We start from the raw sequence: 124500 nt of genomic DNA on the forward strand, positions 1-124500 counted from the left end.
TTTTGTATGTTGATCTCAAAGGGCCATGTCAACCCATTCCATAACCACTCATTTCATGTATAGCGCCACCTAGTTAAACACAAAAAAGTAAAAATGAGGTGTTGTAATCGCAGGTATCTGTGACCTAACATAGTCAAAACTGCACGAAATTGGAAGTGTAGGATCATGACACCCTCTGAATGCACGCCAAGTTTCGTGGAATTCTGTTCATGGGGGGCCACACAATAAATTAATTTATGTTACTATACACCAACTGGCCTGTAGGTGGCCGGAGACAGTTTTCTGTGAATATCTTGAGAACCGTAGGGCCTAGGATGACCAATTTTTTGCATATGTTTGCCTCCAGGGGTCATGTAAACCCATTCCATATGCACACATGTGCATAAACAGATACACACGCACACACATACATTCACAGTAATCCTACGTATGACACATACTCACACAGTAGACATATATACGCATCAGAGGAGGCTCCTTCATTGAGGAAAGGGAGGAACACCCTCCCTACAATTTCAGAGAAAAATAAAAAATATATAAAGTGAATTACTAATCTGATAAATTACTGTTAATATTACTATTTTTAACACTTTGAATGAACAAAATCGTTCCCCTAGGTCAAAATGCCAACAGCACCCCCTATCGCAATTGAAAATTACTGTATGGAGGAGCTTCCTCCTCAAGCCCCTCATTGAAGTCCATTATAAACGCCTTGGACCCCAGCGGCTCGTGAATCACGTCGTTTTCAATGGCCAAGGGAGGAAGCTCCTCCGTACAGTAATTTTCAATTGCGATAGGGGGTGCTGTTTTTAGCGGCAACGGTTCAAGAATGTTATCTGCAGTCAAACTACGAATCTTATGTTGAACGGAAAGCTTGTTTTTTGCTCGTGAAATAAACAGTACAATGGAATCAGAGGACAATCTCAAATCTTTTATACATTCAAATACACTGATAATGTTTATCAAAGCAGGAAGACCAGCTCCAAAAATTCATATTCCAAAACAAGATGGTAAGTGTAGGCTACTGAATGCTACATAGTCAGACAAATAGGCTACTCATGGCTAACTGGTAACGTTAGCACAGAAAACAATCAGCCATAGCCTACTGCTGGCCTGTCACATACGTGGACAGTTCACTTGGTGATAAAACATTTTTGGATAGTTATGCGTTGTTATAATCATCCAAGTTATGCCTTAACTAAACAATTGTTAAATAAGGTTCTTGTTGTTATGTTCTTGTTTTCACCGTTCTAAATGTATCTTTGGATGGTAACATTGTTAATAAATGTTTCAGACCATGATGCATTCCTTTAATGACGTCTTCAATAACATTTGCCTTTCGAGTATGCTTTCATAAATTCCCACCTAGCTATTACAACCTGTCTTTAAATTATAGCGATTTGGCTTTAAAATCAATAGCATGTTACAAATAACCACATTTAAGGTCTATTTTTAATGGTAAATAGTTACATGGTTTTATAAAACAAGTGTCTATTTTTATTATTATAGACTTTTCTGCCAATGTATTACACTGAGCAAAACCTCCAGACTTTCCGTAATTTTGCACATCTGGAAAACAGTATTTCATAACTAGACCTACATATCTTCCCTGACTTCCCAGACCTAAATTTACATTTATTTACATTTACATTTATTAATTTAGCACTATTATCCAAAGTGACTTATATATTTAAATTATATTACAAAGTCCATTGTCCCTGGACGAATCCCCCCCCTCCCCTCCCCCCGAGAATGTCAGAACAGCATTTATTGCACAACATTGCCAGTTAAAATGCTACATAGTACATACTGCTGCTATAAATGTGTCTGGGTAGGCGGCCTACATACTCTATTGTTCACATATGCCACCAACACCATCACAACCTCACATTTGCCACTAACGCCAATCAGGCAGACATTCCTTCCTCCGTTATTTTTTTAACCACCAGCCGCCACTGATACGCATGCATGCACATGCACACACACAGGCACATAAACAGGCAAACACACAAGCACATGCACGCACACACACCCACCCACACACACATAAACATAAACGTGTACACGCACACATGCACACAATTCAAGAATTTCTCAGAATTATGAACAGGCAAGATGGGGGTGGGGTTGTATAAAATGTATATTACATGTGAAATCTATGAACTAATCATGTTTTGATTTGTTCATAGAATCATGTTAATCATGTTTTTTTTTCACTTGTTGTCTAGCAGATACCAGTGAGAATTGAGTGTGCATAATGCAATTCAGTGAGACAGTTAGAATCATATATATCTCTTTCAGCGTGACTTATTTTTGTGGAAAACATGTGCTGGACTGGGCGGCGGTCATATTTTGTACCGCTCTGCGGTACATCTAGTTTTCATAATGTTCGTTCAGTGAACAGAAATTTTGTGAATATGACGCTCAGGCCAACTATAGGTTTACCTGTAAACACCACTGTAGTTGTGGAAGTAGAGTGCAGTGGTCACAGACATGATTTAGTACGTGGGAGACCGGGGTTTGATTCCCGCATGATGTGTTTTGGCAGAGTGAGTGTGCACGTGTACCAACGTCTGTGGAGAGAAGGCGCGCAATTTGAACAAGAAATTGGTTCTCAGACAGAAGTTTTAAATTGCAACAATTAACTAGTTCACGCACCAGGGTGTAAATAGCATACATTATTACTATATACATCTGGAATAGCATCCACTTTTGACTTTACATTGATGCAAACAGCATACCTTATTTAGAGTGTCTATTACACAGCTGAGATATTCTCACCCTGTGACGTAACAACAAAAACATGTTGCTCGTTTTTTTTTATTATTATTATTGCATTGTGTGATCAATATGGCAGAGTAAATGCACAGGGGTGCAAATAGCATACACTGATATTTGTACCAGACAGAGTATCAATAGAACACATTGCTGTGTGTGCACTGGGGTACGAATAGAATTCACTTCTAAGTGCACCAGGGTACGAATAGCATACACTGCTGATTGTACCAGGGGTACAAATAGCCTTACCCATAACAATATCAACTGCAATGAAAATAATGACATATTAACAAGAATTATAAAGATACAAACCATAACACTGGTATACAGTATGTATAAGTGTATCTAATGGATCTAAACCTAGTTTTGTTTAAGTTTGATAATCTCAAAAGATTTATTGTTCTATATAATTGTATTGTTTTTTTACCTGTATGGCCTTTATTTGATTGCTTTACATATCTGTAGCGAAAGAATAGAGTAGTTATCCGGCTCTCCAACCTGTGGTTTACCCTCCTTGTATAGGGTGTCAATGAGTGTCTTCTGGAAAACTAAGTCAGCAGTCTTTGTGGTTGTGTTTACTGATCCAGAGTGTGATATTAAAGGCTCAGGAAACTAACATTTCTGTATTATATGTCTAGCCTCCTCTATATGTAATGTTTTGAGATGTTTTGAGGGAGGAGAGGGGAAACAGGCATCAGAATAAGTTATATTTTTTTGATATTTTTTAATAATGCTGTAACCAGCCTAATGTTTGTTTGTTTGTTTTCTCTCTTGTGAAGGAGTTTCCCCTCCAATGTGTGAACAATGATTGTTAAAGAAAATAAATAAATAATTGATAAAAATGTTTTTTTAATGTTTTGAGATCAAGAAGCCGTCAAGATCAAAACAAAAAATGGCTTGAAAAGTTCCACATTATATATGTAGCCTAAGGAATGTAGAATATATGAAAGATTCCCCTTTTGAAATAAATTACAGGAAAAAAATAACTCCACAATATTTTAATTTCTAGAGATGCACCTGTATTTAATTTTGCACCTGAACTTTATATTTTGTACATTTTTTTATGTTTACAGAAACCACATTCACATGATATACATTTAAGAAACAACTGAGATTTTATAGCCCAACATAGCAATTCATTAAAGCCTATTCAGAATTTGAGTATAGAACCGAAGCATTGGGACGGGATTATGGGGCGTTTCAACCGGTACAGGAGATGCCTCTGCACACAATTGGATAGACCAAACCAATCATAGCAGCGAAATAGCCTACCGTGAAATCCTGTGCAAAGCAAACACAGAAATACCTAACTGCTCCCTACACGCCTACATGTGGTGCAGAGCTTGGTAGTAGGTCCTATCCATTTGTGAATGCTTGTGTGTGTGTCAGCTTGGCAGGAGCCTCAGAGAGCGGTCAACATACCTGGGGCGTGCTGGCACTCCCTACCCGGTACTCCTCTGTGCAGCTGGACCAGCCCAAGATGCTTTGGCTTTTAAGTTCAAGTTTTTATTTTCCTTTAAAGTGGTGTAAAATCCAAAAGCGATCCAATGCAAAAGGTTGTCCTAATGGGAGAACTTTGGCCATGCTCCTCCAGCAGGCCTCAAAACCCAATTGTCTCCGTGTCTCCTGATTGAGAGGACAAGTGTAAGTAGTGACATCCCTGAAGCCCCGCCTGTAAGTCAGTGCTATCCCTACCATGTGACCCTATCATATCCTAACATCCTGCAAAGCATCCTTCTTCTGACAAATCTTAAGAAACCAAACAAACCTTAATCACTGTTTTCTGTAGTTATTTGCACCGTCAATATCTTGTAGCCTACAAGAGACACAATTCGCCTTATTCACCCGGTGGCCAGAACAAGGCTAAAGGGTACACTTGCCATTACACATAAGTCCAGCAGATGGTGGTCAGGGGCGCAACTACCCATTTTTGAGGGGTATGCAACAACAAAAAAAAACCAAACAAAAAAACACAAACAACTAAAGCAAAACAAAAGGCCAATTAATCTACGCTATTACTGTGCATTAGTGTCTATTGAATATGTTTTTAAAGAAATGCTGCCAATTTGATGTTTAACTTGATGTTACACTTGATAAGTATTGATAAATGGTGCATTGCCACTCTAAGAGAGTCTAAACGGTTCTCATAACGTCCTTTTGCCAGCTATTGCTCACAATGGATAAGGCTGATAGGCACTCTAGCCTTGTTTGTTTGCACCACATTGACAACACAATATTAAGTTATTACAAGGAGCCTTCATTGTTAGGATATAGAAACATGTAATGAGTTGCTGCTAGCATGACATTTCTGTTTGCAGTTGGCCATTAAACGTGCAGTATGAGCATGGTAGCCACCTAGCTATCTGAATGGAATAGGCTATGTTTCAATCGGCATTATGCTTAACAAACGCTAGTTAGTCTGTTAACATTCATATTTGCACTCCCTCTTCTATGTCAAAATTCTATGATGGAATCTTATGAGACGCTTATATACGCTTACTCTAGCCTGTTAGTCCTCTAAAATGTTATAGAACATTGAGAAAATGTTGAAATGATTCAGAAACGGACAGCAGTAGCTACATATAGAAAATACCAAATATATTATTTTATTTTTTTTACCATCGCTTTGGCGCCCCCATGGAGCTGCGCCCCTATGCGTCGCATATAGCGCATACCCACTTTTTGCGCCACTGATGGTGGTGGTAATACACTCTGTTTGCAAACTGCCAAGAAAAACTCACTGAAGAAGAGAACAGGCCAGTGAACCTTTTTCAGTGAGCTTTTTTTTTGGCAGTTTGCATCGTAGGTCTGAAAGGCTTTGTGAATAACTTTTAAGAGAAAACTCCTAGCTAAAATCTTTTAGTGCGATTTAGGAGTACTCCTAGTGGTAAGATAAAAGGCAAGGGCGTCAGTTTGTTTTTAGAAGTGGTGGGGACAATAACCAAAGTGTGGTTTGAAAAGTGCGGGGTACTCTTATGTTAGCTATTCATCCATTCAACGCTGCATTACAATATGCTCAACAGTAGTGCTGCGCCGGTTAAGGTTTTTTAACATCCGCACCCACCCGACCCGTCAGGAGAGTCAATCTGCACCCACTCGACCCTCAAAAATATGCACTGATTAACTACCCGAACCTGACCCGACCCGACAAAAAAAAAACAATGTGCCTATAGCCTAGGCTATACTTTACAGTTCATATTGAGGTAGAGACAATGCTTTGTTATTAACTAAACTCTAAAACAAGAAGAATTTGCACTGTAGGATATGCTTCAACAAAAGGCCTTTTCACACAGAGATCACGCTAAATTTGCGGGAAGAGGAGACTTCTTTTTGCCGCAACGTGTGTCTGAAAACGAGGTGAAAATGTGCAGGCCTGCTGATCTGTTCACATGATGCGGCATTTTGGGGAGCCAGGAGGCAGGATCAGCTATTAATGTGACGTGCAACAGGGGCGTGTAGAGTGATAGTCGTAGGCCTTATTATGAGTGGGCCTTCAGATGCAGCAGGTGTGTGATTTCCAAAACCATGGCAGGAGAACCGACTGCACTTTGGTTAGCTTGCATTTGCTTTGCTGTTGCTTAGAATGTTAGATTCTTGCGATAGATGTCTTCAGACAATAAAAAGTAATTTGGAAGGGAAATTGAAGAGAAGAGTTGCCCCCTGCGTTGGCCGTGATTCCTTTTTGAAAATCACAGGTTCACAGTGTTATGTTATGCTGCCCCCTACTGGAGGCAGGCTCCTGAGTGGTATTTGGTCTTGACGACACGTTTCAGTAATGTAACTGTTGCCATTATGTTGAGTTTATAAGATAATTTGTTTAGGTTTTATTTTGTAATTTTACATTGATTTATCTGGTAAGACAGAAGAGACTTTTATTTTGAAACCTCTACTGAGCTGCTATAACGTGAGTGAATGAGAGAGAAGTATGCAGGCACCGTATGCGTCAGGGGCGATTCTAGACCTAGAGCTTTGCTGGGGCACAGGCCCCCAACTCCCAATACATAAAAAAAATAATAATAATAACTGTGCAAAACAATATGAAATAAATGGCTAGCCTGATTTGGACCATCACATATCTCCCCTAGGCTCCCCCGACATCCTCCTCCATACTCTGAATAGTTTTACGTCTAGCCCCCATCATGTTCTCATCCGTTTCTTGCCTGTCTCTCTCCTCCTCCTCCCCCTGCCTGGTACTGGACTGCCCAGCCTGTGCTCTTTCTCCCCTCTTCGACCTTCTTCTCCTCCTCCAGCACTCTCTCCCTCAATTGTTGTAGCAGCCACTATCCAGCAACATCCAAACACATAGGCATAAGTAGGCCTATACTCACTGCATTAATTTAATAGGCTTTCCTACTAACACAAGGGAAGCTTATTTTTAGTCAAAATTGAGATATACTTCCCTCCCAGGCAAGGGTCCTATAGACATCCTGGCAATACTGCAGTTCTTTGTAGCTTAAATAGCCTACTAAAGCCTTCATACTGACTTTTGGTGATAATTTGCAAATGTAGCCTATAATAATCTACACAGATGGCTATCTGATGTCCGCATGTGTGCATGCAGCCTACGCATGGTGTGTGTGTGTGTGAGTGAGAGAGCACAACCTGGGGCCTGTACTACGAAGGGAGCTTAACCTACCCAGATGTAACCCAGGGTTACTTTGTTAAACCAGGGTTGACAAAACCTGGTTATCTTAAGTGGTGTTAATCGGTACTACGACGCTGATTATGAAGTTGATTTGTTGAGCCGGGGTTAACCTGTGCGCGTTCACATAAAAGGGGCGGGTTGCAGCGCAAGTCACCACTTTCAATGATGACGCGTCACCTTATTTTACGGATGAGTACGTCGGCAGTGAGCAAAGCAAGGCTGTTGGCAACGTATTACAGATCGGGTAGCCTAAATGCCTAAAAGTAAAGTTTTATTCCCACATGTTCTTCAAATATGTGTTACGGAGGATTAGTAGCTTACGGAATGTCTGAAATGAGTTGAAATAATTAAATAGCCTAATTTGAGTTCATAGAAAGGCCTACAGATGCAACCCAATTCAGAAGTGGGCATATAGATAGTAATAAGGATAACTGAATGTGTAGCCCCCATTGACTGATTTAGTGTATGCCTAATCCTGTGAACATTTCAGATGCAACACCATTGCGAAACGCACATGGCAGCAGGTGAAAATGAAACACAAAAACATTATTCAGAATAGTAGGTTTATATAGTTATAGCTTGCATTAATATTTCTTAATTATGAAAACATGTAGGCCTAGCTTATAGCCTTCACTTGGCCTCTGTTTTACAGCTAACAAGAAACAGGTGTCTTCGAACACTACTGTAGGAGGAAAGGCACCAGAGTGTTTTACAGTAGCAGAGGAGTTGGCCATCGCAAATAATAGTGGAAGGCCGATTATGGAGGGGGTTGTGGGAGGCATTCGGTCGGATTCTGGTGCTGTGGAAATGTGTAGCCTTTATGTGCAGGGTACAGTAATATGACATTCAATTCAACAAGTTTGTTAAAATGGTGATTTTTATTTATAGGGCCTACTGTAGGCTATGTCCGATTTATTTTAGGCTATTCTTGCTCAGATGTTCAGCATACTGTAGGCCTATGTCCGATTTATTTTAGGACATACAGTATTCTTGCATCACCGATTGAATACATGAATGTCCACGTACGGGCATTGCTATGAGACGTCTTCCTAGATCATCTGACAAAGATAACGAATTCCCTCGGCTGACAATCTATATCTTCATAGAGAATATCGTCCGGGTAGGCTATATATATTTTCTGGCGGTCTCTAAAACCCCTCGCCCTGCGAAGAGAGTCCCTCACGATTTGCGCTCCAATGTCGTATGGATCATCCAGGTACGCCGACATGTCTCGGGAGAAATTGTTAGTGGAGGGGTGGTACTTATAAAGGGTGTGGTTAACGGAAACCTCGGGTTAACCAAGAACATAACCTGCTCGGAGCAGGTTTGAGATGCAGCGTAAATTGCCATGGCAGCATACCTCGGTTAAAACCTATCCACCTTTCGTAGTACGGGTTAATCGGGAAGTTACGCCACACGTGATCAAGTTACTCTCGAAGTTACCCAGATAAGCCAGAAACCCCGCTTCGTAGTACAGGCCCCAGGGGCCTGTACTACGAAGGGAGCTTAACCTACCCAGATGTAACCCAGGGTTACTTTGTTAAACCAGGGTTGACAAAACCTGGTTATCTTAAGTTGTGTTAATCGGTACTACGACGCTGATTATGAAGTTGATTTGTTGAGCCGGGGTTAACCTGTGCGCGTTCACATAAAAGGGGCGGGTTGCAGCGCAAGTCACCACTTTCAATGATGACGCGATCACCTTATTTTACGGTTGAGTACGTCGGCAGTGAGCAAAGCAAGGCTGTTGGCAACGTATTACAGATCGGGTAGCCTAAATGCCTAAAAGTAAAGTTTTATTCACACATGTTCTTCAAATATGTGTTACGGAGGATTAGTACGGAATGTCTGAAATGAGTTGAAATAATTAAATAGCCTAATTTGAGTTCATAGAAAGGCCTACAGATGCAACCCAATTCAGAAGTGGGCATATAGATTACAGTAATAAGGATAATTGAATGTTTAAGTTACTTTAAGAATGTTTAAGTAAGAATGTTTGACTGATTTAGTGTATGCCTAATCCTGTGAACATTTCAAATGCAACACCATTGCGAAACGCACATGGCAGCAGGTGAAAATGAAACACAAAAACATTATTCAGAATAGTAGGTTTATATAGTTATAGCTTGCATTAATATTTCTTAATTATGAAAACATGTAGGCCTAGCTTATAACCTTCACTTTGCCTCTGTTTTACAGCTAACAAGAAACAGGTGTCTTTGAACACTACTGTAGGAGGAAAGGCACCAGAGTGTTTTACAGTAGCAGAGGAGTTGGCCATCGCAAATAATAGTGGAAGGCCGATTATGGAGGGGGTTGAGGGAGGCATTCGGTCGGATTCTGGTGCTGTGGAAATGTGTAGCCTTTATGTGCAGGGTACAGTAATATGACATTCAATTCAACAAGTTTGTTAAAATGGTGATTTTTATTTATTAGGCCTACTGTAGGCTATGTCCGATTTATTTTAGGCTATTCTTGCTCAGATGTTCAGCATACTGTAGGCCTATGTCCGATTTATTTTAGGACATACAGTATTCTTGCATCACCGATTGAATACATGAATGTCCACATACGGGCATTGCTATGAGACGTCTTCCTAGATCATCTGACAAAGATAACGAATTCCCTCGGCTGACAATCTATATCTTCATAGAGAATATCGTCCGGGTAGGCTATATATATTTTCTGGCGGTCTCTAAAACCCCTCGCCCTGCGAAGAGAGTCCCTCACGATTTGCGCTCCAATGTCGTATGGATCATCCAGGTACGCCGACATGTCTCGGGAGAAATTGTTAGTGGAGGGGTGGTACTTATAAAGGGTGTGGTTAACGGAAACCTCTGGTTAACCAAGAACATAACCTGGTCGGAGCAGGTTTGAGATGCAGCGTAAATTGCCATGGCAGCATACCTCGGTTAAAACCTATCCACCTTTCGTAGTACGGGTTAATCGGGAAGTTACGCCACACGTGATCAAGTTACTCTCGAAGTTACCCAGATAAGCCAGAAACCCCGCTTCGTAGTACAGGCCCCTGGTAAACTGTTGCTAAGGCTACAATGACGCTAAGCATTGAAAAACAGATGCTAGTTATGTGGGCAACACTCTAACAGCGATCAACTTGTCTTTTTTTTTTTTTCAACTTGTCATTTTTTCTGTCAAACAAGTTGTGAATTTGTTGTAACATTAGGGGACGACTTACTCTGTGCTCAAAGTGATGTAATGAGCTCCAGCGGATTCCACAGTGTATGTGTGTGCAGTAGGCCTACAACGAAACACTCGGAAGAATCATGTGAACGATTTTCATTGGTTGTTGCTTTAAATCTTACCCAGCTACAGAGATGCTATTTCCTGATTGGCTATTATGGCCCCTTTCTTTATTCCTTGTTTTTTTTTTATTGGCTGGTAAGTGACAGGCTCGAGCCATGAGTAAAACAGGCACGGAGATGCGTTAATGAATGCCGTTTCCAGCGAGAGCAGCGCTAGAATTTTACTGGGGCACTGGAGACTTTTACTAAGGCACGTGCCCCAGTGAATAAGGTCTAGTGACGCCCCTGGTATGCGTTGCTGTTGAGTTTAAGGTCACGCAGTTGAAAGTATTACAGTACATGCTTTAAATTAACTGAAATTAAGAAGAACAGTTTAATGTTGAAGATAGGAAGGCTTCAAGATGATTTCCTTTCGGAGCATGCAGCCAACGAGGTAATTTGTCTGTCTGTATTTTATTTTCTATACGTGTTATTTTACTGCTGTGTGTGCTAATAAGCTAACATGAGTTTATGTGTTTAATACTGTGTATTATTAGTTTTCACGGTTTGACTATGGAGAAGACTTCATTAAAACCAGTAAAAGGAAACCACTTGTGTCTGCCCGTGTTTGAGAGGGAGTTACAGTGAAAACTCGGACTGTTCATCGACGCGAGTGAGTGATGCAGCAAGCTGAAGGACTAGCGAGCTAATCTCAACGTGGTGGCTACGGTGCATCGAACGGTCGTCGAAGGACTGGCAGAAAAACACGTCCTTGTAACACGTAGTTAAAACACACACGGGCTGGAAGAGCAACGTTTCAAGGCAAAGCCATAACGAACTTGGACACTAACAAGAGTGGGCTAAGAGGGCTTTATAAGAGGTTGCTGTTAAAGTTCATGTGAATGATAGCTGATTTAATTATTGTGCTGTATGTGGTTACAACTTTTCTGCTTAGCTAAAGGTTTAACTGAAGCTTGCCATTTAGTTTATGGTCAAATTCAATGCTATATGCAAATTTAAAGTGTGAGTTTTTGGTATGTTAAGTGAAGGCTATTTGCTATTTCATATTTGAGTTCTCCAGAAGTGGTCTAAGTGAATTGATATTTTGTTTATACATTTTCAAGTTTCTAAGTGCCTTTTGAAGTAGGGCCTACTTCAGTGAAATATTGCTATTGACAATAATAGCTTATGATAATAATTTTATGTTTAAACGTACACACTTACATTTAAGAGACATTTATATTTAGCAATTGGTAGCAGGTAATGCTGAGATTAGCCTAGCTACATTTTCTGTTTAAGTTACATTTACAGTACATTTATATTGACATTTATGTAGTCAGTTTAAGAAAGTTATTCAACTATGGCAGAGTCTAGTGAGTCTACAGCTCAGGTAAGGGACAGTGTTAGGGATGATGTAAATCAAGACCCTTCAGAAGCTCAAGCTGAAGTCCAGCAAGAGGACGTGGAGCAGCCAAGACGTGGTGAACGAATCCGTACTTTAACAGACAAGGGTAAAGAAATGCAAGACAACAAAATTAAAGCACTTCAACTAAAGTTCAACTATATTTACAGCAAATGGAGAACACAAGTTAAATTCTCTAAACAGCCATTATCACAATCATCAGAGCCTTTATCAGATACTCTCCTTAATGACATTATTGGTGATGTCAGAGGCCTTTCTGCAGATATCCAGCGAGTGTATGATGAACTACGCAGTGTTTCAACTCCAGACCAAGACACTCGCCGGAGAGTGGATCTGTGTGTAGAGATTTCGAACTTCATTGTTTCCAGAGCCTCAAGTCATCTGAGTGGAAAGGTTCTAGAAGAAGAACAGCATGATTGGCCAGAAGCAGGTTCTCTTTGGAACTCAAAGAAAAATGAAGTTGGTTCTGTCACCTCGATCTTGAAAGCTGCATCGGAGCAATCAAGCAAGTCTTCTGTGAAACGGCAAGAAGCTGCTGCTGACGCTGCAGCAAGCCAAGCTGTTCTAAAGGTGTTGCAAGAACAAGAAAGAGAGCAATTGGAAATACAGTGCCTAGAAGCAGAAGCTTAAAGGAAGATAGCTGCTCAAGAGGCAGCAGTTTTAAAGCGCCGTCTAGAACTAGAAGCAGAAGAGGTAAGGAGAAGAATAAAGAAAGAGGAAGAGGAAGCTGAAATGAAAGCTCAACTAGAAGAAGAACATGCAGCTCTTCAAAGGACTCTGGAGGAAAAACGGAGAAAGATAAAACATTTGGAGGCGGTAAAAGAGCTCAGTGCAGCGCAGGCAAGAATGCAGGTGTATGATCAGGGGTTTGCCATAAAGGAAGAGCCGAAAGACATACTGAGCCATGAGATGGTAGCAGATAACCAGCTGCTAGGTCCCACAAGCCGTCTGCCCCAGTTTGTATCCCCTGTCCCACAAGCTGTGACAATCTCCTCAAATGAAAGTACAGCTGAGCTTGTCAAGCTACTGGCAGATGCTTTAAGCGCCAACAGAATCCCAGTTCCTGAGCCTTCAATATTCAGTGGGGATCCATTGAAGTACAGCGACTGGAAACTCTCATTTGAAACACTCATTGACCAGAAGAATATCCAAGACAATTGATGGCTATTTCCTACTTGGAACCGAATCTGCCTATGTTGCTGCATGGAAGATTTTGGAAGAGAGATATGGAAACCCGTTTACAATCGCAAAGGCATACAGAGACAAACTCCAAGCATGGCCCAAGATGGGATCTAAAGACAGCTTTGAGCTCAGAGAGTTTGTTGATTTTCTCCGTAGTTGTGAGGCCGCCATGGTCCACATCCAGGCATTGCAAATCTTGAACTACTATAATGAAAACAGAAAGATTCTTTCAAAGTTACCTGATTGGCTAACTGCGAGATGGAACAGGAAAGTCATTGAAGTAGAAGAACAGAGCAGCCAGTTCCCCTCCTTTAGCCAGTTTGTGAAATTGTGAAAAAAGAGAAGCGAAAATTGCCTGTAATCCGGTTACATCATTGCAATCACTAAAGCAAAGTGAAACTGACAAGCCAAAATACCAAAGACATCAAAATGTTAAAGCAAAGACACTGACTACAAGTTCTAATGAAGAGACTATCAAGACATGCATTTTCTGTAAGAAGACTGGGCATGCTTTACACAAATGCAGGAAGTTTGTGGAGAATTCAGTCACTGATAGAGTGAAATTTGTTCAAGCTGAAAGGCTATGCTTTGGTTGCCTCAAGTCTGGTCAACTCTCAAAGAGCTGCAACAATAGGAGTGTTTGCGATGTATGCCACAAGCGGCATCCTACTTGTCTGCATGAGGAGAGACACAAAGAAGAACAAAGACTACCACGAACCAAGCAAAATCCAAGTCAAGAGAAATCAAGTACAACTCAAGAAAAGAACAAAGAAAGGCCTCAAGTAACACAACATAAAGAAATAGTCACAGTTGCTACTTCAAACCGAGTTATCCTGGATGAAGCTAATACACAGACCTCTGCAATAATTCCTGTCTGGCTTTCATCTGCAACTCAACCAGCACAAGAAGACCTTGTATATGCTCTCTTGGATTCTCAAAGCGACACAACTTTTGTTCTAAGTGAAGTAGCCGAAGCTTTGGAGGCCAACAAAGAGCAAGTCAAGTTAAAACTCTCTACTATGACATCAAGAACTACCGTAGTAAGTTCTCAAAGAGTGAACAACTTACAAGTCCGTGGCTTTTACTCCGGTAAGAAGATCTCTTTACCACCAACCTACACACGTGAATTTATTCCCGCTTACAGAACTCACATACCAACTGATGAAACTGCAAAGGCTTGGTCCCATCTAGAGCACCTCCAAGAAGATGTAGCACCTTTGCAAGACTGTGAAGTAGGTCTGCTCATTGGTTACAACTGCTCACAAGCCCTTCTGCCACGAGAAGTTGTGTCCGGCAAAGAAAATCAGCCTTACGCACAGCGCACGGATCTTGGATGGAGTATTGTCGGCCATGGGAATCCCTGTGTAGATTATGGAGATGCCTTCGGAATCAGCCATCCCATAGTAGTGAGACAGGTGACACCAGGTGTTGAGCCCTCTGTCAATCTCAAAACAGAAGTGCACTATGTGAACAGATCCAAAGTTAAAGAAATTACCCCTTTAGACATCATAAAGGTCCTCGAATCAGACTTCTCAGAAAGAGCTGGAGAAGAGGATCCTGTGTCTCAGGATGACCTCAAGTTCCTGTCAAAGATGAGAGAAGGCATAACACAAAAGGACAATGGTCATTATGAAATGCCATTACCGTTCAAAGAGGAAAGACCAAAACTACCAAACAATAAGATATGTGCAATACATCGCCTAAATTGTCTTGAAAGGAGGCTAAAAAAGAATTAAACATACTACAAAGACTATGTAAACTTTATGGATGACATCATTTCACGTGGTGATGCAGAGAAGGTCCCTGAGGAAGAAATTGACAACAGTCCGGCTTGGTATATTCCACACCATGGAGTTTATCATCCACAAAAACCCGGGAAAATACGTGTAGTGTTTGACTGTTCTGCCAAGTTCCAAGAAACATCTCTCAATGACCATCTGCTCACTGGACCTGACCTGACAAATACACTGGTGGGTGTCCTGTGCAGATTCAGAAAAGGCTCCATAGCAGTGATGTGTGACATCGAAAGGATGTTTCATCAGTTTCATGTGAAAAGAGAAGACCAAGATTACTTAAGATTCCTTTGGTGGGAGAATGGCAATTTGGAAACCACACCATCAACCTACAGGATGAAAGTCCACCTGTTTGGAGCGTCTTCGTCTCCAGGCTGTGCCAACTTTGGCCTGAAACATCTGGCAGCACAAGGGCAAGATCAATACAGTGAAGATACGATACGCTTCATACAAAGACATTTTTATGTAGACGATGGTCTGGCAAGTGTCCAAACTGAGGAGGAAGCCATCCAGCTTGTCAAAGAATCAAGAGAACTTTGTTGCACTGGCAAGTTAAAACTCCATAAGTTCATTTCCAATAACAACAATGTGATGGTATCCATCCCAGAGGAGGGACGTGCCACAATCAAAGATCAAGATATGGCCTTAAGCCTACCACATATGGAGAGAGCGCTTGGAGTAGAGTGGTGCATCACATGTGACTCATTCAAGTTCAGAGTTCAAGTAAAGTCCAATCCACTAACAAGAAGAGGTGTGCTCTCTACTGTAGCCTCAATGTACGATCCATTAGGATTCATGGCACCTTTCGTCCTTCTAGGGAAACAAATACTCCAACAAATGTGCAGAGAGAAGATCCGCTGGGATGAGGAACTTCCAGAAAATGTAAGACCTCAGTGGGAGTCCTGGATCAGAGACCTACCTAATCTAGCTGAAATGGAAATTAAAAGATGCTACTTACCTTCAAGTTTCGGCAACGTCAAAGGGTATGAGCTTCATCATTTCTCCGATGCTAGTGTGTCTGGATATGGTGAATGCACTTACCTGCGAGCTGTTAGTGAATCTAATGATGTTCATTGCTGTCTAGTAATGGGAAAGGCAAGAGTCTCGCCGACGAAAGTTACAACGATACCAAGACTGGAACTCTCTGCGGCAGTAGTTGCAGTCAGAACCAGTGACATGCTCCATAACGAACTGGAAATCCAAGATCTCCCAGAATATTTTTGGACGGATTCCACAGTCGTTCTTGGCTACATAAATAACGACGCCAAAAGATTTCAAGTGTTCGTAGCTAACCGGATACAAAGGATCAAGTCAAGCACAAAGCCTGAACAATGGGCCTATGTTGCATCTGAGGACAACCCGGCAGACCATGCCTCTCGAGGGTTAATTGCGAAGCAACTCAAGACTTCCAATTGGTTCTCCGGACCGAAGTTTCTGTGGGAAAAGGAACTACCTGACAGAAAGTGTAAGGTGGGAGAAGTTAAGGAAGATGATCCGGAACTCCGCAAGGTTGTTGTGTTAAACACTAAGGCAAAGGAGGAAAGATCATTAGTGGACCGCCTTGAGAAGTTTTCAGATTGGTCAAGGGTAGTACAAGCAGTCGCCAGGTTGAAACGACGAGTCAAGGAACACAAAGGTGTGAAGCAAAGAACCAACGAAAGCACAAGCTTAGAAGAAAGGAAAGAAGCAGAGATTGCGATCATCAAGTTAGTTCAAGAAGAAGCGTTCCCAGATGAGATAAAGAGCTTGAAAGTAAGGAATGTTGTCGCCAAGACCAAACATAGTACGCTGTACAAGTTAAGTCCAATTTTGGATGAAGAAGGTACCTTAAGAGTGGGAGGACGCCTAAGTCAAGCCTCGTTACACCCACATGTCAAGCATCCAGCGATACTTCCCAAGAATAGTCACATATCAGCCTTACTTATCAAGCACTTTCATGAAAGGGTTCATCATCAGGGACGTGGAATGACCGCGAACGAACTGCGAGCTAATGGATGGTGGATCCTAGGATGCAGCAGCGCAGTATCGTCACACATTTTCAAATGTGTCAAGTGTCGGAAGTACAGAAGACGTACTGAAGAACAAAAAATGGGTAACTTACCTCAAGATAGAATGGAAACGACTCCACCATTCACTTACGCCGGCATAGACTGTTTTGGTCCTATCTATGTTAAAGAAGGAAGAAAAGATGTTAAAAGATATGGTCTCTTACTTACCTGTCTATGTTCGAGAGCCATACACATAGAAATGCTTGATGACATGACAACTGACGCATTTATCAATTCCTTGAGAGCGTTCATTGCCATGAGAGGAAATGTTCGTCAGCTACGAAGCGACCAAGGAACCAATTTTATTGGTGCAAGGAGAGAGTTTGCAGAACTCATGAAAGGAATGGAGGAAGAGAGAGTGAAGGCTCTAGGATGTGAATTTCTAATGAATCCTCCAGCGGCAAGTCATATGGGTGGCGTCTGGGAGAGACAAATTAGAACTATTAAGGAGTGTTCTTACTGCAATTCTCGACCAGTCAGCGCAAAGACTTGACAGCTCCTCTTTAAGGACATTCTTATATGAGGTAATGGCAATTGTTAATAGCAGACCACTTAACGCTGAACATTTGAATGACCCATCCGCACCTGAACCTTTGACTCCAAACCACATTCTTACAATGAAGTCCACCATAATACTTCCTCCACCTGGACAGTTTGTGAGAGAAGATCTGTATCTTCAAAAAAGGTGGCGTCGAGTTCAATATTTGGCCAATGAATTTTGGATTCGATGGAAAAGGGAATATCTATTGAGTTTACAACCAAGACAGAAGTGGCAGAAGAATAGAAGAAACCTGAAGGTGAATGACATTGTACTTTTACAAGAAGATCACGCACCACGCAATGAATGGAAGCTGGCCAGAATAACAGAAGTTTATCCAGGGTCAGATGATAGGGTGAGAAAGGTCAGATTGTTGGTTAGTGACACCTCATTTGACGATAAAAGTAATTCCACAACAAAGACAGTGTTTCTTGAAAGACCTGTACACAAGCTTGTTACTTTGCTTGAAGCAGAATAATATGTTTAATGTTTAGCCTGACATTCCATACTGGTTGATAACAGGAAATGTTTTATTGAATGTTTGAAGTGTTCAATTGCAACTGTTGTGTTTAGAGAAATCCCACATAAAGACTGGTGTGATTTGGTGGGAGTGTAACTATTGCCATTATGTTGAGTTTATAAGATAATTTGTTTAGGTTTTATTTTGTAATTTTACATTGATTTATCTGGTAAGACAGAAGAGACTTTTATTTTGAAACCTCTACTGAGCTGCTATAACGTGAGTGAATGAGAGAGAAGTATGCAGGCACCGTATGCGTTGCTGTTGAGTTTAAGGTCACGCAGTTGAAAGTATTACAGTACATGCTTTAAATTAACTGAAATTAAGAAGAACAGTTTAATGTTGAAGATAGGAAGGCTTCAAGATGATTTCCTTTCGGAGCATGCAGCCAACGAGGTAATTTGTCTGTCTGTATTTTATTTTCTATACGTGTTATTTTACTGCTGTGTGTGCTAATAAGCTTACATGAGTTTATGTGTTTAATACTGTGTATTATTAGTTTTCACGGTTTGACTATGGAGAAGACTTCATTAAAACCAGTAAAAGGAAACCACTTGTGTCTGCCCGTGCTTGAGAGGGAGTTACAAGTAAAGCTCCAACCATCTAAAGCAAACCTTTTACTTCAGTATAAGTCTAACACAACATGGTGTCAGAAGTGTGTTAGCTCGACCTTGGACCTATTTTGAAGAAATTGGGAAGACGATTTTTGCTATCCTTTTTGCTATATTTTTACAAGTGTTTAGTGCTAACGGCTGGAGTTAGCGTGCTAGCGCAAGTGGAATTGCTAGCATGGAGTGATACCAGATTCCCCCACCATCGAAGCTCGACGTCTCATTAGTGAGGTTAAGGGCTCTATCTTCCGTGCCGGCGCAATTGACTTTGTATACTCGCGCGTTTGTCTTTCCTATTTTGCAGTCAGCGCATATTGGAATTTTCCCTCCACAGGTACATGCCTGTAAATTAGGGAATTCGATTGCGCCCACGGGGGCGGTTCAGCGAAAAGACGGGGCGTGTTCCGGCGCAAACGTTCACTGTTGATATTTTGCAGTTTCAGAAAACAATTCCGCCACAGACCAGGAACTCCCTGGTCTAAAGTCTGTGGCGAAAATGCAGATGCTATTTTAAGGGCGCATGCATGACCACAGGCCTGCATGAATGAATGCGTTGCACACCAATCTACAGACACCCCCGTGCACAGACGGAAACATTCAAAGCCTTGATAATATTTGTCCATTTCCCGGTTTTGTTCGTGCATTGGTGACCTAAATATTTAGTAGCCTATATAGTACAACATCTACATGCAATATCTTTACAACAACGCCTAATTACGACCTATTAATCTGGACAACTTTATAGGCTTCAGCCCTATAAAGGCTAAAGTTACTTTTAGTTTTGTTCCAATTTACCGTTGTGTAAGGTTTTAAGCACCATAATTTTGCCTACCTTGTTGTAGCCCATCTGAAATAACTCCAAGCTTTGCTATGTTCCCTCCATCCTTTCGTTATTTTCAAAAAACGTTTTATATCCATGATGGCCTTGAAGTCTTGAGTTAGTGAATTAGCTTAAATCAGCTTTTCATGTGCTGTTAACCAGCAACAGATAGTACAAGAAAGCAGCAAGTATGGTTACAATTTCTGTACAATTTCTGTAGTTGCTGCATCCATTCATTGTTATTCTCTCTCCTGCTCAAATAAATGTTGTGGGTGAATTAAGTTGATGACAACGTGTTTACAAACTCTGCTTTACAGAAAATATTGTAAATAGTCTACTGTCACGCAGTTAATGGGATACTGTGCAGAGTTGAAAGTTAGGTCAACTTAAACGAAGCCCTTGCTTGGCCGCCTGTGCTGCGCAACGCACACTTAGCTCCTCTCATCTATACAATGTAGTTCCCATTTCTGTAAACCATACATAATTTCAAAGAAAAATATTACCACGAGGGAAATCAGTGTGGTGTCCATGTGAAAAAATAGGCAAAAACCTAGCGTACACATTTTCACGAATCACTGATGTGTTGATGACATAAATTAGGAAATGTTAGAGGACTTAAGGAGGCGTGATGTTGAACTACATGCCGATGCCATTTAACCCAAATGCCCCAGCGGCAGCACGGGAGAGAAGAGATTAACTGACAGAAGATATGCATTGTCTATAGAGAGGTAATGTTTACATTGTACATATGCATTCATAACCTCGTGATTCAGTGAGAATGATCCCAAAACATCGGAAAGTATGTCTTTGTGACAATTCTGTATTACATTTTGTCAAGATGAAAAATCAATAGCTAACTGTTCCCAACTGAACAGTGATTATAGCGCTGTGAACGCTCCTGGCTGCGCCTGGCAAATACGCCACCATAATAGCAATCAACTATGGAACAAGCGTGCCTGTTGTTAAAGGGAATGTGAGATGACGCTCTGATTGGTTTATTGCACGTTACGCCCAAACCACACCCATGATTAATGTAGCTACTTCAGACAAGCCCATTTTAGATTTGCGTCGGGCGCAACAGTCAAATATCCCGCCGGTAAAATAGCATCAGCGCCCGAGAACCGCCCACAAAGTGAATTGCGTTTTGCGCAAAGACACTTCCGTTTCAGACCATTAAAATAGGGCCCTAAGTAGGCTAGTGGTCTACTGTCAAGTGTTTTTAACAGATGACTTGAATTGTCCTGCTGCTGCTACTGCACTAGGCCTACTCACGATTTGATCAGAACCGTAGGCTACACTTCCTGATTGGGCCAATGGTCGTAGATAGAGTGCAGTAATTGGTTCAGTCCCTGCTTTGCAAAGTGTTGGCAAAGTGCCGTCAAAAACGGCGGCAATCTTTTTTTTTTATATTACTTTTCACTGAACGGAGTTGGGTGTGCCAGAAGGGTGGCCAAGCTTTGACCAGTGGTGGCCGTGCCCCCCCCCCCCTGGCCACCACGTAGCTCCGCCCCTGGTCTAACATGAGAGGTCAGCATATCTAATCTGTTGACTGATTATGGAAGGAGTCTCTTGCTTTCAGATGTTTTTCCAAGTAGTGTACAAGAGAAGGGATAGACGAAAAAGGCTTTTAGAAAGAAATATTTTGTAGTATTCTGAAAATACAAAGATACAGTAATTTATTTTGATACATTTTTTGGCTGCTGTATTTTGTAGCTTATTTTGATACATTTTTAAGGTGGGTATTGGTCACGTGGTACCGCCAGGCGCGATAGTCAGAGAATTCTGAGCTCTTCACAAATCCCCAAATTTAGTGAAATTTACGGGCTCCTTTGTTTTTCAATTTGACAGTAATCGACGGCGGAGGAGTAACAGTCTAAAATGTGTCGAAAAACAAGATTAAGTTTCCATCTCCAAATGTTTCTCCTAGTGGGAAACATCTGAAGCCAGCCACGGATGCTAGTGGCAATGACACGATCCTGCTAGCACTTGAGCAACAACAAGCCAGAATGGAAGCTATGGTGGAGAGGGTTCTTCATACCGAACTTGGCAGTGTGAAAGACTCAGTCAATGCATTACAAAAGGACTTGGTGGAACATATGACAGCGATGAAAGGCCTTGGTGAGAAGGTGGACCGCATTCAATCAGAAACTAGGGGGCTGAAACGAGATTTTGTTACCGTCAAAACGGATGTGGAACAGCTTCAAGAAAAGCTAGCAGAATTGGATGATCGTGGTAGACGGAACAATGTGAGGCTAGTGAATTTAACAGAGAAGGAGGAGATGCCATCAGATTCCTGCAGGAAATGCTGCCTAAATGGATCCCCTCTCTTGGAACAAAAGTCGTACAGATTGAAAGAGCACATCGAATCTACTCCACCACGGCCAAAAAGCCCAATCGTCCTCAAACCCTCATATTCAAAGTCCTAAACTACCAGGATCGTCAAGCCATTCTACAGGGTGCCAGGCAAGCTAGGAGAGGCAACGCTCCTATCATGGATGAGGGCAGGGAGCTACTGTTCTTCACCGACTACAGCAAGTACACCAGAGATAAGAGGGCAGCAATCAAAAATGTGCGGAAAGACCTGTGGGCGAAAGGGCTATCTACTTTCCTGATTTACCCTGCTACCCTACGAGTTTCCTATCGAGGCCAGGAGCTGTCGTTCGCGACAGCACAAGAAGCGGAGAAGTTCAGCAGTGAGCTACCCAACCGAGCGAACACCAACTCCCCGAGAAGGATGCTAACATTCCCTGCACTGAGCGGGGACGGCAGGGATATGAACGCTAACATGGAGGAAGATGCACCGACTGCCACTGACTGATTTGAGAACTTGGACTGTGTTACTTACTAAACGAGGATGGCTTAAGTTGGACATTGCTACAAGGATTCGTAAGAATATCATAATACATGCATGACATTTCACCCTTTTATGTGGGAGCTTTCAGTTCAGTTTACTAGTTAAAAGGGGCTATTCAAGTTCACGTTACATTGAGGTTTTCTCTTCTTTCTTTATTTTGTTTTGTTTCTTACTCCTTCGCATTTGTATGCACTTTGATAAGCTTGGGGTTTTTTTTGACGATGAATACTATTAGTAAGGGGGCCTATCTTAATGTTACTTTCATTTATGGGGAAAGTGAGCTGAGGATTTTGACTGCGTTATGTGGTTTAGACGGGTCTTTGTGTTGTGGGAGGGATGGGGGGGTGGCGGGGTACGGGGGGGAGATAACCTTAGATACAGGATCAATGACTCAAACTACGTTCTTGTACCGGACACAAAATTAATATCGGATGACAATGGTTAAGTTATCATTATTATGTTGGGAAGTTAATGGTCTTAATACCAAAACAAAGCGTGTGAAATGTTTAGGCTTTAGGCTAATGAATGCAGTGCTTTAGGCTAATGAATGCAGTGCTCAATGTCAAATTAGATTTGCCATAGGTCCTCTAATGTAGTATCTGCTGCACAACATCAGGCATCTAGTGATCTAAATGTATTTTTAACCAATCTCAATCTTTTAGACACATGGCGTTCACGCCACCCAGATGTCAGAGATTACACATTTTTCTCCTCTAGTCACAAAACTTTTTCCAGAATTGACCATGTTTTCCTGTCACATTCTCTTAACCCAGCTGTACATTCATGCTCTATTTTACCAATGACTGATCATAATCCTGTTCAAGTCGAAATTGATGTGGGGATCAAAATTACAAAATCACCAAGGTGGAGATTTACAGTAATACTAGTCTTTTGCAAAACTAAAAGTTTCTCACTAAATTTAAAGCAGGACTACTTGACTTTTTATCCATAAACAGGGACTCTGTTTCTGATCCTATATTTGTTTGGATGGCTACAAAAGGATTTATAAGGAGTTTTTGTATCTCCTTTTCACCTCATTTAAATAAAGTCAGAACCCAGAGAGTAAAAATATTGGAGCAACGATGCAATATACTGGAAGGTCAACTTAAAAAATGCTATAGTCGGTCAGTAGAAAATAGTTTAACAGCAACTAAACATGAATTGAATGATATATTACGAGGAAAAGCAGAATTCCTCATACACAGAGTTAGACAGAAATACTACTTCCATGGCAGTAGGCCTAGCAAACTTCTTGCATTGAAATGAAAACAGTGTGAGAAATATGCATCTATAAATTCTATTAGGTCGCCTGGAAGGGAACTAGTTTTTGATCCGAAAGAAATAAACTAGGGCTGTCAAAATAACTGATTAATTTCGATTAATTAATTTGAGAAAGAATAACTGATTAAAAAAATTAGTGCAGATTAATCGATTCCGTATGACCTTTGACCCCGAGCCATTCTAGTCAGTGAAAAATTAGACTGTAAAATGAAGGAGAGAGAAGAAAACGTGCTGCCTGGATCATTGATTGGAACATTTACTTTTAAAAAACGGCCTGATGGTGTTGATAAAAAATAAAGTGTTGAAAAAAAAGTCCTCTGCAATGAAATGCCTTGTATGTGAAAAAAAAAACTTCTTCCCGAAGCACTTTTGAATTTATTTCCTCAGCATATTAGGTCATATCATAGATTATTATGGCAATTATTTGAACAGTGAAAATAATAATAAAAGAGTTTTTGAACTTTAATGTCACTAATGCGGATTATTCAACGATTCATTTGAATTTAAATTTTTGAATTTGAATTTAAGTCTTTTTACCAGGACTTGTATTCTCCTACTGGAATATTTGAATTGGACAGATGCCATACATTTTTGGATGCCTTAAATATGCCCCGGTTGGAACAAACAGAATCTGAGGAATTGAGTAAACCTATCTCTCTGGAAGAACTCCTTAAAGTTGTGGGAAGTCTGACCAGGGGGAAAACACCTGGACCCGACGGTATCCCTCCAGAGTTGTTACTACAGTTTTGGGACAGCCTAGGCCCAGTATTGTTGGAAGCCATACATGCGGTGGTGGACCAGGGTTATTTTCATGACCATATGAATACCGCACTCATATCTTTGCTACCAAAGAAAGGCAAAGACCAGACTGAATGTGGCAACTATAGGCCTATTTATTTAATAAACTCTGATCTAAAGTTGTACTCAAAAGTACTGGCCTCAAGATTGGATAACTATATGGGGAAGCTTGTGCATTTTGATCAGACAGGGTTTATGAAGGGACGCCTAGCTGCAGATAATGTACGCCGTTTGCTCCATATTATTCATCATTCTCATGAGGCGGATTCCCCATCTGCAGCTCTATCACTAGACGCGGCCAAGGCGTTTGACACAATCGGCTGGGATTATTTATGGTTGGCTATGGATCAATTTGGTTTGGGACCCAAGTTTATTGATATGGTTAAAGTTCTATACAGAAACCCCTCAGCGATAGTATGCACAAATGGCTTACACTCTGATCCATTTTCAATTTATAGAGGAACACGTCAGGGTTCACCTCTTTCTCCTGCCTTATTCCTTCTGTCCATTGAACCGCTAGCACAGTATTTCAGACAATATCAGGTTATTACGCCTATCCAAATCAAAGGGTCGAGGCATGTGATATCTTTATTTGCGGATGATATTATCTTGTACAGTATATGTCAGACTTACAGAAATCCCTCAACGGTTTACTACCTGTATTTGATGAATTTGAGGCTATATCCGGTTATAAAATTAACTGGGACAAGTCTGCAGGGGCGTAGCACCAAATTCTGGGCCCTATGCACAAGTGGTGGCCATGGGCCCCCCCCCAACCAACCAACCAACCACCGGCTGTAAGCATGAAGCATGAGGTTCACAACTAGGCCTACTATCTAATCACACATTGAATTAATCTAACAACTCTTATATGTACTGTATAACAGAAAATAATCTTATTACACAAGACTTCACTGAATTTCTTATGTTTAAAGAATGTTTAAAAGCTAGAACATGAAATGAATGAAAACACTTTTGGCTGAGAGAACAGCTATCTATACAAATTGAACACTTTTGGCTGAGAGAACAGCTATCTATAGCTAACTGAGTGTGATGCGTTTCACAAGTTAGCTTTGCTACTAATTTGACAGCCTTTCCTCATGAACCTATAACATTGAGCCTACTAAGTTAAGCTATTAGCTCATAATAATTTTCGAATTAGTAGGCTATTGAAATGTTGTGGTAGGATATAAATCAGGCATCATGTTATTTCTAATTTTGTGTTAATGCTGTTTTAGCACTGATAATCACGGATTCGCGGTGGTATTGAAGTGTTTTGTAACCTTCAGGAGTTCCTTTCATTTGTGGACTATTGCTTTCACATTGGGCTCACCTTTCTAGGGAAAGAAGGCTGTTAACACTTGTTTTCCCTCATTTCTTTTTTTCTCCCTTTCTTGCCTCTCTTTTCTTTTCTGGGAACCGGATTTAGCTTTCTTAGACTTAGACATCTTCACACCGTGACCGTCTGCATTGCCGCTTCGGCAGAATGAACTTACTTCAAAAATGCGCCTAGCAGGGGAAGGCGGACTGAACCATTTCGTGCAAGGGAGAGGGTGCCTGCCCTCAAACAATGTTGGTTTGGACACAATTTAATACATCAATCAACTGATGCATTTACCAGAAATATTTGCATCTATATTAGTTAATAACATTTATTAAGATCTTTAAATTAAGGAAATTATTTATTATTAAGGAAAATAAAATTTATTTTATTAGGGGCCCTCCCCCCACTTGGGGCCCGGGTAATTTATTCCCACTTGTCCCCCCACTACGACGCCCTTGCAAGTCTGCATTAATGCCACTCAATAACATGGCTAAGAAGGTTGCAATACCCTCTGTGATCCCTGTAAAATCAGAGTTAACTTATTTAGGTATACATGTTAAAACATCACTCTCTGAAATAATAAAGTGTAACTATGAAAAAATACTCAAAGATGTACAGCAGAACTTGGCCACTTGGAGCAAAATGTCAGGTTCCTTACAAACTAGAATATTTATAATAAAAATGAATGTCCTCCCTTCGAATAAATTTTATTAGCATGATGCTTCCACTGCCACCTCCAACTGACTATTGGAAAAGACTAGATGTGCTTTTACGTAAGTTTACATGTATATGGGATGGGAAGCACCCTAGAATACGTTTCTCCACTTTACAACGTGCCAAAGATGATGGGGGACTCTCACTGCCAAATTTCAAATTGTACCATCAAGCTTTCCAATTGCGTCCTTTGAAAGTTTGGTTAGACTCGTCATCACTAACCTCCTGGAGGGAGATTGAAGAAGGCCTGGTGCATCCTATAAGGCTCCAAGATGTATTATTCTCCACTTTGTCTAAAACTAAACATATTGACTTTGACCCTATAATACAGTATACAATTAGAAATTTCAGAGGAATAGAAAAACAGGTCAGATGTGACAGGAAAGCACACACGCACACTTCTCTCTGGAATAATTATGGTCTGACTTCTGGAAAGATGCCTTTTCAATCTCAGTCATGGACTTCTTGTGGTATTCATACGCTGGGTGATATATACAACAGGGATGGACTGATGAGTTTTCAAACCATTTGTCAACTTTTTGATACTCCTAAGTCCTCATTTTTTCTCTATCTCCAGTTGCGGTCAGCACTACGTGCTTATGGGGTACCATGGGACTCAAATGTGCAAACCCACCCTGTTATCTATAAATTACTGATTTCTCCCTGCAGAGGATTTGTCACCTTTTCATATCGATGGCTCTTAGAATCATCATACTCTAACATTTCTATAAAAGCTAAGTGGGAAAGCGATTTAGAGACAGACTCCATAGACTGGGAAGGGGTATGGGATAATGTCTTCAGTGCATCAAAAAACCCTAATCACCAGTTGATTCATTTCAAGTTTTGTCACAGGGCGTACTGGACACCCATAGGTTCCATGCGAAACACACAAACAGCTTATATGCTGTAGTCTATGCAATGAAGATGTTCCAGGTACCTATAAACATATGGTTTGGGATTGTGAAAAGGTTAAGTCTTTTTGGAAAGAGGTAACTTTTATTTTATCTGAATTTAGAATTAGAGATTCCATTACAACCAAGTTTGTTTACTGAATGATGACTCACAGTTTGAATGTACAGAGAAACAGTGAAAAGTGTGGCTTGCAGGCCTAACAGCAGCAAAAAAACTAATTGTTCAGAGGTGGCTCCCCCCACACAAGCTTCCTATTAAAAAATGGCTGTTGTACTTTCAAGATGTTATAATGATGGAACTATCTACTGCCAGAATCCATGGGGCAAGAGTTTCAACAATACAAATGTGGGAAAGAACTGCAGAGGGGGTTGCAGACTTGCTGGCGAATCATGAATAATGAGATGTCTCACATGCTTTGTCTTATTTTTGTATTATTATTTATTTATTATTATTATTTTTTTTTTACTTCTACATTTTGATACTTGATGTCATTATAGCGTTAGGTAAATAACATGCTTTGACTATTGTTAGTTGTAACTTAACTTTTTCTTTTCTTTTATTTCGTTTATGACCTAATGGGTCATGTGATGTGTATCTAAGGTTGGGGTGGGGTGGGTGGGTGTTGATCACTGACTTTGTAATGCTCCTGTTTCCCATCTTGGGATTTTGTTCATAAATAAAAAACAGTGAATCAGAAAAAAAGGTGGGTATTTGGTATTTTATTTGGAAATACATTTTGATGTATTTGTGCCCATCCCTGTCGCATAGTAACACTCAGATTCAACCCTTAGTCTTATAGAGGTTAATTAGGCCTACTTAATAAACCTGACATAAATCCAATCAGCTCCCCATCAAACTGGTGTGGGGGCGTTAACTGACATCAAGCGTCAGAATACAATCTTAATCTATACATATTGTTATCCTAAATAATTTTACATAATAGTCAAACATATTACAGAAATTCATAGATCAAATGGATTAACAAACATCATTAAAACATCAGTGTGAACATCATAAATAACATTATTTGCAAAATAATGATACGTAACATAGCAAGGCTTTTTGCACACCTCTTTTGTCGGGCAGGAGCGTTTGGATATGGTTATGGTTATGGGATTTGGCAGACGCTTTTGTCCAAAGCATCACACAAATACAAAAACAACATAATATTTAAAATTTTAACAGGGAACAGATTATGTTGGTCAAACTATAATAAGGAGAATAGCAATAATAACAAAAATGTCAATTCAATCAATAGCCTAATAAAAAGCAATGAAAATGAGGGGGAAAAGCAATAATAAACAATAATGTCCATTCAATCAATAATATAAAAACAATGACATGGTAAGACTACATTGAGGAGAATATCAATAATTAACAATAATGTCAAATTAATCAACATCCTAATGGAAATAAAAAAAAATATTATACAAACCATAACACATAAGAAGCGCTTTAAGAACTAAGTGCCTGTTGAACAGGAATGTCTTTAGACCCCTCTTAAACGACCCAAAACTACCACAGGAACGGAGAGCACTGGGCAACTCATTCCACCAACATGGAACCACTGAGGAAGAGTGTCTTGAATTACACCTAGTTCTTACGACTGGTCGACACAACAGTCACTCATCAGAAGACCGCAGTGGGCGGTTGGGAATATTCGTCTTGTTATTGAATTAAAATAACTAGGAGCAGATCCAGTCAGTGTCCTATAGGCCAAAGTGAGAGATTTAAATTTAATTCTAGCTACTATAGGGAGCCAATGGAGAGTAACTAGGAGAGGAGTTACATGTGTCCTCTTTGGCTGATTTAAGACTAGGCGTGCTCCAGCATTCTGAATCAGCTGTAATGATTTTATTACACAAGCGGGTAAGCCAGGTAATAGTGAATTACAATAGTCCAGCTTGGAGATGACCATGGTCTGAACAAGAAGTTGTATGGAATCTTGTGTCAGATAAGGTCTGATCTTCCTAATGTTGTAAAGCAGGGGTCGGCAATTACGTTTGGACCCGGGCCAATTTTTTTTCAGACAATGGCATCGCGGGCCATAGCTTTTGTAATGGGGGGGGGGGGGGGGGGGGGTTATAGGCCTACTATTTAAATTATTAATTATTATATTATATTAAAATAAACATCATCTAACTTTTAAAATGCATTTAATTTAATTCCATTAAAAACGTTTATTTGCTTATGTGCGCTGTTTTTATGCCGCCTGCTGCATCTCCTGTCGTCTCTCATGAAACAGGCGACTTGCCTAGCAACTTGCCGTAACTAATGTGTAGGCTACAAATATTATTCTTTTGGATGACGTGTAAATGATTAGCTGAACATTGCTATATGCTAGTTATCGATGCAAAATGTCGTTGTCAAAAGCCTTGAAAAGAAAAATTGATTCAGAATGCAGGACCTACAAAGAAGAATGGAAGCAGAGGTATGTGTTGAGCCTGCCTGCATTTCTTAATGCCAAGCCTATTAATTTAACGTAACATAGGCTATTTTTGACCTTGCCCACTGGAAGAGGGAGACAGGACACTGTTGTTGTTTTTTTGCACAAGATTACGCGCACTCGCGTGCCAATACCGTTCCGACCTGTGCGTCATGGATAACTGCAAGGATGTTCCACCTGTTTTGTCACTTTAGTAGGACTATCATCTATACCTCAATAAATGTTTTGAAATTGATGGGATTGCTGTAGGCCTTTTTTTCTTTTTAAAAACATGTGGTTAAAAAAAAAATTCATTCAACAGCAAATTAACGTCATCTCGCGGGCCAGATAGAATAGATGGCGGGCCAAAATTGGCCCGCGGGCCACTATTTGCCGACCCCTGTTGTAAAGCATAAACCGACATGATTTTGCAATAGAAGTTACATGCTCAGAGAAGTTAAGGATATGACCAAAGGTCACAGATCAGTAACTTAGAAAGAATCCTGCACACTGACCATTCCACAAGCAATTATCTATTAGAAATGACAACGTTTTGGGATTTAGGAATTAAAGGAATTTACCTAATGAAGGTCTAAGACCGAAACATTGTAATTTCTAATAAATAGTTGCTCGCGGAATGGTCAGTGTGCGGGATTCTTTCTCAGTTCCTGAAAATAATGATACGTGAAAGACTTGCCAAGATATGAGCTCACTTCCTGTTTGGCAGCTTTGCCAAAGGAAAACGATTTTGGAGTTAAAAATGGCAAGAAAACTGTGTCCGCCCTACCCTCCTTTTGGTCATTCCAGCGGAGGGGGCGACGGATCAAAACGAAAAACAATATTTCCTCGTCATCCTTGTGGGGCTACATGCCCAATAAGTTTCGTGCACCCCGGTCTTTCAGTGTCCTGGGAATCGTTGACACAAAATTACAAAAGAAAAGAAAAAAAATCCGGAAGAAAAAAATCTCTGTGCGGCGGTCATAATAACAATACATAGAAACACAATGGGGTCCTGCACCTTCTGTGCTAGGCTCCCAACTATCATACAGATTTGTTAAAAAACAACACAAATTGGTTTCTTAGAGCGAATGTAATAACCACCTCCATTCTCCTGCACCATCTCCTCTATGGTGTTGAACAGCTTTGCTAACTGAGTTCTGTTGCTACTCTCCCCCTCTTCCTGATGTCTCCAGTGTTCATTATCTATGACATGACATCGACCATGGCATTTCTGTACAAAGTCTTCTAATGTAGTTATTTTACTTCCAGTGCTCTGATTGTTCCTTGTCCTTTCCACAAACGTATTAATATCAATATCATTCAGGTCATTACCATGTGTGAAAAGAAACACTGCATATTTGAAGATTCCATCTCCAAATATTTGTTTAATCTTTTTATGATCTGTTCCTCATGAGAGCAACACGTTAGAGATGGTATCTCTATCTCATATAAAAAAAAGACACACTGGAGATTTATGTGGCATCGAAATGAGGCACCGACATCCACGTTGTTATTCGATGTTGTTATTATCGTTTGCTGCCATATTAGAACCGGGTTTCAGTGCCCAACCTTAAACAATGTCATACAGGGTAATCATTTGAGGAATGTTGCTGGACAACCACATAACCAGTCCAATGGGATCGTCATGACATGATCATTTGTCTATTGTTGTCGACTAAAGTTCCCCAGTAAATCTGTTGCCTAACATCAGTGGGAATGTGCCAGAGCAACAATATTTAAGAACGTTTCCCAGCCATTTGTGTATTGTATTTGTATTTGTGGAGCGTACAATAGCTTTAGAAGACTTGTGTAGCCAGTTCCTTTGATTATAGCGGAAGCTAAAACTCAGAATCCTGGACTGGAACCATACTGTCCGTGTCTACTCCGCTCTGCTCCAAAGTAGAGCGAAGAGCCAGTCTGCCTCTGTCACCTTCCAAACAAGTGAGTTTATTTTATGTTTTACAAGTTTTATACTTTTATGTATGAAGTAGGATAAAAAAGTTATAGGGGATGTAGCCTACTTGTAAAGGACAAAAAACAGAATATCATTTAAATTGAGCCACTATATTCTTTAAAGTTAAGTTATACTTTATTGTCCAGTAGGAAAATTGTCCTTTGCATTTTACCAATCTGGGGGTAGTGTACACACATACTTGGAGCTGTGAGCTCACTAGGAGCACAGTCAGCACACACACACTAGGATCACACATACACACCCGATCCGGCACCCAGGGAACAGTTGAGGGTTACTTGGGTGGAGTGATTTGCAGGCAGCACCTGAAAAGCTCTGGTCTTACTTCTGCAAATCCCAAGTAGCAGTGCTTTGCCTGAATGAGAACATAGTTCCAAGTATGTTTAAGCTTAGAAAATGGCTGTCTCATTTGCCATTGTTATTTGTACACATTGTAACTAGAAATCTCAGCATGTAAATAGGAACATGCTGGAGTGCTTTGGGAGCTGTAGGCTACACTGAGGCAATGTTCTAAAGTAGGCTAGCGGTAGGTGCATCAGACTGAGTTACTGCATACAGTACACATACAGTATAGACGAGAAGGGTATGCATCAATTTATCTAACTTGGAGACACCGTGAATAAGCTAATGTCCCAAAATGTTGCAGTGTTCCTTTAAGTTTTAAAGTAATTCCCCTAAAGCCTTTGAATATGACAAATAGCACCCCCTCTTGATCACCTTTTACTGTTTTTTTAAACAGATTTACAGTTTTTTTCTGAATGCTTACAGTTTTTTCTGAATGCTTAAACACATTTTTTGTAACTATGGCTTTTTTTGCAAAACTCTACACACAAATGGCAAAACCACTCACTGAGTTCACAAAACTAAAAGCACAAACACTGCTTTGCACTCAGTTTGCAATTTTGTAACACACACTTTGCACAACTGTAGGCACAATGGCTATTATTTACACTATTTTGCCAACTCTCTGGCACACTTTCTCATGTGAAAACTGTTTTAGATAATTAGTTCACTTTGCAATCAGCCTAAGCACTATAAATAAGCCACAGGTAATGTACAATGGGTACAATGGAGTGAGCAGGAAGAGTGAGAAGAGAAGCCCTTTTAGCCCTTTTACAGACAAAAAAACAGTCTACATGTGGGGATATTGTCATGTCAGGCCTGGATACGTCATTCCAGAACATATTTTTCCTGGTGCCTTGGTCTAGGACATTGCATGTGATGTAGACAGAATTTTGAGAGAGATGACCCGATGTAGACTGATTTGTTTTGTCTCAGTGAAATGCTATTTTGTGTTTTGACTTTGAAAAACACACTTGTGTTTGTTTTGATGTGTGTAAATAAACACTACAGTAATACTTGAAGTTTGGATCCCTGTATGTTTACAGAACTATGACAAAAGTATGACCTCAAACTGACATAGTCTACCTTGTGCACAGAGACCATCAGACCATCAGTGTGTTGGTGGCACATTGTGTGCTTACTATTGTGATGGCTTGTGTTATATGACTGTTAGATACGAAAAACACCATTTGTACGAAGGTGTGAAGAGTTAAGCAAGGTGTGTTAGCTTTTGCAAGAGAACTACAATGTTTTGCTGATTGGGTGAGAGGTTTTGCCATTTGTGTGTAGAGTTTTGCAAAAACAGCCATAGTTACAAAAAATGTGCTTAAGCAATCAGAAAAAACTGTAAGTAAGAAACATACTGCACTGTAGTCTTCAGTGATCCGAAAATAAATTTTTCGTCTTGCGATATGGATTTAGAGTTGTCAGGAGAAATGTGCTTTTGGCTGCAGCCAGCTAAAATCATAGGCTACCTCACCTCACTCAAAGTAAACTACACATCGAGTTACACAATAATGTTATGGACCTTCATATGGGCTTGTAGCCTAGAAATCTAGATGCACCCTAGCGGCTAGTCTAGCAACTCTCCGTTGGCTTGTGAGCTCAAAAGATTAAACTTCTATCAGGCCAATCAAATCGAGTCGTTAGGCGGGCTTAACATTATGGTTGATGGCAGAGTTGCAACAGTTTGGCTTGAATTCCCTGCTACTTGAAAACAAAGAAGATGGATGTTGCTGTTGGCGAACAGTGTGACACTTTTTTTAAGTTGGCAAAAGTTTGAGCCAACTAGCTCCGCTGGTGGGAAAACGCATGGGACTAGCGCTGTCCTATTGCGTGCAGAGGGAATTTGAAAGACAACCGATTATCCCGCCCCTCGGACTGAGCACTGCGAACGGTGAGTGCCCAGACCCTACATTTTAATGTGGGTCTGGCTCGTCAGGCTAATTGGCTTGCATATCCAGAAGAAACATAATTTACAGTTGATTAGCTGTATGCTACTAAGTATAGGTGTGCTCTTTTGATCACGTGTTTGGTCTCTGCAATTATCCCAATCCATGAATTAGTGAAACACGCTCAGCACAAAGTGAGTTGAAGCACACACTAATCCAGGCGCAGTGAGCTGCCTGCCGCAACAGGCACTCGACACTTCAGCCGTTCCTACTGGTCGGGGTTCGAACCGGCAACCCTCCGGTTACTAGTCCGAAGTGCTAACCAATAGGCCACGGCTGCCCCCTACTGCCAGATAGGTTTAGTTTTTCCTTGTAAATAACACCTCCATACCTCCATAATTTGGCCACAGATCTACAAACAATAACTAAGGGTTCCTGTGCAATTTCTCTGATATGAAACATTGCAGTGGAGGTGATCAACGAGATCTGGAAAGGCAAACCTTTTTTTTCTTCAAAATTTCTTCACAAATTATGAAGAAACATAACATGGTTCAGTGCTTTTCTCACTGGTTGCATTCACAAAGAACATTTTCTTTAAAGGTGCCCTGGGGCATCCGTGGCCCGCTGGTTAGCACTCCGGACCTGTAACCGGAGGGTTGCTGGTTTGAGACCCGACCAGTGGGGACGGCTGTAGTGCCCTTGAGCAAGGCACCTAACCCCTCACTGCTCCCCGAGCGCTGCTGTTGTTGCAGGCAGCTCACTACGCCGGGCTGAGTGTGTTTCACTAATTCACGGATTGGGATAAATGCAGAGACCAAATTTCCCTTACGGGATAAGTATATATACTTATACTTACACTTACATACTATGCAAGATGTTCACCTTAATATTGAAATTTATTGTGAAGAGGATAACCCCTTGAGATGAGACATCTCATTTTCGAGGGGGTGCTCAGGACATAAGACAAAGACAATACAGCACATGTACACAAGACACAAGGGACACAAGACAAAGACACTACAGCACATGTACATTCACACCCTCTAAAGCTCTCCCTCATCACACCTCGCCCACCACAGTGAAAACCAGACCCTGTATTAAACATGATACAGGCATGACAACATTTAGCCCATACACATATGTATATACAAACCAGTAAATACATATTACACACATGATATAGTCCTATATACGCACACCTACACCCATAGTCACATATAAACACATAAGTAGGCCTAAAAATTAAGGACAAAATGTATCCCACATGGTAACATAAAAAAGAAAAGACCAGTCACACATGAGGAAAACATTTATAGGAACAGTTTACTTGCATGTAATTAAAGAGCAATGTTTTAAAGGAATGCAAAGAAGTGGCAGATCTTAGAGACCCAGGTAGGCTATTCCAGTCTGAGGGGGCTTTAAATTTAAAGGTAGGCCTACGTCTACCACTCTCTTTAGAGATGTTTGGCACAGTGAGGGAGGGATATTCAGTGTGTCTCAGTCTATAGCTGGGTCTATATGGAATTAAATATTCCTTCAGGTAAGAAGAATATAACCTTTACAAAGCCAATTTGATGGTAAACGAACTTGCAGTAGGGAAATCGTTCAGCATAGCCACACAGCAGACATGGGGGACTCGACTTTTTTTAGGACTTGAGACTTGCTTGATCAACATGTATAAAAGACTTGACTTGACTTTGACTTGCTATTCATGACTTGAGACTTGACTTAGACTTGAGACAAATAACTTGAAATTACTTGACTTTTTATTTTTTCATAGATATTAAGGAGTTAACTTTACGATTTTAGAAAATCTGCTTATGGCGGCCTTACATTGTACGATTTTGGTCTGTTTTCACAGTCGGCGACTAAATTTAAAGTCGGACAGAAATCATGGGAGTTGTAGGCTACTGGAATCGCGGCGCGCTCCCATCAACTAGATCGTTAAGTGTAGGGTGCCAATCTTAGCGGTTTTAAGTCAATCTGAGTCAGTCCTTTTCTAGTTTTGCCGTTACGACAATATCAATATTATCGCAAGTCTTTCTAGTCGTGGCTCATGCAAATAGTAACGTGAACTATAAAAAACAATAGTGACCTCTCTCCAACACCAAACAGGAAGGGGCAAAGTAGGCGACAGCTGTAGCCTATAATTATTTGTTATTCTTATACTATTTGTCATTTCTTATATTTAGTCGGCTCTTCCACGTGACGGTCAGAAAAACTCTATATCGGTTAAGGATGTCACGCATGAAACAATGCTGCAGAAACACGAAAATACTACTTTGAGTTTAGTAGGCTATAATTTTCAGTTCCTGTTTATCTATTGCACGATGGGTAATAATTTAAAGGAATCTAGTTGCAGTCTTGTAAATAGTGACCCTGCAAGATCCCTAGTCATTGCAAAATCATAGTCTGTGACTCTTAAAACTCTACTACTTGTCTTTAGATGTGAGAGGGTCTGAGACTGTAGTCTTTCAAAAATCTTTTCCAAATCTTTGCAAATCTTTCCAAAGTCTGTCAGTGTAAGGAGGGCTTTAGGTGCTGTTGCATGCGTCACGCGTGCCAGATCAAATGAGACAGACTGAGGTAGGCTAACTTGCAAATATGGAAGGCTTTACGTTTATACCAAAACATAGTAATGTTTGGCTTCACAGATGATGTATCTGACAACTCAAAGGAGAAATGAACAGCAGTCTGCAAGTCTGAAGTACTTTTGGTGGGACCAAAACTAAAGCGAGATATTGTTCTTAGTAATCTGGGGAACTTGGCACACCAGGTCAAACCAAAGGTAACAAGCCTCGGTGTCATCTTAGATGCAGAGTTAAGTTTTAAGCCCCATATCAGTAAAATTACTCAAACAGCCTATTTCCACTTGAGAAACATTGCCAAAGTGCGGCCCTTTTTAACTCAACAAGATGCAGAAAAACTAATTCACGCCTTTATCACTAGCAGGTTAGACTACTGCAATGCACTTTTCACTGGTTTTCCCAAAAAACATCTAAAGAAATTGGCACTCATACAGAACTCTGCGGCTAGACTTTTAACTAAGACTAAGAAGAGAGAACACATCACCCCTGTGTTGGCTGAACTGCACTGGCTCCCTATTTCCTATAGAATTGATTTTAAGGTTATGTTAATTACTTACAAAGCTCTGAATGGCACAGCACCTTCATATATCTCTGAGCTTTTAATATCTTATCAACCACAAAGGAAACTTAGATCATCCAATTCTAATCTTTTAATCGTACCCAAAGTGCTCCACAAACAAAGTGGAGAAGCTGCTTTTATCCATTATGCCCCCAAACTATGGAACACCCTGCCTCTGTACATCAAGCAGGCGAGTTCAGTAAATATTTTTAAAAAAGATCTGAAAACATACCTGTACAGGAAAGCTTTTAGTTAACTCGTCTTATCCTGTAGACTACTTTTTCAGATTATTCTACATCTGCTGCTATTGGAGGGCGCAGCCAGCCAGAAGCAGATGGGCTCCCCCTACTAAGTCAGGTTCTGCTCAAGGTTTCTTCCTGGAATATGGGAGTTTTTCCTTGCCACAGTTGCCATATGGCGTGCTTGTGGGGGGTAAGAGGGTTACCAGTCATAAGGCTGCCAGTCTTATGACATGTCATTTTCTATATTTTTGATATGTTGCTGAGTGGATCATAAACGGCCCCAGCAATGAAGAAATGTGATTGATAATGACTGACTGACTATTATTTTGTTACATGCTTCAAATGTAAAGCACTTTGAGCTGCATTCTGTGTATGAAAGGTGCTATACAAATAAAGCTTATTATTAAAGCTTATTATAAGTCAAGTGCGCAAATTAGCGACATAACCACCACCACGTTGATTTTCATTTGTCAGAATTCGTGTTAGAAACCTAATGTCAAATTTGAGGCATGTTCAGAGGTGGCTTTGAATCTATTATGCTTTTTAGTTAACGACATATTAGGTTAAATGTGTGAAATGGCAAAGTGAAACATTTTCTTGTCGAAGTTTAATCTTGATATGCTAGCGAAAATGTTGCCAATGTAACCTAATACAACCTAATACAAACTGTGGTTGTACACATTCTGTGGTTTTGGAATTTACACGTTCGGTGGTTGTACCGCTGCATTAAAAATAAATGTCCCCACGTTAAGTAGCTGGTCCAGCCAGTCAACAGAAAAGCTTGATGCTGAACCCTCGAGCAGTTTAAAGCTCTCCCTGCTGCTCAATACGCTCCAATATGTGTGAGCCGAGCAGTAGGCCTACTAAATTAATTCATGATTTTCTCTCACTTAGGTCGTTATATAACATAAACAACCCGCCATAGACTTCTGACCAGAGGGGTATTTCACAAAACCTAGATAAGGGATTAAGCTGGGATTTTTAGGTTATCCTGGATGAATGTAGCCTTGACTTGGTTTCACAAAAGAGATGGCACATAAGTTACCATGGGGATTTATTCTCTGCACCTAGCTGGTCCCGACCAGGCTAACAGCCAAGCTAAGTTAATTCTTATGGTAGTTATGTCGTCTTATTGGTTCAGCTAGCTGTCATTTACATCAGACCTCCGTGCTAATTTTTAAGGAGCTTTATTCCATTTATAAACTATTTGCTAAATGTATTTGCTCGCAAAACAAAACAGATCGTCTGCCTATATGGTTATTATTTTAATTGATAGCCTTATAATTATTAACATAGCCCTAGGTACTCAATTGCTTATGTTATTGATAGACGTTTGATGAATAGCCTACTGTAGTTGATTGGAAGTGGAGGGGCAAGTTCTCGAAGGTATTTTCAACTATAATATTAAGGTACTATGTGCATCTTTGCAGTGGCAAGCGCTTTCTTAATGACGTTGCGTGCCGAGACAAGGAAACACTCACACTTGGGTGCATACGTAAATTTGCATTCAGTTGGTCTACCACGCCTACTCCTGCTGTTTTACAGAAATAGCCATGATTCCCCATTCCAAAAAGGACAACTTTACTTCACTGTTAGTCTATATCAAAAGCGGTGGTTCACTTTCTGTGAATGACGCTATTTTTCGCATCTTTTTTATTCCAACCGTGGGCACTTTGGAGCAGAAACGAGAACGCGCACACATCCTGAATTATTTACACCTGGCTTGACATAGTCGCTCCTACTCATCCTGGATTGGCATTAGTGAAACGAGTTGAGCTAGGATGACCAGACAACGCTATGTCAAACCTCGCTTTATCACTTATCTTGGATGTCTTAATTCTGCCTTTGTGAAATACCCCTCAGGTGTACAATAGCGATTTTTAGACAATGCGCTAAGCCACTCCCTAAGTTGTTAATTGCCACACCCCTGGGCGCATTGTTTAAAAATTAAACGTGCAAAATAAGGAATTAAACTTAACGCCGGGTGGAAAACGAGTTTTACGCCATGCGCCAGTGTGCAAAATACAGCCCTCTGTCTCAGTGTTCTATTGACTGGTTGCAGTTCACTATCTGGCCACAGCACAGTTTAACATTCTTTTAGATAAGGGGATAGGGGGGACGCTGTTGAGCTTCTGTCAGCGCAGATCGTGAGGAGGGCTGAAGAGAAGTTATAATCTGAATTGTCCAATTTTCATTGTTCAATCAAATCTATTTTGTAATTTGCACTTTTAAGCGTGATGATAGCAGGCGAGATGCTAATGGTCTAATCTGATTCAATGATCTATGCTACTGTAGGCTGGGGCTAAAGTGGTATCACCAGACTCAGAGAAACGCTGAATGAACTGGAGAAAGGTAAAACTCAACAGCTGTTTAACTCGAGGGGAGGTGGACAATGAGCTTATTTCCCCAAATGGTGTCGTATCCCTTTAATATTTTGCTTATTACTTATGTGTATTCATATTGTATGAATATTTATTGTACTATTCCTTAATATGTGTTGAGCTTCAAATTTATGGAAACACATTGTGTTGCATAAAATGGCAAGATGGCCGACAAAAATTGACCTGACTTCCTGTTTGGTGGCATTGCAGCCACCTTTTTTTCTTTCACTCACACATTTGTGTGGAATCACACACGTATACCCCCCCACACACACAGTATGCACACACCTTCACACACACACACACACACACACACACACACACACACACACACACACACACACACATCACAAATGTGTTTGTCCTGGTAAAATCTCTATTTTATCGCACTTTCACACCTGGCTCTTTGAATCGGAATATGTAGTGTTTTCCCCAAAGATCGGTTCGATTGGAGGAGGTGGTCTCGGGTCGTTTCCAATCAAACTCTAGAGTGGTTTGTTTGCAGTGAGAAAACAAACGGCCCAGTGTACTGTGGAACAACTTGCTCGTACTTACATTTTTGTATGCCCATACATTAGGACACACGCACACACACACACACACACACACACACGCACATGGAGCTCTTATAATAAGTTAAATGTGGGGTGAAGTGTTAGGCGACTTGGATAGTGATAGTGTCTTCAACAGTGAAATGTGACCAATCAGGGAACAATTAAATCACACGTGGGGTTGTTTGTAGACAAAAGTTTCATCTCACGTGGGTTTGTTATATAATTTGTTCCGATTTAAATCTGCCATGTGAACACAAAGAATTCCAGGCACAATGGAAAAAAACAGTATGGATTCAGCCTGTGATTCGAAACAAAATAGGTAGGAAAGTGCCCCTAAATGGCTCTAAAGGACCGAACACACCAAGAACGATAACCAGGGATGGGCAAAAATACATCAGGATATTTCAAAATAAAATACCTAATACCCTCATTTTAAATGTATCAAAATAAACAAAATACAGTAACCATATTATGTATTATAATAAAATACTGTATTTTTGTATTTGGAAAATACTCAAAATACTTTTTTCAAGGGAGCATGGAAGCACTTTGCAAATCAGCTTTTTTAAAATCCCAAACATTTAGCCTATTAAAACTATTTCACTAGTTCACATTCCGTAATAATAGCATAATAGAAAAGCATGTTTGGTGAAGTCTCTGGCCAGGGTCCTGAAGTGATTTGCGGGATCGTGCAGGAGTCAACTGCGCAGGCAGGAGTCGTGCAGGATTCCACAATACACCCCCTTATTCTTGAACTATGGAAGTTGGGAGGCGTAAGGGGAGGTGGTGGGTTGCAAGCGGAGTGACGACAATGCTGCAACTTCGGCAGATAGAGGCAGACTGCGAATAAATAATCTGTCTGATTGAAGGAGGAGTGGCAAATTCCGTCATGCTCCTCCCGAACTTCCGTTTGTTACAAACGCCATATAGTAAAAAAACAATGTATACAATTTGGCTCCTGTGATACCAAATAGTATACCGTATGCATGTTCATGTAATATGATTAGAATTTAGAATCATTCAAGAATTTCCATTTCCATTTATCCAAAATGTAAATGTAAAGTTTATCCAAAGCGACTGACAGAGCTTTCAATTAACCACATTATAATCAATAGGCCAAAATCAGAATTGTGTATCTGTGCCGCGAGGTTCCTAATTCAAGTCCAGTGCAGAACTGAATAAGATAATCATAAGGCTATGTATCTTGAAGTTCCAGTATGTGAGAAACTCCAACCCCAAGTATGTAGCTAATAAGGAAATAGAATTGTTATTTAGACAAGGTGAACTTCTCCCCACTGTGGAATGCAGAAAGGGATGCTACAAGGAGGGGAATTCAAACACACTCAACACCTTACCATCTATTGATGTCATTGTGGTTCATTGAGAATGTGTTTATGTGTGTATGTGAACGTGTGTGTGTGTGTGTGTGTGTGTGTGTGTGTGTATGTGAAGGTGATTGTGTGTGTGTGTGAATGTGTGTGTTTGAGAGTAGGCTTTGTGTGTGTGTGTGTGTACTGTATGTACAAGTAAATTTGTGCAAGTGCGGTGTGTGTGTGTTTGAGTGTGTGTGTGTGTGTTTGTGTGAATGTGTGTGCAGCATATATGTGTGTGTGTGTGTGGGGGGGGGGGTATATGTCTGTGATTCCACACACTGTAGAACTACACAACTGTACGTGTGAGTGAAAGTAAAACTGGAGTTGGATGATTGCAATGTCGTCAAAGAGGAAGATCATCTCAACAACACTTTCATGTATCAAAACCAAGCTTGGTATGTGGACTGGTGGATTCATTGTGAAGACGCACATACCATTTGGTACCCTTTGACCTCTAGGGAGCACTGCATTCGGCAAAGGCCTTTTGGCTTTTTGGATGTTGTGTTAATGCATGTAGCCTAACTTTTGACTTGTATGCCCGATTTTCAAAAATGAGGTACTATTGGAATCCTTGGATCCTCTCCTGTCTGTTACCATTGGTGAAATTGAGCCAGGACATCTATTTCTAGGGTCAATTTTTGGAAAGAGGGGGAGTGAGGGTGTGTTTAAGTGTGTGTACAGAATATGTACAGAAGCACATATACAGTCTATCTGATCAATACGTTTGTGCCTGGACTCAATTTTATACACTGACCACTTTGTTTTAAAAATTATCAAAATTTGTTTTGTGTGTTCAGATGCCCTGTGTTAACAAAGTCAAGGAGCCTCATAGTCAGAATAAGTTAACAATATTTTTGAGAGAAAAGAATTGTCAATCGGTCACATTTGACCGCGAACACAACAGGAGGGCTAGCAGCGTGAATAAAATTGCGTGCAAGGCAGCATTGGGAAACCCAGGCTAGCTCTCAGCTGTCCTACTATGAACAATGTATCAATTTGTCCCATGTTGTGCTTTATATTAATTAGATAGATAGATAGATAGATAGATACTTTATTGATCCCCAGGGGAAATTCAAGGTCTCAGCAGCATACATACAACACAAACACATTCTTTAACAGCAGAAAGACTAATACTTTGCAAATCAGCTTTTTTAAAATCCCAAACATTTAGCCTATTAAAACTATTTCACTAGTTCATATTACGTAATTTGCAAACAGATATAATAGCATAATAGAAAAGCATGTTTGGTGAAGTCTCTGGCCAGGGTCCTGAAGTGATTTGCGGGATCGTGCAGGAGTCAACTCAAATTATTGATTCATATTAATGCAAATAACTTTTTTCCAAGACAAAATTGCTCCATATGCTTTTCTTCAAAGATTTAGCTTTTGATACACCGTATTTCTACTACTTAAAACAGCCATATGGATGTTCAATATTATTAAAAGTACTGTAAACAGTGCAAAGACAAGCACAGTAAAGAGTAGTGTTAGTGGGGGAAAATTTGGCCACCTCTGCCTTTTAATGCCATTGTTTGTAGGCCTACTCAACAATGGATATCGCTTGCTAGCTAACTCCACCTACGTGTTTACAAGGTTTAGTGATCCTACCTGATAGTTACTTAGTGCTATTGCAGGTACAACTCCACAAGATGCAACCCCACTCAGGCTATGGCAGAACCCAAAGAAAAGGGAGGGTGCGGAGACATAGCAGGATTGCAGGAGGCCGCAGACCAAATGGCAAAATAGACAGTGACTTCTCACTTCAAACATCAAACTGAGCTGCTATTTTAATGTATTTACGCATATTTATTCCTTTTTTATCATGATATTTTCTTTTTTCCCATTTCATCTTTTTATACTCCACTTATTATGTCTGAGATGTTGTCTGTATGTTTATCTGTCTTGTATGTCTGGTGAGCCAAAGGAAAATTTCCACCTCGGTGAACATTAGATTTAACACATACAGAAACAGAGGCACATACATTACAAAAGTCCCCCCCCTTTTTTTGTCAGCTAATCTCCTATTTTTCCATTGTATCAGGAATGGAAAGTTGTGGGAAATGCCTTACAACTTTAATGTCAGCTACAAGCTGAGTCAGGGTGATTTATGCCTGAAAATGTGTGTTCTAGTTGGTGCCACCCTTCCCCACTGTTTTGTGCCAGGTTATAAAAAGTTGTATACCATTATGTGGCATCTGCAAATAAACTACAGTAAATATTATAAAATCTTAAATATTTTTTTTCACAGCAGAACTCTCTGTCTTGCCATGCCTTCACCATAAGTCACCCTAACCGGATGGACGTTGGTGTCAGTATGGCAGAGAGGCATCTTCATTGTGAGGATCAAGATGAAGTAGCTTTGGCCAAAGAGAGAAACTTAAAACAGGTGAAACTAGAGAATCCCACCACAAGACTCCAAGAAGATTTAGAGAGTGGGGAAAACAAGTCTGAAATGGGACTCCCTATAGACAATAATGGGGAAGTTCCTTCTACAGATGATAATCTAGGTGAAAGAGGCTCTGAAGAAAGGTGAGTGAAATATAGTCAACATTCGTCATAGAATGTGATCCCAACAGTGACAGAGTTTTTGTACATTAGTTTAAAGCAGACATGTGGACTCGAGTCACATGACTTGGACTCGAGTCATGATTTTAATGACTTCAGACTCGACTTGATAAAATTCAGCATGACTTGCGACTCGACTTGGACTTGAATACTATTCACTCGAGACTTGACTCGGACTTTGCCTCTTTGACTTGTAATAACTTGACATGTCTCGAGAAAAAAAAATATTTCCTGATCGTGGACCAGTCACCCCAGAGATGCTTTCACTTCCGCGACAAAAAAAAACAAAACAAATAGCGGAGACAAGCGGGCAGAGCACAGTGATCTCCTTTTAATTATAACAAATGTATAAAAGGAAATCATGAATGCAACTAAGGCGAGGTTAGAGGATATTGCAGATTTATCTGTTTCTCACTACTGTTATAAACTGTGAGAGCCAGGGACGTCGTTAGGCCTATTTTTGGAGGGCTGAAGCCACCCTAAGATGATCAAAAGCCCCCCTAAAAATATGTAAAAAAATGCACATCCATTTTCCCCTGTTGAATTGCTCACAGAGTAGCCTATATCCTATCTCACATAAATCAGATGTCACATGAAAGCGCAACCGGATCTTTCCAATGATATTAGCGGCTAGGTGCTGTGATAAACGGTTCGCGAGAAAATTAACGTTGGACATGCATCGAATTTAGTCATATTTCCATTCTGCACAATGCGCTTCGTCCATCTCCACCCATTACTTGATGGCATATCTCACGAACGCTTCACAACACAGGGCAAACCATCCGAATGAACAGCAGACCTTACCAGACACGACGATATTAAAGGAACACGCCACCCAATGTCAGTAGTAATATATGTTCTTACCTTAACTTTCACGAGTTGAGTCATACCTCTCCCGTGTCGGTACGTGCACTCAAACGCTCTGGTGCGCGGCTGGACTGTGTTAGCATGTTGCTATGCTAGCGGGCTTTGCCGTAACTAAGCGTAGAAGTAATAAAAAACATCCACGTTTTCCCGACTTAAATACAGTTGCACGAGTAGTTGATAGAAATGCTACGGCCACGCAACATGAAACGTGGCGATTTTCCAAGCGAATAAACAGGAGAACTACAATGTGTGGCGCAATAGCACTTGGGAGTACTTCGACCTAGCGTAGTAGTATTGTTAACACCAGTGTTGGGCAAGTTACTTCAAAATCGTAATGTACTATGCATTACTTATTACTGTCATTTCAAAGTAATTTGTTACATTATAATATTACTGTCTCTGAATTGTAAGGCATTACACTACTATTGCATTACTTTTAAGTTACTTTCACCAAAATATCTAGAAATATGGATTTGCCATTCTAAATGCAGTTTATTACGCTCAATGCAGCTTGCTCTTCCAATGGAGGGAGATGTGGTATAGCATAATGACTGAGCTAGGCTTAAGGCAACAGTAGAATGCAATAGGCGCAGTGCTCATAATGCAATACAAGGAACAATCATAGTCAGAATTTTGTTAAAAACCGACAAAAGGTCAAAGTCTGGTAAATTGTGATAGAAATACTGTAACTTTAAGGCCTAGGCCTACTCATTAAAATCAATAGAGAGCCTACTATATTGTAAATCAAAGCTTAAAGTAAGATTGTGGCCAAAACGGGTACTACAATCACTTTCAAATTACTGTAGAGCGGTGTATCCCCTTCCCCTCCCCTCTGACTGGCAGAGTTGGCAACCGGATGACGAAACACTACTGACTTTGTGATTAGTAGATAGGTGGAGGGTGGCACATTAGGCCAAAACACAACATGACAACATCAACATCAGTTGAGGGCTGCAACTTCACTTTTTAAATGACAATATCCTGGCCAGACTACTGTTGTCAGTGATATAAGAATTTGAAATGAACATGATTTCTTAATGTCTAGTGACATATCAGGGCAATTTTATGATTAATTGAAATACATTTTTTACATACGGTTCCTTTAATAAAGACATGTCAAGATGGTGGCCTGCTGGCCATTTCGGTGCCCTATGTGAGTGGCTTTGAGTGAGTGACATTTAAATGATAACTCAAACACCTAAAGTAAAATAAAAGGCCTATTATTTACAGACCATTACTGTGTATTTTTAAACATTAATTTCTGAAGAAATGCTGTTTTACTTATAAATGGTGCACTGTCACTTTAAGAGCATTGATCGATCTTTACGTTGTCATAATGCCCTTTTGCTAGCTCTTGTTTACAAGCCTTATTTGTTTGAGTTACATTGATAGCACAATATTAACAATAATATGCACAATGTTAAGTTGTTTTAAGCAACCTTCATTGCTTTGGAAATGGAAGTATGCAATGACATGTTGCTTCACATTTCGTTTTGCGAATACAAGTGAATTATGAGCCTGGTATCCACCTAGCTATCTGAATGGAATGCGTTTCAGCTGACTCAGCATATCATGTGCTTCATGTAGCCTAAATGCTTGGAAAACGAATGATTGAAGACCCACCAATTCTAGTACTACGTGGTAATTGAGAGAACCCAAAAGGTATCAAACTTGCATGTAACATCGTGTTAGTGCATTTTGACATTGTAAACGTTATTGATGAAGAGTGAAACGCAGTTTGCAGTAAAGCTACTATTCATTGGTTACATTTGGGTGCCCCCTCTGTCCTTTGGTGCCCAGCGCAAAGTGCGTGATGCGCGTGGTGGGAGCGGTGGCACTGCCAGGCTACACAATCTTTTTCTGCATTTCTATCCCTTTATTCTCTTCAATTCAAGTTCACAACACAAAGCTGACATGCACAACAGCATAGTTTGTGTTTTATCAAGAATCAAAAAGATTAGCGTGGCACTACTTTAGATGTTTCATTAATTTACTTGTGCTATTTCGCGAGCTGAGAGATATTTCGGTTTCGCACACAAAGTGCACTAACTATTATGTTCTTCATAGCCTTGTCTCTGACAAGCTGAAAATAATGAGCGTAGGCTTATGTCCATCCCGCAAATAGAGTCCGCCTGCGAGTCTGCTGCAGCCACAGTCATATTCAACCAGTATCAGGAGATAACGTTCTACTATTTTGCGCAGATTTTTTCTCCTCTGTTGTTCTGGCGTGGTGTTTGCGAATATGTATCAAAACAAAACAAGCGCTTAATTTTGGGTTAAACTGCATTGTAACGCGCGTTACTGAAGTTTGTACCGAGTAAATATTACCCAATTTATTTTTTGTAATGCCTTACATTACCGCGTTACCGCAAACAGCAATATATTACAGTAATTACATTACTTTTGTAACGCATTACTCCCAACACTGGTTAACACCTAATTGTAGATCCTATCCACCACAGAGTTTAGAATCCATGCTGGATCGACCCTCAGCCTCTCCCTCCCCTCTGAGCGAGAGAGAGGCACACACACTAGAGATGCACTGATGGGCTATTATTATGACCGCCGCGCAGCGAAGCGGCGGTCATATAGGTTTAGTCAGATTTTTTTTTTTTTTTTTTTCTTTCTTTTTCGCATGTCCAAATTTCCGTCAATGAGTCCCGGGACACTGAAAGACCGGGGTAGACGAAACTTGGTGGGCATGTAACCCCATATGGATAGCATGGAACCATCGTTTTTCGTTTTGATCTGTAGCCCCCCCGCTGGACTGCACCCCCCGAAAGGAGGGTAGGGCAGACACAGTTTTCTGTGAATATCTCGAGAACCGTAAGGTTTAGGAGGACCATTTTTTTTTGTAAGTTGATCTCAAGGGGCCATGTCAACCCATTCCATAACCACTCATTTCATGTATAGCGCCACCTAGTTAAACACAAAAAAGTAAAAATGAGGTGTTGTAGTCGCAGGTATCTGTGACCTAACATAGTCAAAACTGCACGAAATTGGAAGTGTAGGATCATTATGACACCCTCTGAATGCACGCCAAGTTTCGTGGAATTCCGTTCATGGGGGGCCACACAATAAATTAATTTATGTTACTATACACCAATTGGCCTGTAGGTGGCCGGAGACAGTTTTCTGTGAATATCTCGAGAACCGTAGGGCCTAGGAGGTCCACCTTTTTTTTGTATGTTGATCGATCTCAAGGGGCCATGTCAACCCATCCCATTACCACTTATTTCATGTATAGCGCCACCTAGTTAAAAATGAAAAAGCAAAAATTTAGGTGTTTTCATCACAATATCTCTGGCTGACATGGTCAAAACTGCACGAAATTGAAAGTGTAGGATCATTATGACACCCTCCGAATGCATGCCAAGTTTTGTGTACTTTCGTTCATGGGGGGCCTTACAATAAAATAATTTATGTGTACATTTAGTGACGTACACCAACAAGGATTCCCGGGACACTGAAAGACCGGGGTACACAAAACTTGGTGGGCATGTACCCCCACATGGATAGCATGGAACCGTCATTTTTCGTTTTGATCTGTAGCCCCCCCGCTGGACTGGACCCCCCGAAAGGAGGGTAGGCCAGACACAGTTCTCTGTGAATATCTTGAGAACTGTAGGGCCTAGGATGACCATTTTTTTTCCGTATATTTGCCTCCAGGGGTCATGTTAACCCATTTCATGTGCACACATGTGCACAAACAGATACACACGCACACACACACATTCACAGTAATCATACGTATGACATATACTCACACAGTAGACGCTTCCATGCACAGGCACATACGCAGGCACACACACAAGCACGCACACACACACACACACACACTCACACATACACACACCCACACGCACACACACACATTCACAGTAATCATACGTATGACATATACTCACACAGTAGACGCTTCCATGCACAGGCACATACGCAGGCACACACACAAGCACGCACACACACACACACACACACTCACACATACACACACCCACACACATAACATAAACATAACACAAACAATCAAGAATTTCTCAGAATTATGAACAGGCAAGATGGAGGTGGGGTTGTATAAAATGAATTTTACATGTGAAATCTATGAACTAATCATGTTTGTTGTCTAGCAGATACCAGTGAGAATTGAGTGTGGATAATGCAATTTAGTGAGACAGTTAGAATCATATAGGCCTTTCAGCGTGATTTCTTTTTGTGGAAAAAATGTGCTGGACTGGGCGGCGGTCATATTTTGTACCGCTCTGCGGTACATCTAGTTTCAACCATAACTGCATAGCAAAACTTATCATCCATCAGCCATCCATCAGCACCAAAGTTTTTTGACCAATTTTCGAAACGGCACCCGCCCACCATCCGCTGGTTGTTTTAATGTAGGCTATATGGGTGATGCAGCGCTGCTGACGTGAGGCTAGAAAGCCCTTGCCTGTTCTAGAAAGACTGATCCAATGCAGCAAATATATTAACCCATTTACTCCTAAAATGCCTGCTAAAAACGCCTATAGAATCCTATGGCATTCTAGACTAAATAACCTTATTTCCTGAGGGTTTTCTGAAAACATACTAAAAATTGTCAACGTCTACCAAAATTGAATATCTAAGCCTCTGTAGCACCTAGAAACATGAAATAAAAAGCATGCTGCGCTACGCAGCATCCAGCGGGAGGGTCAATGTTGCGCTACGCAGCATCTAGCGGGAGGGTCAATGTTGCGTCATGCAGCATCCAGCGCGAATGGGTTAAAAGGCTAAAGTCGTACATTGGCTATGTTGTAGACTATCCCCAGAATATCAGCAGCAAACTCAGTCTCTGTCTCGCAAAACAGTCTCCAAATAAAACGCACATCGGCCTGTTGCCTATTCTGCCAGCTTGTGACAATATATCGTCCAAAATGCTTGATTGCATTGCATTCTCCACATTTTTAGCTAAATTTTCATGTACCACATCAGCATTTTTGTTCAGTGAATCTTTTGTAAATTGCTTTACAATTACCGTCGGGCCTATAGGCCTATTGCCTGGCTTGCCTCAGCTTCGGTCACGTCCTTTTACAATTGTATCATTGTCATAAAAAACGCAATTTGCCACATAATTTCAACATGCTCCTGGCCTACTAATTAATGCCTATTGTACTTTATTTTTTGCAAAAAGAAAGAAATCCTTGATAAAATAACAAGTCATTCACATTATAGGCTACTTTACACACTGTTATGTCAGGGTGACTGACAAGCCTGTTCTGAAGACTCCCATTCATTTTGACTGCACGAGCGCGTCTTTTTCAGACAGACAGCGCAATTCATTTTAAAGCAATTTACAAAAATATTCACAAAACAAAAATGCTGATGTGGTACATGAAAATTTAGCTAAAAATGTGGAGAATGCAATGCAATCAAGCATTTTGGACGATATATTGTCACAAGCTGGCAGAATAAGCAACAGGCCGATGTGCGTTTTATTTGGAGACTGTTTTGCGAGACAGAGACTGAGTTTGCTGCTGATATTCTGGGGATAGGCTACAACATAGCCAATGTACGACTTTAGCCTTTTAATATATTTGCTGCATTGGATCAGTCTTTCTAGAACAGGCAAGGGCTTTCTAGCCTCACATCAGCAGCGCTGCATCACCCATATAGCCTACATTAAAACAACCAGCGGATGGTGGGCGGGTGCCGTTTCGAAAATTGGTCAAAAAACTTTGGTGCTGATGGATGGCTGGTGGATGATAAGTTTTGCTATGCAGTTATGGTTGAAATAATAGCCCATCAGCGCATCTCTAGTGTGTGTGCCTCTCTCTCGCTCAGAGGGGAGGGAGAGGCTGAGGGTCGATCCAGCATGGATTCTAAACTCTGTGGTGGATAGGATCTACAATTAGGTGTTAACAATACTACTACGCTAGGTCGAAGTACTCCCAAGTGCTATTGCGCCACACATTGTAGTTCTCCTGTTTATTCGCTTGGAAAATCACCACATTTCATGTTGCGTGGCCGTAGCATTTCTATCAACTACTCTTGCAACTGTATTTAAGTCGGGAAAACGTGGATGTTTTTTATTACTTCTACGCTTAGTTACGGCAAAGCCCGCTAGCATAGCAACATGCTAACACAGTCCAGCCGCGCACCAGAGCGTTTGAGTGCACGTACCGACACGGGAGAGGTATGATTCAACTCGTGAAAGTTAAGGTAAGAACATATATTACTACTGACATTGGGTGGCGTGTTCCTTTAAGCATTCTTCTCCAGGCCTACAGTAGGCCGTTCCTGAGTTTTGAAATTGCAGCACATTTCTACATGGTATCCAACTTTGAGCTGAAATTCTAATGTTATAGCCCAAAATAATTAACTTGGTTTCCATATCAAAGAATCAAAAGCTGATCATGGCATCCACAAGCATCAACTGTGCTTTTGTTTTGAATAGATAGCTATGTCTACTATCATGTTTCAGTTGACATGAATGTAACAATCATGAGACACAAAGTATTTTTCCTTGACATATAGGCTGACATAACATATGCAAGTATGATCACATCATACTTTCATAGATATGGGAAGCCACTGTATTGAAAACGATATCTTAGCATAATAGCTGGCCCTTACAATGACCACAGAGCTAATAGTAAAATTGCACTGAATATAGCCTATCCTCAAAGGACTAATGTATGACTTATCTGGTTAAAAAGGTTCATAGCTTACCGTAAAACTTCAAATAATCGCCGAGTCCCTAAGAGACGCCTGTCTATTTTAAACGCCTGGCGTGGCTACAGGTTTGGGTTAAAGGCCGGTCTCCAGTAGAGGCCTGGTCTGTTTTTTAGTTTCGGGTTGTATTTAATCTTCTAAAACCCGTCATATCGTCTGTTTAAAGATTCACAATGACACAAAACCGTTACAGAAAACAGCACGTCGTTACAAGCCGTCGCAAAGCATTAACATGTCTGGTCACAGTTGCAAGGTTTTAGAATGTTGCATCGAGTTGCTGCTCATCTCGTTGCGAATCTTGGGTGTGATTTGGGCTTAAGTATGGCGCAGACTGCGCACGTTATGATTAGATGGCATTAAAAGACTGCGGTGGGGAAAAGCTAGAGTTCCAAATTGTGTAACTTTTTTTCCAATATGAACTAGGCTATGCCATATGTCCGACTTCGTCATCGTTAAATTCATCCCTTGTGTTTAAAATTTGCGGATAGGCCGATGGTAAGCTTGTTTTTATGCTGGCAACAAAACCAGAACGGTTCGCGAACGTTAGGCCTATTTTTATTCTAAAAGCCATGGCGATAAAGAGAAAGAAGTCAGAAAAGGAATTTACCTTAGACTAGGCTATATCAGAGCCCGTCTACGGATATTCTCTGGCTATATAACCTACTGAAATAGGTTAATGATGTAAAGTCAAGTGCGCTTCTATGGGACTGGTGTGTGCGCGCACAGTTTTTATTGATGAGTCGGAGTGGCAAGTGCTGCGCATAGTTGCAGTGGAATGTGGCTGCCCAAGGCATTATAAAACTTCTCACTCTTAGACCTACTCGATACACGGCGGTGAAATGGCGTATTTAGCTGTTTAAATTCGAATCATATGCTGGGGGAGAAATCGTCGGACATCCATGATTATTTTGTTATTCAGCACCCCTGGTCAAAAATATGTTCCCGCGCGCCTGGAAGTAGGCTTTGAATGTAGACTGTTGTCAAATTTGGCAAATACAAAACGGGGGAAACAATATGGTTCATGCTCTCTCATGCTGTTTCATTCGTGCCGAAAAGGAGGGAGAATGAAACATTAGGCACGTTCCACTTTTGCATAAATAATTCCTGAACGGTTTTGGTCAGGGCTGATAATGCAACTGTATTTGACAAAGGACCGATATAGGCTATTTGCTAGTGACAAAATATGAGCTTTCAGTGTGATACGATCTCTTTGTAGATTACGTTTAATTAAAATGTGTTTAATCTGTTCTGGCTATCCCGCTATTTGGATCTTACTGTATCTCACTCAATGAACAACATCTCAACACTAAATGAATGATGATCCGTAATTGTCATCAGATAGCCTAGTCATATAGGTAGACATTCAGTGTGTTTGAAATAATTAATTCGATAATATTTTCCATCTTTGCAGAGGAAAAGTTTTGTGTAAAGGGAATTAAAGGCCTGTCTCATATAGACGCCTGTCTCTAATACTAGCCGGTGCCATTTGGCGATTTGGGAAAATAAAAGCCCGGGCTATTATTTGGAGTTTTACGGTAGTCTAGGGTGCAATTGTTGAATGATTATATAAGTTAACAGTAGTTTGTAGTAGCTAGTTAAGCACTACCCTTTCAACTTAAAAAAAACACTGATCAAATGATCAAATGCTACAGGACAGGAAGGACGGGCAGAGAAGGCAGTGCATAATTTCTCAATCTGTACATCTGCTTTTAGAATTTTATGGTATTCTGCAACATTCACATCCAGACAGTGATGGCTCAAGAGAGTATTTTAGTACAAGTCTAGTCAGTGTTCTCTTTTAGTCAGGTTTCACTTCTCTTAACTGAGAACATCTCACCTTTGCACTCCCTTTCTCTGTCAGTTATGTAACCATTTAGCATATAATTTTCCACTTTGTAACAAGTAGGGAGGGGGGGGGGGGGGGTTATTATATATTATTACACATCATACTTTCCCATATATGGGTAACCTATACTGTCTTGGCCCAATGAGCATAATAGTAAAATTGCACTGACAATAGCCTAGGCCTCAAAGGGTAGCTACCAATTCACTGAATCCCTTTTAAGGTGTGATGATTTTTTTTTTTGCCCGCACATTATAACACTGGGGGCTAAGTCCCCGGTGTCTTTCAACCCTAGTGACGTCCCTGTTGAGAGCCAGGGCACTTTGATATATAGGCTGCACTCACTGTGATTTGGAAAATGGACAAGAATATGAAGAGTTGTCTTTGCCTTTGTGTAATGGAACTGGTGAGTCTTGAAGTCTTCAATAATTAGTTTACATGAAGCACTGGCTACCAGGCTCATATTTCACTTTTAATTGCAAACAGAAAATGTCTAGCAAGCATCATGTCATTACATGCTTCTATTTCCAAAGGAATGTAAGCTGTTTGTGCACTAGCCACAGGCTATATTTGAATGGAGCTGGTAAAAAAAGATCAGAACGTGTGGACAGTAGCACACATTACAATGGGCTTAAAGTGACAATGCACCATTTACAAATGAGTTAAACAGCATCAAATGTGTAGTATTTCTTAAGAAATTAATAATTTAAAACAAAATTACTGTGTCGTCATTATCATTTAAATAATATAAAAGTGTTGACCTTGGCTTCCCTTGAGTCACCACTGGCAGACAGCCTAATAAATTGTTTACAGGCAAATCTGGCCTAGCGCAGTGAAATGCCATCAGTCAAATTATTACTCATCCTTGCAGTGGATGCCGCAATTTGGGAAAACTATATATATTTTTGCAGCTGTGCTGAGTGTCATGTAGCTATCCGTTTTGTACAGGTATGCACATGCGTAGGCCTATATTACACAGGTATGCGCATGCATATATCGTAAAAGATTTCAAGACAGAAACATTGAACATATTTTAATCTGTATTCATAAAAAAATACTGTAGATTAGATTGATGTGTTAAAATTATGATCGATAGTCTAATAATAGCTTTATTGAGTGAAGAGTACCTGATGACTTGTTCAGGACTTGAAAAAGATTGGGACTTGGACTTGGACTCGACTTGGCTTTGATGTGACTTGGACTTGGACTTGACTTGCCCTTCTCTGTCTTTACTTGGGACTTGACTTGGACTTGACTGCTAAGACTTGGGACTTACTTGTGACTTGCCAAACAGTGACTTGGTCCCAACCATGGTTTAAAGTGACAGTATTTGCAGCATTTGCATTATTATAGCATATTGATATGTGCCATTCTGTGGTTATGTTCTGTGAAATGATGCAGCCTATTGACTTATTTGATACTCCAGCAGTCATCATGGCAGACACTCACCAGTGCCCAGTGTAAACTCCATGAAGAGTGAACAGTCAATGGATCCCCCTATGAATTATACTGGAGGACATAAAGACACCAGGTATCCATATGATACCTAGTATAATAATTTGCTTGAGTATTTATTTTACACTGATTAATTTTATTTCATTTATTTTTTATCTTTGATGTGTCACTAGGATTGAATTGGATAAACCAGACTCTTTGAGCAGTAGGTCTTCGGCATGTGAACTGTCAGAGGATTCCACTCCTGCTTCTTCTAAGTATGTTCATTTTGACTTGTTTCATGTACAAATACCCAGAATGATGTTTATTGTAAAGGTATACAGATTTCAGAGCTAATGTGCTCTGTGACTTTTCTATACACTTTTCTATATCGATAAAAAAAAAACATATCCTACGTAGTAATGATTAAGTTGGTGGGCATAGAATAAAGTTGTTCTGTTAAGGATATAGTATCTCCATACTTAAATGTGGTAGATACATATACATACACACACACACACACACACACACACACACATATATATTAGGGCTGTAACGATACACCAACCATACGATTCGGTCTGTATCACGATTTTTGACCCACGGTTCGATACAAATCTCGATTTTTCTTTTTTCCCCCTTTTTTTTTTGGGGGGGGGGGGGGGGCTAGACATTTTATTAAATAGGCCTAACATTTTAATAGCCTCCCTTAGAACACCAGAGGATTACAATATAATATATCTATTATTTTATATCCTGATATAAAAATATTTTTCTGAATGACTGATATTTATGACAGCACACTTTATGCAGACTAGCCTATAGCCTTGGCCTACTATTTTTTATTACAACTCTACCTCTTTAATTCAGCTGTCTGGTTGAAGCCTGGAAATATTGTAAAGAAAGTAGCATAGCTTAGCCTATCATAGTCTACTGATTGGACTGTTCAGTTTCCCCATGTGTGTTTAAGTTTCAAGGTAATACTTGTTCTCCTTGGGACAGGCCCTTTTGGGAAACGTTGGTATTGAGATGATCAGTCAACTTCAATGCAAGAGTTTTAAACAAATATGTGCAGCATGCTAATGATGCTAAGCGGATTTAATAGTAATTTAGCTAGTCATCTATGCGTCCTTGCTTTCACGATTGTGAATGTTTTATTTAAGTCGCGCGTGTTCATTGAGCAGGAGAGGGAGGGAGCGCGAGAGAGAGCGGGGCAAGGAGAGGGGGTTTACTTCTATACTGTTTGGTAAAGTTGCACACATAGTCTACAATGAAAGCAAGGAGAGGTATGAAATTATTATTAATTTATTTATTTGTTTTTGGATAACGTTTGAATTTAAATATTTAAAATACTTTCACAGCAAAAATTATATATGCAATTAATTTAGATTAATTAATCACAGAGTATGTAGTTAATTCGATTACATTTTTTAATCGATTGACAGCCCTAATATATATAAATATATATATATACACACACACACACACACACACACACACACACACCCACTGTAAAACAGAACAGCTACCCTTACTTAGAATGTTTAGTTTTTGGCTTTTGTTGAGATTACTTGCCTAAAATGAGTGTCATTTCATTTTGAGGTGGAAAAGTATAACATGCTCATTTAAATCAAGTAAACTATACTTGAAATGTTGAAGTTTGTGCTATAAGGCCATGAGTCATGTTGGTGAGTTACTTCTAGGGATTGTGGGTAAATGCTTTTTTCTTGTTTCTTGTTTGTTTTTCTCCTAACTGTTTATTGTGCCTTCATGGGATGTGTACTGTACAAGGTACAGTAGATCAACTGGTGGGCAAAATTACTGTGTAAGTTTTCAGAGTATTGTCAGGATGACCATTAAGGAGAAGTCCATTATTGAAATATTAAGTACATTTTAGAAGTTGATACACCTTCTTTCTGGGTTCAAAACAAAATTGATTACTTTCTCAATTAGTATTAACCTGCCCATATGGAGGTGTCACAAAGTTGGGCACCCAGTGCTTAGAAAATAATCATAGAAAATAATAACATTGTAAGACATTTACCTCTTCTATGATCCAAGAATGATTTCAAGTAATTTTTTTAACATTTTTTTTAACTAATGAAATGGAAAACCTGAATTGCATCCACATATAATAATGCACTATGCAAAAAGTTATTTCCACTCCTAGTCGAACACAGTAAGATGCAAGCCTTCCAGTCCACTCTCACGTCCTTAAAGTGGCAGGCAGTCAATTAGACTTACACACCACCAATGTAATGACATTAAAGATAAGTGTAGCCTAATAGTTTAAAAATAAATATGAAATTACTAGATATTTAGTTGGTTATTAGTAATTATGCAGGTCACAGAATGTTAATTATTAAAAAGAAATGAACTTAATATGAATTCCAAAATATATGAATGTATTGAAACATATGACATGATGCCATCTTTTTAGGGGGTGGCTGTCTTTTTTTGGACAGTTCTACAAAAAGGTATACTGCTATTTTTGGAATTTTCACTTCCTCCCGCAATTTCTTCGCAACAAACGGCTAAAAACACAGCAGCTTACATCGCAATTTTTTGGAAAAGTTGTTGCAAAATCAGGCATTTTAGGTCGCACAAATCTCAAAAAATCCTCGCAAAATCCTGGAGGGACTGACTAATAGTTGAAAAGTTAGTGTCACTGTCACTTAGTTACCGGTATGTGTTTTATTTTAAGATTAAATTTCAATAAGGATTGATATGTGATCTCTAAGAATATGTGAACTGAGACTGTGGCATTCTGGCAACATTTTAGCTAGTTAAGTTGACCAAACAGTTTAAGTAAAGCTTACTTGAACATTTTAAGACAATCGGTTTCCTAACTTTTTTTTAAGTAAAGTCAACAAATTACATTTTACAGTGATTCTAGTGCTCACGGTCAACCCACAACAGAACCTGGGGATGTCCTCTGTGCTGTTTGCCCAAAAAGGGGTTTCAAGTCCTGCCTGACCTGCATGGCCTCCTTCTGTGGAATTCATATTAAGCCGCACTACACAGCCCCAGCACTGCAGAGACACAAGCTGGTGGAGGTCACTGAAGATCTGGAACAGAGGCTGTGCTCACGACACAACAGAGAACTGGAGCTGTACTGCAGGACTGACCAGACTGCAATATGTGTACTGTGCATGGCAGTTGAACACACTGGACACGACATAACAGAACTGGGAGAAAATCAAGTTGGTGTTTTTGTCATGTACATTGTCATCATGTGACATCAAAAAGAACATGTAATAAAGAAAGATGGCCACATAACTCCACATAACTCATGCACTCTTGTTTCCTTAGCAAATACAAATTAACAAAACAGAGATGGAAAAGAAGACAGGTGAGCATAAGTATCAATTCAACAAAGCATATTGTCTTATTCATGCATCTCCACCCTTACCACAATCATGCTTTGCATTCATTATAGCGGAAGATCAATAATCCCACAGAAACTATTGAAGTTTTGCATTAATAGAAAAGGTTGATGATCATCATATAGGAACGTCACATATTACCAACCGTCACGTATGTCCAACCTCTTACGTGTATGTGTCACTTAATATTCATTTCTATACAAACCAAGACAGCGGATTCCTAAAAAACGCAAGCACCCACACCATAAGTTTATCTAAATTAGCTATGTACCAAAAATTACATTTTATCGTGACTCGAAGAGCTGTAAACAGTGTTGTAAGGCTGCGTGTACAAATCCGCTTGGAGCTCCAGTGGAATTTTGAATTGCTGACGAGAATTCTCGGGCTAACCGTTGATGTGCCGTGAGAAAGGTTGGGAATAAGCACCCACCAGCCCAGCACTAAACTCCGAGCGTGGTAAACAAAATCGGATATTTCAGGCAGTAAAAGCCCCGGTAAGAACCAAACTAGATTTTGTTCAAATCTACACACCTATGGCTACTGAAAAATTTATTTTGAAGTATTAAAAAACATTCTTTTGTTATTTTGAAGTATTAAAAAGCATTGTTGTTTTAGAATTTTCGAACGAAATGGTTGGTAATTAGCACGTTTACGATACTTGTATTCATCCCCAGCTGTCCCTCCTACTGGGCCCATTGAGTTCACCTCGGTGAAGCCAGACTCTGTGTGTCTGTGCTGGGGACCTCCTGAGGGACTGACTGGACCCCACAGATTCAGGGTCACATGGACGGGTGACTGCAGGCAGGGGCAGCTGGAAGTGCAGGACCTGAAACTACATGTTCAGGAGCTCACTCCAGGAGAGAAGTACACATTTACGGTGGCCTCCCTCAGTGATGACAGCAGACAGAGTCCATGTGTGTCTGCAACTGTGCAAACAGGTTCGGTTTTGGGACATGATTCTTACATTATCAAATTAATTACACAAAACAGTATACAAAGCCAAAGAACCTGCATGAATGGCTTGCATTTTGTATGGCTATGTTGCTGATGTTGCTATCTGTGCTTTTATTGATAGGGCCTATATCCTTATTGAATGGGAGGACAATGTTAAGCTCCAAATAACACTGTCAGCTATTTAATGACATAGTTTTAATCTAAAGATACCTTAAATACTGTAATAAATATTTAATTCTTGCAGATATTCCTCCACCTGAGTGTCTTACTGTGGGTATGGATCTAACATCAGTGTCAGTAACATGGACCAAACCAGCAGGAGTTGATCAGGCTTCATACTTACTGACCCTCTGCTGTGATGGAGAATGTCTACAGACCACTTCCACCAGATCCCTTCAACACCGCTTTTCTGAGTTGGAAATTGAGAGGAGATACACTGTCAGAGTTTCCACAGTGCTGAAAGAGGGGCAGAGCAAACCCATCTCTGAAGACATCAGAACAAGTAGGCCACTTGGCAGAAGTCCTCCTTTCCTGACCTTTGCTTCTGTTCAAATACCAAATAATTGTTAAAATAATGTGTCAAATCACAGGTGCTCACAACACACACACATACAGAGACGTACCTTGCCAACAGGCAAGGCAGGCAACTGCTTGGAGCCCCGAGCCACTAGGGGGCCCCCAAGACCTGGTCTCATTGTGTTTGCCGGTGGGACAAGCGAGAATTGTGTCCATAGAGATTGAATGATTGAGTGATTTTGCGTGCTCCTGTCCTGTTGTATAAACAGTGCATCTGTGCATGTATGCTATGGCCTTATAAACAGAGGATCTGTGTTCAAAAGAGTTCAAAGAATCCGTAGCCTACAGGCTACTGTGGTAAACGTCAGTCGAGGGTGCAAAGTGATGAAGTATAACGCGTTCATTTTTTTTTTTTTAATCGCGTGCCACCAAAGATTTTTAATTTTACATCGTCACTTGTTCTGTTATCAACGATTCTCTTTGGCTGCTAGTATTTTGCCCCTTTGATGCACTGTTTCTTGTCCCCAAACTGACACAGACACTTCCTAGCAAAGATTCTAGAGCGCTATGCTCTGCTCTAGAATCTTTCCTTCCTAGTAGGCTAGGCCAGAGCCATATAGATAGAGAGTTGCGACAACTCCATTGACGCTAATGTTCCATTTTTTTCCAACAATGGCGGCTAATGGAAGCCTCAAATAGTTCCCAGAAGTTAACAATTAATAATAGCAGCAGTACAGTTACAGCAGTATAGACTGTTTGTAGCCAACATTTCAGACTCAGATTTACATTATTGGCTCATCCGAATAATAATAATAATAATAACAGTAATAAAGTAGTAAAGTAATAGTATTAATAACCTAATTATAATAATAAACTATTTATGTATCGACTATGACAGCTTTTCTGCTGCTCAGTTTTTATCAGTTCTTATGAAATAAATTAAAAGAGGCTAAAGCCCAATACATTTGCCACACATAATAACCTAATACAAGATGCCTATCCCATTAGGCAGCACTAGGCTACACCACGAACAAGCTGTCATTGAGTTTTTGCATTTATAGCCTACAACCTTTATGACGTGACGTGTTTTGGGCATTTAGCTTTATCATCATGTCAACATAGGTGTAACGTTATGTGCAATGCTCATCTAGGCTATGGATTTAAGTGTTTAATTTTAAAAAGGGCAGCAAAAATGGGATAAAGTGCAACTGCCTCCCCAAAACAGTTCCTTCATAACTGTGGATTTAATCGTTTGATATGTGGATAACTTTCAGTGGACTAAACACATAAAAGGTAAGATTTTGTTATCACAAAGCTAGCTGGTTCGTTAAATATGGCGAAGCATATTTACAGCCAACTTTGTAGGCCTACTTGCAGCAGTGAAGTAGCCTAGAAATCTGGACGCGCCCCTAGCAGTGAAGCTGAGTTTGTTGTTGTTGGTAACGTAAACGTTTCTTCAGTTTGGAGCAGGGCTGGGTTTTTTTTATTATTATTTTGCATTCATTTTCATTGGCAAAAGCTAGCCTAATTTGCATGAGAACCTAGATTTAAAGGAACTGCAGCTGTTAGCATCAGCACGGTCATATTAACACAGCAGGGCACACTAGCCCAGTGATGAAGGATCGTGTAAAATCCCCATCCCCAAAAAGTTTCAAACCAAGCTTGCGCTCATATGATGCATGATCACTGATCAAATTGCTTTTCTGACACGATGCACAACCATTCCCAGGTGCTAACCTGTCTGAATCTCAAGCTCTTTAGCCTAGCATCGTAATGCTGTTCACAGCACGGTGAATGACAAACGATGACCAATGCTGTTCATGTTTGAGTTCATAGCCTGGTTATTTATCGAAGGACTTACATGTCACGTTTTATATTTTATTACGATCACTCGCATTACCATGGGGTTAGTGTGTAGGTAATGCCACGGTTAACTTAACATGCCCACCATTACACTGGAGAGATGTTAAAAAACTTTTTTTTATTCTCCCGCGACGATAGGCTACTTCAGGTAATTCGCTCATTAGCTCAGATCAGTGACTACCAAACGCTGGGGAGAAAACTCAAACAAGTTAATGTTAGACTGTGTTACAGTTTCTAGTTGCAAAATCAAAATTTCACTGGAGCTCCATGCGCTTTTGTAGGCTACACACAGTCTCAAAAAACTGTTTACAGCTTTTCGAGTTACTGTACAAGGTCATTTTTTTATAACGATAATTTAGATACACTTGGGTGGGTGCAACTGCGTTTTCTAAAGAATCTCCCGTCTTGGTTTTAACAGAAATTAGGCCTAATATTAAGTGACACATACGTAAAAGGGAGAAAAAAGGTCACCTTCCTATATTTAGCAGGCTACGATATAAGGTCTGGAATTTAATTTAATATTGTTGTAATGGTAGGATAACTACACAGTTTACACAATAATTACACTGTGTTATAAATATTGTATATCAATGCATTTATTGACTGTCAATTACTTAAAATCGTGGCTCTGTCTATCATTGAACAGTAGCCTATTTAATGCATTCTAATCCATTGTCAATCACTTCCGGGAACTCTTTGAAGTTTACATGAACCACGTGACCTTAACGAATTTTGAACACCCATTGTCGCAACTCTCTATCTATAAGGCTCTGGGCTAGGCTTGTCTGCCTTCCTCCTGTAGTTATGGAGATAATAAACACTAGCGCAGTTCTGAACTCCCGGTCAGCTGAATGGGCGTTTTACTTTTAAAAAAAATAAAAACTCCCTGTCGGCTCAGTCAACATGGAATTAAAATGTCACTGAAACACCACAACACAACATGGGTCGGCAACAGGCGGCCAAAGCTGGCCCGCCTCTGAAATTATTTGGCCCCAGCCGTTTTTTTTTTATCTTTTATTTTACAATAAAACATTATAGGACGTTCCTAACCGGGCCGTAGCCTACGACATGAGTTTTTAAAAAAATGCATGCAAACTAAACTAAATTTAATTCGCAATAATGTCACGTTTTTACATGGCATAGGCCTATATGCAGTTGTTTGATTGCACGCATGTTTGCATTTTGCAAGGTCTATTTTCTTACGTCTGTCTGTCCCGCCTTCAACACTTTTAGGCTACATATTGCCTCCAGCGCTGCGCAGCCTCAGGTCAGCTCACTTCACTTGATCAGTTCTTAGCGAACGGTAGTGTCACACGAAGTTAGCTAAACTGCTAGAATGAGCAATAAAAAACAAGCATCTTTAGCAGGTCACTGGCCAGAGTGTTTGAGTTGCGAGAGCCGCTGCAGAGATTTCTTACAGAAAAAAAGTCACCGTTTGCTGCACATTTTAGTGATGAGGACTGGGTGTCAAAACTCGCTTACCTGTGTGACATATTCGGGTTGCTTCATGACCTCAACCTGTCACCCCAGGGGAGAATGACGACTGTCTTTAAACTGGCAGATAAAGTCGCTGCATTTAAAGCCAAGCTTGATTTGTGGGGACGACGAGTGGACCGGGGTGTATTTGATATATCCTTTCTCTCGCAGCTGGTGCGCGATCACCTTGTTGCGCTTTCAAATGAGTTTGAGCGTTACTTCCCATCCTCCAAAGATCCACGGCAAACCAATGAGTGGGTCCGCAACCCATTTGTCAATATCCCGAATAGTCCTAACTTGTCAGCGCAGGAGGAAGAGCAGTTGATCGAAATTGCAAATGACGGTGGTCTTGAGAGTGTGTATAAGGAAACCTCTCTGGCGGGTTTTTGGATCAAAACCAAAGCAGAATATCCCGACATAGCTGTAAAAGCGCTGAAAACGTTGCTACCATTTCCCACCACGTATCTATGCGAGGCCGGGTTTTTGGCAATGACTGCAACTAAGACCAAATTGCGCAATCGACTGGAAATTTCAAACACATTGAGGGTGTCACTGTCTTCCATCACCCCCAGATGGAACCTTCTTGTTGCAGGGAAACAAGTTTAGTTCCCATGTTTTGTTCCCATATTTTGTTAAGCATGTTCACACTTATAGATGTAGCTTCAAGTTGTTCAATATTCATAGTTCATATTGTTCAATTTTCACTTCAAGTTCACGTTTTTCACATGTTTAAGAGATCGTTACCTTCACTGTTCATACATAACTGGAGCTAGTTCTTTTCAAGTAATGCATGCACAACACATACATGGAACCCCCCCCCCCCCCCCCTGCCGGTCCGTGAAAAAAAAAAAGGAATCAAACCGGTCCATGGTACATAAAAGGTTGGGGACTCCTGGCCTAGGCTATTCACAAATCAGACTGTGAGTGGGTGCTTAAACAAATATGACAAAGAACACCACAACGCACTGGATCCTGCTAACTGTGCATAGCCCTCGGCCAGCGCTTCAATATTGCGCTTTTGTACTTCTGTTTGGAGCAGATAGACCACCTTGAAGGTGCCACTGCGTTTCATAGTGCGGTATGATATTCTTTTCAAACAGCAACAGCGTTGTTGCATATCAGATACACAGGCTTTGCATTTGTGAAACCGGGTAAGATTAATGTGTGGCAGAGCTGAGGGGTTATTGATTCTGGACGACTACGCCATCTAGGGGATTGCGCCCAAGAAGTCTAGTTTTAAATAGGGCTGTAACGATACACCAACCTCACGATTCGGTTTGTATCACGATTTTTGACCCATGGTTCAATATGAATCTCGATTTTTCTTTTTTTTTTTCTTTTTTTTTTTTGGGGGGGGGGGGGGTGCTAGACATTTTATTAAATAACATTTTAATAGCCTCCTTTAGAACACCAGAGGATTACAATATAATATATCTATTATTTTATATCCTGGTATAAAAATATTTTTCTGAATGACTGATATTTATGACAGCACACTTTATGCAGACTAGCCTATAGCCTAGGCCTACTATTTTTTATTACAACTCTACCTCTTTAATTCAGCTGTCTGGTTAAAGCCTGGAAATATTGTAAACAAAGTAGCATATAGCTTAGCCTATCATAGTCTACTGATTGGACTGTTCAGTTTCCCCATGTGTGTTTAAGTTTCAAGGTAATACTTGTTCTCCTTGGGACAGGCCCTTTTGGGAAACGTTGGTATTGAGATGATCAGTCAACTTCAATGCAAGACTTTTAAACAAATATGTGCAGCATGCTAATGATGCTAAGCGGATTTAATAGTAATTTAGCTAGTCGTCTATGCGTCCTTGCTTTCACGATTGTGAATGTTTTATTTAAGTCGCGCGTGTTCATTGAGCAGGAGAGGGAGGGAGAGTGAGAGGGAGGGAGCGCCAGAGAGAGCGGGGCAAGGAGAGGGGGTTTACTTCTATACTGTTTGGTAAAGTTGCACACATAGTCTACAATGAAAGCAAGGAGAGGTATGAAATTATTATTTATTTATTTGTTTGTTTTTGGACAACGTAGGCTACCGATAAGTAAAGCGGGAGTTGTGGGTTGCTTTTGCGGCCGCATAAGCTGCAAAGCACTGCGTGAAACAATAGAAAGGGTGTCTCGCGATTCTGCCTTTTCACACCGCGACACAGTATCGTCGATATGAATGTCGCGATTTCGGTTTCGAATCGTAAATCGTTACAGCCCTAGTTTTAAAGGGTGGTGATTCTCAACCAATGACACAGGTTTGCATACATCAAGAGACTGAAGACGTGATTTACAAAAAAATACAAAGTATTTTTATTAAGAGGTTGACAAGGTACCAACAGAGTGATCACTCCTTAAAACACAAGCAGATATGAGCAGTTATAATATGTGTGGACCATGGGGGCGCAGGGCCCGGAGAGACTACTCAGATGGATAGTGTGGGGAGAAACAGGGCTGTAGCTTACCACGGCAGGGGTAGACTGAAGAGGAGGGGGACGACAACAAAACAAAAACTAACAACAAAATTAATGTTCCTTCCCCTCCTCCACAACGCCCCATCATCTGCATATAGCGAGACCTCTATGTCTGGGCTTACACTCTTAAATACCTCATTAGAGGGGATGCATCCCCTCTATTGAAATCCGGAGACTTCTTCTTATTATTATTATTTTTCTTTTTACCTTTTTGTGCGCGCTATTCAGCCCAAACCGCTTAACGTACCAATTTGGTTCAAACACCGTTCCGTAGATCTTCCAAGGCTTTACCGTCCTATCCGTTTTTTCATTTTTGAGAAGTTTATACTTTTTGAGATATTTGTAATTAAAAGTATACTTGTGTTCTCATGAACTTGAAAATCGTTCTGAAACGTCATCAATCACCGCCGAAGTACTGTTCCAATTCACAAGTTCGCATTTATTCAGGAACGCATAACATTCCCGGAAGTGTTCTCGAATCATTGGTTTTAGCAAGGATGCATCGGGTGGTGACTTGGTGGATTGAAGATTCCACAATGTATTACGTCAGCTCAGCCGTGACACTCACATAAGAGAAATGGCACCATTGATACATAATAGGCCTACCTATCATAATTGCTGCTACAATCCGATCCATGTTTAGGCTATAAACGGTAGGCTACAGGCTTCACAACTAACGTTAATCATAACTGTCACTTAAACTGCGAACTTCAAACGTTGTTCCCGCCATCGGCAAGTGAATATATTCTTATTAATATTTAATTTTAAAAAATCAATGAGAAACAAACTTAAACAAGCTGGTGAATTATATATTTTATTGTAAATGTCAGAAATACTGGGTAGACCAATAGAGCAATAGGTAAATGACTAGACTCCCGAGTTGTTCCGAGAGAAGCTGCCGTTGGCAAGAACGCTGCTGTCTCAAACTGCAAATTGAGCGTCCTGTGTCCTCGCGTTCTCCAGAGTCTGGACTCACGATCTTAACTTTTCAAGTTCGAACTTTCAAGAACGGGAGACCGTTCTTTAGCGTACTTTGTATTGAGAAAAGCCCTGTATTTTTCCCCCATAGACTTGAATAGGGGCTGTGATGTCATAATAGAGCCAGCTGCGCTCGTTAAGTAGTTCTCAGAGCAGTTCCCAGGCTAATCAGAACACTGGCACAGGTGTCACCTGTGAGGAATTCAACTGTCTCAGCCTCTAAGCATACAATCTAGCTCTACCTGAACTACACATCCTGTTAAAGTGTTTCCTGTGTGTCAAAATAAAAGTCCCAGCCATATCTCAATCCTCCACCACCACCATCAACTACTTCACTGTCAGCAAATGACTTTGCAACATTTTTCACTGAAAAAGTTGCTAAAATAAGTGCTCAGTTTGATGCTCCTATAAAGAGGGCTTTGCCTTGTGTTAGTATGACCCCATCATTTGACTCTTTCTCTCCTCTTGATGAGGAAGCAGTCTCTCAATTGCTTCAGCGATGTCGTCCAACAACATGCCCATTAGATCCTGTCCCGTCCACTCTTCTACAGTCTATCTCACCCGCTGTTCTACCAGCAGTCACACATGTATTTAATGCTTCACTCAGTTCTGGAATAGTTCCTTATTCTTTTAAACAGGCTAGGGTTACACCTCTGCTAAAGAAAAGTACACTTAATCCAACTGAGGTGAAGAACTACAGACCTGTCTCCCTTCTTCCTTTCTTGTCAAAGGTTTTGGAGAAAGTGGTCTTCAAGCAAGTTTGTGACTTTCTTCATCAGAATAATCTACTAGACCCTATGCAGTCTGGTTTCAAGAGTGGTCATTCTACTGAAACTGCTCTTCTGTCTGTGACTGAAGCATTGAGAGTAGCTAAGTCCTCTGCTCAGTCATCAGTATTAATTCTACTAGATTTATCTGCAGCCTTTGATACTGTTAACCATGACATTCTCCTATCTATACTATCTGAACTGGGAATTTCTGGAAAAGCTCTTGACTGGTTTGAATCTTACCTTAAAGGGCGTTCTTTCAACGTGTCTTGGCAGGGACAAGTATCTAAGTCTCATGCCCTCACCACAGGTGTGCCTCAGGGATCAGTATTAGGACCCTTGCTTTTCTCTATTTACACCACTTCCTTAGGTGATACCATTCGCTCCCATGGATTTGACTATCACTGTTATGCAGACGACACTCAACTCTACCTGTCTTTCCCACCTGATGACTCTAGTGTTTCCCACCGGATTTCTGCATGCCTTAAGGATATTTCAGCCTGGATGAAAGCTCGGCACCTTCAGCTTAATCTCTCAAAAACAGAGTTTTTGGTGTTTCCAGCTAAAACAGCTATTCCCCAACAGATTAACATCCAGCTTGACTCAACTTCACTGACCCCAACTAGATCGGCACGAAACTTGGGCGTTGTAATTGATGACCAACTTAACTTCTCTGAGCATATAGCTTCTATTGCAAAATCATGCCGGTTTATGCTTTACAACATTAGGAAGATCAGACCTTATCTGACACAAGATTCCACACAACTTCTTGTTCAGACCATGGTCATCTCTAAGCTGGACTATTGTAATTCACTGTTAGCTGGCTTACCCGCTTGTGTAACAAGATCATTACAGCTGATTCAAAATGCTGGAGCACGCCTGGTCTTCAATCAGCCAAAGAGGACACATGTAACTCCTCTCCTAGTTACTCTCCATTGGCTCCCTATAGTAGCCAGAATTAAATTTAAATCTCTCACTTTGGCCTATAGGACACTAACTAGATCTGCTCCTAGTTATTTTAATTCAATAATCAAGCCTTACATCCCCAACCGCCCACTGCGGTCTTCTGGTGAGCGTATGTTGTGTCGACCAGTCATAAAAACTGGGTCTAATTCCAGACTCTTTTCTTCAGTGGTTCCATGTTGGTGGAATGAACTGCCCAGTGGTCTCCGTTCCTGTGGTAGTTTTGGGTCGTTTAAGAGGGGTCTAAAGACATTCCTATTCAACATATACTTAGTTGTTTAAGCGCTTATGTGTTATGGTTTATATAATGTTGTTTTATTTTAATTGGGCTGTTAATTAATTTGACATTATTGTTTATTATTGATATTCTCCTTAATGTAGTCTTAGCATGTTATTGTTTTTATATTATTGATTGAATTGACATTATTGTTTTATTATTGCCTTTCCCCTTTCTTACATTGCTTTTTTATTAGGCTATTGATTGAATTGATATTATTGTGTACTACAACTATTCTCCTTACTATATTTGACCTAGATTTTAATCTGTTCCCTGTTCATTTTTAAATATTATTATGTTGTTTTGTATTTATATGTCGCTTTGGACAAAGGCGTCTGCTAAATCCATAACCATAACCATAACCATAACCATCTCATGCATTCAGCATTATATCTCCAGAACGGCTTGACGTACATGCTTCAAATTTGGTACGAGTGTTTTTATGGACTCAAAGATGAAGTGAGTTGAAGTTGGAGGTTGAAGGTCAAATGTCAAGGTCAAAAACACCTTCAGTATGATATGTCACACAAGATTCAAATTTGGTTACTCCAAAAGCACCTTTGCAGGTATCACAATTACCCTACCAACCAGCTAGCAGCAAGCTCAACAGCCCCACCAACACCCTAACCAGCAGACTGCATCCCCTCGTGTAATTCCTCGGAATTGCATTTCTAGTTTACCATGATGTTGAACAACACAGGGCTGATAACACTACCCTGGGGCATGCCATTCTCCACCTCAATCATAGTAGATATGTCTGCCCCCACCCTCACCTGGATTGTACGCCCAAATAGGAAGCTCAGTATCTAGTTAAAAAGCTTCCCTCCCACCCCAAGCCTTTTAAGTTGTATCATGAGGCCCTCCTTCCACAGCATGTCATAGGCCTTCTCCATGTCAAAGAAGACAGCCACTAGGACCTCTTTCATTGCTAAGGCTTTCTTAATGTCTGTCTCTAGTCTGACCATGGCATCCAGAGTAGACCTCCCCTTCCTAAACCCACTCTGGTATCCTGCAAACAGCCCCTTGCTTTCCATAAAGTATGTTAACCTATTGACCAGCACTCTCTCCATCAGCTTACACATATTAGACGTAAGTGCAATAGGCCTGTAGCTAGTTGCCTTTGAAGGGTCTTTCCCTGGCTTGGCTATTGGGATGACTAGAGAATACTTCCACACAGCTGGCACCGTTCCTTCTGACCATATTCTATTGAATACTTCCACTACCTTGTTAAGCACTACATCAGATACATGCTTCAACATCATGTAGCACACTTCATCCTGACCTGGTGCAGTATTGGAGGTAATAATGAGGGCACTTTTAAGCTCAAATAATGTGATATCATTATCCATAACACTGCCGCACTCTGTCTGCCTTTCACATACATTTCCCCACTCTCTCAGGGTTGTTTGTCTCCGTTCCACCCACTGTTCACCCAAATCGCCTGAGCTATGCGCCTTAGCAAATGCTGTCTTCAACATCTCTGCCTTGTCATTCGCCGAACTTGCCACACTATTTCCCTCAAGCAAAACAGGAATAGATCTCCCTCTAAATACCCCCATCATCTTTTTAACCATAACCCACACCTGTTCTATCTGGACATATGTCCCAAGTTCACTACAATACTCCCTCCAACATTTCTTTTTCGCATCCTTAATTACCTTTCTAGCCTTTGCCCTTGCTCTCTGATATTGCACCACTTTCTCAGGGGTGAGCGTCATTCGCAACACCCTAAATGCTTTATTGCGTGCTTGAATTGCCTCAGTACACTCCTTGGTCCACCATGGCACTATCTTCCTCCTACCTCTCCCTTGGGATCTGGAGACTGCAGCTGCAGTTGCATCTAGAAACATATCAGACAGACTCCTTGCCATGACATCGACCTCTCCTGTGATCTGTACCTGGCCCACTCTGGCTTCACAGACTTCATTAAACAATTCCCAATTTGCCTCTTTCAACTGCCACTTCCCTGGACACCAATTCACCTCTCTGCTTACCTCTACAGCTATTTTGGAAGTTAAAGGGAAATGATCACTTCCTATGGTGGAATGCTCCAATATATCCCACTCACTTAACCCAGCTAATGTACTAGACCACACACGTGAGATCCAGTGCTGATAGTGCTCCAGTTCTAACATTCACTCTGGTGCCTCGCCCATCATTTAGGCATATAAGTGACTCGTTGTCCATGAACTCCTCTACAACTTCACCATTCCTAGTAGTGGCATCACAACCCCACAAAGAGTTATGTGCGTTGAAATCCCCACACCACCCTTTTACCTTCTCTCTGTACCACTCTTTCCAGATACTCCACTGTTAGGTCATTACAGGGGTTGTAGAAATTAACTATTATAACACTATCCCCTCTTGTCCACCACATTTCCACAGCCACACACTCACTATCCTCACTCACTATTAGTTCCCTATATGGCAGACCCTCTTTCACAAAAGTGCAACACCCACCCCCATGCCCTTTCCTCCTATCTTTCTGTACTGACGTGTAACCAGGAACTACAAACTGTAAGTGAGAGTCTAACCGTGTCTCCTGTATGCATAAAACATCGGGTAAAACAGGTAATTCATATACAAACTTCTTAAATTCCTGCCCATTCGCCACTAGACTTCTAGCATTCCAATGTAATATGGTTAACGGGATTCCTGCCATCCTTCAGGCTGTGACGGTTCACCATTTCCCTCTGCTAGCCTTTTCATCACCTCATCCACAGGCAAACTAGCCATGTCCAAAATGTTCCCTTGCAGCTTGTAATATTATCTTAATGCGATCTGTACGCATAGTTGCCTGGGCAAGAAAATCTAACTTGTCTATCTGCATTGTAGGCCTATTTACTCCTACTGGGGAATCATCCCTGCCTTGTCCTCCTCCCTGCATTGATGCTTTTTCCTGACTTATCCTCTGACTGGTTGCAGGCCCCTTTGCTTTGACCTGTTTAACAGCCTCTGCATAAGACACCTGGTTAACTGACCTATATCTTTGTACCTCCTTCTCCTCCTGCTGTTTAACAAATGCTGCGCTATGAGCCCCACCACAATTACAACATTTAGGCTGCACTCCCTCCCCACACTGTCCATAGTCATGATCTCCTCCGCATCTACAGCATCTCCTTGCCCCTTTACAAACTGCCGCAACATGCCCCAGCCTCTGGCACTTAAAGCACCTCAGAGGTGCTGGCACATAAGGCCTGACTGGGTAGCAAACATATCCAATCATTACCCATTTAGGAAGCTGCAGTTCACTAAAATGCAGCAAGACCGTTGCGCTTGGAACCTTTTTCAAGTCAAGTCAAGTCAAGATTTATTTTTGCCATTTGCTCAGGTACAATGTACAGGCGCATTGGAATGCTTGTGCAGATCACTCAGTCATGTATAAAAAGACAGAACACTCATTCTCATTCACTCAATTAAAAATACACTACTAAAAAGCAATACAATTAATACAATTAATAAATACAAAGTGCACTAGTGCCAGCTTGTCCCCCTAGGGATTACACAGCAAGATGAGGTAGGTGTGTGAGTGAGTGTGTGCGTGTGTGCATAACCGCATGTGTCCCAGTGTGTCAAGTCCGCATCTGAGGTGGGACAGGGTATTCTAAACCAGATACAATGTCCTTAGCCAGCAGTCTGGTGGCTGCTGGGTAGAAGCTATTGTGAAAACGTGTTGTATTTGCCCTTATGCTCTCTGGTCTGTGATGTCTCAGCACACGATCCAAGTTTCTCCACCTAAACAGAGAGTGACTGGGGTGATGTTGGTCCTGGAGAATTGATTTAATTTTGTTCCTGCAGCGGTCTGTGTACAGGGAGTCTATGGAGGGGAGCTCTGTCCCTGTGATCCTCGTTGCTGTTTTAACAATCCTCTGGAGGGCCTTCTTCTCCATTACTGTAGTGTTGCCATACCACACAGTAATGCCCCTTGTGAGGACACTTTCTACCAACCCCCTGTAGGCCTGGGTGAGCGGCTGGCAGTTCAGGCCAGCCTTTTTCAGGGACCTGATAAAATACATCCTCTGCTGAGCCTTTTTCACAGTGGCCATGGTGTTCTCTGACCAGTTGAGAGTGTTGGTGATATGCAGGCCCAGGAACTTGAAGTTGTGAACACGCTCCACCACAGCCCCTTTAATTACCAGGGGCTGTGGGGGGGTAGCCTTCTTCATGAAATCAACAACTAGTTTCTTAGTCTTATCTGTGTTTAGGACAAGGCAGTTTTCCTCCCCATAGGCCAGTATTTTATAGGGGTGTCACGATTCTCCAAATCCTCGATTCGATGTAATTTTCTTAAAATTTCTTAGATTTAAAATCTTTTTTAAATATTACTATTAATGCATTCCTTATATGTTATTTACTCTTTTTGGCCTTTTCTTTTTCGGGGGGCTTTTATTTTGAAACCGTTCCAACCGCGAGGTTGTAATGTAAACAGAACTAACTTTAGGCTAAAACAGAGACGTGAACATAGTAAAATGAAACAACACAGAATGTTAATTTGATTGTTTCAGCACACTCCGAAGAGACCCAAGGTTAGTGTTCATGGAATATGTACTTATAAATGTGCATTTTAAGCCTTAAAGTAACTTTGGACTGTAATTAGACCATCTTTTCACTTGCTAAGTTGAGTAGGCTAAGTTAGTTTTAATGGACGTGAATGAACGAATACTTCCACACCGGTGATTTCAAAGTAGCAAGAGGGGCTTTGATTTCGGTAGGTTGATGTGTAGGCCTATATTTTAACTGCATCCTAAAATTAGAGGAGTGTTGACGCTGCAGTTCAGCACGTGCATGTGTGTTTGTGCGTCTTGGCATAGGCTACATGCTGGACGTGACATTGGGGGTGTGGCTGCATCGTCGATTGCATCTGCATCTGTCTTTTAAGAAACGTTCAGTGGCCTGATCAGTAGGCATAGTCTGTGTCTACAGGGTTTAACATGTAATGTGAACACTGTTCACACAACTTTATTGGTTGGTTAAACACATTAGCACAATGCCACAATCTGTAAGTAGCCTAGGCTGCAGGTTAAAACATTTCAAACCAATTTTACAAATTAAACCCTAGTCTACCCTACCCAACTTTATTTATTACCTGGTTTGGTCCAACAAATATTCAGACTTATCTTATTCAGACTTATTCTAATACTCTACTATGAAGTGTCCATTAGGCCTATGAAATCTTCAGAAATGTCTGATAACTTCAGGCACAAAGAAATAAATAAAGAAAGAAAACTCATAGATTACTGAGGAGGACCAGGCTGAAGCATGTTGCCAAACAGCGCAAGTGTGCCACTTCACACTTTTGGCCCAAGCCAAACAACAACACAGAATGTTAATCTGATTGTTTCAGCACACTCCGAAGAGACCCAAGGTTAGTGTTCATGGAATATGTACTTATAAATGTGCATTTTAAGCCTTAAAGTAACTTTGGACTGTAATTAGACCATCTTTTCACTTGCTAAGTTGAGTAGGCTAAGTTAGTTTTAATGGACGTGAATGAACGAATACTTCCACACCGGTGATTTCAAAGTAGCAAGAGGGGCTTTGATTTCGGTAGGTTGATGTGTAGGCCTATATTTTAACTGCATCCTAAAATTAGAGGAGTGTTGACGCTGCAGTTCAGCATGTGCATGTGTGTTTGTGCGTCTTGGCATAGGCTACATGCTGGACGTGACATTGGGGGTGTGGCTGCATCGTCGATTCTACTTTTAAGTTCGAAGTTCGAGATTAAGATGCAATTTCGATCGATTTCGAAATAAAATCGAAATCGTGACACCCTTAGTATTTTATCCACCTCCTGTCTGTACTGCGTTTCATCACCTCCCCTAATAAGCCCTAGAATGGATGTGTCGTCTGCAAATTTGTAAACTTGGCAGAGTTTATGTGAAGATAGACAGTCATGGGTGTATAGTGTAAACAGTCTTGGGCTGTGGCAGCAGCCCTGAGGGGTCCCAGTGCTGATGGTCAGTGCTGTTGATACCCTGTTCCCCACTCGAACCACCTGTGATCTTTCTGTTAGGAAGTCAAGTATCCAACTGCAGGTGTGAGAGGGCAATCCAAGACCTACCAGTTTAGCCACTAGCTTGGTGGGCTGAATAGTATTGAAAGCTGAGCTGTAGTCCAGGAACAACATACGGACATATGTGTTGGGGTTGTCAAGGTGCTCCAGGGCTGAGTGCAGGGCTAGGGCCACTGTATCGTCCACTGATCTGTTTTTCCTGTAAGCGAATTGGAGGGGGTCAGTGGTTACGGGAATGATGGTGTCCATGGCCTTCAGCACCAGTTTCTCCAGACACTTCATGGCAACTGAAGTGAGTGCTACTGGACGAAAATCATTCATACAGGTTGTGTGTGACTTCTTCGGAACCGGTATGATTGTGGATCTTTTGAAGAGCAGCGGGACAACAGCCTGAGCCAGCGAGGTGTTAAAGATATCAGTGTACATCAGCCAGCTCTGCTGCACAGGCTTTCAGCACTCTTGCTGAAACTCCATCCGGCCCTGCTGCCTTGCGGGGGTTGACCTGCTGAAGAGATCTTAGAACTTCTGCCCGTGTTACCTGGAGGCTACTCTCCCCCAGGCCTTCTGGTGGTAATGCTGGTATGATGTTCTGCTGGTGAGTGTCAAACCGGGCATAAAAGGCATTGAGCTTATCTGGTAGGGTGGTGTCTGAAGTGCTGGCTGTGTGTTTGTTCCCCTTGTAGTTTGTAACAGCCTGGATGCCCTGCCACATCCTGCGGGAGTCATTGCCTGTGTAACAGTTCTATAGTTTTACTGCGTGTGACTTCTTAGCCACTCTGATTGATTTGAGCAGGGAGTATCGAGCCATCCTGTACTGATGTTCATTTTCCAGACAGGAAAGCCACGTTCCGTTCCTTGATCTTGACTCGAATGTCTTGGTTAAACCATGGCTTCTGATTTGGATATACTCGATACCTCCTGGAGGGCACACAAACAGATGTACACCAGCTAATGTAACAGCTCACAGTCTCTGTATACTCATGAATGTTATCTGAGGCTATCCGGAACACATCCATGTTGGTAGTTTGTAGGCAGTCTCTCAGTTCAGATAGTGCATTTTCTGACCACTTCTGTACTGTCACGACTGAGACTGGCTCTGCTTTCAGCTTTTTTCTATATGTTGGTTGCAGTAAAATGGAAATATGATCAGATTTGCCCAAATTTGGCTCAGGCACTGCAGTATATCAGGCATTAAAACTCCTCACCTTTCGGCGAAATTCGCCGTTTTGAATCCAGAATAGGGGACCTGCGTGGTTCACGCAGATCCGATGAGAAAATATTTAGGGGGGGGGGGGGGGGGTATGGGGTTACAACTGACTTTACAAATTACGTGCAGACGTAAACGCATGCGTTGTAAGACGAGCCCAATTAAAAACTTGTCTGATCCAGCAACGGTTATGTGAATGGAGCCCCTATGCATTTAGCCTATTAAACAGTGGAAGCTAATTTTTGCCGCGGGTGCAACGCGAACAGAACGCTTGCGCTGGACTACAGATATATGCGTCTGAAATGTCATCTGGAATGTGAGCCCGGCCAGGAGAGATGCTTATTGATGTCACAGGTGGGCTAGTTGAAACTTTCAACTTCTGTAACTGTAAGAAAAAGACGTTGAGATTGTTGCAGCATAGTAGCATAGGCTGCGATAAGTTAGCGATATTGGACAGAAATATAGACATAACGAGTTCATTTGATGTTGAATACGTGCAGTTTGAGCCATCTAGATCGACTAAAGGTGAAGAAAATAGGCATACTTTATCAGTAGGTATAGCAAAGGCTAATGTGAATAAATAGTTGAATTAAATGCTCCTAAACTGGGCTGGTGCGTTTTGTCAAGTTGAGAGACAAAAGCAGTGTTTGACATAGTAATGCTGTCTTTTAAGAAACGTTCAGTGGCCTGATCAGTAGGCATAGTCTGTGTCTACAGGGTTTAACATGTAATGTGAACACTGTTCACACAACTTTATTGGTTGGTTAAACACATTAGCACAATGCCACAATCTGTAAGTAGCCTAGGCTGCAGGTTAAAACATTTCAAACCAATTTTACAAATTAAAGCCTAGTCTACCCTACCCAACTTTATTTATTACCTGGTTTGGTCCAACACATATTCAGACTTATTCTAATACTCTACTATGAAGTGTCCATTAGGCCTATGAAATCTTCAGAAATGTCTGATAACTTCAGGCACAAAGAAATAAATAAAGAAAGAAAACTCATAGATTACTGAGGAGGACCAGGCTGAAGCATGTTGCCAAACAGCGCAAAATTATTTTTTTAAAAATTTGTTTGTTTTCTTTATAAATCTCTGGTTTTAGGCAACTTCATACTCCATGGAAGCTATGCACTATTGGCAACAATGTCACTCGCGCTTGTTTTGCTATGAAACGGCCATTTCCCTCTTCACGCGCCCTTCTCACCTTTTTCACCCCTTACCCGTTTTCATGCCTGGTATATGCTTTTGTTAGATTACTATAACATTTGTCCAATATATTATTCCCTCTGGTAGGGAAAGTAATGTACTGTTCAAATTTCTGACCTTAAATTACAATGATTGAAATCACCTAACACCACAAATGCAGCATCAGGGTATGTGTTCTCATATTTACTGATCATGCTGTAAAGTTCCGACAGTGCGTCTTCCCCATTGGCAGAAGACGGGATGTAAACAACAGTCAGTATGATGCATTGCAACTCCCTTGGTATGTAGAAGGGTCTGCACTTGATGGTCAGGTATTCCACGTTTGGTGAGCACAGTTTAGCCACGATCTTGGTGTCTGTACACCATGACTGCTTGATGAGGGCTGCAATGCCCCCTCCGCGAGTTTTGCCCGAATCTTCCATGTTACGGTCACACCGGTAGATAGCATAACCTGGCGGTGTGACAGCCTCGTCAGGAGGATGTCCATTGAGCCAAGTTTCCGTAAAACAGAGCATCGAACAATCTCTGATATGTTGCTGCGTTGCTAGCCTACAGGAGATCTCGTCCATTTTATTTTCCATTGATTGCGTGTTGCTCAGCAGGATGCTCGGTATAGTTAACCTACCGCGGCGAGCCAGGCGCCGGAGTCTCCGCTCTGTACCTCCTCGCCTTCCGCGTTTCCTCCTCGGGCGGTGAACTCCAGGATAGTACGCTGCAGGCGTCCTTTCTGTATTGGGCCGCAGCTCCGGGAATGCAAGGAGTTGAAGTTGGTTGAATATGTGATATATATATATGTGTCATATGTGTGTCTAACCGCGTTCAATCCGGGAAAAAGTAGAGTAAACACACACACATACCAAACAAAGTAAACTATGACTGAGAGAGAGCCGCGACGTCGCACCGTGAGGAGTGCCATCAAAGTGTGCTTTTCCCTTCCTTGGTAGTGTGAAACCGAGTTGCCTTCACTAGTGTCCCTCCCTCCATACAAGTTCTCATTACCTCTTCAGAAATATTCATGGGGGCACCAGAAATGACTCCTCTTATTCCATCTCTTACCCCCACCTCCACACATTCCACATCCTCCTTCCCTAGTTTACTCAAGCATAAGGCCTTCTGTTTTTGCTGGCTAGACTTGCAAAACACTATGACCTTGTTGTTGCTAATATACCTCGCTGATACCACCTCTCCAACAGCTTCTCTAATCAATTTAGTTAAACGCATTGGATTGGAAATGTCATGTTTAGAGATATCCACATTGAATTTCATCAGCACTTTGAACTCATCTTCCTCAATTCTTCTACCTTTACTAGCTGGGCTTTCGCCACCACCAACACCACCACTTCCCCTTCTCTTTCTTGCCCCTCCATATCACTCTCAATATTTCCTGTAGAGCCTGGCATATTGCGATCAAATGAAAGAAAAGCAAAAGTGCCGGCCAGCCGACGGCCGTCGGACCGACACCCTCACTCTACCAAAAACAAACAAATAGCTTCCAAAGCAAACGAAAAAGCGCTCACTGACACAAACTTACCACTCCGCCCCTCCGCCAAAAGGGCCGCCCCTTTCATTAACGTGCCCACCTCCAATCCGGATCTGCCAGAGGGAAACAGGGAAAGCACAAGCTACCCTGCTACAATCGCAACATTTTCTTTCCATTGATCTTTATAGGCCCAGCTATTTTTCTCCCAGCTTCAACTCCTGTAGTTCGCTTCTCACTCTGCATGCTAATATTTCTTGTAGGCAAACAATAAACATTGTAACATTGTCAGGAGATGGGTCAACCAAGTAGCCTATTTAAGAATAAAAGTAAGATAGACTTTATCCAAAGAAGTAATTAGAATAAGCCAAGCTCCGTATTAAACTGTCCATCAATGCCACAGTTATGTTGTAGTGCCAACATTTACTATTCACAATATTGAAAGGGGAGATAAAACAGAGTTCATCAAGATAAATGAATTACTAATTTTGGGTATAGGACCCCAATAAAACTATTTCACTTCTATACTTTATATTTTCTAAAAAGTTTGTATTGGATTTTTTAAGTAATTTACTGTATTTTATTCTATTTATTTATTTATTATTCTTTAAGATACATATATATTTTAAAAATAATTCATGTCAGATTATTTACAGCCTAACATTGGTGATGAACCCTGGTCGGTAGGGCCCCTTAGGAATTTTTGCTTAGGGCCCCCACAGACTCTAGAATTGCCTCTGACTGACATCTGTCACTGAGTGTAGGGGGTAGGGCTTATCTGAATGACATGCAAATGAGCACCATAGGGAGGGAAAGTAATCCCATCGCCACCTACTGGTTGCATTCCTAGAGTTTAGCAGAGTGGATGGGATTTTTTTTTAGAAAAAATATATCTCGGTGCACATTGGGATCTTAATTTAATGCCTTCCATATGCTAGGCACTGGGGTCACCTCTATTGCTTCTAGTGGTCATTCCTTATTTTTAGGATAAGTTGAATTGTTTTGAGTTTTTGTCTTAACATGGTGATAACGAACTAAAGTTGCATGTGACGTCACAGGTTTGGGTGCTTATTCTCTAACTGATCAATACGGCAATTTGTTTAACTGGCTTAAGATATTTTTGTAATAACGGAGCGTGATGTAAACCGCGTGGTGATTACCTTTATATCTGGATAACTGGTGTTGTGCTTCTACTCACATGAAGAGCTGGCAGTGTTAAGTGTCAATGCTAACCAGGCTAATAAACAAACCATGCTACCGTGAGTAACGTCGAAGGGTAAAGTCACGTGACTTCTTTTGTAGTCCGTTTATGAAACAAAAGGAGCAATTCAATTTTTTTTTTAAATAAGGCAAAATAGGGCCTGACATTTTCACAGTTTGAAGATTATTACTGTATACTAGGGTTGGGACTTTTCAGGAATTTTCATGTTCGAATATTGATAACGTTATCAAACAATTAATCGATTATTCACTAAAGCATGACGTCACTTGTCTCCGCTCAGAGCCGCATGGTTTGAACAGAGACGGTTATAAAGCATATTATATTTGTATATTAAGGATCTTTGGTTTGAATTTGCCTTCACCATCACCCCCACACAAATTAAGGTCAAAACACGCACACAGGACTGATTAAAATAGATTTATTAAAGAAATACGCCATTTAGTAGTCAACTTTAGTTTATTACAGTGCATTATGGCATCCGACGGATTTTTAACATGTAGGCTATGCAAACGCATCACTGCCTGATCACTTTAAAAAAAAGTAGGCAAGTAGACATTAAGAAATAACATGGTCTCTAATGACTGTATTCTGTTAAACTTCAGCTCAACGCTGGCGGCAATTAGCCTATTTGACAATTGAGTTTTAACTTAGATTACGTTACTATGAACGAAATTGACGGCCATCAAACTCGACACAAATTCACAATAACGATATCAAAACCTGGCTTATTGCCATATTAGATCATTAAACTGTTATAAACTGACTGTCGTGGCAACGTATTGGCGAGATGCAGGCTACCTTACAGGCTACAGTAAGGTGAGAAACTGGCCTGCATGGACTGCCTGGGCATACATTACCTATCACACTCACCTATGTGTTCTTGTTCATAAAAATCAACATATTCACATGTTCTGGGGTAAGGCGTGTGCGCAATCGATTTACTGTCAGTCCGGCAGCTGAAAAAACTCGTTCAGATGGGACGGAGGCTAGTGAAGCCTGAATGGTTGGCTGCTGGATCCCTCCGCTTGAGCCGACTTCGCCGGAGTTAACGTTCGGATGTAGCCTACATTTTTCAGATGATATATTAGTGGAGACGTTGCACTATGGTAGGTAAACAGGGCGTCACAATAATTACATTGGACTTTATCGTCTTTTCTAGAGAAATGGTCCCACACTGCACTTCACCTAGCCCGCTTCATCTCTGCTCGTCTCGTTGTCTGTTGTCGCACAAGATACTGGAAGTTATAGCTGTTCTCATAATGCGCGCGACTAGAACGATTATTTATTAGGCTTAGAATTTTAGTCGAATAAATTCTTACAAACAAATAATCGATCATCGATTATTCATTACCAACCCTACTGTATACACACCGAAAATTATTTTTGGTGGATAACTTTGCTGATTTGGCTTTACAATATTTTTTTAAAAAATAGGTCTATGGGACTTAACATTGGAGCTGCTCTTCGATAGGAACGCAACCACTTGGGGCGCTGGTTTTCACTTTCCCTCCCTATTGTGTTGACTAGCCAGGAGGTGACAATTCCTGGGGTGAGAAATGCAAATGTTTTTTTGCCAGTTTTGTCATTAAAGAGGTTTGAGGTGTGCATACATTCAAATGGACATAACTTCTTCAAATATTATCATCATTGGAAAGCTTAGAAACTACACCTTCAGAATCTCCAAATAACTAGGAGACTTGTTGCTGGTTTTCTCATGGCTGGTCACATATTCGTCTCCGTTCTCTCGATTCGTTGGGCGTGGCTCTCAAAGTGGCAGAGCGAGTCGAACACATCCTCCTGCGGTCCACCGACGGCAGACACCGAATCCGTCAAGCCGACATCAGCGAGAGTGAGGAAGAAGGGGAGGAAGCAGCAGTATGTTTTGCCACCTCAAGCACGTCACAGCGCTCTCGTAGGCTCTCGATAACATCTTGCCGGTCAGATGGGTGTTACCTCTGCGGCGAACAAGGTCATGTAGCTTGCTACTGCCTGGCTCCTTCACCCCTCAGCACGTCCCAGTTAAACTAGAAGGCAGTACCACGGAGGGAGGTCTGCCGCTCTCAAGAAATAATTCCTCCTTAAGGAAGATGCAGCTTTGAATCGGTCGACTGGGCCATGTCTACGGGCTATATATGAACTGTAAGATTGAAGGCGTCCTCTGCCGAGCTTTGGTGGATACAGGATCCACCCTCTCCATTATGCGCCCTGGCACGTTGCCAGGTACGGATGATCCGGAAAACAACAGCTGGATAAGCACCAAGAAAAGGATAGCAACAGTCACCGGTGAAAAAGCCAAAATGATGGGTCGGAAAGTCTTGGAAATAGAGGTAGCCGTTAAGACAAGGCAGCATTCGTTCTGGTTAGCTGATATCTACGATGAGTGTATTGTGGGGTTAGATCTGCTGGCGGAGTGGGGAGCCACAGTGGATGTACTCAGACAAAAGCTCTGTCTGGGCGCTGAAATTGTGGCCCTGCGACCTGCCGATGGAGACTGCTTGCTGCTGAAGGGGATCACCGAGGTTATAGCACCAACACGCCATGGAGACAGCCCAGCCACCGAGGAAGACGCATCAGTTGAGAGTCAAAGGCGCCATAGGCCCAGCGACGGTGCAGCAAGCCGACGCTTCATTACCGGAGAGGGAGAGAAACTCTGTTTCTACGCCAGCCTGCAAACCGCTACTACCACGCACACAAGGAGCAACGCCATCAACAGAGCCAAGACAGGCTATTGAGGAACTGTTTAAGCGGAGCAGCGAAGGACTGAAGCGTAGCCAAAAGGTGCAGCTAAGAGAGTTGCTGGAACAGTTCACAGACATTTTCACAGAGAGTGTGTCTGCACTTACCTGGGCCAGCACAACATCGATACAGGAGATGCTCACCCTATTCGTCTCTGTCCCCGGCGGCTTCCCTTGGCCAAAAGAGCAGCTGCAGAACAGAAAATTAAAGAAATGTAATTGATCCCAGTAACAGCCCATGGGCTGCTCCTGCAGTGCTAGTAAAAAAAGACGGTTTATTGCGGTTTTGCGTGGACTATCGTCGCCTGAATAAAGTCACATGAAAAGACTGTTATCCGTTGCCTTGCATCGATGATACCCTGGACTACATTGCTGGCTTAAAGTGGTTTAGCTCATTAGACCTCCACTGCGGATATTGGCAGTTAGAGCTGATGCCTGAAGCACGGCCAAAGACTGCATTCTCCATCGGAGAGGGACTATGGCAATTTAAAGTCCTACCGTTCGAACTTTGCAACGGCCCCAGCCAGCCAGTTTTGAGAGATTAATTTGAGAGTCTTGGCGAAAATTCCAAAGAATCGTTGTGTAGTCTTTCTGGATGACATACTTACTCACGCAGCGGACTTTGACTTTGAAAACGCGTCTTAATACAGGCGTTTTGTCCATAACGTCTCCACCATTGCCAACCCATTGCATCGCCTGACACAAAAAGAACACCTGTTTCAGTGGAGCGAGGATACAGCATTCAACAGCCTAAGGAAGGCGCTCACCGAATCCCCGATGCTCGCATTCCCTGATCCCAGCAAACCATTCATCCTAGACACTGATGCCAGTAACCTGGGTGTCGGTGCTGTGTTGTCACAGGAGGGAGAAGATGGAGAGCAGGTGGTCGCATATTTCAGTTGCGCTCTCAGCCGACCTGAAAGGAATTATTGCGTCACGCAACGGGAGTTATTGGCATTGGTCCTGGGTATCCGTAATTTCAGGACTTATCTGTATGGAATGCGATTTCTACTGCACACTGACCATGCGTCGCTGACATGGCTAGCCGGAAGGACAGCTGGCTTGATGGCTCGAGATGTTACAGTTCATGTGAACGCGGACGCCTTATCTTGTCGGCCATGTGAAAAAGAGCAATGTCGGCCTGTTTGTGTCAGGAGGCACATAATACAGCGTACGCAATGGTGGCAGTCATACGAGATCTCACTCCGGGAGTAAGTGACGGCGCACAGCCATCAACAGGTGCAAGCAGCGAGTCGCAGCCTACAACACCAGATGGTGACGAGCGGACGTTCATTGACCACCAAGAGCTCCAGAGAAACCAGCGTCAAGACCCCATAATAGCCCTGGTCTGGTATTGGGTGACAGCAGGACAGAGACCGCCATGGGCTGCTATCTCGGCTCTGAACTCATAGGTGAAGGCACTCCATTCACAATGGCCCTGTTTCGTGGAGCAACAGGTGGACAACGTGAAATACTACAGCTACTCCTGCCTGCTTGTCTACGGCGGCGAGTCCTTTGCCTGGTCCATGGCTCGGTGGGGGCTGGCCACTTCAGTATCTTCAAAACACTGCACCGGCTGCGGTCCCGCTTTTACTGGCCGGGATGTTGGCAGGACGTGGAGATGCATGTCCATCGTTGCGATGACTGTACAGCTAAGAAAGGACCAATCCGGCGCTCACATGCACCCCTACAACAGTATCAGGTGGGCAGGTGGAGAGGGTAGCAGTAGGCATTATGGGCCGTTTTTCTGTCACTGATGCTGGAAATCATTATGTGTTAGTGGCAATGTACTACTTTACTAAGTGGCCAGAAGCATATGCAGTTCCGGACCAGAGCGCTGCTACCACCACAGACCGGCTGGTGAAGGAAATGTTTTGCCGGTTTGGTGTGCCTGAAGAGCTACATAGTGACCAGGGACGTAACTTTGAGGCTGATACGTTCAAAGAAGTGTGCCGGTTGCTGGGGGTCAGAAAAACTCGGACTACACCTTTGCATCCACAGAGTGACTGGCTGGTCGAGGGGTTTAACCGCACGTTGGCTACTCAGCTCACTATTTTGACACGCCGCTGGCAGCAGGACTTGGACCCCTATCTGCCCCTGGTCCTATGGGCATACAGGACAGCTGTACAAGAGTCAACACGGTACACCCCTGCGGCTTTGATGTTTGGAAGAGAACTCCGTACCCCTGTGGACCTGGTGTTTGGGCCATCCCCTGAACTGGGGAGTACCTGTTGCCGAGGAGAGGACTTTGCAGCTGGGGACCAGGTATGCGTGTTTTGTCCTGAGCATAACTTTGAGCATTGAGAATAGCCGGACGGCTGAAACGTCTGCTCTTGCTCTTAAAATTAAATGGAAAAACTCTTTCGGTAGACTTTGTTTAAGTCAATTATTTCAGTGTGCGAACTACTCCTCTCTCTCTCTTCAACTCTTAGTTTAAACGCACCTGGCTAAAACTCTAGATCATCTGAGCGCAACAATACTCCCCTGCATCTTGTCCTGAGCATAAAAAAGGGATTTTGCCCAAGCTAACTAGCCAGTGGGTGGGGCCGTGTGCTCACTGCGCTGTACTAGCAAGATAGTGGGTAGAAAGTGATCGGTGGTGCTTTACCGCGATCGGTTAGCGCCATACCAGCCAATGGCTCGGCTGGAAGGGGAAGCGGAGATCGCAACTGTGCCCGCTCGGGGGGGGGGGGGGGGGGGGACCAGGTACCAACACTTTAGGCCTGTGATTCACCGGCCTAAACCGCGGAACCGCATCAGGGGCGGTCCCGATGGAAATGGCAGCGTCCGCAGTACTTACAGTACTTTGTGTTATCCGCCGAGGTCGCTGAGCACAGGAGCGAAGTAACCCTATTCTCTGGATAAGAAACTCGAAGGCAGTCTAGCGGAAAGTCCACGGGTAAGATATTTAGGAAAGCATCGATGGGGAAAAACAATTAAGTGTTTTGATTGGTTGGCACTAGAACAAATCAAAACAAATCCCCACCAAAAGCTGCACTCGAACTCGCAAGCACTTGAATTCGCAGCACTCTGCACGTTATCAATTCTCTTAGCACGGCTACCAGACGAGTTACTGTGTTTTAGTCTGTTGCTTAATGTCACACGTTTCTCACTCACGACTGGACTGAGGATGCGCAAGAACCGAAGTTGGCCAACAGGAAATTTGCTTCACTCGTCTCGTTCGAAGTCTATGGGATAGTGTCCATATAATTTACTGTCTATGGAATTTACGAACGGTTATTTGGGGTTAGGGACAGTAGGGTTTATAATATGGACACCACTACAGCACTTGTGAAACAGGGTTTGACTGTCATTCAGAACTCAATTCCACTAATGCAAAGATTCTTGACAGTGATGATGAGGAACACTATGTGAGCAATTATTTTAACCTACTAATAATAGAGACTGATAACCTCTAAATTTACGAACAGTTAAAAAGTTTCAGAGTGTGCTAGGAGTTGCAATTTACAAACGCACCCTTAGTAGACTTACATACAGATAGGTCTAATCACTGTAACAGTGGTGGCACAGCGCCAACTAGTGGAACGGGTAGGCTACCCAATGGCACATACATCACAACTTCGGTTTATCTGTACCATATGGATACTACCACCAAAATGTAAGGCTATTTTGAACTTTGTCAGTGGTATGAAAATAGCTATTTATTTTGATGTGTGTGTATGCCCGCTGCAACCCATTTTGTTGCTAATGCAAATAAAGGTCTCGCTCAAAATTCTTCTGAATGTTATTTTGCTCCCAAATGAAAGTTTGATCCTCTTATCATACACAAATAGACCCCAGGTTGTTTAAACTCCGGATCTTCCCTTTTACATTTTCCTATCAGATATATAATATAATACTATAAAATATGTTCTGAGATTATCAATGTATTAGCCACTAATGCATCTTCTGTGGTCATCACAGGTATTCCTGTTCCAGAGAAACTGACTGTGGCCTCAGTAACTCCAACATCAGCTGATCTCAGCTGGAGTTTGCATCAGGGGATGGAGCAGATTCCACACAGCTTCCTGATCTCCTACCACAGTGAAGGGACTGAACCACAGACCATCTCTACAGAGTCCTGCAGCACAACACTCACAGACCTGCAGCCAGATACTCAGTACACTGTCAGTGTCTGCTGTGATCTGAAATATGGGGGAAGGAGTTTGGTTACTTCAACCATCATCCAGACAGGTGAGAAACAAAACAATCTTTGTAAAATGAATAAACGTTATATTATTGATTTTGAAAAAACAATAACACCATTATCATGGAGTCATATAAAATTACAAATATTATGAAAAAAGGTGTCTGATCATTACACTGATTCATCCCCAGCTGTCCCTCCTCCTGGGCCCATTGAGTTCACCTCAGTGAAGCCAGACTCTGTGTGTGTGTGCTGGGGACCTCCTGAGGGACTGACTGGACCCCACAGATTCAGGGTCTCGTGGATGTGTAACGGCAGCAAGGGACATCTGGAAGTGCAGAACCTGAAACTACATGTTCAGGAGCTCACTCCAGCCCAGGAGTACACATTTACTGTGGTCACCCTCAGGGACGATGGCAGACAGAGTCCATGTGTGTCTGCAACTGTGCAAACAGGTTTGGTTTCTGGACTCAATGCATATTAAAGATTGAGAAAGTATAATTTATGATTATTATGATACAGTTTGATTCAGATTCAGTTTGGAAGTTCAAGTACCCTGTCAATTATTTTTGAATTTATGTACAGTATTCTAATCCTAAATTAAATCAACATTTTAAAACATTGTGAAAACTTTTCTTTTTGCATTTCAGATATTCCTCCACCTGAGTGTCTTACCATGAACATGGATGTAACATCAGTCACAGTAACATGGAGCAAACCAGCAAAAGTTGATCAGGCCTCATACTCACTGGCCCTCTGTAGGGAAGGGGAATGTCTACAGACTGTGTCCACCAAGTCTCCACAGCACCAATTTTCTGGGTTAGAAATCGGAAGAGAATACTCCATCACTGTTTCAACTGTACTAAAAGGGAGGCAGAGCAACTGCCCCTCTAAAACCATCAGAACAAGTATGTATATTCAGTGATCCCTAATGTGTCCTCATTGACTTTAATGAAAGTCAATTGTCTCTCAGGTCCTGTAGTTAAGACCTGTTTATTTTGATGGAACATTATTAATATGTTCCTATAACAGATATATAGGAAATGTGGAATATGTTATGGGATTATCCATTTATTAACCACTAATGCATCTTCTGTCATCAGGTATTCCAGTTCCAGAGAAACTGACTGTTGGTTCAGTGACTCCAACATCTGCTGATCTCAGCTGGAGTCTGCATCAGGGGATGGAGCAGATTCCACACAGCTTCCTGATCTCCTACCACAGTGAAGGGACTGAACCACAGACCATCTCTACAGAGTCCTGCAGCACAACACTCACAGACCTGCAGCCAGACACTCAGTACACTGTCAGTGTCTGCTGTGAGCTCAAGGATGGAGGAAAGAGTCAGGCTACTTCAGGCATCATCCAAACAGGTGAGAAATGGGACATAAAATGATTTCTTACAAATAAATACAATTTATATTATTGTGTCTTACCTCATCTATCTATAAAGCAAGAAGCGTCTGTGTGTCTGTCTGTCTGTCTGTCTTTGGCACGCATATCTCACTGACCGTTTGTCAGACTGATTTCAAACTTGGCAGGTGTCTTGCTATGGGCATGAGTAAGTGCAGTGCCAAATTTGACGTTGTTTGAATAAGAAATGCAAAAGATATCGTTAAATATATCGGTAAAAGAAGCACATTGGCTTTCGCCGCTAGCCACTCCCCCTCCCACACACCACTGTACTGTAAGCTATCAGTTAGGATAGAAGCAGGGCTTTGGCAAAGCTGGATCAGTGTAGGTTACACGGGTAAAAACTTAACATGTCTGACCTCAACAATAAAGTTAACTTTGCGGATTTTGCAACAACACGACAAGACACACAGGTATGCAGTGGCTCTTCCAAATGACGTAAAAAATGATGTGCAATAAACAGATACTTAGAATAGCCCAGGCTACTTTGGATTGTCTTTAAACTTTGACTAAGCAAATGACAATTCCAACTGCAAGGTCCTAAATCGAAACGAGCGATAATGGTCCCGAATTAAAGAACGTCTCAGAATGCCACACATGCAAAGCATAACCAGCGACAAGCAACGAGTGGCAGACAGAGTGTGATGTCACTTATAGGCCACCAGAGACTGTTTTTGAGTCACACCGTTGCAAATTACATATGATGCATCATTTCACAAAATGGTTTGTTTTCTCTATCATCAAGTTATTCAATAGGCTAAGCATATAGCCTTGACTCAAAACAGCTGTTAGGATTATGTAATTTTGATTTGTAAAAAATGTCACATGTAGCCATGCTTAAATTCTGCTCACTTCACATTTATTATATTATTATATTATCTGTAGACCTATTCATTATTGAATGCTTACCTGGAATTATGTTTTTCCCTATTCTATTTTCAAAGCAGGCCTACCTGCAGGCATGTAATTGGGCTACAGGAATAGCATGTTTGAACAGGCACTGCACTAGTGATAACTAGATGTACCGCAGAGCGGTACAAAATATGACCGCCGCCCAGTCCAGCACATTTTTTCCACAAAAAGAAATCACGCTGAAAGGCCTGTATGATTCTAACTGTCTCACTAAATTGCATTATCCACACTCAATTCTCACTGGTATCTGCTAGACAACAAGTACCAAAAAATGATTAGTTCATAGATTTCACATGTAAAATTCATTTTATACAACCCCACCTCCATCTTGCCTGTTCATAATTATGAGAAATTCTTGATTGTTTGTGTTATGTTTATGTTATGTGTGTGGGTGTGTGTGTGTGTGTGAGTGTGTGTGTGTGTGTGTGTGTGTGTGTGTGTGTGTGTGTGTGTGTGTGTGCGTGCCTGCGTATGTGCCTGTGCATGGAAGCGTACATATGTCTACTGTGTGAGTATGTGTCATGATTACTGTGAATGTGTGTCTGTTTGTGCACATGTGTGCACATGAACTGGGTTAACATGACCCCTGGAGGCAAATATACGGAAAAAATGGTCATCCTAGGCCCTACAGTTCTCAAGATATTCACAGAGAACTGTGTCTGGCCTACCCTCCTTTCGGGGGGTCCAGTCCAGCGGGGGGGCTACAGATCAAAACGAAAAATGACAGTTCCATGCTATCCATGTGGGGGTACATGCCCACCAAGTTTTGTGTACCCCGGTCTTTCAGTGTCCCGGGAATCCTTGTTGGTGTACGTCACTAAATGTACACATAAATTGTTTTATTGTAAGGCCCCCCATGAACGAAAGTACACAAAACTTGGCATGCATTCGGAGGGTGTCATAATGATCCTACACTTTCAATTTCGTGCAGTTTTGACCATGTCAGCCAGAGATATTGTGATGAAAACACCTAATTTTTTGCTTTTTAATTTTTAACTAGGTGGCGCTATACATGAAATAAGTGGTAATGGGATGGGTTGACATGGCCCCTTGAGATCAACATACAAAAAAAAGGTGGACCTCCTAGGCCCTACGGTTCTCGAGATATTCACAGAAAACTGTCTCCGGCCACCTACAGGCCAGTTGGTGTATAGTAACATAAATTAATTTATTGTGTGGCCCCCCATGAACGGAATTCCACGAAACTTGGCGTGCATTCAGAGGGTGTCATAATGATCCTACACTTCCAATTCCGTGCAGTTTTCACTATGTTAGGTCACAGATACCTGCGATTACAACACCTCATTTTTACTTTTTTGTGTTTAACTAGGTGGCGCTATACATGAAATGAGTGGTTATGGAATGGGTTGACATGGCCCCTTGAGATCAACATACAAAAAAAAAATGGTCCTCCTAAACCTTACAGTTCTCGAGATATTCACAGAAAACTGTGTCTGCCCTACCCTCCTTTCGGGGGGTGCAGTCCAGCGGGGGGGCTACAGATCAAAACGAAAAACGATGGTTCCATGCTATCCATATGGGGTTACATGCCCACCAAGTTTCGTCTACCCCGGTCTTTCAGTGTCCCGGGAATCATTGACAGAAATTTGGACATGCGAAAAAGAAAAAAAAAAAAAAGAAAAAAAAATCTGACTAAACCTATATGACCGCCGCTTCGCTGCGCGGCGGTCATAATAATACCACCATTGTATTGAGTAGAAAAGTAAAAAGGGCTGAAATCTGTACTGCTCTTCATTCCCAGCTGTGCCTCCTCCTGGGCCCATTGAGTTCACCTCAGTGAAGCCAGACTCTGTGTGTGTGCGCTGGGGACCTCCTGAGGGACTGACTGGACCCCACAGATTCAGGGTCTCATGGACGGGTGACGGCAGCCAGGAGCATCTGGAAGTGCAGGACCTGAAACTACATGTTCAGGAGCTCACTCCAGGAGAGAAGTACACATTTACTGTGGCCACCCTCAGGGATGATGACAGACGGAGTCCATGTGTGTCTGCAACTGTGCAAACAGGTTTGGTTCCTGGGCTTTGTGCATAAAGATAGAGAACATTATTTACAAGTTGTGATTCATTACCCTATTTACTACTAATTATTTTGGAGACAATGGTCTATATCTTGCACTTTAACGCAATTGACTTCGCGCAAATCGCTTTGTGGGCGGATCTTGGGCGCTGTTTCTATTTTACCGGCGGAAAATTGACTGTTGCGCCCGACGCAAATCTAAAATGGGGTGGTCTGTAGCAGGTACATTATTCATGGGTGTGGTTTGGCCGTAACGTGCAATAAACCAATCAGAGCGTCATCTCACATTCCCTTTAACAACAGGCACGCTTGTTCCATAGCGGATTGCTATTATGATGGCGGATTTGCCAGGCGCAACCAGGAACGGTTCACAGCGCTATAGTCAGTTGTGAACAGTTTGCTATTGATTTTTCCTCTTGACAAAATGTAATACAGAAATGTCACTTTCCGATGTTTTGGGATCACTCTCACTGAATCACGAGCTTATGAATGCATGGTGATATTTTTGCAATGTAATCTAACATTACCTCACTATAGACAATGTAGATCTGTCAGATAAGCTCACTCTCCCGTGCTGCTGGTGGGGCATTTGGGTTAAATGGAATCGGCATGCAGTTCGTCTCATTAAGTCCTCTAATATTTCCTAATTTATGTCATCAACACATCCGTGATTCGTGGAAATGTGTTCGCAACACAGGCGCCCAAGCAAACGCTCCTGCAGGTGTAAGCTACGGCTGTACCTTATCAACAGACAACGAGAAACACTTTCCAAGTTGACCTAACTTTCCAACTCTGCACAGTATCCCATTAACTGCATGACAGTGGGCTATTTACAATATTTATTTTATGTAAAGTAGAGTTTGTAAACACGTTATCATCAACTTAATGCACGCACAACTTTAGTTTGAGCAGGAGAGAGAATAACAATGAATGGACGCAGCAACTACAGAAATTGTAGCGAAGGCTACTTGCTGCTTTCTTTTACTGTCTATGGTTGCTGGTTAACAGCACATAATACGTTTATTTAAGCGAATTCACAAACTCAAGACTTCAAGGCCATCATGGATATAAAACGTTTTTTGAAAACAACGAAAGGATGGAGGGAACATAGCAAAGTTTTGGAGTTATTTCAGATGGGCTACAACAAGGTAGGCAAAATTGTGGTGCTTGTCTAAACCTTAGCGCAGCTGGAATAATGCTTATAGGCTGATGTTAAAGCGCACACGATGTTTCAAAGCCATACACAACTACCCTGGGTATTCCCATGCTGCCTTGCGCGCGATTTGATTCACGCTGCTAAGGCAGCCTGGAGACCATGGAGCAAATTTTCGCCTGAGATAGGGAATGAGTTATGCACAGACGCATGTGATAGACATCCGTGGCACCCAATAAACGAATCTGGGCATTTTTTTTTCAAATACGAGAAAATTAACGTTTGGTTCCCAGACCACGTCTCATTGAGAAGTGGTGGCGCTAGCCAGGCTAATACACAACGGTAAATTGGAACAAAACTAAAGGTAACTTTAGCCTTTATAGGGCTGTATAAAGTTGTCCAAATTAATAGGTCGTAATTAGGCGTTGTTGTTGTAAAGATATTGCATGTAGATGTACTATATAGGCTACAAAATATTTAGTTGACCAATGCACGAACAAAGCCGGGAAACGGACAAATATTATCAAGGCTTTGAATGTTTCCACCTGTGCACAGGGTGTAGATCGGTGTGCATAGCATTCATTTCTGCAGGCCTGTGGCCATGCATGCGCCCTTAAAATAGCATCTGAATTTGCGCCACTGACTTTAGACCAGGAGGTTCCTGGGGGATATTCCATCAACCTCGCTAATAAAGGCGGCACTTAACAGAAATAGCCTGACTTTCACTTGCGGCTAAAGCTGTTCCATTAACTCAAGTTAGCGGCATCTTGGCCTCGTTTATTCAAGCGAGGTTTAGTTCAGCTTCATCTCTGCTCGTGCACGAGGTAGAAAAGTATACCAAAACAGTAGATTGACAAAAAGACGATATATGTACTAAAATTAAGACAATACTAGACTAGTCAGGGGGCCAAAACTGATATTAAAACTCTGTCGGACACTTTTTGGTACAAGCATACAACCTATCCAGTATTAATATTTAACCCCTTAACATGTGTTCTAGCCAGGTTGTCAGCTTAGAAAAAAATGTTTTGTCCATTTTAACACCATATTCTTATAAGTGGTAAAAGCGGATTTTTTACCCCAAAGTGCTTTCATTTTCTTCCATGTTACCTACTGTAATTTTGGGCAAATGTGCAATATAATCCAATTTATGTGCAAGCATGATCATTAGGGTGGTTGTCAAGCTGATTTTTTTTGTGTGTGTATGACTTTAAGCAATTTCAGGCCAATTTGTTGGTTTCCTGCTCAACATGACATACCAACACTAAATGTTGAATATCTCCACAACCACAAGGACCATATACATAGAAATGGTATCACATGAAAGCCAACACTCATGGGCTGTCTGCAGAAGTGTCAGGATGAAAATGTAGTGTACAGTGTAAGAGAACAGAACTAGAACATGAAAAAAAACAATCTTCACCTAAAGAAAACCAGTTTTCAAAGTGAATATCAGCTTGGAAACATGACATAGTATCCCAAAATCTCTATCAATCAGTACCCCTATCTATGGGAATGAGTCAAGCCAAGTTTAAAGCTTGTAGGGAGAGACAGTGCAATGCTGCACAAGTTGTAATTCTTTAATGTCATGGCAGCAATGTAGAACTGTAGATAGTAGTCTATGGTGCTATTTGACTTCATTAATGTACCAGGTTGTAACACAAATTATATTTAATTGACATATCACTATAGTTATTAATTCCATCCTAACATAACTGCTCTCTCACTTCTTTAGGGTAAGGGGTTAGTAACTAGTTAGTAGTAATAACTAGTCTTGCTGATCCTAGCACTTACCACCTGACTAGAACTGACTCTCGATTGTTTAAAAAACAGCACTCACTGATGCACTTATTCTTATTGTACTAGAGCTTTTTAAAATGGTCCTTTAAGTGTTGAGAGAATTGCTTTATAAAGCTTAAACTGTTTACCATGTTGGTAGTTGCTTTGGTTAAAAATGCATCAGTCAAATGTAATGTAATGTAATAACTAATAGTTGTATGGCAAAGGTATGTTTTTCCCCTTCCAAGCAGTGACACTCAGGAAGGCAGCCAACAGAAGGCACCCAGGGACCATGTCCATGTGCTCAATCTGAGTCCAAGTCAGGGACACAAAAGAAGAGTTTACCATTTGGAGAATGAACACATTCCCGATACAAAACATGCATGCATCCAAGGGCATAATATAAATCTAATCTACAAAACAAGAAAAACAATATCATGCCAAATAATTTGATAGAATTTGATGATTTTCTAAAAAAAAATCACACAAACACCATTCAAAACAGCAGAGCTGCACATAACAGGCTGTCACATAGCACCAGAAACAATGTACAATCCGACCACGATGACAAGACTTATGTTGTTTTGGGTATACTTGGTGTTGTACCTACAGTAGCCTCATCAGATTGTTTGAACACAAATGTACTGTATCTCTATACTTTGTAGTCAGTGCCACCGCTACCAGCACTGTGCGTATAGCACCAAAGGACAGAAGGGGCACCAACATTTAGCCATTTAGTAGCTTTACAGCAAACTGCATTGCACTATTCCTTGAGAATGTTTACAATGTCAAAATGCACCAACAACATGCAAGGATGATACTTTTTGGGTCCTCTCAATATCCATCAAGCAGCAGATCTAACTTTACTCCACTTAATTGGGAACACATCTTGCACACGCAGGAGAGAGACAAAGAGAGTGTACGGTGTTCATTTTAGGACATCCTCAGACTCAGGTGTCAGACTCAGAAAAACATCGGTCATCTTCAGACAAAACTGCCTCAGCGTTAGAAAAACCTCCGTCATCTTCAGACAAAACTGCATCAGCATCAGAAAAACCTCTGTCATCTTCAGACAAAACTGCCTCAGCGTCAGAAAAACCAGACTCAGGTGTCAGACTCAGAAAAACATCTGTCATCTTCAGACAAAATTGCCTCAGCTTCAGAAAAACCTCTGTCATCTTCAGACAAAACTGCCTCAGCTTCAGAAAAACCTCTGTCATCTTCAGACAAAACTGCCTCAGCGTAAGAAAAACCTCTGTCATCCTCAGATAAAACTGCTTCAAACCAAACGGCCTCAGAAAAACATCTCTAAGGAGTCAGGTCTCAGAAAAAACGCTGTCAGAAAAAGTGGAGTCAGGTCTCAGAAAAAACGCTATCAGAAAAAGTGGAGTCAGATCTCAGAAAAAACGCTGTCAGAAAAAGTGGAGTCAGGTCTCAGAAAAAAAAAAACGCTGTCAGAGAAAAGTCAGACGAAAAAGTCTGAAATGAAAAGTTATTGCGGGGAAAGAAGAAGACGACGGATACAGAACGGTGAGTTTAATATTATGCTTAATACATTTATTCTGTTACTGGCATGTTATAGGCTATTTGGTGCTTGGTTAGATGTAGAAATTATAAGAGGAACACACATTGTAGGAAATTGATGTATGTACCTTAGCTAACCTCACGCAGTCCTACGAAAAACAAATGATTTTGCTGTAGCCTATGTAGTATGTATGTAGGTATGTGTCTTACAGCAGCTGCTGTTACTAGCGAAGTGAAGTTAGCTAAGTTACATACATCGATTTCCTACAATGTGTATACCATTGGATCACTTTCTACCTTTACTTATAATTTCTACATCTAACTAATTTCTGCACCAAATATAACATGCCAGTGATCAAGGGCGTAGGTTTGGTCTGAGCTTTGGTGGGGACACTACCCACTAACCCCCCCCCCCCCCCCCCGCCCGAAAAAAACAAAACAAAACACTCAACTCTTTCACCAGCCACTATAGGCTATATAAAATGACTACTGTCCAACTACTATCCATGATTAAAATGTGCTACTGTTCAACTTGATCTAACTACACTGTGTAGCCTACATAATCTGATTTTATGTAGGCTACAGATATAGGCTATATTTAACATTTATTTTCTATTTGGTCTGTTATGAAATCATGCCCATTTAAGCACAGCTCAGTTTTAAGAAACTTAAATACATGCATGCTTAGCATTTTGTGAAAAGAAATCATTAAGGCTACATTGACAAACTCTTAACTGTGAGCTGCCTGTATATTCTCTGATTCTAATATTTACAGATATCTAGGCGATGTAAGCACAGCTCAGTTTTAAGAAATGCAGCCGAAAGACCATGTTGAATTTTGCTATAATTTATTTCAAAACCGGATAACTCTGGAACAGCTAACTTATACACGGGAATGCATTACACCTTTGTGTTCGGTAAGGTCTGCTGTTTATTCTGATATATGGTTTGTCATGTGTTGCGTGAAGAGTGTGTAGGCCTACGATATTCCACCGAGACGAATGGATGTGGAGATGGGCGCAGAGAATAATTATTAAATCTCTTGAAGTTATTTTTCTCACGAACTGAGCTATCACAGCAAACAGTGGCTAGCTAGCACCGTTTAAAAGCTGAGAAAAGGCTCTTTCATGTGACACATGTGTGATGAGTAGGCTAGCCTATCTCGAGGAGTTCAACAGAGAAGAATGTGTGAATTTGGACGCACGCCATGCTTGTAGTGAAGTAAAGTAAACTTCAAATCAGCGCGATTTACCCTTATAGGCTCGGCTACTGCACATTAAAGATCTGTACGAGATGATCCGCCTTTTTTCTGAGATCCGACTCCACTTTTTCTGACAGCGTTTTTTCTGAGACCTGACTCCACTTTTTTTGATAGCGTTTTTTCTGAGACCTGACTCCACTTTTTCTGATAGCGTTTTTTCTGAGACCTGACTCCTTAGAGATGTTTTTCTGAGGCCGTTTGGTTTGAAGCAGTTTCATCTGAGGATGACAGAGGTTTTTCTTACGCTGAGGCAGTTTTGTCTGAAGATGACAGAGTTTTTTCTGAAGCTGAGGCAGTTTTGTCTGAAGATGACAGATGTTTTTCTGAGTCTGACACCTGAGTCTGTTTTTTCTGACGCTGAGGAAGTTTTTTCTGAAGATGACGGAGGTTTTTCTGATGCTGAGGCAGTTTTATCTGAGGATGACAGAGGTTTTTCTGACGCTGATGCAGTTTTGTCTGAAGATGACCGATGTTTTTCTGAGTCTGACACCTGAGTCTGAGGATGTCCTAAAATGAACACCGTAAGAGTGGCAGAATCTAGCTAGCTTGTCATTGTGTATCTCCTTTTTAATATAAAAAACTTTTGAAAAAGGAAATCATGAAGGCAACAAAGACGAGGCTACAGGAGGTTGCGACTTGCAAGGTTATCCGGTTCCCACTACTGACCATTTTTAAACCCAGATAGTTGAGAGGGCTCTTTAACATAGACTGCAATCAATGTGATTTGGAACATGGACGAGAATATAAAGACTAGTCGGCTACTTTGCCTTTGTACAGTAGAATGGAATTGGGGAGTCTTCAATAATTCATTTTCAAGCATTTACATGAAGCACATGATGTGCCGAGCCGACTGAAATGCTTTGCATTCAGATAGCCAGGTGGCTACCAGGCTCATAATTCACTTTTAATTGTAAACAGAAATGTGAAGCAATATGTGGAATGGAAGCTGCTTATAACAACTTAATATTGTGCATATTATTGTTAATATTGTGCTATCAATGTGGCTCAAACAAACAAGGCTTGTAAACAAGAGCTGGCAAAAGGGCATTATAAGAATGTAAAGATTCAGGGCCAGATGTACGTACATTTGCGAACGTAGTGTTATCAGCGCCATGGCTAACCCGCAGAAAGTGAACGCTATGATACCTAAGCTTATGTAACGGAGGCAGACTGAGCTAGCGTGCTAGTTGCCCGTGTAAATCCTCACAGCCCTAACCTTAAGAACGCTTCTAACCGCTGAGTTGGAAGCCTGGGCTTTTAGCTCAGTGGTTAGAGCGTTCGTTTCCCATGCCGGTGTGTGTGTCAAGGTGGCGGGTTCGAGGCCCGTGAGCGGCGAACAAACCGACCTTGTGACACAAAATTCATAAAATCAAAACATGGGTTTTTGGACAAAAGAAGCTTTGTGTAATATAGGCAGGCCTTGTTTAAACACATTAAAGTTGGTTTGACACAAATTCGACCCTCGTAGTCAGTGCTAAATAGATTTTTCGAATGTGTCGAATATCCAACGTCCAATATAAAACCAACTTTACCACGGTTAGAATCTTTTGGTTGCAGGCTTCCCAACAATGGAATCAACTGTAAACAAGCTAACTGTCCATGCTAAAGTTGTACAACAAGCTGAACTAGTGAGCTTCTTTTTAAACAGAACCGCGTGTTTCCAGTGGCAACCGGGTGATAAGCGGGATAACGCCCTTCGAGGTGTGTCCAGTTATAAGGAATTAATGGACTTGGGCTGCGCGTCGGGGAGCTTTTGCCCCTCGCCCTCGTCCATTAATTCCGTATAACAGGACACCTCGGCGGCCGTTATCCCTTACAGGATACACGGTCATATGGCACAATGCTTGTGCTTTACATTACGTTTCGGAAGCAAAGTGATTTCAGTTAAGAGTTTTTGCTGGAATCATTCAGCTTTCAGGATGCCCTGCAGAAAACATCCTTGATGCCATTACCAAGTTCTACGCAGACCATGCGCTAAACATGAACATAATGGTAATGTTTACTTCAGATGGTGCTTAAAGGTTGTATCAGCGATTACGGCTGAACTTCACTTATGTTGATGTTCAAACAAAACAGAGAGCTAGCTCGCTACTCCCTCCTGTGCAATTGAAACTCTCCTAAACGCGAATCTCGTCGGTTATTGGTTGGAGCACTTTATTTAGCCTTTGAGTGGTTGCCAACACTGTTGGTAGCAATTGTTTTTGTGTACAGATCTCGGAGCCTAGGCTGCCTACAGAGACGCGTTTTTTTGACGGCCTGCTTATGAGAATGTGATCATTTATCTTTGGGCCTTCTTTGTGCCTGAAATCGCTGATACAAGCCACATAGCCAGATAGGCCTATCTCCCTCAATGAAATTCAAATGACATCATGTTTTGTAGCCTAGTTTGTTGCAAACCACTCCAGTTATAAAATTGTTTATATAGGCTACCTTTAGGAAAAATGACACCATGTCAATTAAATAGGCCTATTATTGTTAAGCACTGCATTGGCATTTTTCTTTCAGTGAAGTTCCACTTATACCTGCTGAGAAATGACTAAACACCTTGGATACTTTTATTTTATATTTATATATATATATATATATATAAAATAAAAGTATCCAAGGTGTTTAGTCATTATATATATCATTATCAGTCATAACCAGTGAACCAGTCATAACCTCTCTAAACCTTATTGAAGTTCAACTAAAGATCCTTTAAGTTCAACTAAACTGACTGGTAAAACACCATCATTAAAATGTTCCACAAGTCCAACCATTATAAAGGATACTGAATAAATATCAACCTTCTTAGACATATTGATGCATTTGCTGTTATCTCTTTGAATTCCCTATGGCTAACGCAGGCTCGTGGTCATTTTCGGGAGGTCGCGTGGTTACGAATTGCTCACAGACACAGTGCTGAAATGTGCGCTCAGAAAACAAAATATCTGCTCAGTGCTCAAAAAAATTAGAGGGAACATTGCTGGTGATCCACAAATGCAGAATCACATTTCACTAATGAAATTTTCGGTTTTACAAATGGCATTTTACTTACAAATGCACATCTATATTTGTAAAAATCAATATACGAGTTACAAATATGATTTTTTTATTTGTAGGTATCAAAACACACATGCAAATCAAGAAATATTTGTGGATCCCCCTCTGTGCAGATACAAATATTATTGTGACAAATTTAGCTCTATATACGTCTATAGACGCTTGTTTGTTTGTTTGTTTGAAGTGCGTGTTTAGGGTGTGAGAGGTGAATCGATGTGCTTTGATTCCAGCTTGGTAGTTGTAGTCTATGTAAGGGATAATGTATAGAACGCCGGTCATTACTGGGAAAATAAGTCCCGACAGGGCGAACCGGTCTTGTTCCGCCCTGAAGGGACTTATTTTCACAGTAATGACCGGTGTTCTATACATTATCCCGCTTATTATACGGCTACTTGCCAAAACGAAATAATAAACTCCCCACGATATGACTTTAGCCTACATAACCTAGCCTATTTGTTACCGTTCATCGTGGCATTTGCTGAGAAACAAATAGTTCGAAACAACACACGCTGCTGAACTTGAATCAAACATTCTTTAGAACACAGCTGATCAACCGTCTGCTTTCACGTTTGAATGAAGTTCCAGTCCTTGCGTAGTGATATGAAAGACATTAATCAGAAGCACAAAACCCGTTGCCATTGACAGCGGTGATTAAATGCTTTGCCTGTGATTTATGTAGATTTAACATAGGCCCGAACGTTGGGAAGGCCCATTCATGTGAATGGAACATTCTGCAGCACTCTGAAGAGCCGTGTAATAAGCTATTAAAAAGCACGTGTGTGTGTGTGAAGTATCCAAACAATGATAACACTATCATTATGGCTGCTTTAGCCACAGACCTTCAGCTACTGTACAGTGGGTCCCAGTTAGAAGTGGCCACTTCATTCGCGCTTTCTGTGATTCACGCAGCTGGGTGAAATGTATTACAACTTTTCGCCAAGAGGTGGCAGCTTAATACTGTAAACCAGGTGTTTTCAACCAGTGGTCCGCGAGGATATTGCTGGTGGTCCCTGACCATGGATTCAGTAGTTGCAATGTGGAAATCAGTATTTTTCCCACAAACAATAATAGCGACGCATTTTATGAAGGCCCTTTTGGACATGTCAGTTATTTGTATCTTCTTGATAGCTGTTGAAAACTGCATGGAAATGACAGGGATTGTTTTGTTTGTTAGTAAGTAAGTAAATAAAAAAATAAATGTAAAACTGATACCTTCTGCTTTCCCCAAATACAATGTAGCCTACAGGTGTACATGACCTTTCATCAGTCCAGTTGCAATGGATGAACTGTGCTGAACTGCCCTACTTGTGATTGTTTAGAGATTTTAAAGGTTTTATAACAATGCTACAAATTTTTTGGCTAGTGCTACAAATCTATTCACCTTCGCAGTGCCAGTAGGCTACTTGCTGTGCGGCCCACACACACACACACACACAGGCATGCCAAACAAGCATACACAAAAGTTTCAAGAGTGGGGGATGGAGTAGAAGATGGATACAAATTGATTAGTGTGATTTATGTTCGCGGAACGGATGTACAGGACTGAGCGGCGGTCATATGTTGTACCGCTATGCGGTACATCTAGTTTCACTCTATTCACTTTACGTGGGTAAGGCCACCGCACATCCAAATAACTCCCCTTCCTGACCCACAAGTCGATATGATATTTCAACTTTATTCTCGAAATGTCGAGTTTAATGTCGACATGGCGACTTTAAAGTTGACATGTCGAGTTTAATCTCGTCATGGCAAAATATGTTTTTTCTTCATGCGTGGCCCTAATACTCCGTCGTATACTATAACTTAACATTTTTAAGTAGATAAATGTTTTTTTTTTATATATACAGTATATATATTTCAGATATTCCTCCACCTGAGTGTCTTACTGTGAACATGGATATAACATCAGTCACAGTAACATGGAGCAAACCAGCAGGAGTTGATCAGGCCTCATACTCACTGTCCCTCTACAGTGAAGGGGAAGATCTACAGACTGTGTCTACCAAGTCTCCACAGCACCAATTTTCTGGTTTAGAAATCGGAAGAGAATACTCCATCACTGTTTCCACAGTACTAAAAGGGGGAAAGAGCAAGTGCACCTCTAAAACCATCAGAACAAGTATGTATATTCAGTGATCCCTAATGTGTCCTCATTGACTTTAATGAAAGTCAGTTGTCTCGCCAAGAGCCAAAAGAAACAAGTTCTTTCTTAAGTTTTACCCCTGAACTACATGCATTGATATACACAAACACATCAGACAATTGTCAGACAGGTCCTTTTGTTATGACCAGTTGAACATGGAACATTAGTAACATTTTCTTATCACAGAGATATAGGAAATGTAGAATGTCTGAGATTATCAATGTACAACAAATTCATATTTTGTTTTCATCACAGGTGTTCCAGTCCCAGAGAAATTTACTGTTGTTTCAGTGACTCCAACATCTGCTGATCTCAGCTGGAGTCTGCATCAGGGGATGGAGCAGATTCCACACAGCTTCCTGGTCTCCTATCACAGTGAAGGGACTGAACCACAAACCATCTCTACAGAGTCCTGCAGCACAACCCTTACAGACCTGCAGCCAGACACTCAGTACACTGTCAGTGTTTGCTGTGTGCTAAAAGATGGCAGAAGGAGTCAGGCTACTACAACACGCATCCAAACAGGTGAGAACTGGGCCATACAATTATCTTGGGGAAATAAACATGCATTGTATTATATTGTGTTCCATTAAGAGACAACAATAACACCATTGTCATGGAGTTATAGAAAAGTACAAAGGCTAAAATCATGACAAAGATTTCTGATCATCATACTTGTATTCATCCCCAGCTGTCCCTCCTCCTGGGCCCATTGAGTTCACCTCAGTGAAGCCAAACTCTGTGTGTGTGTGCTGGGGACCTCCTGAGGGACTGACTGAACCCCACAGATTCAGGGTCACATGGACGTGTAACGGCAGCCAGGAGCATCTGGAAGTGCAGAACCTGAAACTACATGTTCAGGAGCTCACTCCAGTAGAGGAGTACAAGTTTACTGTGATCACAGTCAATGTTGATGGAACACATAGTACTTGTGTGTCTGAAACTGTGCAAACAGGTTTGAATTGTATGAACATATTAACTATAGAATATATAATGATAGCGATATTAGATTATCACCCAGAGAGAAGAAATACTCTTTTCTGATGGGCTGGTGGGGTGGCTATTGATTCGGAATAACGGGACACCTATGAAGTAGATCTGGTAAAAAAAGTTTAATCACCGTTCCATATCAGTGCTTATGAATGGTAACTACTGTATAACAACCATAGTAGGACGACGGTTGAGCCTGGAAGCTTCGCAACAATGGAATCAACTGTAAACAAGTTAACTGTCCATGCTATCACTGTTAGGGCCAAAGAAAGTTGTACAACAAACTGAACATTTTTAAATAGAACCGCTTGTTTCCTTTGCGTGCTTTAAAGGCATGACTATTGCCTATAGTGGTAACCTGGTGATAATCGGGATAACGGCTTTTGAGGTGTGCTGTTAAACGGAATAAATGAACTCGGCTGCACATCGGGGAGTTCTTTGCCTCCCCCTCGTCCATTAATTCCGTATAACAGGACACCTCGACAGCCGTTACTCCTTACATAGTGAACAGTCAGGACAATATCCTTTGTGTTGTGTATGGTTGTTAACATAAGCATCATTTGCTTGGAGCATTTACAGGGACACAAATACATATTTTAGAATGTGTTTTGAGATGGCATCACAATGTTTACCACTAATGCATCTTTTCTGGTCATCACAGGTATTCCAGTTCCAGAGAAACTGACTGTGGCCTCAGTGACTCCAACATCAGCTGATCTCAGCTGGAGTCTGCATGAGGTGATGAAGCAGCTTCCACACAGCTTCCTGATCTCCTACCACAGTGAAGGGACTGAACCTCAGACCATCTTTACAGAGTCCTGCAACACAAAACTCATAGAGTTGGAACCTGACACTGAGTACACTGTCCGTGTCTGCTGTAAGCTCAGAGATGGGAGAAGGAGTCAGGTTACTTCAGAACTCAGAATTCTAACAGGTGAGAGGTGATATGAGGAGGTCAGGGGTACTTTCCAGCGCAACAACCCAAGGAAAGCATTAGGGCCTGACCACAGCAGTGCACTCATCTTAAAATCCTTTGCCAGGGAACTAGCCCGTGTGGCAACCAATTTTTCAGCTGTCGGTCGATACACACTCCATACCACTAGCATGGAAAACATCCCACATTAGGCCAATCCCCAAAAATCAATGCCCCAAGGAATACAACGATTATCAGTCAATAGCAAGGTGCACATCTTATCTAAACATCTTGATAAACCAAAAACCTATGCCAGGGCTCTTTTTCTTGATTTCTCATCTGCATTTAACACCATTCAGCTAGACATACTTCTATTTAAAATTATTAAGTTTCAGATTAACCCATATCTTATTCACTGGTATTTTTCCTTTCTCACAAAAAGGGTTCAGTTAGTCAAGGTAAATGACACGCTCTCCTCTCCAAATACCACCAATGTTGGAGTCCCCCAGGGCTGTATAAGCTCCCCTGTGCTGTTTACCCTGTACACTTAAGACTGCACCACCAATGTGCCAAATCAATATCTTTTGAAATACTCTGATGACCCCATCCTAGTGACCCTATTTACTCAATCAGAGGACCATACACTCTACCAGGGCAATGTTGATTGGTTAGTCAAATGGTGTGATAATAACTCACTCATCATTAACACAATGGAGACAGAGGAAATCATTTTTGGAAAAACACCTAATCTTCAACTGTCCCCAGTGAAGATCCACAATTCAGAAATTAACCAAGTCATGACCTACAAGTACTTGGGTGTCATGATAGACAAAAACCTCTCATGGACCCCTCACATAGAATTTACCTGCAAAAAGATACAACAGCGTATCTATTTCCTACGGAGATTAAGATCATTTGGAACTAGCACCCAAATAATCTCCTTGTTCTTCACATCAGTGATCCAGAGTGTAATGCTTTATTTTAGCACAGTTTGGCTGAGTAGCCTTTTATTCAAAGATAAACCAAAAAATTAAAATCTGTTCAAAGATCATTGGGCTACCTGTAGCACACCTCTTCCAGGAAGCCCACAACAAGAGCATGCTCAGGCTGGCTAGATATATTGCCACGGGCACCTCACATGTTCTACACAGAGAATATCAGCTACTGCCCTCAAACAGGTACTTTAGAGTTCCTTCCTTCAACCGCAACAGACTCAGATACTCTTTTATACATCAATCAATCCTTTTGTTAAACCAGCAACATTAAGATCTAGTGCAATATTTATCCATGGATGCAATGTCTCCAAGTGTTTAAAGTTTGGATGTATTGATGTAGCCTCTTTGTAATATATGTATGCTTTGTCTTCTGTCATGCTTGATACTATCTTTTGTGGCTATGTCTCATGTTTGTCTGTTGATGCTGTCATGTGTGGCTAAGTTTCATGTTTGTCTATTGATGCTTTATGTTCTACTGTACATGTATGTCTACATGCATGTCTATTGATGCTACTATATGTCTTACATGTATGTATTGTTTCTGTCCTCTGTATGCTGTCCTCCTATACTTAAATGAGCTGCCCAGGGATGCAAAAAGAATTTCAGCACAAACTGACGAATAAAGTTGTATCGTATCGTATCGTATATTTTTCTGCATACAGTCATGTGAAAACGTTAGCACACCCATGGATTATCAGGATGCATAGTATTCTGGATCCATGAAATAACTGGCTCTGGCCTGCCTCTATGGGAATTTAACAGAGGTGTCCTCTCTTATGCCCCCTGTATTTTAAGGAAAAACATTTATTTATTTATGATACATTCACAAAGAAAATTGGTGTCCTTAAAGGTTGGAATTTTACTAATTTTTTAATTAAGGCATTAAGATCAATTTCCAAAAACATATTTTTTATTCCTCTTTTTAGTCAACTTTAGCATGGGTGTGCTAACTCTTTCACATGACTGTAGGTATTTCTACAGGATGATCAAAACATCTTTTACCAGTGCTTCAATATCTTTTGTTGAGGACATATTTGGGCATAATGGTTTTTAATATTCTTGGTGAGCACCGTATTGAAAGGAATTTAAAATGTCAAATGAAATGGCTTATTTAGATACACTTATGGTAACACATTTGTATCCATGTAATTGACTAAAATTGGTCTCTGTTAAAATGTAATTATTTTATTAGGATAACCCCTTTTTTTCGAGGGGGTCCTGAAACTATAGAGAATGTCCTTTTGAAAATGAAAATGCATTTGTCAGGAAAGTCTTAAAAATCATACCTCCGCCTCCCATATATGTTCACTACACTCACTTAGGTTTTACACCATGAAGTCCTTTGAGTCCTGAATTTCCCCTTGGGGATCAATAAAGTATTTATCTATCTATCTATCTATCTAGATAGATAAACTGAGAGAATACAATTTGTGCATTACAGGTATTGCTATTCCTGAAAAGTTGAATGTGGACGCGTTGGATGTAGAATCTGGAAAGTCAGAATGTGTCAGATGGAGGGCCGATCTCAGCTGGAGTCTGCATCAGGGGATGGAGCAGATTCCACACAGCTTCCTGATCTCCTACCACAGTGAAGGGACTGAACCACAGACCATCTCTACAGAGTCCTGCAGCACAACCCTTACAGACCTGCAGCCAGACACTCAGTACACTATCAGTGTTTGTACTGTGCTCCAAAGTGGGAGGAAGAGTGAGTCTGTACCCACCACCATTCACACAAGTGAGTTTGAATGTACAAATGCTTACAATAATATAGGCACACACTTTTTCTTTGGCTGCAACTGTGCACCGTTTTCCCCATCTTGCACAAATAGAAATGCTTTAGTATATCCACTGATTTTGTGTTGTGCATGATTCGTATGAGATAAAGGGAACCCTTGCTGTGCACACACACACACAAACACACACACACACAGCCTATATCAATACCCCCCCCCCCCCTAACTGAAGTGTAAGCCGGTGTACTGAAGCATATACTCCCCCATTCTTTCTTTTCATATCAGAAAGTTGGCAACCCTATGTATGACCGTCATTTATTAGTAAAGCCTTTTGAACATGTGCAGCCGTCTTGTTAGAGGTGCTCTAAGCGATGCTGGATAACGTCACTTCTGTTGACTTTCAAACAAAACAGAGAGCTAGCTCGCTATTTCCTCCCCCTCCCTCCCGTGCTGCTCCCGTGCAATTGAAACTCTCCTAAACGCGCATCTCGTCTGTGGTTTGCTGGAACAGTTTGTTATGTTTTTATGGGCTAGGTTTGACCAGGTTGTTTTTGTTGCTGTTTTTGGAGCCTGGGCTGTCCACAGAGATCGCGTTTTTTTACAGTGTATTCAGGACACAGACAGCTATCGGTTAGTTAGGTGATGTTTGCAGTAAGTGACATAAAATGTTTTAGCCTAAAAAACGTGTGGCATCGCTTAGAGCACCTTTAATGGAAGTGCACCTCTTAATTGGCGACAAGGCAAAGTGGATTTTACTGTAGTGAGTGAGGCACCTACAGTATGTGTTCATTCAAAACAAAACAATCACCCAACCATGAAAAATATAACCAATGATATCTCGGCAAAAAAAATGAAAACCAAACACCAAACTTTCTGGACATGATGAGGATAGTACAAGCTAACTTTTGTAAAAAATTGACCCATTTTAAAATAGTTTTTTTAGTTTTTTGTTATTCAAGTTTGAATATTCTAATCACGCATAACATAATTACGGTTAATTTTCAGTAAACATAGCATGTACATAAAACAGAGCGCTGGAAAAGAGCTTTAAAACGATATGAGTCATTTCTCTGACTAAAATTCAGGGAGATACATTAATTCACAGTCATAGCCCCCCCCCCCCCCCCCCCCCAATTCACATGCAAAAACACATGCAGTTCCCCTAGCTAGTCTCCCGCTGGTAACTCAGACTCCTTCAGACTTTCTCTTTAAAATATATCTTTATTTTTGATTGTATGGGGGGAGCGGGGGGGGGATTGATTATTTAAGTTGTGTATGAATATTTTGGATTAATTTAAAACTATCACAATATATGATTTTGAACTTATAAAACGTGTTTGTGTTGTTTGATTTGTGTGATAGTTTAGCTGTAACTGTGGCTACAATTGAATTGGCAGCAAATACTGCCTGGCACCCCAGAGACCATTTAATATCTAAATTTAAACTAAAATTCAGATTAGTCACATTACAGAATGGCACCCCAGATGGGACTCGAACCCAAAACCTACAACGCCTTATCCATTAGGCGGTATAGGCAATATCTCTGGCGGTATTGGGGTAGCGTAACGGTTGGGCGCCAGGTGGTTTTATCCACCACCACTCAGACAGAGTGAAGATAAACTAAAATTAAGAAATAATAACTAAATGGCTTTATAAACACCACAAAACACTAAATGGCTTTAACTAAAAAGAAATGTGTCCCAAACAGATGTGTTCAAAAAGGTATGTATTATACAGAACACATCACACAACACAATCACAAAAGCAGTCAGCAGTCTATTAGTCAATGTAGCCTAGTTTAAGGCAGGCCCTCCACTAAGAAGGCGGTAGCCTTGACAAAAATACAAAAAGGCAAGACGCATACAGTTCCAAAGAGTGAAAAAAGGTTCTTCAGTCAAAAAAACAGACCTCTTCAGCCTAAGGTCACAGAAACCCAAAAAAACAGTATCTCTGCACACAATACACTTTTATATTTAACTATGCAGCAGGTTAAATATCATTACAATGAGCTGCTCAAATGCAGCACAAGACATTTTAGTTAAAGGCTACAAAACAGACAATCCTGACTACTACAACGTAGCCTACTGCTTTAAAGCTTCCAATGTGGATAATCAAATACAAAATAACAATAAATAGCAAAATCACTTAACAAAAGAAAAGCTCTCCAAAAAAAGTGCGCAGCAAACGTGATTTGCTTTAAGTTTTGATTACATTTAAGGGCTGCCCAGGCACCGGAGGAAAAGAAAATGTAGAAATTAAAATATCCCCAAAAGAGAAAATAAGAATCCCCAGGAGAAACCCCTAAGAAAACCTCCACAGTAGCCTATGGTATATATTAAATTTTAAGTTGCACCTCTCACGACTGAACTTTTAAGAAGCACAGAGAAACACGGAGAAGTGGGCCTAAAAGGCCAGCTGCTACAACTTTGCTACTGTCGCTTGTCTCCTGCGAACAATGATAAAACAGTTCTAGTGCGAGGAGATCATGGAGTGAATGGAGTGCATCACAAAAGACCAAACAACTCGCACAAAACTACAAACAACCCGTTGCGTGTCTCCTGCAAACAATAGCCCTTTTCACACAGAGATCACGCAAACTTTGCGGGAAGAGGAGACGTTTTTTTTGCTGCATCGTGTGTCTGAAAACTAGGTGAAAATTTGCCGGCCTGCTGATGTTTTCACATGGTCTATCATTTTGGAGGCAGGACCAGCTAGCAAATTAAAACGTGACGTGCAACGGGGGCGTGTAGAGTGACAGTCGTAGGTCTTATGCGTGCGCCTTATGGCCACCTTACACCAAACAACTTTGACAAGATTTGGGAAAGATTCTTGAAAGATTGGAGTCTTTTAACTAATGCCCCCCATTCAAGCTTTACTCAAAAGACTCCAATCTTTCAAGAATCTTTCCCAAATCTTGTCAAAGTTTGGTGTAAGGAGGCTATTAGGTGTGTGATTTTCAAAACCATGACGGGAGAACCGACTGCACTTTGGTTAGCTGCTGCGCACATTTTTAGTACCCTATAAATGCAAGTGAAGTTGCTTTGAATTATAGTGCAGTATGTGTCAATGCTTAGAATGTCGATTCTTACGATTGCGTCTTTGGACAATATAAAGTAATTTGGAAGTGAAATTGAAAAGAAGCAGGGAGCAGTTCAGATGAAAGACTCAATGATCTTAAATGCAGTAGACAAAGACCTTTGGCTCTTCTTGGTCAATTTGCGTTGGGATCTAAAACAGTGGCATATAGAAATATTGGGTGGGCACAGAAGAAAAAATGGGTGGGCAAAGCGCGGCCTAGACTAGATACACTATACAGGTATATGATCATAGGCATGTTATATTTATGACATAAAAGTGGAATTTATTGAACACATTTGATAACAGCTGACAACAGCGGTCATAATTATTTTGTTGCATTTGTATTAGTTGATTAGAGTAAAAAAAATAATCGGTCAGTCTTAATGCAAGTTTACTACCGGCAAGTCGGTCGGAATAAAAGGAAAAAAAAAAAATATTTGGGTCGGTTCTAAATTGACAGGGTGGGTCCGGTTACTGCAAACAAAAATATTTTTAAGGATGGCCTCACAAGACAAAACAGACTACCTGTCATCACGTTCAGCAATCGTGGGGAAAACACCGGTGAACCAAACACACAACAGACACGGCAGAGGGAAACAAGAGAGGCAGTGCTACCTGGGCTGTTATTCATAGATGCCGAGCATCTCCTGTATGTAGCCGCCATGTTTTGGTTTGATCGCCACAAAGTGAAAGCTATACATGATGCACCAGCTCCCACAAATACCAAAGAGCTATGAGCCTTCCTAGGGTTGGTGAACTACTATGGCCGTTTTGTGCCACAGCAGAGCTCAGTGCTAGCACCATTCTACAGACTCCTAAAGACCAAACCACCTGGAGATGGAGCAAAGCTGAGCAGGATTCATTTAACAAATATGAAGAACTTTTGACAAGTGACAGAATGTTAGTGCAGTATGATCCAAACCTGCCACTTACCCTTGCATGTGATGCGTCTGTTATGGAATTGGAGCAGTGATTCAGCACACAACACTAAATGGAGAAGAGCATCAGATAGCCTATGCTTCTAAAACACTGTCCCCAGTGGAGAAAAGTTTCTCTACACCCATAGAGAAAGAGGCATTGAGCCGTGAAATGCCGTGAAAATGTTTCACCAATATCTGTGGGGACGACAGTTAAATTAGATCACTGACCATAGGCCTCTATTGGAATTGTTTGGAGAGCACAAAGGGCAGCAGCGGCAGCAATGGCAGCAGCGCTTATCCAGAGGTGGGCCATCATACTGCCTGCTTATAATTACCACATTGTTTACTGCCAGTCAGAAAAGCATGGCAACGCTGACGAGCAGTCGCGTGTGCCACTATTGGAGACCAATGATGTTGGGACAGAAGCAATGTCAGCCTACATCGATGCGCTTATATGTGAGCACCTAGAGGGTGCACAACTGAAAGCAAGACAGATTGCCAAGGCCACAAGGACTGACAAAGAGCTTTCAATAAATAAAATCAATTCCTGATGAACTGAAAGTATATAACAGAAAAAGTGATGAGCTATCTGTTGAGCAAGGGTGTGTTCTGTGGGGCACAAGAGTAATTACACCGGCAAAGCTGAGAACATCAGTGCTAAAAGAGATCCACAGTGGGCACCCTGGCATTGTAAAGATGAAGGCAATCGCACGGCAATATGTTTGGTGGCCTAAAATCGACATTATTGAACTAAAAGGGGAGGTAATGTGGTGTATTGACACATTAGTTTGGTAGGCTTACCACAGTTTTGAGTTAATGTGTACTGCGCCAGCTCAAGAACACACGTTGTATGAAACATGCCTGTATGTGTTGTATGACCATCATTATTTAGTAAAGCCTTTTGAACGTGTGCAGCCGTCTCGTTAATGGAAGCAGTTACGGCAGCTACATTTCATCGGACAAGCACCACAACACACACTACATCCTACTCTGCATGAACACACCTAGACAGTTGTAAGTACATACAGAAACTTTAAAAAAAAAATCACACAAACACCATTCAAAACAGCAGAGCTGCACATAACAGGCTGTCACATAGCACCAGAAACAATGTACAATCCGACCACGATGACAAGACTTATGTTGTTTTGGGTATACTTGGTGTTGTACCTACAGTAGCCTCATCAGATTGTTTGAACACAAATGTACTGTATCTCTATACTTTGTAGTCAGTGCCACCGCTACCAGCACTGTGCGTATAGCACCAAAGGACAGAGGGGGCACCAACATTTAGCCATTTAGTAGCTTTACAGCAAACTGCATTGCACTATTCCTTGAGAATGTTTACAATGTCAAAATGCACCAACAACATGCAAGGATGATACTTTTTGGGTCCTCTCAATATCCATCAAGCAGCAGATCTAACTTTACTCCACTTAATTGGGAACACATCTTGCACACGCAGGAGAGAGACAAAGAGAGTGTACGGTGTTCATTTTAGGACATCCTCAGACTCAGGTGTCAGACTCAGAAAAACATCGGTCATCTTCAGACAAAACTGCCTCAGCGTTAGAAAAACCTCCGTCATCTTCAGACAAAACTGCATCAGCATCAGAAAAACCTCTGTCATCTTCAGACAAAACTGCCTCAGCGTCAGAAAAACCAGACTCAGGTGTCAGACTCAGAAAAACATCTGTCATCTTCAGACAAAATTGCCTCAGCTTCAGAAAAACCTCTGTCATCTTCAGACAAAACTGCCTCAGCTTCAGAAAAACCTCTGTCATCTTCAGACAAAACTGCCTCAGCTTCAGAAAAACCTCTGTCATCTTCAGACAAAACTGCCTCAGCGTAAGAAAAACCTCTGTCATCCTCAGATAAAACTGCTTCAAACCAAACGGCCTCAGAAAAACATCTCTAAGGAGTCAGGTCTCAGAAAAAACGCTATCAGAAAAAGTGGAGTCAGGTCTCAGAAAAAACGCTATCAGAAAAAGTGGAGTCAGATCTCAGAAAAAACGCTGTCAGAAAAAGTGGAGTCAGGTCTCAGAAAAAACGCTATCAGAAAAAGTGGAGTCAGATCTCAGAAAAAACGCTGTCAGAAAAAGTGGAGTCAGGTCTCAGAAAAAAAAAAACGCTGTCAGAGAAAAGTCAGACGAAAAAGTCTGAAATGAAAAGTTATTGCGGGGAAAGAAGAAGACGACGGATACAGAACGGTGAGTTTAATATTATGCTTAATACATTTATTCTGTTACTGGCATGTTATAGGCTATTTGGTGCTTGGTTAGATGTAGAAATTATAAGAGGAACACACATTGTAGGAAATTGATGTATGTACCTTAGCTAACCTCACGCAGTCCTACGAAAAACAAATGATTTTGCTGTAGCCTATGTAGTATGTATGTAGGTATGTGTCTTACAGCAGCTGCTGTTACTAGCGAAGTGAAGTTAGCTAAGTTACATACATCGATTTCCTACAATGTGTATACCATTGGATCACTTTCTACCTTTACTTATAATTTCTACATCTAACCAAGCACCAAATATAACATGCCAGTGATCAAGGGCGTAGGTTTGGTCTGAGCTTTGGTGGGGACACTACCCACTAACCCCCCCCCCCCCCCTCCGCCCGAAAAAAACAAAACAAAACACTCAACTCTTTCACCAGCCACTATAGGCTATATAAAATGACTACTGTCCAACTACTATTCATGATTAAAATGTGCTACTGTTCAACTTGATCTAACTACACTGTGTAGCCTACATAATCTGATTTTATGTAGGCTACAGATATAGGCTATATTTAACATTTATTTTCTATTTGGTCTGTTATGAAATCATGCCCATTTAAGCACAGCTCAGTTTTAAGAAACTTAAATACATGCATGCTTAGCATTTTGTGAAAAGAAATCATTAAGGCTACATTGACAAACTCTTAACTGTGAGCTGCCTGTATATTCTCTGATTCTAATATTTACAGATATCTAGGCGATGTAAGCACAGCTCAGTTTTAAGAAATGCAGCCGAAAGACCATGTTGAATTTTGCTATAATTTATTTCAAAACCGGATTACTCTGGAACAGCTAACTTATACACGGGAATGCATTACACCTTTGTGTTCGGTAAGGTCTGCTGTTTATTCTGATATATGGTTTGTCATGTGTTGCGTGAAGAGTGTGTAGGCCTACGATATTCCACCGAGACGAATGGATGTGGAGATGGGCGCAGAGAATAATTATTAAATCTCTTGAAGTTATTTTTCTCACGAACCTTTACTTATAATTTCTACATCTAACCAAGCACCAAATATAACATGCCAGTGATCAAGGGCGTAGGTTTGGTCTGAGCTTTGGTGGGGACACACTACCCACTAACCCCCCCCCCCCCCCCGAAAAAAACAAAACAAAACACTCAACTCTTTCACCAGCCACTATAGGCTATATAAAATGACTACTGTCCAACTACTATCCATGATTAAAATGTGCTACTGTTCAACTTGATCTAACTACACTGTGTAGCCTACATAATCTGATTTTATGTAGGCTACAGATATAGGCTATATTTAACATTTATTTTCTATTTGGTCTGTTATGAAATCATGCCCATTTAAGCACAGCTCAGTTTTAAGAAACTTAAATACATGCATGCTTAGCATTTTGTGAAAAGAAATCATTAAGGCTACATTGACAAACTCTTAACTGTGAGCTGCCTGTATATTCTCTGATTCTAATATTTACAGATATCTAGGCGATGTAAGCACAGCTCAGTTTTAAGAAAGGCAGCCGAAAGACCATGTTGAATTTTGCTATAATTTATTTCAAAACCGGATTACTCTGGAACAGCTAACTTATACACGGGAATGCATTACACCTTTGTGTTCGGTAAGGTCTGCTGTTTATTCTGATATATGGTTTGTCATGTGTTGCGTGAAGAGTGTGTAGGCCTACGATATTCCACCGAGACGAATGGATGTGGAGATGGGCGCAGAGAATAATTATTAAATCTCTTGAAGTTATTTTTCACGAACTGAGCTATCACAGCAAACAGTGGCTAGCTAGCACCGTTTAAAAGCTGAGAAAAGGCTCTTTCATGTGACACATGTGTGATGAGTAGCCTATCTCGAGGAGTTCAACAGAGAAGAATGTGTGAATTTGGACGCACGCCATGCTTGTAGTGAAGTAAAGTAAACTTCAAATCAGCGCGATTTACCCTTATAGGCTCGGCTACTGCACATTAAAGATCTGTACGAGATGATCCGCCTTTTTTCTGAGATCCGACTCCACTTTTTCTGACAGCGTTTTTTCTGAGACCTGACTCCACTTTTTTTGATAGCGTTTTTTCTGAGACCTGACTCCACTTTTTCTGATAGCGTTTTTTCTGAGACCTGACTCCTTAGAGATGTTTTTCTGAGGCCGTTTGGTTTGAAGCAGTTTTATCTGAGGATGACAGAGGTTTTTCTTACGCTGAGGCAGTTTTGTCTGAAGATGACAGAGTTTTTTCTGAAGCTGAGGCAGTTTTGTCTGAAGATGACAGATGTTTTTCTGAGTCTGACACCTGAGTCTGTTTTTTCTGACGCTGAGGAAGTTTTTTCTGAAGATGACGGAGGTTTTTCTGATGCTGAGGCAGTTTTATCTGAGGATGACAGAGGTTTTTCTGACGCTGATGCAGTTTTGTCTGAAGATGACCGATGTTTTTCTGAGTCTGACACCTGAGTCTGAGGATGTCCTAAAATGAACACCGTAAGAGTGGCAGAATCTAGCTAGCTTGTCATTGTGTATCTCCTTTTTAATATAAAAAACTTTTGAAAAAGGAAACATGAAGGCAACAAAGACGAGGCTACAGGAGGTTGCAACTTGCAAGGTTATCCGGTTCCCACTACTGACCATTTTTAAACCCAGATAGTTGAGAGGGCTCTTTAACATAGACTGCAATCAATGTAATTTGGAACATGGACGAGAATATAAAGACTAGTCGGCTACTTTGCCTTTGTACAGTAGAATGGAATTGGGGAGTCTTCAATAATTCATTTTCAAGCATTTACATGAAGCACATGATGTGCCGAGCCGACTGAAATGCTTTGCATTCAGATAGCCAGGTGGCTACCAGGCTCATAATTCACTTTTAATTGTAAACAGAAATGTGAAGCAATATGTGGAATGGAAGCTGCTTATAACAACTTAATATTGTGCATATTATTGTTAATATTGTGCTATCAATGTGGCTCAAACAAACAAGGCTTGTAAACAAGAGCTGGCAAAAGGGCATTATAAGAATGTAAAGATTCAGGGCCAGATGTACGTACATTTGCGAACGTAGTGTTATCAGCGCCATGGCTAACCCGCAGAAAGTGAACGCTATGATACCTAAGCTTATGTAACGGAGGCAGACTGAGCTAGCGTGCTAGTTGCCCGTGTAAATCCTCACAGCCCTAACCTTAAGAACGCTTCTAACCGCTGAGTTGGAAGCCTGGGCTTTTAGCTCAGTGGTTAGAGCGTTCGTTTCCCATGCCGGTGTGTGTGTCAAGGTGGCGGGTTCGAGGCCAGTGAGCGGCGAACAAACCGACCTTGTGACACTTACGTGGTATTTATCAAAGCTATAGTTCATCAGGTAATCAGCGCCTTTCTCCGCCCCCTACCGCAATTTGCGAGTGTTCACATCTGAACGGCATACTGTACTTCAATCACAAGCGCAGTTGAATGAAGTTAACTGATGACAACATTAAAACATTTAGAGATCATGAAATAATACAATACATGATGTTAACAAGCAGGGAGATAATGAAGAGCAGTAGTTCTACTCAAACTACTTGTGTACGTAGGCTGTAGTAAAGTTTAAGTGGATAACGTGAAAATGAAAGTAAGACATTCAAAAGGCCAACGAAAGTTAAGGTTGCTTTTGATATAGTACAAAGACACAAAACTGGTGCTCTGAATAACGATTCTGTTGTTTTTGAATGTTCATCTTATTAACTAGCCTGACATTATACATTTATAAATTTTAGTAAGAATATGAGTCTGATACTGCTCCATTGGGAAGTGATTATGGGGCTTGTTTCAACCGATAAAGGGGGTGAATCTTGTAGTAAGAACAACCGAACCATCCTTCTTCTCCACAATTTCCTTAACATTGTTTTCTGGTTGTTTTCTGGTTCTTTTAAAGCTATTGCACTGTCAATATCTTCTACAACAGACGCAATGACAAAATCTAATGTCTACCTTCTAGCAACAGCATTTCTGTTAGGGAGATCCGGGATGAATGAAACACTTTGTAATTAAACATCATTTACAATGACATCGTACCATACTGAAAGCTAATATTTTGTCACTAGCAACCTACATTCTGTCCTCTGTTAAACACAGTTGCATTTTCAGCCCTGAACAAAACTGTTCAGGAGTTTTTCTGGTCCGAACCGCTCTGGTTCGGGCATAGTTGCTCCACAAAGGAACAAGTCCAGACCGAACTTCCCGACCTCAAATGTTGTGGGCAGGGCTAAGTTCGGCTGGCATCCAGACAAGCATTTATCCTCATTTTGGACTAACACCTGCTTTTACCAGGCGGAAATATTTCACTGCAAAACCGACGTGCGCTTTCATGGGCAGTTTTCGTACATAGAGAGGAATACCTAATTAGGTGCATTTTACCCTTCTCCATCCATCTTCTCCCACTTTCCCCTGAACCATGACACGGAAAAGCGCAAATTGCCATTCTCAGCTCGCGCGACAGGAAGTCTGCGTCAACGCAGTTTAACTTAAATAAGAATCCACTCGCTACCACAACATTTTGAACGGCATATTTTTTTTCATACAGGTGCATATTTAGTGTTTTATTTTAAGCTTTTTTTAAACGGCCTGATTGTAAATAGGAAAGCAAAGCAGTATCATCTTTCAGAGTCAGTACTGTAGGAGGCGGCCTGATTCCACGCACCCTACTCATGACAGGGTAAAGCACACCATCGCAACATGCATCTCCAAGGCTTGAGGATTTCCTAATAGAAGAATCTCAAATAGGAGAATAAAGTAATCTTTGCTCACACACTGTTAGTAACTGTAATGTGATTACTGAATTTAGAAAAGTAACGTGTTACACTACTCGTTACTGACAAATGTAATGTGATTACATTACGCGCTACACCCATTCACCCCTGCTCATTTCAGCCGTGACAGCATCAACTTCTTCAGGGGAAAAAAAAGTCCAACTTTTTTTGACATAGACAGCTAAAGTTACTGTGTCCCATAGAGCACTATATAATAACTGGAGACAGATTCTAAACAAAATCAGGTCCATGGGTCTCCAAAAGAGCCTCAAGGTATTTTTTTGCAGGCAGGCTTACAGCTACCATCGTAGTTCTAGTTCAATCCCAGAGGTGGCGGGAGGGGCGGGACTTCACGAAGGGTGAATTTTTTTTTTCAGTTTTTAATTAATTTCCGTTGTGGATTCATATCCGTAGTGTTGTGACACTTGCATGTGTTGTGGCTAATGCAGTCGTGTTGTGTCCTTTGTATTTCGTTGAGATGTCTGGGTCACCGTACCGAAATGGCCCGCAGCGACACTGATTGTAGCTATCTAAATGTTTCATTGATCTTTAGAGTTGGTTTGTTTAATTCATGATATGTGTGATCTATTGAAGATACACTTTCAGTGCAGAGGTTTAGTTTTTAATTACATAAATATTATTGATCACTCATAATAGACTTGTATAAATGGCCTACTGCAGCTTTCAGTGGCAGTCCCAGTGATGCAAACTTTTTTGGTGTGTTTTTTCCCTCAGGTGTAAGGAGGATTGTGCTTCTTGGGAAAACAGGTGATGGTAAAAGCACTGCTGGAAACACCATCCTAGGAAAAGAGGTTTTCAAAGTGGGTGCTTCTCAGCACTCGATAACAGGCCACTGCACAACGGAGAGTAAGATAATCAATGGAAGGAAAATTACAATAACTGACACACCTGGATTCTTTGACACTGCAGCTACAGATGATGAATTGAAAAGCGAGTTAACAAAATGCATCTTTGACAGTGCCCCAGGCCCTCATGCCTTCATCATCGTACTGAGAGTAGGGAGATATACAGGACATGAGGAACAAACCATAAAAAAGATTAAAGAATCTTTTTATCATGACACCTTCAAATATGCAGTGGTTCTTTTCACACATGGTAATGACCTGGATGGTAAGAATATTAATGAGTATGTGGGGGAGAACATGAATTCTCAGGCCACTGGGAAGAAAAAAAGTACACTAAAGGACCTTGTTGACACATGCCATGGTCGATGTCATGTTCTAGATAACAAATACTGGATAAAACAGGATGAGGGGGAGAGTAGCAACAGAACTCAGTTAGCAAAATTGTTCAACACCATAGAAAAGATGGTGCAGGAGAATAATGGTGGCTATTACACTAATGACATTCTGATGCTAGTGGAGGAGGCCATACAAGAGGAGATGCAAAATGTGAGAGAGATGCAACAAGATCAGGGCCTAGCTTTATCTGACAAGGAAATTAGAGAGAAAGCCAAAGAGACAGTGAGGTGGAGAATTTTGGTAAATAAAACTGTAGTCACACCTGCAGTGTTGCTTGTTGGATTATGCACCCTACCTGTGATTCCTTTTGTTCCAATAAAACAAATTATTAACAGAGCAGCAACTAAAAAATATCCTGGTAAAGCTTTAGAGGAAGCACTTCAACAATTGGGCATGTCGCTGAGAAAGGCACCTAAAGAATTAGACAATTTTTTAAAAAAGAAAAAATGATAACTGAATGTGGCAAAATGGCAGAAATAACAAAGAAATAAAACCCTATAACATACATTGGATGTATTCTCAGAGATGAAAATCCATGTTGACATTCAGGATATTTGGACATTCTTTATACCACGCAGACAAACTCATAAAGCACCCACATTTGGATGTATTCCAAGAGATATCAGGTCATATGACCCAGTCATATTGTTTGTTTTCCACAGGTACTGTAGGATTATGTTTTACATTCTGAAAGCATCACACAATTCTAAAAGTTGTGAATTAAAATGAGTGTAAGGCCAGCCTTTTTGCATATCTAAATCCGTGGAGAGGTCTCCATATTGACCAAAGCCTTTGTAATCACAGTGCCCCTGTTAATTCATACCGGTACATTGAATTGGTAAGTCACTGTTTTCCGCTGACATTTGGACTTGGTTCTCATCACCCCCTGCTGAGGGCCTGCCAATGCTGGGCCTCCCCTGGACTATGGGAAAATATCTGAACTCTAACTGTAAATTTGTCAAAGTATTAAAGTAAAGATGATAATCTGCTCGTGTTTAGTACCATATTAAAAGCCTCCATGCGAGAAATACAACATTGTCAGTTGTAGAACAGTAAAGTTAATGCATATGATGTTTCTGTAACCTGGGATATTTGATGCCCTCTCTGATGAGATGCACCCATACCCACTGCTCTTAGATAAGAGAGATGCCCTGGTGATATCAGGGGTATCTGCCTCTTGTCCTCGACTGGCTATAGGCTCTGCCCTGTCTGTTCACTCTTCTGGAGGAGCCCTTGCTCTCTCTGGCCTCGCTCTCTCCTTTCTTTGGGGTTTGTTTTTGATTAATTGTTTTATCTGGTGTATTTGACATTCTAACTTGTTAACTTGTTAAGTTTATGTTTAAGTTTGTTATTTAGTTAAGCTTACTTTGTTACCTTATTACAAGTTAAGTGTTAAGTGATATTGGTTACATCATACTAGGCGGGCGGGGCAAGGCTACCAGGAATAGTCTTTCAACTCAGACTTCCAATATGGAAAAATGATGATGGGCCAAATTTATGTAAAATTGCATTTCTTAAAAGTTCTGTACTTCACAGTGGATTTTCATGCTCTGTACTTAGTACTCAGGGCCAGATGTACATTTGCGCCATGGACAAACTGCAGATAGCGAACGCTGTCAGACCCAAGTTTACGTCGTATTTATCAAACTTTCAATTCATAGTGTAATCTGCGCATTTCTCTGCCTCTCTCCGCCCCCTACCGCAATTTACGAACGCCACAACTGAACAGCAGTGGCCTACATACAAGCGCAGTTGAATGGAGTTAACTGATGACAACATTAAAAAGAATCAAACGTTTAGCAATCATGAAATAATACCATACATGATAAGATGTCAACAAGCAGGGAGATAATGAAGATCAGCAGTTCTACTCAAACTATTTGCGCATATAGGCTATGGAAGATTGGTCAAATCTAGCAAGTAGGAAAGTTTAAGTGAATGACGTGAAAGTAAGACATTCAAAAGGCCAAGGAAAGTTAAAGGAACCATATGTAAGATTGTGGCCAAAACTGGTACTGCAATCACTTTCAAATTACTGTAGAGCGTTGTATACCCTCCCCCTCCCCCCTGACTCGAGGTTGCCAACCCGGAATGCTGAAACACTACTGACTTTGTGATTAGTAGATAGGTAGAGGGTGGCACATCAGGCCAAAACACAACATGACATGACAAAACACAACATCAACATCAGTTGAGGGCTGCAACTTCACTTTTTAAATGACAATATCCTGGCAGGACTACTGCTATCAGTGATATAAGTATTTGAAATGAACATGATTTCTTAATGTCTAGTGACATATCAGGGCCATTTTATGATTAATTGAAATACATTTCTTACATATGGTTCCTTTAAGGTTGCTTTTGATATAGTACAAAGACACAAAACTGGTGCTCTAAATAGCGATTCTGTTGTCTTTGAAAGGTTCTCTTGTCGATACATTTAACTGGAATTTGGATTAACACCTGCTTTTACATGGCGGAAGTTTTTAGGCGCAGAATAGACGTGCGCTTTAACAAGCAGTTTTTGTACATACCGCGGAATACATAATTAAGCGCCCTTTACGCTTCCCCTCCCATCTCTTTACGCTAAACTCCCTCTTTCCCCTGGATCCTCCCATGAATGCATATGCATGGCACGGAAAACCGCAGTTTGCCATTTTCAGCTCCTGCGAGAGGCAGTCTGCACTTTGGCCTATTTGTACATACCTCGCAATGTTTTTACACGCACGTTGCGAAACAAATACGACTGAAGTGGGCACAAAAGCGTTAGTACATCTGGCCCTCAGTGTCTTACATTAATGAGTGTAATTGTTTTACTGATATTCCTTCAATTTCTCAAGTGAATGAATAAAGTCATGAAACGTAATGTTTCGGGTTGTGTTTTGTGCTTCCTTATAGCTGCAGTTTCATCTATCTTGAAAATATATTTTCTTTGTTCTAAGAGGGGTTAAGAGAAACAGATCAGATATCATATCAACAATTTTGTTTTTCTATGGGACATGGCAAACCTTAATAACATTTATTATTGATTTATTTATTTATTTATTTGGTACATGGATTTAGAGACGGTCTCAGTCTTGTTTTTTGTTTTGTGCAGCAACACATCATTTTATCATATCAATAAGCTAATGACAAATATGAATTCTGAGACAGGTGAGATTTTTTTAAGAATATAGAGATGTTGGTTGCATATTTGGAAATAGACACTGTATTTTTCTGGATTAGGGCTGGGCGATAAAACGATAGCGATATGTATCGCAATAGTACGGGGCCCCTAGTTTTGTGTGCTCACGTGAAACTTTCATGTGCTCACCTGAAAGTTTCACGTGAGCACATGAAAGTTTTGTGTGCGCACGCAAAACTTTTCACATGAAACTTTCACGTGAGAACATGAAACTTTCAGGTGAGCACATGAAAGTTTCACGTGAGCACATGAAACTAAACTTTAGATTTTTTTTTGCTCATGTCCCCTTAGGGGCTCCGTACAATAGACATGTAATCGATATCAATAAAAATTAAGTTCGATAGAACATTCGATAATTAGAAGCAGCACACACCTCCCGCCTTACGTTGTCCATAAATAGGCTAAATATATCTTGCATTGTAGCTAGTATGTGCAACTCCACCAGCGATAAAGGTAGGCCTACCTCAACACAGACTCTCAATGAGTCCTTGCCCCGTGCACTCTCTCTCACTTTCTCTCTCCCTCTCAACAGGCGCATCCCTCCTCAGCATACACATGTAATCCAAACATTAACAATCGTGCAAGACGACTGGCTAAATTAAATCCAGTTAGCATCATTAGCACGCTGCACAAATTTGTTCAAAACTGTTGCATTCAAATTCACTGCTAAGTTCTAATCATCTCAATCCCGATGCAAATGGAAAAGTATTTTCCAAGACTCAAACGGGCTTGTCCCAAGGAGAAAAAGTATTAATTTGAAACTTAAACATACGTGGGAAAACTGAACAGTCTAACCAGTAGACTATGATAAACTAGCAAATTAAGCTACTTTGTTTACAAAATTTCCAGGCTTCAACCAGTGCTAGCCTACTTTTCATTCAGACTTATGTGCACATTTATTTATTATGACCGCCGCGCAGCGCATGCACGAAACTTGGTGGGCATGTAACCCCACATGGATAGCTTGGTGGGCATGTAACCCCACATGGATAGCATGGAACCATTGTGTTTCGTTTTGATCTGTAGCCCCCCCGCTGGACTGAACCCCCCGAAAGGAGGGTAGGGCAGACACAGTTTTCTGTGAATATCTCGAGAACCGTAGGGTTTAGGAGGACCATTTTTTTTGTATGTTGATCTCAAGGGGCCATGTCAACCCATTCCATAACCACTCATTTCATGTATAGCGCCACCTATTTAAACACAAAAAAGTAAAAATGAGGTGTTGTAATCGCAGGTATCTGTGACCTAACATAGTCAAAACTGCACGAAATTGGAAATGTAGGATCATTATGACACCCTCTGTATGCACGCCAAGTTTTGTGGAATTCCGTTCATGGGGGGCCACACAATAAATTAATTTATGTTACTATATACCAACTGGCCTGTAGGTGGCCGGAGACAGTTTTCTGTGAATATCTCGAGAACTGTAGGGCCTAGGACAGGGGTGGGCAAACTTTTTGGCTCAAGGGCCACATTGGGTTTTGAAAATTGGCCGGCGGGCCGCACAACATGAATTATGAACAGGCAAGATGGAGGTGGGGTTGTATAAAATGAATTTTACATGTGAAATCTATGAACTAATCATGTTTTGGTACTTCTAGCAGATACCAGTGAGAATTGAGTGTGGATAATGCAATTTAGTGAGATAGTTAGAACCATATACTGTAGGCCTTTCAGCGTGATTTATTTTTGTGGAAAAAATGTGCTGGACTGGGCGGCGGTCATATTTTGTACCACTCTGCGGTACATCTAGTTTGAGTGTTTTTCATGATTGTTGCTATTTCTTTTCCCTGTTTGCTTTGATTGATAACTGAGGTGATTAAAATCAGAGGAAGGTTAAGTTTAAAATAAAAATGTTTAAATTTAACTTTTTTTCCATTCTGGTCCTTATCTGAAATAGATTTTTTTTTAAAAATCAATAATTATCGATATCGACTGATATGAAATACTTATATCGTGATACAGTTTTCAGCCATATCGCCCAGCCCTACTTTGGATGCTGATTCTGTAATATCTGGAAGTTTGTGGAATATGTTTAATTTATCAACTTTTCTATAAACACAGAGAGCCTGAGATGAGGTTCGTCTTTCTTATTGGTAGTTTATTAATCTCTGCAGAGAGGTACCATATGTGTCAGGCAATTTCTGCACAGAGAGACTGCCTGTGCACCGAGCAAGAGACTATCAATTGTTTCTAACACACACATTTATGTCTTGCATTTGCATCTTGCACACATTTACAC

The 124500-nt window shown here is 41.1% G+C and overlaps 1 protein-coding gene across 1 annotated transcript; it reads left to right on the forward strand.

The window, feature by feature from the left end:
• The first annotated feature begins 31729 nt into the window (after positions 1–31729).
• On the forward strand, positions 31730–120359 carry LOC143099816 (fibronectin-like). The gene is made up of 19 exons (XM_076262734.1): positions 31730–31849; positions 44060–44340; positions 55218–55322; positions 55420–55503; positions 58113–58428; positions 58538–58577; positions 59286–59549; positions 59810–60067; positions 86667–86936; positions 87081–87344; positions 87540–87797; positions 87993–88262; positions 90977–91240; positions 101872–102129; positions 102409–102678; positions 102845–103108; positions 103805–104077; positions 106493–106789; positions 118548–120359. The coding sequence occupies exons 2-19, from the start codon at positions 44108–44110 to the stop codon at positions 119522–119524; spliced, it is 4965 nt and encodes a 1654-aa protein (XP_076118849.1). The 5' UTR covers positions 31730–31849; positions 44060–44107; the 3' UTR covers positions 119525–120359.
• Positions 120360–124500: the final 4141 nt, after the last annotated feature.

The sequence above is a fragment of the Alosa pseudoharengus genome, unplaced genomic scaffold, assembly GCF_046254945.1.
Source record: "Alosa pseudoharengus isolate Yale_2024_CS ecotype anadromous, Long Island Sound unplaced genomic scaffold, YU_APseudo_1.1 YU_APseudo_1.1_scf_3, whole genome shotgun sequence".
Lineage (NCBI taxonomy): Eukaryota > Metazoa > Chordata > Actinopteri > Clupeiformes > Clupeidae > Alosa > Alosa pseudoharengus.

Excerpts from the sequence above, each read along its gene's own strand:
- LOC143099816 (XM_076262734.1), top strand. The coding sequence starts at position 44,108 with ATGGACGTTGGTGTCAGTATGGCAGAGAGGCATCTTCATTGTGAGGAT. Across the intron at positions 55,323-55,419 it reads GGAGGACATAAAGACACCAG|GATTGAATTGGATAAACCAG; the intron begins GTATCCATATGA and ends ATGTGTCACTAG. Across the intron at positions 86,937-87,080 it reads TTCAACCATCATCCAGACAG|CTGTCCCTCCTCCTGGGCCC; the intron begins GTGAGAAACAAA and ends ATTCATCCCCAG.